The sequence below is a fragment of the Rhopalosiphum maidis genome, chromosome 3 (genome assembly GCF_003676215.2).
Source record: "Rhopalosiphum maidis isolate BTI-1 chromosome 3, ASM367621v3, whole genome shotgun sequence".
Taxonomy (NCBI): domain Eukaryota; kingdom Metazoa; phylum Arthropoda; class Insecta; order Hemiptera; family Aphididae; genus Rhopalosiphum; species Rhopalosiphum maidis.
Genome location: NC_040879.1, coordinates 53,949,366 through 54,083,861, shown reverse-complemented (window position 1 = coordinate 54,083,861; position 134,496 = coordinate 53,949,366). Strand labels below are relative to the sequence as shown.

The window sequence follows — 134,496 nt, the reverse complement described above, 5'->3', positions numbered from 1 at the left end:
ATAATATGAATTGAATATGAAAAAAATTAATTCATTATTTAAATACATATTTTTTGTATGGTAATAATAATTTATGCGCATATATAATAGATACCTACGTTGGTGGTTTCACTAACACCGGAATAGTTAAACGAAGGATTTAAAATATTTCAACACAGCACGGCGGCACGGTGTATATAAAAGACCCGCTGGTCTTAAAAACATGTCTAATTTTGTGACCAATGTTATGCAGTTTATAGATTAATAGATGATAGTCCACAAAATATCGAACATTTTTTATAAGTAATGAAAAAAAAATTATTCATCATAGAAATATCATGTTATTATTTACTGTTAGATATTTTATTTATTGTCTGCATATAATATTTCTCCCATCGCATCAGAGAGATTTATTACCGAATAGCCTCGCTCTCTAAAAATTTACCATGTATTTGTAATTTATTTTATCATACTATCTTATTGTACTTATAGCATAGATTTTTAATTTTCTTGGTAAAAATATAAATGTATCATATAATGTACCACTAATGTCTCGAATCTCGAAGTATATAGTCATAGAAATAAATACAACGCGTTTAGCTCATCATGTTAAAAATTACTAGGTAACTAAAAATCAAAACAACAAGAGGTACCATTATTGTAAACATGAATAACGCCTGGGATAATTGTTTTTCACCGTTCATAGGTGAACACTTTCACTGTCACCTGCAGGTATCACACGAACGAAGGAACAGAATAATATATTATGTTATAATTTAAAATAAAATAATAATTAATATTAATAGGGAAGTTTTATCTCATAATAATAAATAAATGTATGCAAATCTATCTGTTCCATAATGTCTAATTATATTATAGGTACTAATGATTTTTCCTGATTAGGTGTTTTATTCATTATTATTTTTATTTACGAGTAAGTGCAGTAATTTCAATATAAATTAATATTCATTTTAATTAAAGATTTACATTCCGATACATACCTACTTAAATTTATATTAATTCAATAACAAATTTTATTTAAATATTTATTTGAACCACGCGTATGATGAAATTGGTTATTCAATAGTTCAGCTTTTAAGACATGATGTAAGTATATCCTTGATCCACCCTTATACAGAAAACAGCAGCTCTGTAAAAGAAATGAAGATGTCGTTTTAAATAAATTATACAGACGTAATGAAAATAGGCATACACAGAGTGTCCCGTGAGGATTTACCCATTGCAACATCTCCCGAAATAATGGAGATATCATGATTTTGATTTTTCAATAAGTTTCACAGGGACAAGAACTACAAATATTTCATGTCTTAATTTATTTTAATTTTTAAGTAAAAATTTTAAAAAATATATTTTTTTATTTAAATATTTTCAAAAAAATTAAAGATAGTCATTTTGTAGAGTTTATTTTTCTGAAAATATTGACGTTTCAACAATTTAATTTCATTAATCTCCTGATTTTTAATATTTTTTCTAATTTCGAAATGAACTGTGAATTACACTGAAAGCGTTTGGCGGCCGTACGAACATGCCGCGTGTTTGATATTGATACTATACTATCGTATTAAATAATTCGTATATACACTCTGTATAGTGAATAATGAATAATATAATAATAATGCCATCGCAGAGTCCGTTCGATTTCCAGTAAATAAATTATCGTCGTCATAAAAATCATACAATATAAAATGTCAACTGTACAGAAATAACAGTCAAATCAATGGAAGACGAACACACACTGTGGGCGAGACACTGTGCAATATTATTATTCGGTTGTTTAAAAAAAAGTTTCGGAGATAAACGCGCGACAGATATAACAGATATGATGATATTACACAACATTCCAATGCGGTTTACCATGTTTCGTTGAAAACGCGCTTCTAAAAAACGGGTTATGGCGTTATTGTTTTTATGGCTTTTCTGGGATTATTTTTTTTCCGTATGCGTAAGTGCTCTTTCCGTATCGTTATACGCCCGATGTTAAATTATACCATACAACATTACACGAGTACTCGCTATACGCTGCCTACAGCGTCCGATAAAATAAATGTTTGATTCAGCGTGTTTTTGCGTGGACACGTCTCAATACTCGCACACACGTCGTTATAATATAGTAATAATATATAAATTATTACCGTCGGTCCGTATAATCGATTTGTGGCATCGTCTACCGCACGCGTATTCGATATAATATGCGCAATGTATATACACATAATATACATACACCTATATGACAATATATAATATATATATATATATATATATATATATATATGTTATTAAAATATAAACAACTCACAATTTGTTCTTTCTTTATTTACCAGCTATAGGTGACGTCGGCGGCGGCGGCGGCAGCGGGTAATACGACTGCGATTGTGTCGCGTGCGCTGTCGTCGAAAATAATTTACTCTTTTACATTAATTCATGTAGGTACTTTTTACGAGGTTTTGTGTACCCTGCGCCAAGACTTCGGACGATAAAGTCGTTGAATAATGATGACATAACATTATACGTACACCACGTACGTGTTACCGTTGCGTTCGTATTATCATTATATTATTATCCTGGGCGATTGTAAACTCCGCCGAATGGGGACACATTAGTTGCCTCCCGAAGTCAAAAAGGTCAATAATTTTTATACGAATTGCCTCCCGACTATATACGAGTTTCCTCCCGACGTAAATTGTATCGTAATCGAAAAGTAGAAAAATACCGGTTAGGTAAAAAGGTACCTAATAAAAAGGGTTGCATCCAAAAACCGCACAATTTTGATTTTGATCCTAAAAAGGTATAAAATTTTTAAATAACGTCGGCAGTCGGTTTCAGACAATCAAACTTTGAAAGTTTTTAATTTTTTTTCAAATTAATATTTAAAATTTTTACTATATAAATTTTTAGTTTTACATTTTTTAAAATGAATATTTTAAATTTTCGATGAAAATAAATTTTATGAAATATTCAAATATATGAGAATAATGAGAATAAATAATTAATTACACATGTGCGTTTTTTGTGCACGCCAATTTTTAAAATTGTGTAGTTTTAACCTATTAAATGTGTGCGGTTTTGTCCTGTATTTTATCAAAAGTCCATGTGCGATTTTTGGAGTCAATAATAATGAATAGATCTAATATGTACAATAGGTACTCCGCCAGTCTAATTTTCTTACCTGTAATGGGTACGTGGAAACTAATATTATATATATCAAACAATATTAACATAATGTACATAGATAGATTAGCACAAAATATTCTTTAGTCTCTATGATTCACGTACAAATTATATGGTACATATTACACGCATCTCACGCGAATAAGATAAAGCAATTATTGTTATTCGTATTGGAACGAAACACCTATCAAAGACAAGTAGATACAAAAAAACACCTATAAATATTTTTAAAACGTTACAGCGGTACTGCATCTTCGTGTCCGGGAAATTAGACCACTGTAACTATATTATTTAATCTGAATTTTATTTCAAATGAAGGAATCGGCACGTTTCCAAACCTACGAGCTACGCCGACATGTATAATAGTTTTGTACTCGGTCCCAAACGATTCTCTCTAATATTTTTCAGCCACCCTCGAACAACCCGTGATAATATTAATAAATTGTTCCTCTAATATTATACTTATATATTAATATTATTTACTACGTAGATATAAAGACAATATTTTCCGGATTACGCGCGATTCGTTTTATGCTATTCTATTGCTTAGAGATGAGACACCTTAGTCAACATTTCCATGGGATATTGTCATATTGGGATATAAACTTTCTAGACATTTACATTCTATACACTTGCAAACATTTTCATTATATCATTGCTTTATTTCAAACTCATCAATTACATTTTTTTGATTATACGTAGTTCTAAAATTATTATAATCTTATTAACAACTTTATTGAACGCGTGTTACGACCAATCTATAAAGTTATTTATGTTAATTTTTTACTATACATCTATTTTTGAATTTAATTTGTTTTGAAAAAAAAATCATTTACAATCAATATCGTTTTCAGATTTCTCCGGTATTTTTTTTTTTTTTTTTTGTTTGGGTGAGGGGCAGTGCATTGATTCTGTAAATATACTAATACAGGTAGTTTTGCTTACAAATGTTTAGATGTAGGCTGTGCTGATCATCCTAGTTTAGTTAGGTAACTTTTAAATATGCTAGTGCTTGTTAATTAATAAGCGATCCATTTGATGTTATATATTATGTCACACTACTCTGATGAACAATAAATTGATAATCACTTCGAATCGACGTTTATTTTATTAAAGTTTCAGTAATACTTAGAACAGTACCAAATATAGTGAGTAAATAGCCGAACTTGTAAATTACTATTTAATTTGTACGAATTTCAAAAATTAGGGTTATGCATTCCATTATAATTGTAGAACTAATAAATATATTGCAATGTTTGATTTTCGTTAAATATTTAATTTAATGATAAAATGTATACCTATAATTGAAAGTAGAAAAATAAATAAAACTCTTCGTAGTAAAAATGTGTACCTACTATAAACCTTATAGTAAGTCGTATTTCGTGTATAAAGCTTAAATTGTTATTACTTATTCAATAGTTCAATACGCCTCGCACACTATATATCTTAGTACACATAAAATGTATGTATGTATATATATATATATATATACACCTACGTATGCACGAGATTCAGAAACATAATGTCAAACAATAAGATTTATTGTATTATACGGCGCTCGTACAGAGATCGGAAAAGTGTATATGAATACCTAAACACTGTGCAGCTATATCTATATTATATACCTATATATACATAATATTACACAAGTGTTGTAATTCACACGATAATATACACTCACCGTACCATCGTACCATATTATATAATAAATACATTGTATAGGTAACAACTCCGTGATATATAAACTTACAAGGTTATTATTTTTTTAACATATTGACATTGTTTTTTTAAGTCAGTTATCGTGTGGTTCTGTAACAAAAAAAAAAAAAAATATATCCCAAAATAATCCGAATAACTGAATAAGTAATATACCAGATCAATAATATGCTATACACAGTATTAAATATTATAATATACTACTGGACATAATATATGTTATATAATGTAACGTGTTTTATAGATGAGATGAGATAAATTCATTTACTATATACAGGGTGATTCTTTTATTAAAGACCACTCGTTATTTCAAAAACTATAAAAATTTACGAAAATATTTTTTAGATATAATTTAACGTCTACAAATCAACTCTTTCTTAAATAAATTAATTATGTTTTCTCTATTCTTTTAAAGTTACATTGTTTTAAAAATAAAACGTTTTTAATTTCATATTTCTGAATGCTTTGATGTATAAAAATCAAATTTTAGACGAGTAATTAAATTGTTATAAGTAATTAAAGGGTAATAATATGATCAAAATGATAAAATACAGGAGCAACGTTTTTCGAGTACTTATGTGCCACTCTATAGCACTTATCAAAATTTAAAAAATATATAAGGTACTCGCAGACTATACATGTTAGGTTAAATGTAGGTTACATTTGATATATATTTAACAAAATACTACGAAAAATATTTGGCATAAGAATAAGAAACTAAAATGTATTTTTTCATGAAAAGAAGTCTAACTCTTTTCCAAAATTCTGTTTTGTAACGACGATTGTTTTATCTAAGTTACTATATTCATAAACATTATTAGATTTTGATATAACAATTGTTCTTTGATAAAATAACCACTGGTTTATTTTCAAATCGTTGTACCTAAATGTTTTGATTTGAAACCGATCAACAATAAAGTGATTATTGTAGTTTGTATATAAATATAATAAACTTTTATACATTTGTTAAAAACTACAGAATCCTCGATGCCTCTAACTTCTGGATTAAATACAGTGAAAACTCTTTATAACGAACCTGACCAAGAGGGACCAAGATATTTCTTTCGTAATAGAAAGGGTTTAAAAAAAACAAAATTGTTGTTAGAAATTACGTCAATAATAAAATGAATATTTTCGATATCGATAATAATGGTATCATTGCGATATTAAAAGTAGATTATGAAAGAATGTAATCGTTCTTGGAAATTTCAGCATTTTCGCCGTTTATTTTTATAATTTATAATACTTAACAGGTAAATAATGTTATGAAACATAAAATATTGTTTCGTTATTATTGAGAGTGAGTATACGTTATAGAGAATGAATCGACTAATGGGCTATGAACTTACAAAGCAAACCAACCAATATTATGTCATGTTTACGTTTACGTTGTATAGAGTTTTTCGTTGTTAAGAGTTTCGTTATAAAGAGTTTTCACTGTATAAGTATTTTTGTAAAGTAATTAATTTGTACAAATAATAAGTAAGTAGTATTTATATCTTACTATAATTGTATTTCCAGTCGGCATTTTCTATTGCGATCATATCAACATAACATGAAAATATTATTCATTTATTCGTATAATAAGTAATTATATAGTAATACATAATGAAATTCCTAGACAAGTATGAAAGATAAAAACGTTTTATAATGTCCGTATTTATTCATAAGCCTGTTACGTTAAGTTTTAAAAATCAAACTATCATTGGAATTTACAAAATATTTATTTGATCGTTGTTAATAGATACTAAAAAAAAAGTAACCACAATCAAATTTTTAAATTATATTTTCCAATTAAATATATCATTGTTTTCTGAGTTTGTGAAACATGACTAGTTAACTGATACCTAGGCTGCAACCTGCACATTAAAACTATGTATAAAATATAAATTATTCGTGTAGTCAACTAATATACTAGATCATTTGAATTTTTGAGAATTATTTAATATTATTATAAGATTTCCTTATTGTTTTTGAAAAATATTTTTTTTTTATTCGTATGCCATAAAAGAATAAAAATAGGAATATAAAATAAGTTTTTTTTTTTAAGTTTTAAAATGATGTAGGTAACTAAGTATATTTTAGCTGTTATTAAGTTGTATATTATTTTTGTAGTATAGTGAACCACAATTATAGCTATAGATATATTAATGTTTCCCTTTTTTTATTATTATTATTTTAGTGGGTTTCTAGCAAGTTTCTATCACGTTTACACGATTAGAATTCTGATCGTGATGGCGCCAAAGTCATTAAAACTGGTATCGTATAAAATATATAATCTGTCTCGGCTGCCTTGAATCGACCCCCCGTCAAAAGGATCTCAAATATAAATTGCTTTCTATTTTTTTTCCTTAAATAATTGATTTCTACAACAACTAACTCAAACGATAAGTCCTCATTGATAGGCAGTACACTGTACATGTAGTCCAAATAGCTATACGCGGCTATACCGATTTCTATCTACAAGTAGAAGGTAAAAGTAAACGAGACAAATAGAAGCGGCCACAATGTTAAGTCTGAAAACATTTTGAGATAAAAAATAATAATAATATTTCTGTGTAACGCTTTGCCGCAGTGACCCAACCGGCAAAATTGTGATGAACTATCGTTTCTACACGTCACAAAGGTATGGGTTTGGCGCCATTCCGGGTCATGCATTATTTCTATCGACAAATACAATCGGGGCCAAATTTATAATTCGACCTTCTTACCAGCCTGTTATTGTCGGGATAAGTTTACGACAATAATACATTAAAACGGATGCACGCGAACCGATAAAATCTTTTAGAACGAATTGGAATTCCTGGGTTTTTTTTTTTTGTATAGGTATAGTACATATATTTTACTAATATTGAGTTCTGTAAAATTTAAAATATAATAATTCCTATTAAGGAGAGTCTATATATATTATGTTCTAATACCTATTAACCGAGTTGAGCTAAACTCCGAAAAAAAGTAATTTCCATCTCATTCTATTAATAACTTATTAAGACTGCAGGTTATAAAAAATATTTTTAGTATAAATGAAAATGTTTTTTTTTTTGTGCGTATGTAGAAATGTGATTAGTTATTTAATTTCATGAATTTATGTAATATATGTTGTACTATTGAATTGTTTAAAATTATAAATAATTAAGTACATTATATTTATGGTATCCGTTATATCAGTAAAAACGTTAGCGATGGGTACAATTTTATTATATCTACCTATTCAGATCTTAATACTTATTTTATTTGTTATTCTGATGATGATCCACGGTCAAGTTATTATGTGTTTGTCCGTTGACACGTATTTTACATTTATACAACTTTTTTTTTGTATTCGATAATTGAGAATGCAAATAATAATTATACGCGAACATTTTTATCTTTTGATATTATTGTAATATTTTTGACGTTTGAGTAACCAAATAAATAGCCCACCGATTTGAGATTTAATTATTCAACTAATATGATGCTTTTTCATACATTTTAAAGTGTCAGTAAAAATTAACCGATTTAATTGACTGGATTTGTCACTGTAAAAAAGTATATAGCTATATAATAATATGCTAATCATCTACACAAAGCACGAGAGACGATTTTTAGGACAATTGCCAGTGCGTGAATGTGTAGTCAAACACATGTGACGGATACTCGGGTATATAGTATTAATGTACATATATTATATGTATAAATATAATTATAATATAAACGACATTATACAGCCATACTAAACTTGTCCTCATAATAATGCACTTACGATAAATACTAGTTTTGGTTTTGGGTTCAAACACGTGTTTCGTTATGAAATGTGCTTACTGTTTACGGACGTCGAGTAGACGCATCACCCCAACGTGTTACGCCCATAAAAGCAACGAAATAGGCATTATAATAATAATAATAATAATAATAATATATTATGTATTTCTATATTATATTTTTACGGTTAATGCATTTCGAAATCTTTGGTTGCAGTTGAAATAAATTATGAAACAGCGTTAGAAAACTAAACAAATATATATAATATAAACATAAATATACGATAAAAGTGTAGGTACCGGAAACTGCGTGTATATAATATGATACGTAATATTTATGGACATAAATAGATAAACAACACTGCCTAACCTACCTATTTCGGATTTTTTTTCTTTGTATTTCATGACTTTTTTACGCATTATATTTAAACTGCGCGGACTGCAAGTTTTTACTCATGTGTTGAAAAAACACAACAAAACTCTGTATGACTCTGTAAAGCATAATTGATTTGATAAAATAAAATTCGTATTAATAAAGTATAATGTTTGATTCGGATCAATACGTTAAATTGTACAATTACGCACGGTTCACTCGAGTCGAAACAATATAATATACTACTGATTCGATTGTTATAATCATAATTATTGTTGATAGTGAATACGGTTTCCGTCATACACGTTGGTGGTCGCTGTTGTGAAAGAGAAAGAGAAAAATATGTTATAATTTCACTATTCATGTTGGGGAATTATTGATTCCGCGGAAACTACCTGTTTAGGAAAAAGGTTTGTATCGTTTCCGCCGGCTACTGTTTATCCAACCCTCCCCCCTGTACATGTGTTTTTAAATATATAGTATATAATAAGAATAAAATAATAATAATTGTATAATTCACAACTAAAATGTATATTCTATGTGTATGTGATATATTATAAAATATTAAAATGTATATAGTCTAAATTGTATAAAATGATAATAATAATTGTATAATTCGAAATTAAAATATGTATTCTAATTAATACGTATATGTGAATATATTATAAAATATTAAAATGTATAATCTAATTAATATAAATGTAACTACTTTTGGTAATATTTGGACACATGTTTTAAATAAGTGGTCTTAGAAATTTTATTATCGTTCAAATCATTTGATAAATTTTTAATACTTTGTTTTTTTAGTTAAAAGCAAGAATCATCATTGACATTTATATGTAGCGTAATACGTTATAGCAATACACACGGAATATACTCACATAATATTCACATTCACGTATTAATACATTAATATGACTATACATTTCAATTTTTAATTATTATACAACTATTGTTATTATTATTATTATTATATAGTATATTATATTGGACTGTATTTTTTTAAATACATTTACAAATTACAAGAGAGGGATAAACAATAGCCGGCGGAATTGATAGCCAGCGAAGTCGATATAAAATTGGCGGAATCGATATGCGCCCTTCATATTATATACTACAGTAAAACCTGACTTAACGGCTATCTGTAAGATATATAGCGGACACCTCTCTTAACGGACGAAATGACCTGGGTCCGGGCAAAAAGATAGGCATTCCCTTGTATTTCGACCTGTCAATATCGGACTCGTTGTATTGCGGACACGGACACTAATATTTTACCCCGGTGATTTCATAACGGACAAAAATCCTAGTTCAAATCTAAATGTAATACCAATAATACCATATTATTTCTAATAGGATATAGAAATTATTGATTAAGGATTAAAAATTCTATTGTCATAGAAATTTTTCTAATAGGTTTATATTATCTTTTACTATATCTAAAATGATTTTTATATTTTATACTCAATTTTTTAAAATAATTATTAGCTATTATTTGCATTGATATTATTATTTTATTATTTCTATGACAATTATTAAACATTAAATAGGTGTTATAATATTTTCTATACATTAAAATATTTATTTAAACCTAAGTAGCTGATATTTACAAATCTACGAGTTATTAAATAAAATCAGACTTTCTTGAAATGATTCTAGATAAAATTAAATAGGATTGTATTGTTTGTAATATTACTATAGAAAACATATAGTATCATAACATACAGATCTCGGCGTAATACTATTATCACATAATATAATATGGTTGAAAATAGTTGCATTAAAACAATTGTAAGTAATCGTTGATTGACTATTTGACTATTACGTACGTCTCTTATATAGTTGATGGCTAAATTTAAAATAGTTATTAAGAATTGTACAGAATAACAACAATAGGTACACTATTTTAGTTAATAAATTATTCGCATAACGGGACAAAACATATGAAACACAAAATACTATTTTTATATTATTATTAAAATAAGTTATTTCACTAGGTATTCTTAATACAATAGGTTGAATTTATTTTTATTGAAAACATTGAATTTTAAAATGTATGCATAGAATATAATAATATACCTAAAAGTTATACGTATTTTCCAACGAATAATGTTCTTGAATTCTAGCAAAATAATGAATATTATTATTCGTCATGGATTAAAATTAAAATATTAAATTAACAATTTTGTCCAAATTTTAACTTAAAATGTCAATAAAAAAATATGCTTATATAATTAAGATTTTTTGATTTTAATATGAATTATACGTACACGGAAATTAGTATTAAATATTTAAAGTTTAAATTTAATATAAGGTTTTTCATAAGTTGCTATTATAATGGAATTAATATTTTATCATAAATCAATAAAATATAAATACAATTATTATAAGTGTCTGAAATTTTAATTTTGACAAAATTCCTCATAATCACAAATATAACAAATATATGTAATAACATCTTGATATTCATACCGAAAAAGGTTTTTATGAGTTAATACAAGGTTTTATAAGTCAAAGTTTTTCTTATATGCATTATAAAAATTATTTGTATAACTAAAAGTAAAATAAATTACTTAAGTAGCAAGATAATTAATAATATAGTATACTTTATAATATATGCTATATAGGCTAAAAAACAATCTTTGTTCAGAATTGTTTTTCGTATGAAACGAATTAAAATTATATTAAAATTAATGACTTCCATCGCACTCATCGCAGTGACCTAATCATAGTGAAGTACGCTTGACATCTACTGTACAGTGAACGACTGGATTTATTTCGTACATTATAAGTGCAAAATTAGAATCAATACTTGAAAAAATATTCAAGAAAATTAACAAAAAAAAAAAAAAAACTATGACAATTTTTTTGTTTTATTTTGTTATTATTATCAATATAACTCTTTTTGTTGTGTCAAAACTTGTAAATGTAATATAAAATCCCACATAATTTCTTCTTGTAGGTACGTAAAAATATTTAAAATACGTTGGTTAAATTTATTTTTTAGAAGTATTTGAATTTTAAATTTGTCAAAACTAATCAAAATTACAAGAACTTGCAAATTGTTTTGCAGTTTAAATGATTGATTGTATAACTTGGATAACTAAGTATAGGAAATACAGAATAAACTTCCTCAAAAATAGTTCATAATATGAAAACATTGAAAACAAAAAAATCTAAAAAAATATTTATACAGATTCTTTAGGTTCTAATTCCACAAAATTGTACATTTTACTATAAATATTTATAATTTTATTTTACCTCAAAAAAAAAAAAAAAATACTTGTGACGATATAAAAAATTTTTCGACCTTTTTTATTTTTAGAGATTATATACCATAGAGACCATTTTTAACAGGAACCATTTTTAGGGGAATCGTAAGTTTTTATACGAGAATAGCAAGTTAAAAATTACATACGCTAATTGTTACATATGTGATGCATAAATTCCAAGTGGTTCGTGCATAGGTATTTTTGGACATCCTTTTCTCAATTCAGAGAAAACGAATGATTGATTTACAGATTATTCTATGGCACATATACCTGAAAATTGGGCTCTTTAGCAAACGTGTATTATTATCATTTATTATATCATTATTAGTATTTTAATGGTTGTTAGAAATTATTATATGATACGAGTATACGATGTATACTTTGTTAGGTAATTTTAGTAGACAAAAATCTCTAACATCGTTGACATGATGAAAAATATTGCGCGAGTCTATAGTGAAAGTACAAAATGTTATCAATTTTAAACAATTAAACTTTTTATAAAGATATCTTTTTCGAAAAACCTTAGTAGTGTACATTAGCAGATTAGATTTTGTAAGGTCCGATAATCATTATTACAAAACATAATTGATAATAGTTATACAATACAAAATATATTTAAATTATTTACTACCTATCATTTTATTCTATTTTTTTATATTTTTATACCAATTTACTTTTTTGACAAATTATATTGCATGCTGCTTATAATTATAATTATTGTATTTATTCTTTTATTATACATACTATTATTATTGTTATTATTATTTACATAATTACCTGTTTAGTTGCGCAACTAGAAAAAATTTCAGGGGTAGCAGGGGTTACAACTCCTGGTTACGCAACTACTGTACTTATTCTATTTAATGTTAGTATTATAATCGCGTATACAATAAATATTAAGGGTAACTGGAGTATTTTGCTTTAGGTAGTTTGGGAGGAATTAGTATAAAAAAGGTACTTTTGAGAGCAACTGGTACACGCTCATTAATTTGACCTACTGTATTACCAATATTAAAATAAATTACTTTTATAGAAATATCAAAAAATACAACATAAAATATACTTATATCGAAGTTATAGATTCTTATTTCTTAAACTATCTTTACTCAGAATCATTTTTCGTATACAATGATATATCGTTAAATTTAAATGTAATACATTCATTTCATCGCAGTTAATTCACTTACCCTTTCTTTGTTTTATTTGATATTCTAAAGCAGATTATTTTCAGAGTTGTTGTTCTGCAATAACTTAAATGTATGTGAAAAAATAAATTTTCAAAAACGTAGATTTTTCAAGGTATTTAACTGTTTATGTAAAATATCATCTATTATATTATAATATAATAATACTATTGGTACTGATGTATACATTTTTTAAGATCAATAATAAATCATTAAGTTTAAACAAATGATTTTGAATGGATCTTAAATTGTTCATGATAACTATATTATTATACAAATTTTTTAATTTTTTAAAATTATTATTATGTATTTAGGTATATGAAAATAGATAATTATTATCACACGGCGCGTAGAACAGGCAATTATGGTACACCAATGTCGTGAGTCACATCCACTGAATATAATTAATAATGTTATTATATTCATTATACATATTATTTGAAAGCATTGATTACACCATATACTACTATAAATATAATGAGTTTTTTTTAACCTAAGTTTTTGTGGCTTCTCAGTACCTTTATTTGCTTGACTTTTGTGACCTTTGCATCGTCCTGACAATAAAAAATTCAACTCGAGGGACGTCATTTTGGAACAAAGTTAAAGGGCGAATGTAAGTTCCTACACGAGACCTATCAGTTAAAAAAATACATATTATGTTAGTTTCTACTCGATAGAATAAGGTACATATGAAAGGTCCTACACTACATAATATATTGTTATACATAATTATAAAAATACTATATTTTATATAATTTATAAGTTACCAATCTGGTGATATTGATAAAAGTATTAAAATATTTTTTAAAAATATAACTCGTATAACTAAAATCAAGCTATAAACGTATTGCTTTTACAACGATGTAAATTTTTGGGACAGTAAAAAGTAAAAATGCTCCTTATCGGTACACAGTAAATATTATTTTTTTAAATAAGATAATGCTTTTATATTTGGGCTTCATGCCTATAAATCATGATTCATGACTTATTGTATACGTCTTACAAAATAATTTCGTTTTATGAAATTGTTAAATGGGTTAATTAAAATATTATCTATTAATCATAAAATCATAATGAATACACACCAGTGCAGAATTTTTAAAATAACGTTAACTTTTTCCAGGTGAAATAAGGTATATTTCATCTGCACAGCTACTTTTACATTATAGACTAGCTACTAAGAATTACTGTGTGTATGTGTGTTTGAGAATAATCTATCACTAAACAATTTATACAATAATTTTCAATCTATTTTCACATATTAAAATGTTTCAAATATTCTTATTGCTTAAAAATATCCATCAAAATTGAAATGGATATAATTCTTCATTTTTTACGGACTCGTATTTTTTATATACATATATAAGTATAACTAGTGTGTACGTAAATTCGATATTTCTGCATAACATAAAATAAATATATATCTAATTTAACAGTTTACATTTAATGTAAGGTTAAAAGTTTAAAGTACGCCACTCAAAACTTTATTCGAATATAAATAATTTGAATGGTAAAAGCTTAAAATGTTTGGCTTCTATTTTGTCTAAATTATTTATATTTATTTTCATACGTTTATACTTATTGATGCATGATTTTATTTAAATCTTATGAAAAAAAAAATGGATTTCATTATTATGATTGTTTATCTTGATAAACGTAAGATAGGTAGGTAATCATTATCTTATCTAGATGCAATTTCAACTATTTTTTCTCAACACACTAACTATAATCCATATTATACATATATCTATATATATTACTGGCTGTTCCACCACGACGTTGCCCGTGTATTAAATGCGTTAATAATGTGTAAAGCTCACGTCGATCAAACACTTTTCAAAGTGTATTCGAATAAATACGTGTTTAATAGTCGCAAGATGCAATGGGAGTGAAATACGTTAGACAGCAGCGGCGTTATTATTTAGAATGGACTATTATACATTTATTTATTAGTTAAATAAAAAATTCCAGTCGACCCTATTCAATAGTTGCGTGTATTTTTATGACTCTACAAAGGAAAAACATATTCTAATTTCTCAGTATAACTTTATCAAAAAGTTTGACCACCCCTGGACTTTAAAGTAATCTATTTACTTTCTTTTTCTTTTTCTTTTATCTATTTAGTAATTCACGCCCAGAATAAAATATGTCTAATTACTTTAGATATATTTTCTTTTTTTGATATTTTTAGTATCCTATAGCATAGAAGAAACAACGAACAATTATTAAACAATTACAAATACATATATATCCATAGCCATATAAATAAAAAACCTTTTACTACTCCTTAATGGTCGAATTTTGAAATATCCTTTCTTAGTGCGCACCTACATTGCTTAAGGAACCTCTGTATAAAATTTCAAGTCTCTAGACTCAGCGGTTCGGTCTGGGCGTTTATGAGTGAATAGGGGCGGTCTCCTATAGGCTGTGTGTATTTATAGATTAACGTGTACCAGGTACACTGTACCTATAAATGTATAAACATATAGTACAATATATGTAAATACAGTAAATCGCATACCGGCAAACCTAATATAATGCATTAATGCAATTTTTTTTATCATAGTATTTATTTATTATTCCGATTAACGCCTATTTTTGGCACCGGGACAATATATTTTCATCACGCGGCTTTCCGAGGGAGATAGAATGAAGATTCCTTTCGGAAATTTCGAGCACCTGCCCACCGGTGATAATATTTTCCCGGTGATCTTCTTTGTCGGGTCCGAAATCATCCGGTCGCACTTGACTCTAAACCGGTACTCGGTGGACGGCATGGGAAACGCTCTAGGAAACAAATAGTTCATGCACACTTGGAATAAACTGACGTAGCATGTCTCTCTGTTGCCGCCGTCGTCTCCGGAACTACATTTAGAGTCGCCGCTACTCTGAGCACTGTTTGAGTTTGGTTTAGGTATTTAAAAAGTAAAAACAATGCAAAATTCAAAATACAAAACGCTGATTTATCATTAGATTCAAAACACACATTGGTGCTTTTAATTTATATATGTCGGGCCAGCGGAGGCATTTTATTAGAAAAAAAGGTGCTCCTGCTCCCCACGACTGCCAAATGACACGCCTGCGATAAAGTTTATTAGTTCACTGTGTACTTTAGACCTCTAAGGTTTAGAGGTCCTTATTTCACGTACTATTAAATTCACGGATTCACCCGTAATTAAATTCACATGTATTTTTATTTTTTTTATCAAAATATGGGTTTATTATTATTTTGTTTTAAATGTATTTAGTATATTTTTCAATAGGTTTTAGTATTACTACACAGCGGTGATCGGCAATTTATTTTAAAACCCAAATAATTGCTTCTTCCATTCTGTATTTTTACGATAATAATTAATAGGTACTGCTTAATAAACATTTATTTTTAAAATAGCAGGTAGGTACAGATATTTTTAGTTCTTAGTTATTTACGACAATTATTAACGTATATTTTATTTTTAATACGTTTAATTAAAAATATGTTTTAAATAAATATCTTTAATTTACCAATTAATTACATGTGAATCTTAATTCACATTCAAATCCGAAAGGTCTAATGTACTATATCTACCTATATGATTTGTACGTACCTACTTTGAGGAAGACATTCTGCAGATTTCGTTTTGGTACATTTATTTCGGCAGTCATTCGAACATTTTCGGAAAGATCTCATTATTCGGGCGTTTTTTTGGAGTTCGCTATCATTAAATCGTATGGTTTCCTTACGACTGGTCACAGAACTTGGAAAAGAATTCATTTTTCAACACTTTGATAATCAAAATAAAATAAATTAATATTATTATACTGTCACATTATTATTTACAATTAATAAAAATAATAAAATGTCTTAGCAGCAGATGATTGTAAAACGCTTTAATATTATTTCTTCCAACCAGAAAGTATATTTTTAATTTTATAACAAACTAATTTAATATATATACATTATTTTGCGTTATTTCTGCTTAATTTCAAATAACAAAACTTATAAACTTGTCTATAATAAAAAAAAATTGAGTTTCTATTAGAACAACATATTAAATAAATATGTATAATATTAAAATAATATTATATATAAAAATATTTTCATAATCGTAAATACAGTTTTTGAAAAAATATATGTCTAACGTTAAATTTAAATAGACCTATTTCAGTATAGTCACCACTTAATCACGTCAAACTTAATGAGATTCGTGATTGTATAAATACAATTGGACTAGATTTTATCATATAAATTATAGAATTAATATTTCCTTGCCACGGATTTCAGTTTTTCTTGCATTTAACCAGTCCCTTTAAAGACGAAAATTGAAATTGTTCTAATGACATTTATTATTATAATACAGATATATTACTATATTAGCATTAGATTAGGAGCACGTGATTTATGTAATAAGACTATACCTTATGAGGAATTTACACACGTTTTAATTGCTCATCTATTGTATTATTTTTCATTGTTAGAAATTAAATAGATCAATAGTTTCGTATCTTGCACTTCAGACTTGTCTGTAATAATAATAACATTATGTGTTTTGGTATTAAGGAAGCTCGTTTTCTTCCTAAGCGTTGCGGATGTATATTAAATTATTATACATTAATACGTTTAAAATATAATCTATTTATGTTAATACTGTATTAGCTATTTTTAAAGTTAAACTATTATATACTACGTTATATCGTAATCAAACCTTTAATGTAACCTACACGTATATCGAAAAATGTCGGCCCAGTCCGCTCCTGTATTTTGATGTTAAACATTTAAATTATTTGAAATCATTACATTGTATATTTTATATCAAGGAGAAGTTATTCACTTTTAGTCTGTTCATTAAATTATATGTTCATTGTAACACCAGCTTCAACTTCTTTAAATATGGTTCAAAAAATCTCAAAACAAAAAAAAACGGTATTAATAATTCCCGTATCAAATATATTGTTTGACTTTGCGTCTTTGCTATTTTGCCATATTTTGCATATTTAATAATTTTAAAAACACATTAGTACATTTTCTGAATTTTATTATTTTTATAGTTATAATATTGTCAGCTAATATCATGTTAGTATAATTGTTTGGAATAAACTATCCTTACTTAGAAGTCTTTTTATCGATTACTAAACAATTTTTTTATCAATAATCGTACAATTAAAACTTTACAATTACACAGAATTAAGTATATGCTTGATGTTTTTGTATTACAGAAATTGTTATTTTAAACTTAGTCTAATACATGGTAAGTAAAAATTAGGAATTATATACATACTTTTATTTGTTTTATTTTACCTAAAATATTAAATAACAATGCAATGCACATCTGAATTGTGTTAGATTCAACAATGATTAAGTCATATACAACCAATTATTAATTTTACATTATGCTTTTTGACATAATATATTTTCAATGTACCTATTATCGGTTTTCAATTTTAAATGCATATTTTCAAACATTTTTAAGAATTTATAATTCAAAAAGTACTACTCTAGTAATAATACTACAAAACTAAAATTTATCTTTACTTTTAATTTTTCACAGAATATCTTAAAATATGTTATTTGATTTTTGATTAAGAATTTAAGATAGAACAAATTGATTTATTATTTATTAATAATTTAACTTATATTAACATTGAAAAATTAACTAATTTAAATTAAAAAATTAAAATAACGTTTTTTCCCTTGAGAAGAAGCAATTCACTTTTAGCCCGAACATCAAATGATACATTTATAGCAGTACCGGCTATTAGAAGAATCTAAAAATAAAAATGTTGTGTCATTAATTAATATGCCAAATATGTTGATGGTTTTTAATTATAATTACATTTTTTTATTGAGTAATGGTACATATTACACATACTGTGGCATTTTGTCCTTATAAAATTAAAACTATGAACCAAGCAGACTCCAGGCATTGAAAGTGCAATCTATTCTTTGACTTGACCGCATCATTGATATTGATTCATGTATATTTAATTTTGATGTAACTGCAGTTGTTGAAGTAGATATAAGTAATCGATTAATTTGAATCTGAAATAATGATTTTTTTTTAATAAGATTACAACATTATATTATTTATTTATTTAATAGAAAAAAAAATACTAAGAAATCTACACAAATATATATAACTTTGGTTCAAATCAAACACCTGAAACTTTCTACAAGTAATACTAATTTAAAAACTTTTTGTTTTAAAACTATTCCTACTACATTATATTTAGTATTTAAATTTATGAACTAAGGTTCAGTGATATATATTTGTACTTATATTATAACTGGTTTATTTTGATTTGATATTTTACAGTTTTATAATTTTTAACATTCAAGTATTACCTTCTTGACAAAGTCAAAATCAAATTTAAATCACATAATTCATTTAAAAATTTTCAATCTATTAAGGTCAAATGATTTGTTGTTAATAATATTTTATGAAACTCAAATCAGTAACTTATCAATTTGAAAATAAATGTTGTATAATATTTACATTTTTAATAGAATCTTACCTCTTTTTTTCTCTGATCGTCCTATTTACTATAAACATTTTGGAAGGTCAATTCAGTTTTTTATCAATCACGCTATTGTATTTTGTTGGATACTGTTTAAAAATCTATAAAAAGAAATGATAATTGCTTTTGTATAATATCATTATAGTTAATATAATAAATATTGATTGATTAAAATTTAATACAAAGGTATCTAAAATGTATTATATTCTATAACAGTGTTTCTCAACCAGTGTGTCACCAAATAAGTCCAAATGTATCACAAAGCATAATAAATTACACAAAATATTCAAACATTTTTGACATGGTTTACAAAAACTAATAGGTATTTGGTATCATTCCTATGATCATTAAAAATAAGTTATCTGTTATTGGCAATATTTTACATCATATTTTAAATTACCAATTAAAATTAAATATTACCCATTTTTCATATTTGTCCATTATATCACAAAGTATGAAATATCTTAATTATGTTGGAAAAAATAATATGTTCTGAAAAACTAAAAAAACCAATATAAATTAAACATACAGGTTGGACAATTCAAAATTAAATTAATTATATTACTTTCATAGCCAAATTTGCTCAAAATGTCTTTCATTTATTTAGATTGGTTGGCTATGGTTGCATTCACAGCGGTTATGTTTACATCGCCAAGCGAATGCTTGAAAGCTCTTCTCTTGGTAACTGATGTGTGGCATTTTACTATTTTAGATCAACAACAAGCAAAAACAATAAATATTATTTTGAGTGAATCTTCATCAAACTTTAAACAATAGAAATCTGCTCATAAACAATTTGAATATGAAAAAAAAGATCAAAGTAATATGATATCGATCAACACTAAATGATTTCTGACCAAATTCTTGAAACAACCAAACAGATTATCATGATAAATAATCACCAATAAGTGTTCAATACTAAATAGTGAGTTGTGTCTTACCCTTGTGTATTAGTTGTTAATGTTTGTATGAAATTTAGTAAACAGTAGGCATAATTTATTTGATATGTTAGTCGATTATTAATTATATTAATTTACAATATACTTTATAAAATGCTTACATTATTTAGTTGGTAAATAATGTATTTCTATAAGCCTAATATTAATAATATGATATTTTAAAACTAAAATAAATAAGAATAAATGAATAGTTATAGGCTTATAGCGGCGGATTTCGTAATCAACAATACGGATTTATCAGTAAATTTGTGATTATTATTTTATCAGTTCGCATGTGGTAATCTCTCGGTAGTCACAGCCAGAACACGGTATAGAAGATAGAAGAATATTATCTTCCATACCGTGGCGACGTGGCCAGAACATGATGGTTAATATTATAATAGTATAGGTCACAGCCACGAGCGTCACAGCGTATTGATCAATATATAAAAAAAAAAAAAATGTTGCCAAGCGACGAGTCGCCGAGTTAGGTGTTCGATATGCGCATGCGTGACGCAATTTCTCGCATCCACAGATTATTGATTTTTCATAGGTGATAGGTACCGCCTACTCACTACTGTTATACAATTTCCGTGTATGGGATTTTGCAGTTTTTGGTTTTTAATATTGTAACGGCGTAATGCATAGGAATTAAATTAGGTACTGGATTATTTGATCTATTGACTTTTGTCAACAACTAAAATTGTTTGTATTATGAAATATCATAATATAATATAATATATTATATAATTACGCTTCATTCACTATAATTTAGTAAAATGTTTTTATTAGCTTCAACGGAAAATGAGTTTGCTTAGTATGATCACAGGAAAAAATTGAGTTTTGGGGAGGGGACTTATTTTTTTATTTGTTTAAAGCTGAGTTTCCCGTTTCTATCCATGCCATGTCGGGTTGAGTAGAATATAGTTTAACTTGTAAGGTGTTGGTAAAATATATGTACTAAATATAAGAATCACAATAAGGAATGATGTAATATAGGTCACTTGACTTTAATCCTAGTCTCGAAGTTAGTGAACACTGAACATTAAAATATTGCTACAAGTATGCAATGTCAATCTTCAATAATAGTATAGCCATTATAGGTAAATGCCGATTGGTATAATATTACATCCTATTTTTTTATTAAAATGATACTCATAATAGTAATTAATAGGGTACTCTTTTTAAAACAATCAAATTATTGTGGTTATTTTAGACAAGATAGAGCTTATAAAACTGTTATGTAATAATTGATTTGTTAATATTATTTAATTTTTATTTTTACGTCTTGTTCCTTAGTTCATAATAATTTACGTACTATGGATGAAGCCACGTCGTATTTTTTGTTGCCAATATGAGCGACAAGTCTCTTTATTAGATGCTCGATGTGCGCATGCCGCCGACAAAATTAAACAAATCGATCAGCAGATCAGCTGTTTGAACATTAAAATAATGTTATAATTTATAAATTTAAAATTCTAATAATAAATATGAGAATAGTAATCTTTCCTCTGAGATACAATTCTTTTCCATTTTCACCATTGTATAAAAATGTATAATATATACTATTCACAGAATAAATTAATAATTAACTGATAAATGATAATCCAAAAGATAGATATGTAACGAGTAACTTTGCGCATGCGCACATCGAAAATCTAATACAGCGATCCATTGCCTAATATCGACACCAACTCTTTGTTTGAGCATAGTATGTCGTCCGTAGTTTATGGTATACGATCTTAGACTTTTTCATTCTATAATCAGTAATAAACTACTATTCATTTTGATTTTTGAAAAGTTTAACTAGTTTTAAATTGTTATGCAAAGTAAAATAAATAAATAACTATCGAATTTATTTAATTTAAATATAATATTTAGTTATTTATTAAATTTATCAAATTCTAAATAGATTCATTAAAAGTTGTTGTTTTAATTTCAAATAATTTTTAATACAAACTACATTGTGACATTACACATTACACATTACACATTGACACTGTGACTGATATTATGAGTTCGTCAAGAAAAGAAGATTTACATTCAAAACCAACTGGATCATCAGTATCAAAAAAACCTAAAGGCTGGTTACCAAAAAAAAAACCTTCTTCATCCAAATCGCATGATTTTCGCTGTCCATACACTTTACGCAAGACTGGACATTTTAAATATAATAATCAACTTTGGACTGTAGGTGATATTGCATCTATAAGTAAATCGGAGGAATCATCTCAAACCTATTATGCACAAATTATTGAGCTACATGAAAATGATTTATGTGAAAAACGAGCAATAATCTTCTGGTTGGCACCTAAAGCTAACGTTGGAGTAACAGATGAATCAAAAAAAGTACATCATGACACTTTTAAACCTACTGAATTTGTACATATTTCTGTTGATAAGAGATTAGTACCTATGGAGTGCTTAACATTTGTTATGAATATTCCAAACTTGTTTGAGTATAGACAACATGTTGGTACTGATTACTTGGTTGATACATATATTGCACCACATTCTGAAAGATATGGAGAATCTTCGTCAGAATCTGATGAAGACAAAGAAAAAAGACCCAAATGCAGAATCACACGGCTACTTAACAACTAACAAGTGAATAAAATTACTACTAATTATTTATAATGCATTATACCTATATCGTAAACAAAATTATCATTTTTAAATGTATTTTTTTTTTTTAATATTTTTAATTAATATTAGAATTTTAATTTTAGTAGATAGAATAAAATGTTATATGACTAATATTAACAATACTAAAGGTACCTCTTCAAGTTACTATTTTAAGTGTTGTATAAGTTTTTTGGTTTCCAATGTAATTCGACACTATGATTGTATACATTTCCACAACAATATATCCTACAATTTATTAAACATTAACTAATTTAAAATCCATTTTCAATATTTAGTACTTTTATGTATTTAGTAAATTTCTTAGTTTGGCTTAATATTCATATATATATGAAATGAAATGAAATAAATAAATAAATAAATAAAAATTAATGTGTAGTATTATTGTTTATACCACTGTTGTCTCCTGTATAGAAATGTAATAAATTGATATATCAGTTTCGTGTATAAATCTAACTTTCAAATTATTATAATAATTAACAAGTATACTGACTGTACATAAAAAGTATAATATTTTCATTTATTTTAGCAATAGGTATTGTTAAGAATAATTAACAAAGTAGTTAACTATATAGTATATATAGTATGATAATACTACTATAATACTAGCGTGTGTATAATATTATAATAAATAGTGCCGTGACTTGACTACTTGAAACCTGTATGCAAATCAAAATCTAGAAGCCCTATGTGTCCGTATTATACATTTTTTTGAGGCCCTACAATATAGTATAAGGCCTGTGGCCCGTGTGCAGTGTACACTTTGCACACCCGGTTTTTACGGTTCACTGATAATAAAGTATTACATGTATATGTATGTATATTATTATATATAACTAACTAGTAGAGCACCATGGTTCATCAGTTTTTCAAAGCTGCTTAAATATTTTAAGGTAAGCTGTATTCAAACTTTTCTTTTGCTATATATAATGTTTATTTATTTTTAATAATTATGAACAAACAAATTTAATTATTTATACACATATTTCAAGATGGAATTATTATTTTATTTATTTGGTACATTAGCATAAAACAAAATATATTTTAATTTTTGTTTATAATGTTGATTATCTGCATATTACTTAAATACTCGTTGTTTTTAAATAGAGTTTGCTTCATACTAAAAAAGTATATAAATCTAAAAGATTAATTTAATATTAAATAATAATAATTTAACTTTTAGATATATTAAAGATAATTAAAATATATATTGAATAACTACTTGTGTTTTTATTTCATCAACAGAGTTAGTATAAGGAATTCAAAAATTATTTGAAGATCAATTAGTTGAAGTACGCTTTTCTTAGTACCAATAATATCTGGTTTGGATAAGAAATATATTTTGAATGAATACTTTGCCTCAACTAACAAAATAAATCCAAATGTTGTAAAAGTGGTATGGTTCATAAATTGATTAATACAATTAATTATGTTTCTTTAACTAAAGGTTTTCAACAGAATTTTGGGCATTTACTATTCAAACTCAAATCCTCCAGCTAGTTCAACTAATCTTTTAATTTCATTACATACAATGGATTCAGATCCTAATGACCTCATGTAAATTATTAAAAGTAAAATTATAATAAATAACATTTTAAGACTATTTATACTTATTAAATGTATTATTATATTTCTTTATATATATTACCATTCTATTTTGATAGGTACATCATTGGGTTTGTTGAAAAATCAGTATTCACTCAAGAGATATTGGCTATTTCCATGCAGAATTTAATCAATTTAAACCTATAACCAACTCACCAAAGTAAATGAGTTAAATAATTAATTAAAAATAAATTTTTGAAGTAAAAACTGTTTTTCATTTTTTAAGCGTTTGCACATTTATCAAGCAATTATGGATGTTGTATTTGGAAAAAAATTAGAATTGCCAATGTATCGAAATTTAAAAGTGAAATAATATAAGCAATACAAATAATCAACATGATAAAGTGTTTGTAAGTAAATTAAAATATTTTTTTTAAATATTAAGTTAGTTGTCGCCAAAATTTAATAATATAAGGTATAATACACTAAAGAATCCATTTAAAAGTATTAAATCTATATGTATGCTGTAGGTTAAATGCCTTTAAGTATTTGCAATATTTACATTTTTTTTTCTGTTTTTTAATTATATAAAAAATATACATTGATGTGCTCTATTACCTATGATTATTTATTAGTAGTTAAAATTAATTTATATTACATTTTTATAATTATTTTTTTTTTATTCTATTACAGAACGAAGAAAAACAATCACCTGAAAAAATATCTAATTTGAAAGAAAACAAGCTTAAGCCACTAGGTGATTGTGATGAAGACTCAATCAATGGAATATAGTGGTAATACTACTTAAGAACATTATCATTATCAAGATGTCGATGATCAAGATCCTTCAAACTATTAAAGTGTAGTAAATAGCACTTAATATCAGTTAGAAACAGCGTCAAGGTGGTAAATGTTTGTTTTAAATTATATCATGTTTTAAACTTGGATTATCCCCTCAAAGCTGAACAATGTGGTATTTTATTGAATAGTATTATTATTTTTTTTTTTTATATATATTATACACTAAAAAGTTTTTATCTGTTCAAAATCTCTGTAAGAATTTACAATCCTCAAAATCTAAAATTCATTAGATTTATTGCATTTTAAAAAGGTCCGCAAAATATTTAATTGTTCATTTTTGCAGTTCAAAGTTTAATTGTACTAACAATTTAATTATTCATCTTTGTATTTATCATGATTTAAATAAAATATAGGAGTTAATCTTTAAAACTACTAATTATCTTAGAAATCTTAGTACACTATATTCTTTTAAAAAACATTAAAAAACCATATTTCAATTCCTAATCATAATTTTCAACATGATAATATCCATAATTCTCATATTTCAATTTCCAATGTTATTGGTCAAAATACTAATAACGGTTATTTAAGAACTTATCAACTCATTATTCCATCAGATACTATACTAAATATTCCAGATTTGAAATCTTCCAATGATACATAAATAGTATAGCAATACTTCAATTTCAAGAAATATTGTACAAACTTTAATTGATGATGTACAATATTGACAATATTTTCTACAATGAAACAGAAAATTCGTATTGAACTTTCTAAATTAAATAATTTAACTCACTAAATCATATTTATCTAGTTGCTCTTTTCAAAACTTATGATAAAAACTTTTTTGGTAATCAAATTATAGTTAAAGAGCTAATTACAGAACTAAATTGTTGAAAGTCAACTGGAATTGAAGTGTCTGTCGACAATAAAATCCATAATATTTTCTTTAAATTAGGATTAATTCTTGAATTCTTGATAATAACGTAGGAGTACTCTCTATTCTAGGATTAAAGAGTTTTTTTTGCAAATTATCATTGTTGATTTTAACTCATAAAAAATAATGTTATCAACAATCTATACAAAATGATAGCAACTTAAGAGATCTGTTAATTACCTATATAGCTGATATTTTATGTAATGATGTATCTCTTACTGTTAATGAAAAATTATGTATATGGAATGATGTAGAATTTTTGATGTTACTATTAACTTCAATGAAAAATAATGCATGATATGATGGAAGAGGTGTGCAAATATGACGTAGCTCTTAAACTCAAAGAAATGATTTATAATTTTAAATATATTTTTTAGGATACATTAAATAATATCATTGAATTCTTTAATTATAAGCAATTAAGTAGGCCAATATTAATTCAAGTTCAAAACGAGCACATTCTATTACATCTAGAAAAAATATTACATTAATAATAGCACTTAAATAGCGACTACAATTTGCTTATAGACTTTTAATACAATAATACCCGACAAATTATATATATATAATAAAAACAAAGATAGGACCCAATGTAAAAATACCACTAGATATATTAGAATATTATGCATGAAATACTTATTCCATTCAACGAATGATATTGTTTTTGTTTCATGAATAAGTGAAAAAGTATTAAGTACCTATAGTTGTAAGAATAATATGACTGTTGTATTGAATTTGTGCAAAGAAAATAATTATTATGTGTGTTATGATGTTTCGGCTTAATAAAATCTATCTTTATAACAGATTCATATGTACCATATTTTGTATGTAAACAATATAAGACATTGTATTTTTACAAACATTACCTAGTATTTAATGTATTCGTAACATCAAATCTTGTATGTATTGCACTAGCCACTAAGCAATTTAGAAAATATGAATCCAACTCATCATAATCATATATCTAATGGTTTAATATTTATTACATTGAAATTATAAAAATTATATGCATTATGACCCTGACATTTTTTTTTTTCAATTATTATTATCATTGTAATGTTATAATTAAGATTTTTTTTATGATGATATTTATTCATTATTTATGTCATTATTTTTATAGAACTATAAATGTTTATAAAATGTTTATCTTAACAGTGTTTATCTTGTATTCTTATCCAGTCTGGATAGTGTTTAATTCATTTTTTTTTTAATGTATACAAATAAATTAAAAACAAAATGTATAATTTAAATACAGCAAATTCTTATTATTATGTCGTACGTCGCTATCTCAAACTGCACTAAAATTCGCTTGAAAATACTATTACATCTAATAGCTTTTTGCTCTTGATAAATTAAACTAAAATTAATCGTTATTTGTTTCCTCGAATAGATACACAAATAATTAAGTAGTATGTCAATCAGTATAGTGATTGTGATTTCACGCGTTGGTAGTAAATAATTGTTGTCATTTGAATACATAATTTTATAATATAATGAAATGAAGAATAAGCATAAATTAAGTGTCCTTAGATAAATTAATTTTTACATTCTTACAAAAACTAAACAATCCAATATTAAACAAACTGTAATAACATTTTTTTTTTAAAAAAAAGTTAATTTATTCATTATTGTAGTTTATTGATATATATCATATTATCATGTAGTATTAGTACTTAAAGTATTCAAACTATGCATTCAAATTATTTACCAATTTTTTAAGACTATATCTCAAACTTTTTCTTGTTTTCTTTAAGATTTGATATAAACAAGAATCTACAGTAATTTCATCTGAGTACATGTTAATTTAAATTATGTATTATTTTGTTAACTATTTAAAATAAAGTATTAGTAATTATTTTTAATAAATAAGTCAACTATAATTTTTGGTTTCTACAACTATAAAGGAAGTCAAATTATCAAATACATACCAGTTATCTATACTAATTCAAAAATATAGTTGGGTTAACTATTTATAAAGTTTTAGAAATAAATATTTAATTAATTTCATGACAACTTTGAAACAATGTACCTGCTATTTACTAACTATTAACTATACCTTTTGACTAATCTAACTACAAAAGATAATTTATAGTTACTTAGTACTTAATAGTTAGTAATATAGTCAATTTAAACAACTGTTTATGTTAAAAAGAATAGTATAATATTGTGTGGTTACTGGTTAAGCGAACTAAAATAGTTTGAAGTTGTCAACGACGCATCATCGATAATTAATATATAAATGTATGTAAAATGTATAAAATAAATTATTTATATATCATAAAATGTATAAATGTAAATGTATTTAACATAGTGTACATACTGTCATTGGTTATTTATTATTACTTAGTATTAAAAATAATGATACTGTATATTTTACATACTACTTACAAAAATATTATACACAATTTTATAAAATTGTTTTTAATTTAGCTAGGTGATTGTCTGTTAAATTTCTACTATCTAGGTAGATAAATAATATTTTCAATTATTTTATAAATATTATTATGGTTATTTTCGATCGCTGCATCACACAATTACTACCTATACATTATAATATTATTTATATATATATATATATATATATATATATATATATATATATATATATGTATCATATACCTGTATTTTCGGTACTATCTATAGAACCTGAATACGTTGAACGGTTGAACCTAGTATTGCCTTTAAGTCAGTATTTTCCAAATTAGGACATGAATTATTTAATTGAAAATAATATTAATTTAATGATAAATTAGTACAAAAAATTTAGATAGATACAGTTATATTGTACCTCTACATCGCTCGTATTTTTTCTATATAATACATTAATTAATAATTTATTTAAAGTTCGTTCCCAAATATCGTATTGTAGTAACTAATAATTAATAAAAAAGTTAGTTTAAGATGTCTGATTTTGATTCTGAAGAAAAATCTGAACTAGACAGGAAATTGTCTATAAATCGTACGGAATACTTTGTAAAAATTGAATCTTATATTCTAATGAAGTGGTAATAAAAATCTGAAAAGATGAATTTTTTCAAATCATTATATTAAATTTAAAAATTTAAATTAAAACCAGAAAATTTTGTATGATCTACAGACATTTTTCTGCTGAATTTAAATATTTTTTTCAGAATTAAGATCAGACAACTTTAACTAACTTTAATTTTGTCAAATCATTAAGTAAGTTGTCGTAAAATTCGTTTAGTGAATTTTTATTGTTATCGAGTTATTGACATGTGCATAATATGTGACATATTGACTTATTGACTCCAGCCGGTACCCACATTGAAATTATATTATTTTGTTATGCCGAATTTTCGCACGCTAAAATGTCGTATTCGCTTATTTGACGCGCGCCAAGTTGTCGTAAGCGATTAAATTCGTTCGTTGAAATTACCGCACGCAATTGACGGTACATCATCACCAAATGATGTGTTTATCTGATTAGTTATTAAAATCGTGTATTTTACTTTTATATTTATAGAAAGAGCGATTGTAAACTCCGTCAGTTTTTTTTCTTACCCGAAATGGGTATATGTAAACTCCGCAAATCAAAAAAAAAAAAAATGACAGTGTTACAGGATGCTATAAATAGGTACACTAATCGAGTAAAACAAGACTTAGAATATTTACAAATTGTATCACATCATTTTAGTTTACATACATGACATAACTATTAACTATATATTTTTGGATTATTAAGTACAGGGCCCCCCAAGCAATATCGGGCACCTGTACTAAATGTTTGTCCGGGCCGTTTATAAAAGTTTATAAAAATTACAAATAAATTTCAACGGACAACTGGCCCACGGGCCCTTAAAATAGCCGAGCTCCTGTATTCAAGGTCCATCAGCTCCCCTCCCCTTTCTTGTGAGGGCCCTGATTAGGTATAACGATTATTTATAGAAACAATGTGTCCTTAGGCGTGCGCAGACATTTGTGAGAGGGTGGGCTAAGTCAATAAAGATTAAAAAACCTGAACTCTGATAGAAGAAACAATTAAAATGTTACATTCTTTAATTTATTATGAGTATACTCACCCACTGTTTAAGCTTTGAGGCATAAATCATTCATAAGATAAAAAAAAACTGAATAAACAGATACCTATTTCTCAAAAATTAAATGAGAAATATTTTAATTGCCAACACTGCAGTTTTAAATTTTAAATAAATACAATTTCTCAATCTGTAATGGTAATATGTCATCAATTTTATTTTTAAAGACATTTAATTTTTTATTATTTATTATTATTGAGTATCAATGATATTTTTCACCTACCTAGGCTACCTATTTAATGTTTTATGATTTAAAAAATCAAAAATCGTGATGTTTAGATCATGTATTACTATGTATAAAAATTTCGGTACAGCTCGAAGGCTGGGCCACGGCCCACTTGCCCCCCCCCCTTCCTATGCGCACGATTATGAACGTGTCCGCTTCATACTGTACCTAATTACAGTACTACATAAATATAGATAATAGATAGGTATAACCCACAATTCCTAAAACATAATTTTACATTCTAAAATAATGTAACTCGGAAATTACTGTTTATTTTTATTTGTTGTACATTTGGTATAATATACGTCGTACGAATACTACGAACGCACGCCGCCGTCACACAGTTAATTGTTTATGGTAACATCGTGGACAAATTGTGATATTTGTCATGTTTTAAACCATTCAAATTTGCTTGGTTATTTCAGAATAGTCGCTTTTATTTATAACAATCCATCATCTATGATTTTTTCGTAATCAAAAAACTTTTATTATATTACAGAGGTTTATTTTAAGCGCTTGCCCAATATAAATATACTTACCCAATATATTGCTTAGGGGGTGCTGCAATTAATTTAATTAAGTATTTTATATAAGTAATGTATCTCAATCACATTGTTGTTTTCCAAAATATAATACTTATTATTTATTTATTATTTAAAATATCACCGCACGCCAGCGCCACTACTACATGTCTACAAAATATCTATCTTTCATATTTATTACACAATAGAGGTTTTTTTTCCGAGATATATACATATGTAGTGCCACAGAGTTTTGTATAAAACTATACTAAAGAAGAAATTAAAAAGTAAAGAATTCGAATATATCTGAATTTTGTATTAGCATGTTTGAAAATTATTCACGTATATTTTTATTCGAATACTTAAAAAAAAACATTCGAATAATTATTGATAATATTTTTCCCAACTCTGCTATAGACTTATATTGCCTTTATGTTTTATTTGTATAATTTAAAAAAATATATAATAATGATCAGCAAGACACTAATGCGTTCAACACAATAAGTCAATAGGCTGTATTATATAATATTTATTGTTAGAGCTTGACATTTCATGTCGAAATTTTACTTTTCTATTTTTTATAATATGTAGTACCAGCATTATTTTTATATTTTTATATCGTTCATAGAGGCCTCAAAACAATAATTCATGACCCTTTTGGAAGCCCCCATGCGTGAGAGTCCCGTGGCAGTTCACCCTCCAGTTACGAGTTACGCCACTAAAAATTAGTATATATTAGTATTTAATAATTATATTAATATTACATTACCATATTATATCAACTTGCATAACTTAAAATTGAATAACGTAATTCTATAAGTACTATAATACAGTAAAAACAGATTCATAGTAGTATAGTACCTATATATTAAGACAAATAGTTAATATTTTAAAATAAATAAATAAAAAAAATATTATTGCGTATACTAAAATACATTATAATAAAGTATACTTAAATATATTAATTCCCCACGAATAGTCTTAAAATTATAACAAACTAATTATCATTTAAATAAGTAATTTCGTACAAATGAAACTTAAAATGTCTATAAAGATTAATTGTCTTTATCCATTTTTTGATTTTATAGTTTTAGTAAAAGTTACATATGAAGAATTTAATATTATAAAATTCCTTACTTAAATTCTTTAGCTATACACTTATACATTAAAAAGTTTTAATACATTTTTAACTACAAAATAGGTTACAATTGTCTGAGATTTTGACGAATTATGACTCAAATGAAAACTCCCCAGTCCTTTTCTAGCCCTAAGTCATGATAATAAGATATTTAATATAATTTTTATTGTGTATTTAAATCTCTATGTATCTTGAACTCACATCCGTTATTATATAATACTAGCTGACCAGGCAAACGTTACTTAACCAAAAAAAAACACTTACTCAATTTTTCGGACAATTTTTCCAGAGTAATATACAGTGAAACCTGTAATTAACGGACAGTCAAGGGATCAAAATAATTGTCCGTCTTGGACAGGTTTCAGTGTTTTATAATTAAAATTAGAAACTTATCTGTTTAAAGAAAAATGAACATTTTGTACGTATATTATACTAATATTATGTATATTAATTATACTATTATAATTTTTATCTATTATATTATTATATTTTACATATATGTTATACATTTAATTTAAATATTTATTAATATGTTTACGGATAGACAAACCGCGAGACTCTTTACAACGAATAATGTTCACCTTTTGTTTTAAGGGGTCTCGCTACTGCCAACAAAGACGTTAAGTTTGGACAAAATTAAAGTTAGTTCAAGATGTCCGATTTTGATTCTAAAATAAATCTGTACTCGACAGAAAATTGTCTATAAATCGTACGGAATATTTTGTAAAAATTAAATCTTAAATATTCTAGTGAAGTGGTAATAAAAACATTAAAAACTTGAAAATATGAATTTTTCAAATCATAATATTAAAATTAAAATCGGAAAGTTACGTACGATCTACAGATATTTTTCTGCTGAATTTAAATAGTTTTTCTAAATTAAGATCAGACAACTTAAACTGACTTTAATTTTGTCAAATCAATAAGTAAGTCGTCGTAAAATTTGTATAGTGAATGTTTATGTTATCGAGTTATTGACATGTGCATTGAAATTGAATTTTACTTTCACTAATAATCATTTACAACTAACACATAGATCTCGGGCGGCTAAAACGAAATTATGAATTGCATAATTGTCGTCCCTTAAATAATAATCGTAACGTAACTTAAAAGATTTAATATAATATACAGGTGTCCGTTTAGTTAGGTTTCACTTTTAGTATAAGCGAAACATCATGTCATTATATACCATCAATAGTTCTTAACCGCGGACGTGTGTGGTAAATTATATTTATATATATATTATATACATGTTGTCCCGTGAGGATTTACTCATTATGGTTAAACACGATTGCGTACGATTTTTATCTGCAACATTGAAGCACTGCTGCCATTTGATTTGAACTAGTATAACATACAATTTAAAATTAATTCGAAATTTTTCATCGAACGTTTAACGCTCACTTTCATTGCTTCCATCCTTCTGGAAACATCTACGAAATCAATATTTAAATGTCGAATTAAAAAAATGGAAAATGCTGATTTAATTGATTTAAAAGAAACAATAAAAGAATATAATAAATACAAAATTCATAAAAAAAATATTATAATATTTGTCAAAAATTAGTTATTTAAGTTATATTAAGGTATATATAATGTACAATTGTAAATTGAATATACTTTTACTTTTCATTATTTATTTTAACCTTTTATTATTTTTAAATATTTTGATTCATGTTTTTGACTTGTCATCTTTTCAAGATTTAATTTTTACTATAACAAATAAAAACTTAACTGTGGAAACGTTGCGTAGCAAATCATACGTAATCATTTGACTTATGGGGTAAAAAAAATTGTTCAACGTACGTAATTGTGTATTCGTGTTAACGTACGCAATCGTGTTCCCAAAATGGTGCATCAAAACTCCATAGCAAGTTTTAGCAAATAAGTAGCAATTTTTCTAAAAAGGTTTGAAGTTTCTGGGTTAAAGTAGGGAGGGGGAAACCTCAAGCAAATGTGCCAGGGACCAGTGACGTATTTAAGGGAAAGGGCCTTTTTTTACTGATCGGTATAATAATATCGTATCTATGTACAGAAATACAGAATAAAATTAATGAATTATTATAAATATTGAATATTGATATACTAAGCATTTGGAACTATGGTTGATACCCGTGGTCCATATACTACTTATTACTATAAACAAGTACAGTAAAACCTCTAAATAGTGGATACTCACAGGACCGATAAAATTCTCCGGTACTGAAAGGTGTCCGCTTATTGGGAAAAATTAATAAAATAATATGATGTATTTAAGTCTTTAAAAATTTAAATTTTATTGACTTTAAAAAATATTTTACTTTATGTTTATTATTAATTTATTACTATTGTTTAGCGATTTAGACGTACCAAATTATCAAAACTAACTATTGCATAAAATTAGATATTGAAAACAAAATTTGAAACTTTGGTTTGTGTTTTGTTTTTTTTTATTATTGTAATTTCCTCAAAATTAGACTGAAGTTGAGTAACTGATGACAATAAACTTAAAATAAGTTCGTATTTCTTAGATAGCTGTCTGTTATTTAGATATATTTAAACTCTTCGGATTACCTAAACCTGTCCACATCAGTTATTCAGAAGTTACCCCGCTATGGTTCTAGGTCACTTTGTACGGTCGAATATTAATAGTGAGGAACCCGAACACTTTGTACGGTCGAATAAAAAGGTACCTACATTGCAGAAAGCGGTCCCTTTGTACTGTTATACAATAAAAATGATATTAAGTTTAAATATTATTTGGTAAATCTAAGTATTTTATACATTCTCCGAGTTTTTGTACAGTTACTTGGACTACGTTGTATAGGCTACATAAGAAGCAAAAATCTAATTCTGGTGAAAACGATAAGCTAATAACTTTATGTAACCAAAACATAGAAATAATTAAATTTTAATAATTTTCATTTCATATACACTTAACACTTAGGTATTGAACTATAAACATCAATATATACTTTATGTATATAACAGACAACAGTACAAAGTGTCCTAAATCTAAAATTTTACCTGACTGTACAAAGTGACCGCTTACCTAAGTAGGTAAGTACATAGGCTTTTCTACGCATGCACATCGCACAATCATTTTAATGTGAATTATAACTGAATATTTAAAATATTACAATTTTAAAATGTTCAAAAAATGATATGTATAATAATTTATGTACACCATAAAATAATTAATAAATTAAATTAAAAATAAATAATTAATTCACAATTTTCCTGACACATAAAATAGTAATGTATATATGTAATACTCGTATAATAAATATAATAAAATAATAATAAATTACATATATTAAAGTCAACACTCAATATTATTTCGTAGAATAACTATAAGCTTAAAGCTGTTATAAACTTAAAAAAATGTTTAAGTCAATACCAACGAGCCATCGTATTATTGACTGATATGAATTATTTCGTGGTTTAAATATCTAAAAATTAATATAAATATTTTAAAACAATTGTTATTGCATCAAATAAATAAATAATCTAAAATTGTAATGAAGTAACATTTAAATAAAAATAAATATTAAGGTATTTTACCAACTGATAATACATTTTTATTTTTGAGATAGGTAAATAAGATAGGTTTTTGATAGAAAACTTATGGGAGCTTTTGTATTAAATTTCAAGCGTGAATTATAAAATATAACCATTAATAACTGATAGAAATATTAATTAAAAAACAATTTGCACATTTTTGTGATTCGTAAAATTTTGTCAAAATTTAAACTTTAAACACTTATTCGTGAGTGCGAATACGTTTTTTCTTACTTGTTGGGAACAATTACGCTTGGTGACGATGTGGCCTTGGTTACCGCGCGTTATCGCCACTATGCAATTCTGGTCGACACTACTACCGCCTAGCAACCCTCACTACCATCTGACTGAAATGCGCCAAGACTGTGAATTAGGTACATAATATTTTATTGGCACTTCCTATGTTAATATTAATACTATTAATATTATTTAATACATACCTATCTTGAATGTAATTGTATAGCAAAAGATCCAGAGACGTATTTATGAGAGAATCAGGGAGGGGGGACTTGGGCCAAGGGCGGTAAATACACTTTTGTTAGAGAAATTTAAATTTTATTTTTTACCTGGGACGCAATATTCTTAAATACGTCTCTGAAAAGATTGATACCTATAATTATATTTATTAGATTAACATTATAAATTTACTTGTAGACACAAGACTCAATGTTTTAGGGTTTTAACTATTAAGGTCATCGATGTACCAATAAAAATTATTATTTACATCAATCACAATATTTAAAAAAGATACAAAGTACGAGTGGATAAGCGATTTTTCCTTTATAACCCCCCCCCCCCACCACCCAATCAGAAGACGTTCTTATAAAAAAAGTTTAACAAAAGGTTTTATATAATTCATTGAATGATGAACAATTAATATATATATATATTGCGTATGAATATAATTCTTGAATAAATAATAAATTTTATTATATCGCATTCCGTTTGTTTAACACGGGCTCGATGGTGTCTCAGCGTTACACGTATCGCAGTGTGTGCAGGTCGAAGGTGTTGAGGAGGACACAGATAACAATAACTCTGTGTCTGTTTGCCGGATCTATGTCATGTTCGACTAGTAAGGTTTAAGATATTTAAAAACTATTTTATGGCTTGGAATGTAGTGGTAGTAGTAACACCGGTATGTAAATCATGAGCGGCGGCCGTGAGCACAGCCATAACAATAATGACGTTACTCCTCTAGCTGGTTTTCAGCCCTAAACATCTCGACCATCTTGTAACTTATTACAATTATTTATTTCGGATTTCTACTGTAAAATTTATCATGTAATTAGAACGGATAAAAATTACCGTCACAACTGAATAATATATTATATACATTTTTCTCTCAGATATTTATAAAAAAAAATAACTGTATAAACATTTTAACAAATAACTTTTCGGAATTGAAAAATAAATTTTTTGAGAAACGTTTTATTGTTAGTCAAATATTCATAAGTTTTGCACTATAATGTGACTGTATTATCTTATTTTGTTGAAATTATATTTTCAAATTAATTTCAAAATAAATACATAATTTTCAAATAAATTGGTCGTAGTAAATGTCCAACTTCACACACGTGCTAATTCGTGCTAATAATAAGGTAAATTTTAGTACAGAAAAAAATTACAAGATCGCTTTATCTCACTTTGGCAACGGGCAAATTTCAGGTTTGATTGTTATACTCTCTTGTTAATTACATGCGCTAATAATTGAACCGTATAAATTTAATTTCAATTTGAATAATATTTATTATATAATTTTTGTTGTATTTTAAATATTGTATTGTAATTTTATTTTTTACGAAGATTGTAAAATATGTATAATGAAATAAAAATGAACATTTTAAGGTCGGATCGGATTCTATTATAAAGTAGAGGATACATATATGTTCTACATTTATGCTCCATAAACCGCCATAAAAATTACTAATTTTATTAAAAATGTATAATTTTTTCACATAAAGTTTTGAAAACATTTATCATTTATGTATGAAGAATAACGCATGTATACCCATGGAGCTGTGGCATTGATTTATGCAGTCATTACAATTTTAAGTTCGTACCGATTTTTGAAACACCCTATATATATGTATATATACATATACGTATACGTCTCTATAGGTGGACGTTTCTTGAACATTAAGTCCAAGCCGTTAAAAATACTTTCACAACATATGTGTTACATTTATTATACTTATCAAAAAAAAAAATGTGGACTATTGTTTGACGCAATAAAAATATATATATATAATACCAGGTACCTGATGTCCAATATGATTTGGGTAAACATTGGGTGGGGTGACAAAAAATGTAATAGCCGTTTTTACAGGTTCGGTGCACTACTCATTACATTGTAGACACTTGATCGTAGCTGTCTGTCTTTTTACGAGCTCAAGACCCCACCGGATTATAACAATCAAAGAGTCTACAATAAGCATTCCGTAAGTACAACAAAATTAGTTTTATATTAAGTTATGTTAAATTTAATTATTAGTATTAATGTTCTTATAATATCCATGTGATATTATTATTGTGTATAATATTAAGTAATAATATACTCTGTGCACAGTGCAGGGTGATATGCTCAATACTGTATATTTTTTTTTCATATAGGTATATTAAAATAATGAGTATATTATTACTTTTATATTTATGATTAATGGTTATACACAAGTGTGATATACACGTCTTTATTTATACTATTTTTGTGAATATTAAAAATAAAAAATAAATTATTAAACAATCATTTTATCGTACATTTCGGATTTTCGTTTAAGTTTTTATTTCGTTGAAATAAATGTGGAAATTATCAAACTAAAATATTTTACTCTTGCTCATATTTATTTTGTTTGATAAATCCACGATTTTTATATTTTATATCGTATTACTCGGCATATTGATCACGCGTTACAAATCAAACGTATTTATAAAATTAAAATTAAATTACTTTTAACTTTATTGTTCAATAGAGGATATTTATGGTTGAATATTTGACTGTTAAAACCACCAAGAAAAAAATTATGATAGTATATTAGATTTCATTTAATACAACAAATTAAAAAAATTATTAATACAATGTTTAATATAATACCTAGTATATCCCAGTGCCTTCGTGAAATTAATATTCAATATAATTAAAAAAATTATTGATTTTAATTTTAAATAATAATATAAGTTCGATGAATAATAAATAGTAGATTTACTATTATTATGATCTGAATTTTGAATTAAAGAATTCAATCAATGTTGAGAATAAATAACTTAAAAATTATTTAGATAAAATACCTAAGTTAATTGTTATAAAAGTACATGAATGGAATTTATTTAAATAAAAATATAGGTAATTAGTAATGACTATATTTTTACTTTTGTCCGTATTTTTATTTTTTATCATTGGTTTTTAACTGCATGACGGACAACTGCATAATACTTAATATTAACAAACACATTGCTTTGATTGTCTTTTACTTTGGCTGCGTACAAATTGATTCTTGGGTACCTGTTTGTCTTGTTTACCTACAACGATACCGTTGAGTTGGTTCCCGGCTCATTAATAGATATGTAAGAGTTGATTCCTGGGTTATTAAGAGGTATGTACAAGTTGATTCCTGGGTACTTATATATTTTTTTCAGTACTTAGTCAAATATTCAGCCTATTAGCGTAATCCAAAAAACAACACGAGAAAGCTGGCTGACAAGTTTCTCAATAGAATGTTAAGTAAAGTATGTCTTGGGAATCAACTTATTTACTGCGTTTCCTTTAATGTTACTTTAAATAGGTATCTATTTTTTAAATATATTAAAAAAAATAAAATGTCAGAACACATTTTAACATTTATACCAGTACTATTCAAAATTATCAAGTTAAATGTTAATTCGCTATTTTCCTGCTCGATTTTACACAACTATGCATACAATAATTCATAAAAAATGTATGATATAAAAATGAACTAAGTAAAAAAGTTGTTATTTTATATTATCTCATAAAATGAAAAATTGTATCTGAATAAATCTCGCCAAAGACATGTATGTACTTATAACCACTTCTTATAAACTATTTATTGATTATGTGCTATAAAATTAACTTTAATTATATTTAATTATATCTAAAAAACATAAATTAACAATTAACAGTTATGAATAATTTATCAATGTTTGGTACTCATAGGTGTGTCCAGACCTTTGAAGCAGAGGGTGTAACCTGGTGCATACTTAGAGGACTAAGGGGCTTTAACCCTCTTTTTTGAACCACTTTTCTTAATTCATGGTTCCACCTAAAATCGTGGTGGGTGCAGGTGCATACCCTGTACCCCCCCCCCCCCCCAGTGGACTCGCCTATGTTGGTACTTTAGAATATACTATTTTTTTATAGTAATATAATTCATAAAACAAATAGTATAACTATAAAATTACTATTATATTATATCAAACCAAAAAAACTATTTAATAATAAAAATAAATAACAATGTTTATATAATCCTTTTTTTATAAAATAAATCTTAACAATCACAATTTTAATTATATTAGAATTTATTTAAATTAAGATTTTTGACATCTACAACATAAGAGCATCTCAAAATATGTTTTATCATTCAAATGATTTTTTCTCGGTGTCATGATTTGTGATTTGCTAATATATAAATAAACGCTATCTGGCACAAAAGAGGGAAGTGTTGAATTATACTTAAACAAATTTCTTGGTTGGAAATTAATTAAGAACAGAGAAATCTTTATTTTTTTAATTTAAATATACTAAAGCTTGAACATTAACACAATTGTTTTGATTATCTGATTCCAAATCTAAAAAATGTCTGTTATCTGTTAAGATTTAAATAAATTCTTAGTCACTGCTATTACTATCTAAATTTTTATTTGTATTGAAAGTAGTATCTCTTTCGGTATTAACTTAAGTACACTCCTCGTCTACTCATAAAAATTTTTTTTTAAGAATGGTGGGATTTATATCGATCAGGTACCGCAGACAAATAATCATATATTTTTCCGAACCACTAATAATATTAAAACATACATTTATTTGCACAGTGAAAACTATTTATAACGAAACTCGTTACAACAAAAACTCTATATAACGAAAATATTACATAAAAATGGTTGGTTTGATTTAAAGCCTATACCCTTTTTATATTACGAAAACTATCTATAACAAAAGAAATTTCTTGGTCCCATCAAATTCGTTATAGTGAGTTTTCACTGTATTTATATTAACAAAAGTCTTAATGCTATAGTATAAATACTGAGTGCAACAAAACCTAAATAAAAAGACATTTTACTTTACAATTTATTCAATGAAATTGCATTTGGATCCATTATAATATTATTCTAAGACACTCTATTCTTTTTTTTTCATTTTTAAATCATTAAAAACCAAAAGTAAATTTTGTTTATTTATGACTACTTTATTAACGGTTTTATACATTTATACATCATAAGATTCCATCGTATTAAATTAAATACTGGTAATTTACATTTGCACAATTAATAAAATGTATTGGAAATTATAGTGCTCCAACTGAGAAAATTCCAAAGTGAAAATAAGTTTTTAAATTGTATTATAAGCTTGATCAAACGATGTTTACTTTAGCAGTATCAGCTGTAGCTATTAGATTTATAATGTGTATGCAGAATATATTAAATGATTTGTTAAAGAAATATTATTAGTATTAGTTCTATTTCAATTTAGCATTAATGAAGAAAAATCTACAACTTAAAGTTCAAAATTCGATTGATTAACATTATCATCACTGTCAATTATACAATTATATTTAATTTAATATCAGAATTATTACAATTTACTATGCCTAAATAGTTTGAATCAGAAATATAAATATCGTTAGAAACGTGTTGTTGATTTGAAAAGTACGAAATGCTTTGCCAAAATTTACCCATTTCTTATCTAAGCTAAACATTAGATAAATTATAACATAATTATTATCTAGATACGATAAAGATAATAAATTAGATAATTCCAAACACTTAGTTTTTTGGTTGCAAATTTTTCTGTCAATTGGTTGTTACATCTTACATGCAAGTACTAAAAATTGCACATTAAATATACCTATCTACCAAATCGATATTATACAACATTATCAACCTATACTCGCAAGTCACAAGTATAATTACGATTCCATTACCAATTACTAATTTAATTACAAATTACAATATTTATGTTAAGATAAGTTGTACATAAAAAGAAATAAAAAGTTTAACAATTTGGTTGAGTGTAAGTTTTGTCGTATACGAAATACTAAGTTGTTACAGATGCTTAGAAATCAAAAACATTCATGACACGTTTATTTGTTAAAACACAGATTAATGTCACTAAGATGACAGTATCACAATTTTGTTCTTTTATTTTTATTAAATGTATTAAACGTTTTATTTTCTCAATTCATTTGCTTTATTGATCTACATTTTTTATAACTACAGACTATATGACTTAGATTTTTAATTTTAATATAATGCTTTATTAGCACACACCTGTGGCGAAGCTTAAGTTTTTAGTTAGGGAGACAATTAATAAAATGACACTAATACGCTTGGATTCCTCCCTTTTTATTTTACCTATTTGATAATACATTTTTTTTCGTATGAGTAATTAATAATTCCATAAATTGACATAAATTAAATCATCAGCCATCAGTGATAGCGATTTACAGGGGACGATTACACGAAACGATGTCGATAATTGAAGAACTTCGAATAGCGAGACGTGTCTTATAGCGAAGATAGTAAACCCCACTTACATTAAAATTCCCCCTGTACCCGCCCGCTCATAATTGGGAGACGTTGCATTGCAACGTCTCTTTGATATAATATAATATTTGGAAGACGCGCACGGTTTTATAGACTATAACTATACAACGAAAAATCAATTTTAATAAATATGAAAACATATATGATTTTTATATCTTATATAAATGACGGTAAAATTTGTAAATATTTTATAAAACAAAATTATTTGTCCTGTGTTCTAATTTCTTAGTGAGTAAACGTTGTCTCATAGTCTCCTATAACATTTTGCCACTGGCGCACACAGCACTCCATTACCTTATTTTAAAATATGCACTCATATTTTATTTATATTCTGATAATTTTTTTTTTTTAATAAAAAAATAATGTATTTAGATACGTTTTTCAAATTTGTATATGTTTGTATTTAGTAATCATATTAACATATTAACTGTTTTCGTTCTTGTGATCCAATACGTTTCATAAAGTTTGTTTTTTATAACCATAGTCCAGTAATGAATATATATCGTATTTATGATTTACATTATATATTTTCATGGATAATGTTTTTAATTATGGTGTAAGAATCTGGAATAAGAATAATATTAATAATGAGGTTTTTCTTATGAGAGATTACCTAATAAAATGATAATAGGTACATACACATACTAAAATAACAATATAATAAAGTATCATAATAGAAGACGAGAAAAATTGTAAAAGTGATAACATAATAATAAAATATTGAACTAAACATAACGTAAGAATATACCTAACTCAAAAGATAATATATTAACCATAAACTGTTGTGGACAATTAATGTATCGGCACATAAACACACACACACACACACACTCAAAACGAAATAGACACAACTATTGTAACGCACGCAACTGATACGGAATAAAAAATACAAAAAGTTTAAAATCTTCATGTTTAAATGTATACCTACTATCGCACTAAGTACATTTTGTTGTCTCAGCTCATCTCCTTCGTCGATCTAAATTTGCTATTTAAATTATGCTGTTTAAATTAGTCGTGTACACGCGTACTCTTATTATTACTCTCTCTTTTTTTTTCGTATGCGTCGACGGTTTGGGTTCACAACCTATCTTATCGACTTTTCGGCACGGAGTACACATAATGTATTATATGGATATAGGCCTATCTCATCATCAGTTTTACGTCGATTTTTATTAACGTTTTAATATTTTATGTTTACAGTAAGCGCTAGCGGACAACACCTCTTTTCTCCGCGCATTTATCCACGATGGCGAACGACGTAGTCAGACAATACCTCGTGCCCAGCCTGTTGACATCGGCCTACATTGCGTGCAACAGAGATCAGCGGAAATACTTCGACGAGTTGGGAACGCCGAACGTCGACCCGCGGAAGTGCTGTCGAACGATTTTAGAAGTGATAAGGTTGAACAAGGTCGTCGGCTTCGACCCGCTTGGCCAGAGACGGTCGATGTTCGCCAAGGTGCGGCACGTCGTGGCGAATGCGTCTAACCGCCGCAGACGACGACGACGACGACGACGACGACGACTGACCGCCCATATATGCGAGGTGGCCGCGTGTCACGGCCATACGGACTGTATGGAGTTGGCCCGTTCGATCGGCGTGCCGTGGCGCCGTCCGTCCGGCACGTCTAAGTCGGCGTGCGACTGGGCCGCGATCAACGGCCACCTGTCGTGTCTCGAGTACGCGTTCCAGAACGGAAGTCGGCGGGACAAGAGGACGTGCGCGGGAGCCGCGGCCGACGGCCAATTGCGTACCTTACGGTTTCTCCACGAACACGGCTGTGAGTGGGCCGCCGACACGTGTGCCCTGGCCGCGGGACACGGCCATCTCGACTGTCTCCGGTACGCCCGGGAAAACGGATGCCCGTGGGACGCGGACACGTGCTGTAACGCTGCGGGACACGGGCAACTGCAGTGCCTTGTGTACGCGCGCGAGAACAACTGCCCGTGGGACGTGAGGACTTGTACTGCGGCTCTGGTCGGTGGCCGCGCCGATTGCTTTAGGTATGCGATGCACAACGGATGTCTTCCGAACCAGAATTTGGATCTGTTTGATTATTAGTATGTGAAATCAGTTAGGTATAATATTATGTAAATAAATATTTTTTTATATCCTTTGTAATGTGTAAAATGCACGTGTATTATTATTATAATTGTTAAACGTTAATAGTTTTTTATTTTTTATTATCATACATCTCTTATAAGTTAAAAAATTAAGGTGTATATAATATATGTATGAATCAAATTCTGTTCGTTGGTATATCTATACTAATATATAGAATGATAGCGTTTGTTTGCAAAGAGGACATCACTGAGAAAGATATAGGCATACATTTAGTCCGATAAAGTTAATAAATAATATCATCAAATATTATTTTACTTATTTACCTATTTTTCGAAGACATTGACAAAACAATAACTACTCATTAGAAATATATAATATTATATTAACATCAATATTAAGATATTTACTGACTAACCATTGGGTACAGCCCGTAATTAATTTAAAATCCCAACAGTTACGTCGGATCACAATATCTTTGGTTGCCGACAACACCTAACCGATGTCCGATTCTGCGATCGTACAGGTATAATATCAGTATTCGTTAATGAAAACCGCTGCAACACGATTGGGCAATTTTTCCTTTTTTGACCCGACTAAATTTCCGATCATGCCGAAAATTTGCAACAAGATTGCGTCCCGATCCCTTTTTACTTGTTATAATTACAACACCATTGCGCACCAAATGATATGTGTATATACTATGCAGGTGTAGGTAATAATTTATGAATATTTAAACCGATCAATTTCAACCACAATTTTACAATTGTAAGTCACATAATATGTTTGAGTTGATTTTGAAGTAAATAATGTTTCCTTTCAATACGGGAATTGATAATTATTTGCCTATCAACGATATTATCAGCAATTAAATTATGATTGTGATCATTAAGCACACTAAGCACACTATGCATAAATAAATAACTAATAATTATTGTAACATCGTTGCTAACAAACAGACTAGCAGAACAATTTTTATTAGTACCTACAAAGGTATAGGATACCACCACATTTTTTCAGTACATTGAATTCCCTGTATTAATGTCCATCGAATAAAATGCACGGCTTACCTCTTTTTGTTTGGATTTTCAAATCTATTTTAATAATTTTGAAAACGTCGACATTATATACGTTCACTTTATACGCAATACAAATTGCGAATGAAACATTAACTAAATACCACCATCAAACACCGATAATGTGATATCGCTTATTAAGTAAACATTATCTTTATTAGGTACCCGGGACCTACTGTAATGTATTGCTTTACTCCGAGTCAATCAAATCAATTATCTGATAAAATTTTAAAAATGAAAATAAATATCAATGCTTACTCGTTTAATTTAGTATATATATATATATATATATAAATATAATATCGACAAACAAATAATATTAATTATTGACTTTAATATATGTAATTTATTATATACTATTTTATACATCAGGAAAATTGTGAATTATTTATTTTTAATTATTTTATGGTGTACATAATTTATTATACATATCATTTTTTGAGCATTTAAAATTGTATTATTTTACATAGTTATAATTCACTTTAAAATGATTGTGTGTGCATATAGAAAAGCCTATGAACCTAATTAGTAATTATAGGTAAGCGGTCACTTTGTACAGGTAGAATTTTAGATGGCAGAACGAGGACACTTTGTACTATTATACATAAATACAGTATGTATTAATAATGAATGTATATAGTTATATACCTAAGTATTAAGTGTATATAAAATAAATCATTAAAATATAAAAAAAGTAAAAATAATCAGTTTAAATCAATTAAAAATGTGTACAATATAAATAAAAATAAAAAATAATGTTGAAAAAAAATCTATGTCAAAAACGAGAAATAATGTTAAAAACCGGCATGCACGGAATATAAAAATTCAAAATGATTTCTTTGTTTTGGTGTTATGGTTACAAAAAGTAATTAATATTTTTATACATTCTCGCGCGAACAGCCAAACCGTGTGGTCATGCAATTATCGTTAATCCTCATGTTAAAAATATTCGCCTTAATTCCACCCGATTTTTTCGTGTTAACAACCACTCGTCTTAGTTTCTAATACTGTAGTAGGCCCCTGCGTCTAAGAGCGGCTACAATCCTCATAGAGGGAAATAAAATAAAAGACAAAATACGCTGTAAGTACATACAAATACGTTAGTGTATGATACATACTTCTCTTATCTCTTCTCCAAGGCATCGCCGGCGCGGTGACCTTTGGACCGGCGATTACTCTGATTCACCGACAATTATCGTATTTTTATAATGAACAATCAAACAGCAAGCAACACTTATCGTAACAAAAATACACTAATCAAAAACATATATAATCAAGATTCGTCTCAAGCTATTTCTAAACAAAAACAAAGAACAGGATCTACCGGCACTACAAATAGTTCACATGTAACTCGTATACAGAGTGGTTCAAATGACGTATTCAATTCTGCCGATTCAACGGACGAAAACGATGATAAATTCATAACGCAAAAAAACAAAAATACGCCGAAGCGAAACCACTCATCGACAGACACTGCCAATCCCGAACCTAAGAAAGTCAAACCATTATTTATAACGGTAAACAGATTTGCACCACTTTCAATCGATGACACCACTGCGATCGAAAACATCGAAAACAATCCCACTTCCCACGACAACTCAACCCCATCCGATGGCCAAAATAATAAAAGAAAACTTCCGCCACCAATTTATGTCCGTGGTGTCCTTGACTTTGTTGAAGTGCGCAATGAACTAATTAAACTAATTGGTACAGACGCATTTACTTGCAAATCATCTATAAACGATTTAAAAATCCAAACATCAGATTCTAAATATTACCGCGAAGTAATCCACTTTCTGAAAGATAGAGAAGCTCAATACCACACGTACCAACCTTAGGAGGAAAAGGCCTTCCGAGTAGTGGTCAGAAACCTTCACCCATCTACTCCAACTGTTGAAGTCGGAATAGCAATCGAAGAAATTGGATTCTCCGTCAGGCAAGTTTCCAACGTTCTACAAAAAACCACCAAAAATAAACTTCCTATGTTCTTCGTCGACCTGGAGCCAGCCGAAATAAATAAAGACATTTTTGGTGTAACGTCATTACTCCACACAAAAATAAAAATAGAGGAACCACACAAGCGTAAAGATGTCATCCAGTGTCACAACTCTGTCAAGAATATGGACACACAAGAAAATACTGCTCATACTCTCCCAGATGTGTCCGTTGCGGAGGCCACCATCCTTCCTCCAATTGCAATAAATCAAACAACTCACCTACCAAATATGCCCTGTGTGAGGGTGACCATCCAGCGAACTATAAGGGATGCCACATCTACAAGGACCTCCGACGCTTCTGGAAGCCAAATTCGAACAATCATGTCACCCAAAACAACGTCACTAAAGGTCGTAACAATATAAATATTAATAATTGTAAAGTTTCCCAGCAGCAAACACCCGACATAAACTCACCCCCTCGTACTTATGCCCACGCAACATCAGGCCACATTCCCAACACAGAATCCAATGATAACTCTCTGACAAATTTTCTAAGTGAATTTAAAGCTTTAATTAACCCGCTGTTATCTCTCCTCACCACTGTCCTCGATCGTCTTCTCGCTCAAAATGTTAAATAACGCATTCACCTCTCAGTCCCTAGCCATCCTACTTTGGAATGCCAATGGCCTAGCCAATCGCAGAAACGAATTAATTACATCATTAAACGAAAGACGAATAGACATAGCATTCATCTCAGAAACACATTTTACGTCCAACTCCAAATGTTCTTTTCCCGGATACAACGCCATTGCTTACTCCTTCGAAAACAAACTGTACTGCTCCGCAGTGCTACTCGATGTTGCTCAAGCATTCGATAAAGTCTGGCACACTGGACTTCTGTATAAACTAAAAAAATTTCTCCCTCCTCCCTACTTCCTATTCTTCAAATCATATCTAGAAAATCGCCACTTTGTGACTAAAGTAGGCTCAGAATTCTCAAACCTAGCACCCATCTTAGCGGGCGTCCCCCAAGGTGCCATTTCGTCCCCAATTCTTTATAACATATACGCCGCAGACCAACCAATTTCTCCTAATACATCAGTTGCTGAATTTGCCGACGACAAAATCATCTTAACCTCTAATGAAAACCCTCTTGTCGTCAGCCAACATCTACAAAATCATCTTAATGAGATGGAAGTATGGTATTCAAACTGGAAAATAAAAATAAACAACGAAAAGTCTTCACATATAACCTTTACTCTCAGACAAGGCGTAGTCCCTCCTGTCTCTCTGGCAAACAAAATAATACCATCAGCAACCAAAGTTAAATACCTAGGCCTACTTCTCGACAAACGCTTAACTTGGGCCGAGCATATTAAACAAAAACGCCTCTTACTTAACTCCAGACGAAAAAGTCTTTACCCACTGCTAGGCAAACAATCCAAGCTAAACCTTAAGAATAAACTATTGCTTTACAAAACCCTTCTGAAACCTATTTGGGCTTATGGTATCCAATTATGGGGAACGGCAAAAAAATCGAACATATATAAAATGCAAACGTTCCAATCAATAACACTTCGTATAATCACCAACGCTCCCTTTTACGTTACCAATCATACTTTACACTCTGATCTTGGACTACCGACTGTAGCCGAAGTGGCCACATCCTCCTACAAGCGCTACCGCTCTCGCCTTACAAACCATCTCAACCCACTTATTCTCGCCCTCACCTCCGCAAACATTCCAGGTAATCCTCCGATAAGATTAAAGAGACGCTGGTGTCGCGATTTAGATACCTAAATTTGTCACTACTTTAAATTAAATAAATAAGAAAAAAAAATACTTAAGTATGTAAAATATACATAATGTAATGTAAAAATAACCTTAAATGTCATGTCGAGTGTTACCGCTGGGTTGCTACTCACCTCACGCATTCATAACAATTGTAATTTCAGCCCTATGCTTATTGTAACCATTATTACAGATTGTATATATTCAAATAAATGTTAAAAAAAAAAATATTTTTATTATTTTTAATTATTTTCACCAGCATATTATATTAAATTACTTCTTATGTAACCTCCTAGACAACAATTCCATAATTTTGATATTTCTTAAAATATTTCATACATAAACATTTTAAGAATATTCTATAAAAAATATTATATTATTAATGTTTTGATTAGCTTAAGAAAACGTTACTTCAATAACACTGAGTATATTTAATTTAATATCAGTTCTGATTTGATAAAATTTTGATTTCAATATCACTAAAACATTATAATTATATATCATTATATTAATTTTATACTAGCAATGTTATCAATTAAATTTTTATTTAACAATTTAAAATTTGTATAAATGTCGTATTTTGAATTTATTTAATGGTTAATATAGTTACACAAATATTTTAATAATGATCACACCTATTTATCGTCTGACACACCTATATTTGTATATCACTTAGTGACTAATTTTTGTGAACTAATGATGAGAAAACATTGTGAAATGACGCCCAATCCGTTTATGCTCCGAAAATTGCGATATCTAGACCGCGGCTAATTTTACAAACAGTTGGTTAGATGTTTCGTTTATCTTTGAAGATGCGTGTGCGCTATTCTCTATACTTCCCGCGAGTCCGCAATTGTAGCACAATCTGTCACTTTACATACTTTTTCGCACTTCGCTATATTTTCAAAATATAAACTTTCAAAGTCAGATCGAGATTTTTCGGTTTCTTCACTTACACCAATTTCTTCTTCTATTTGTATTTGTACTCGTTGGAATTCGTCCCATGTTTGTCTTGCCTTTTCAGCTCTTAATTTAACTTGATCAATATCAATATTCTGGTAACTATTATATCGTAGATAATTTGCGAAACGCGTTAATTGGACCTTCATTTGGCCTCGCTGCATGTGCAACGAAAACGGTTAAATCGTTCATTATTTTCTTGTACGAACGATAAACGATATTATATAGTGTATAATAGCCGAACGACAGTGCCAATATTAAGGTTATTACTATATTCTGTTTATCCAATGCAGTCCATCAGATACTAGATAGTGATATCTAGGGCTGGGATTTGTATGTAAATACATATTTTTATTAAAACATGATAAATTAAGTATTGCAAATGATAAATTCATTTCACGTGATTTGCAATAAAATAAGATATATTTTATTTTACATATTTTTACATATTTCGTCATAAATACATATTTTAACATTATTTGTAAAATTCTAAGTTGTTTTTTTTACATATTTTGTAAATTTCGACAATTTGGGTGGTTTAATAGTATTATACATTTAGACTTTGATAATTCGTAAAAATTGTAAGTGATTAATGCATACAGGAAATAAGTACATGAAAGTATTAGTTAAACTTGATTATAGTTTATCTTTTTTGTTTTTGTTTGATAAATATACATTAATGATCTTAAATTATACATTTGTAATTCTTAATATATAACAATTATTAGATAAAATATATTTAACAATTTTCAATAGTGTCAGTAGGCACTTGCGTTCGCGTGGTTGTGAAAATATCTTTGTATTTTATATTTTTTAAACTAAATTGATTAGAAATTAAAAACAATCTATTGTATATGTATATCATTCAAAAATGATTTAGAATTTAATTTTAATTTTAAACGTTAACATAATTTTACATTTTTTTCATTACGTATTTTTTATTTTATACTACATATTTTGGCCATTTTAATTACATATTTATGTACTTGTTTTTGGTTTTTTATTGCAAATAAATCCCAGCCCTAGTGATAACCTTGAACAAACGTTGAAATGATGGGCCTACTTTAACAATTATTGCGAAGACCTTTATTGCTAGAAATGTTATAATTTAATTTACTGCTAGTGTATAATATTATATACTATGTATTACCATGCCCAAACCATTTTTATTTTACTCAACATATTAAAATAAAAATTATTCGTAAAACTGAATATATGATCTATATGGCTATAAAAAAAAATATATATTGATATTCATTGTAAAATCTATGTCTTACATTCTACTCGTACAATATACTGTATTGTTTGACTTCACATTATTATTATACGTAGAGCCCGTAGAGGTATCAAATAAAATATAAATTGAGCATTTATCAATTCACAAATTTAGGGCTAAAATTATTTTCTTGTAATTATTTTAATTTATTTTATACATATTATATAATCAAGCTATAGTTGTCTGTTGCCTTATTAATTTATGAATACCGAAAGTGGTGACCTAATGTTGGGCCATGATCCATAGGTTAGAAAATATTGGACTATAAAATGTACACTGTACAAAATTAAACATTTTATCATTTTTCAAGATTTGAATACTAACCACCACATAAAAACGGTCACGTCTAATACACTACGTCCATATATCTACTACTATTCGCAAGGGAGATAGTAGATACCTTCAAATTACCATAATATTATTATAGTTGAATAATATGTTCAACCCGATTATAGTCATAACTATAGAGACCCGATTCTTGCGCAATTGCATCTTTTAATGGCGTGTTGCCGTGTTCTAAATCCTATATAAAAACAAGCTACAAAAGCAAATGAGATGTAGATTATTTTAAAGAAAGATTTACAGTTTTATTTTACCTACACAAAATTGCATGTTTCAGTTTTTTTTTTATCAAAAAATTGATGTTCCATTACGGGTTTGGTTGGATCATACAAAATTTAGAATTAGAGATAAAAAAGAAAAAAATAATATCAACACATTAAATAACTGTTCTTAAATTGCTCATTAAATAAATATTATTATTTTAATTAACTTGAAAAGTTATTTTATTTATTTTAAATTAAGTACAATTTTAAAATATTCCTGGTATAATTAAATCAGAAGATTCTAAGAATTTGTTGACATAACTTTATTTGAATGTTTTAAGAATTTATTATAAAAATTTATACAAACATTTTGAGGTAATGTTATAAGAACATTTTGTGGTAATGTTATAAGAACGTTTTAAAATAATGTTAAATGAACATTACTTTTATGGCCAAATAAGTATGTCAGAATATTATCGGAACATTGAATAATTATATGGAAATTAGTATTAAAACTTTCTCAAAAGGAACAGAAAACATTCCTACAATTTTTTATTAACATTGTATTGCTGTCTGGAAGCTTTTGCCACATTTGTCAAATTGTATTGCCTGTAAAACTGTCCAAAAACTCGGAGAATTTATAAGATACTTAGATTTACCAAATAATATTTAAACTTAATAACATTTTTAATTTATTATATATAATATATTCATATGTATATACTTAATGTATTCTATAAAATATAATAGTACTAAGTGTTGGCGTTTTACAATGTACCTTTTTACCGGATCGTACAAAGTGTCCGCGTTTAGCACTTTTATGCTCGACCGTATAAAGTGACCTATAACCACCTAATTATGACCTAAACAATACTCTTACCTTTAAGTTTGTTAAAAAGGTAAATTTTCTTTAATATTAAAACTAATGTCAGCATGTAAGCGTTTAACACAGATACATCATAATATGTACATTTAATTTTGATTAAAAACGCATTTTCCAAATTTCTAATTTCAAATTACTTTTTATTAAAAATAAAACTTTAGATTGAATGTCTAAATCTGATCACTGGTATGATGTTGATGGAACATTTAAATCAGCTGATCTTATATTAACGCAAATTTATACAATACGTCATGTGTCAATGAAAATAAATATAAATGAACACATTTGTATATTAACGTTATACGCATTGTTATCTAGTAAAAACTTATACAATTATCTATGTTGTTCGTATACTTCAGAAATTAAAAAAAAAAACCTAGCCTAAACCCAAAATCATTGTTGATCAATTTTGAACACATTTTAACCAACTTAATTAAATAATTATTTCCTTATTATTGATAATTGTGGATGCTTTTTTTAGTTTTTCCACCTAAATCAGTGTATTTTGTGAAAACTCCAATAGTAATAAAGTTTTGTTCTTTCGACGTTGAACCACCACGGTCATATAAACAAAAAAAAAATAAAAAATATATCTCGAACTCGATATTTTTTATTGTTTTCTAGTAATACCTACAAATATATTATAACTATACAGTAAAACAGAAAAATAAAAAAAGACTTGTTTAATTTTGTTTTCCACTGTAAATATTTCGAACGCTAGAAAGTCCTAAATTGTAATACAGCATACTATTATAGATACAATATTAAGTAGGTAACTAATCCAGGTATTGGGACATGACATAGGTAGGTTAGTTGAAAAAAATATGTCCATTAAAAGGTGTAAGTATCTAATAAAATTAACTTAAAATTTAAGTACAAAAAATATATTTATTTTATTATGTTACAATATATTTATTATGCACAACTAGAAGTTTGCAACAATAACAATATAATAAATATAGGAACAAGAATAAAAATTAAAAATTTATATTATAAAAACAATATCCGAGTAGGTCCGAACGATTTGGTTTAAAAATATCAAACTGGCACTTATTAATATTAACATTTACATTATTCTAATTTGTACGTCATCGACTCTTGTAAAAAGAGTAATAACAATAATAATTATAGTAGTCTAGTATAGTAAAACTATAAGTAGTAGTAACTTTTAGTAGTGGCAGTGACATTGCTATTATTTAAAATCATAGTAGGATTGTAGTATTATAAACTAAATATAATATTAAGTATATTATTATTACGTTTCAGTGGTGGCGCCGGAAACGCGCGAGTGTTATGTGATGGCGATTTCGACAACGGTCGAACAATATTATTCACATAAAAACGTTTGGCGCCATCACTGCATGTAATAAATAACTGATGAATCTATCTTCTTTTATTAATACAATATAATAATAATAATAATAATAATATATGAAATATATCTGGTCGTTCTGAGGTAGTTGTGGTTATGGCGATGTAACTTAGGTTGCGATATACACTAGATGAAATACATTACACATCATAGTGATAATATTACACACCGCCATGACCATATGCACCTTTCGAAAAGTCCGATGGATAGCCATGTAATGGGGGCAGTTGACCAACGGCCCCAGGTCTTGGCGGCCCACTTCATTGCCGATGCCCGCCGACTTCTCTATGGCCGTCTTAGCGGATATAAGTCGCAACATTGGCGGCACCACATATAGACGAATGCCAAGTTCCATCAGGAAACATAAACTCATTACATACAACTGTCCAAGAAAAAATGAAAAAAACACTATATCATTATTATTAATATAAATATTATAATCATGGTTATTGTAGTTAGGTATATATAGGTACAAATAATGCATTGAGCATACTGTTATAACTTATAATCGTTTATCAGCTAATAAATTATACAACGAATCGAGTCATCTTTTGGATAGGTATCTGATTTCAAGTTAAACATAAAAAGGACAAGATTTTAATATTCCTGAGAGGAAGGTAGTATTCTTCGGGAAGAGGACGGTTTATCGAGAAGTCTTCATTATAGTTCGTGCTACATACTAGGTATAACATATGCCATATGAAGATAATATGTATCAATCGTATCATTGTAAGGTTGTCCATTTATAGTTTACAGGTACGTCCTATTTGGTACATATGTATTGACTAATAAACATAAAATATATAATCCTAATACATATTATATAATACCTATTAATTAATTATTGTCCATTTTAGGTATATTATGTAGATAATTTTGTATAAGCAATTTGATTTGATTTTGTAACTCAAATTACTCCTATAGAGTTTAGAACCACAAAATACGAATAGTGTTATTTTTTTTTCAAAATTAATTTAGAAAACTTTGAACATCTAAACTTCTGTGATATTCGGAATGTGATTTGTGGTTAGCTGGTTTATCGCTCCACTCAACGACTGACTAATTTTTTCACATAATGTTCTTTAAAATATTATGTAAAAACAAAATATGCAATTTTATTTAAACACGTAACTACGTTTAAGTTGCAAAAATATATATATAATATGATATAATTTTGTTAATGAATTCTGATCACAACGAGGGCCCGTAAATATTCATAAAATCTTTCATAATAATTGACAATAATTGTATACTATCATATCGTAGCCAGGATTTTAAAATGGGGGGGGGTGGTAAACCTAAAATACTAAAACATCATAATCAACAATTAACAATAACACTTTATTTTTATATTAAGTTGATACAGGCAATGGGGGCATGGCCCAATGTCCACCTTTCCTATGGGTATATCACACAGTTATTTTTTATGATGAGTATTATATACCAGCTGTCATATCAAAATACATATATTCAAATGCTTCAAAATCAGTGCTATATATAGATAACCACATTAGCCATTAATCATATTGTTTATTTACTTAATTGTAACATTCATAAAAATATATGTACAAATAAAAATAATAAGTTTTAGAGCATCGAACTAACTAAAAACATTCATTGGAATTTAGAAAAAAAATTTGTAATTTTGTTATATTTTTTTTTTATTTTATTAGTATTTAATTATTTAATTATTTAAATTATTGTAAGTACAAAAATGTATTATCGTTGAAATAGGTCATAAGTACCTGTTCTGTATTTTTTTGGAATGTGTGTGGGGTAAAACCACCTAGGCCCCCTAAAGCTTCCACTGTTATTACAATAAATGATACCTCCTACACAAGCAACAAGCGCGTATACGTATTTTTAAGTATTACTATTTACTATAATTATTATTATTATTATTATTATTTATAATAATTATGTGTACCTGTAAAAACGTGTGTATGTCCCATACATTATTAGCGACGCATATCTTACTAAACTGAATAAGCGTTATCGCGTTTAGTAGACTGCTCGTAGAATAATATTTGGGAAACAATATCTTTTGGACGTCTCCAAAAGCATGTCTAGATAATTTATAATACAAGCACACTCCTGAGAAAACAAAAACAGATTAATAAATAAACAAGCCCTGTCATCACTGCTATAGTATTTATAGAGAGTACTTATATGACTATCAATAATACTTGCAACTCGATCTATTTTACTCACCGGAAATGAATGTCATCCAAATATGTATGCCAAAGTGCGTGCTGAATGCTGCCAAATGCACAATGTTCACCAATTTACTAAGTTTAATTCGTTCGGCTTGCCTCGATGACATCTTTGATTCGCTGGGAAACACCAACACGGTGACCAAGACAACAGCCAACGCCATTATCATGTGTGCGGATTGAGCGAAGAACAATATCCTGAAAAATAAAAACAATCATTATTATAATAAATTACAGCAAATTCGAGAATATCAACTATTATAATGTGATACACAACATTTATAAAGTCAATACACAATAGGTATAGGTAGGGTTTGTATAAATGTTAATAATAAATTATTGATTGTGATATAATCGCAATTAATATAATACATATTTAATTATGATATAAATATATAATCATATATTCTTTACTCTGTCAATCATAGACATTGTGTATTTTTATTTATATTTTTCTCACGCTATTTGTTTCCGACTGTCCATTGCCTATATGTAAATGTGTAATAATATTAGACATTAGTATACTACTTGTTTAACAGGTTTAACCTAAAAATACCCAAGACAATTTAATGCACGACGTTTATTAACTTATATTTACGTTTATTACTAAACTGTTTTATTTTATCCATATTATTTAGGATTATTAATGATAATAAAATATAAAGAAGGCTGTAGTTTAAAAAAAAAAAATAAACGCTTCTATTCCTATGCCTACCTGCAGATGCATATCAAAAGTTTTTCTCCTGTGTACATATTATTATAAGCTATAATTTAATATATTATTATAATAAGCAATTAAATTTTTACCGAATTGTCTTTTATATCAATACGAATTGAAGAAATCGTAAAATACATTTCAACAATTTGGACTGTAGAAACTAAGTTTTCAGATATTTTATAGTTTTGTTTTAATTGACATTTAAGTTAGGGAATTATAAATTTATAAATAAAAGTATCACTTTGAAAGTAGTATGCACTTTCTTGGTAATGTTTTCAAATATATACATTACATACTGCAGTAAAAAAATATACCTATAAATAAATATTTTCAAATAAAATTAAACGAGTGTTGAGTTAAACATTTATAATGTGCTATATTATTATAACTTTGTTTAGAAAAGGAAAAAGGTTTGTGTACATTTTTACAATTATTGAAAAGTTATTATTTACAACAATTTTTACTTAATTTTATTAATTATAAAACAGTTATTATTATTTTAAATTAGCTATATTTTGTTATGTATACTGACGGTATTATATTTATATTAGGAACCTCAGAACCTAGAAAATGTTTTTGATGAGGCCTCAATGAATATGGAACTAAGTATATAATAAATACTGGCACTTGATTATTTTGTTTATATAATAGCTGAACATAATCAGATGCTTTTCACTTACCAATCTACATAATTAATATTTTTTAATATTCCTAAATTACTGTTAATTAAAACATATAAAATTAATCAGGTATTATTTAAATTTAAATATAACTAGGGTTCGGATTCGATGGGAAAATCTTTTTTTTTAATAATAATAATAGAAAAATAATTTTTGTATAAAAATGTGTTTCATTTATATCGAAGACGATGGATATATAAATTTTTGTTTTTGCCTTTTTTGTGTTTAATTTTCTATTCATCTGATAGTTTTATACACGACATACGTATTTTCGGTACAAATCGATAAGAGCTTGTGAAGACGGTGCATTGTCGATGTTATGTTTAAAATTTTTTTGAATGGGTTTTTTTATCAGCAATTTTTATCGATATTGCTAATACTTTATCGAGTTCTCAAAATGTAGTAAACTTAATTTAGATAATTATCCATACGTATAAATATACCTCAATAATTTCAGTGGGTGTAGAAAGATATTTTTCTAAGTACAATAATAGGTATAAATATAAGTTATAACAAGTTTATCTTTATATCTTTTCATCATATTTGTATTATTTTATTTATTACTAATTAGCCTCTCTTGAATATTTCGTAAATACTAAATAGGTTTTCGATAGATTATAATATTGTTATATTATACATTACTACTATTCACTGCGTTGTCCGAGACAAATTAAATGACATTGCCCATTCGATTCATTCTGTCATAAATTACGTCAATAAAACTACACATATGTTTAACACATTAATATGGGTGGGATGTATTGACTGAATATAAAATACTGTAAGATTAAAATGAAATACAATAAAATATTCGTTTTCCGCGAGTCTACAAATCTCCGGGTGGGTAGGCCACTATTTATAATGCAAAATTTAAAAAATCGACTTCGAAATGCATAGCATATAGGGTATACAGCTGTAAATATACACATTTCAAAACCATAGCTGCCATAGACTTGGCTGTAGATCGCTCACACTGCATTCACATCTACAACCATACTGTATACTCGGTGTACTCTATTAATATAGATAATATGCTCACTTGTAAACCGGATTTTCTCGCAATTTTTCGCATTTATTGACAATGTATCTAGTCAATGCGTTGCCGAGTTCCTCTTGGGCGGCCGGTGGTTGTGTCGTCTCCAACTTATCATCGGTCAAATCCTTGTGGGTGACTGCGTCGGTCATCGTTGGCAACTTGAATAAGTGATGAGGATGACCGTATCCTCGCTTTGACTTGGCTGTTCCACTCATTGTCGTCTTGGGAAAAGTGTTTTTATAGAATATAGTGAACGAAAGTAAGTTACAGTAACTTGGCTTTGTGTATATGCCTATATGTTTGGGTACGCGAATCGATCACACGACCGTCGTTTGCAGTGAAAAAGACTGTGTGCACTGTGCACAACACATGAACCGGTCTTATGTTATATAGGCGGCGGCGAAATGGCCTACGTGACCAACATAAAAGCGGCGTTTACACAATGTCGCGGTTTTCACCATTCAACAGTAATATTATATTGTCGAACACAATTCCGAGTGCTCGCGAGTCCGCCGCTCTTTACTACTAACCAATGGCTTCGCTTCTTGTGGGTTTTGCGTCGCAGAATAATAATAATAATAATAACGTGGATCGTACCAAATATTTTTAAAACCATATTATTGAAAGGATGGCGGCCCGTTGTTTGGTGGACAATAATACCGATTTATCTACCCCATCATATCAGTGCTACTATAAATCATATAATACATTGTACAACGATTTTTGTTATAAGGAGAATAATTGTCCAAATAATACAACTGAAATTGAATTTATACAGTATTTTTTTTAGACATAATTAGTTAGTTTTACTTTTAACCTTGAATCCACTTTTGTCGGGTGAAATTGTTTAATTAAACACTTCGAAGTCGAATACTTTAAATTTTTTATAAACATGTTATGCCATTAATTAGGATAGGTATCTCCAATATTATAATTTTTATAGTTTATCATTCTGCAGCTATTTTTTTCAAATTAAAATATTAATTATATCTATTTATTACTTAAATACGGAATCATAATGATTGTTGTGCGATAATATTTTTTGATTACATTGTTCAGATCTTCATAAACGAGTTACGAGTTAGAATGATCAAAATACAAATTGTAATGTGTAATTATATATATACTTATTTGTATTATACCAGTTTATCTATAAAAATATATTAATAAGCATCGGTTATACCTTATAACCAGTCTAGTTCCCGCGTCTGTCATGAATATATTTACGGGAAGGGGCAAACTTGTCGATAGGGGAGGAAAGGTAGGATTCTTCCCGGGCCTGAACGTTTTAAGGGACCCGAAAAAAGAGGCACCGTAATTAATTATATTTACGAACAAATTTTTTTTGCTTATTTACAAATTTAAGCTGACGTTATGTTAACTTAAATGATAAAATGATAAAATAATATCAAATCTCTGATGTGGCTCCTTAGCATTTTCCTAACGGGCCTGAACTTTTCTCTTTACGGCCCTCAAGAGGGGGGGGGGCAATATTATGTGCATATCGTATTTTATCAGCTGCCAAAAACAGACATCCTAAAATTTGCCTAAGTAACAAAGTCTACAGGATGGGCATGGCCCCTTGGACCCCCTTTAGATCCGCTCCTGGTACACAAATCATTAGTAAATTATTAATTTTACTATAAAAATTTTCATAATATTTGAAAAGTAGACCGGACCCATTGTACCACTGTTGACTCGTACAAAAATCTTACACATATAGCTTTAAATTTATTTAGATAATTTTGTTACTTTTTTTTCTATATTATTTACTTAACTACTTAAGTAAAGAATTTTAATCAGTATAATAATATTATTGATTTATTATTACGGTTTGGGTCGATAATAGTATTAATAAAAATCGTTGAAGTAGATAATATGAATAATATAATACGGTAATATAATATATATTAAAACAACCAAATATTTTTTAAACCGGTTCGTCTGCATTATCCGGAGGGTTATCGTTTCCAAATAATATAACATTTTACAATACACACCTTTATTAAGCTTATTAAGCGGGTATGCGCTGCGAGATAGCAGGTACCTGTAAGGAGATGCCTAAAGATTTACGTTTTTTTTTTTTTTTTGCTGAACACAATAATTATTAATTTTTGAAAATATAATAATATCGCTGATGATAAAAACGAGAATGCAACAGTTTGTTTCTGAAGTGAATATTAATACAATTTTACATACTATTATTACGACATATATTACGGCCATCGCATACCTATTTCATATAATACGGTATTGGTACAAATACGTGTAAAATGTTTTCCCAAAGGTTCCTTCGAAAAACGTGACGGTATAAATACACATTTCTTTTGGTATAATATGTTGTCTGCGGGTGATCGTTTTACTCGGTCTTAACCCGTGTTTATGCATCCTAATCGGGGATCCGAATGTATTGACGAAAATTTCGAAGCACTGATTTCAATTATCGAACCGTTCGTTTATATTTGTCGGCATTTTTAAACTCGCGTTCAGATATTATGCACCACGCTGCAGGAATAGTTTGCGGCAATGGTCCCTCCCACTACCCACCGCGCACAGACAGGTGTGAATATTTTGCGCCCCGAGATTCGCCACGAACGATCTGCGCGAGCAGATGTTGTTTATGTATATCGTGACCATAATATTTACGGTCACACGGCAACGAAATCGCACGTGACATCGACAGTGATCATAACCTGCAGAACTGTCGATTCATTATTCATACAGACATCATCACTGAAATTTATTCGATAATATTACATATCCAAGAAAAACAACATATAAATTATAAAGTGAACGTTATACGAGCATTTTAACACTAGTTGTCATGAAAATCCTTTCGCCGAGCCACTGATATCCATCACCACATGGCATAATTCGTCTTTCAATCGCTATTGGCAAATAAGTAAAATTTGAATCGTACTATAATTATTAGGGCCCGAAAGCTTATGCATTTCCATCTTTTACTGAGTGCATCAAAAAGTTTTTGGATGAGATAAAAATTTGAATCACAATCTAACGAGTTCAAAAATGAAATTTTATTGTACATATTTTCGTATATTTAAAGGTTTTTTAAAAATGTATGCATACTTTAAAATAAAATTGCATTTTAGTGTTATTATTGTCGGACTTTGAGTATATTTCAAAATGTATTTGTTGAAAAGTATGTCTTTATAAAAACGTTGCCAATATAAAATAAAAATCTGATATTAAAGGTCGTTACTCGGTCTGGCTGATAATTATCATTCGTTTGTATTTGAAAACCTATCGAAACATTTAAAATCCCTAGATAGTTGTAAATTTTAATTCTAACATATTATATCATATTAAAATTGTGCGTATTTTCCCCTATTTTTTAATTATTATTTTTACCAAAAACGAAAAAAACTTAACATAAAAAAAAAAAATACATATTTAGCGCAATATTTACATGCATATTTTGATAGTTTTTAGTGCATGAACTTCCAGACCCTAATGGTTATATATATTATTTACTCAAAATCAAAATTGTTTTCGTTAAAATTCCGTGTTCGTTGTAAACTCTATTTTAAAAGCGACTGTAACTGTTGACATCGTTTATTATTTTTATTTGTTCGTTGCTGGAATTCCGAAAATGTCATTAGATTTTTGTATAGATGTACGACGTACACGGCACACGAATAGGTACACACCCTGCAAATTAACAGATATATATCTTTATTGTGTATATAATTCCGAATTTCACTCAACATAATATTGCACTCTGATTTTATCTTTTCAAAACACATTGTAGATGCGTATCTTGAGAATATTATCCGAACGCACTCATTTCTGACTCAACTGAAATAATATACGTAATATCACGTTTATCACTATGACATCTACTTTTAAAATACCTCGGTCGCCAGAAAATAATGTGCTAAACCAGTGTTTTCAATGTTTTTTTTCTTGTGGAACTCCAACTTTGCTGCAATAGTTTTAATACGACGTTTTATATAAGTATATTATTTGTAATGAAATATTGCAGTTATTTCATATGATAATAATATTTATTTGATTTTAAAAATATTATTAGAATTAACCGAAAGTTCTTAAAATAATACACTAAGAGTACTATTAAACTAACATATTAATTATATTAATGAAATTAATGAAATTGATTTTTTTTATAGCTGCGGTAGTATACCTTATATAATATGCTTTTTTTGTTAAAACTAAAAGTTAAATTCTCATGTCAGGTTTGGCATCAAGTGTGATGTAGTATTTTGTTTTTTCCATACATAAGATGAAAACTCAGTTTTACACATTTAAGTGGTCACAAAGGGTAAATATTACATTTCTTTATATCAATTTTTTACTGTAATTGATTACTATTTATACTTTATACTATTAAAATATATTTCATAAATGTGCACGACTAAATCTAAAACAACTTTTGTTTTTTTTTTAAACTTCGTTTGGTAATAAGGGGCGTAATTCGATTGCGTCCCGTTTCAACCTTTTATAGCTTTTTAGTATGTTGATTTTGTCCACAAGTCGGATAGGTAAATTATTTTTTCTTACAATTTTATGTTTCGATTGCGTCCTATTGTATGATATATATAAGCATTAAATTACACTATATTTTAATATTATTTTAGTAATGACTATATTGAATACATTCGTATGTACTTCTAAAATTGATATATTGTAAAACGAATAGTCATAATTAATAAGTATTTTATAAATAATAATAACACAAAAACCAATAAAAATAAATCAAAATACATAGGAATAAATAATTTAAATAATATATTTCTAGTTAGTGAATACTACGTAATTTTAAAAAAGGGTTTTTAAGTGAAATAGTTTTAAAGTATTTTAAAGGGGTTATAATTTTATTATTTAAGTTGTTTATTTGTTTATCAATACATTTCTGTTTTTTCAAATACTTTGCTCTGCGTTTCACAGGTTATTGAATTATGACTTGACGTTATTTTTATGTATGTATCTGTTTGATATCGCTTTAAAATATTTAGAAATTTATGAATATTGGGATGCGATGTGTAGAAAAAACAGTTAAATTTTGCAAGCTTTTGTAGTACACTGCATACTACTGCTCATTTCAGCAAACATTTCTGCATGGCGGGAAATGTGAATTTGAATCATTATAATTATCAATTAAACAATCAGTAAATTTTCTGAATTGTTCATTTAAAGGCTGAATAGAATATTTCGTGTTTAAATATAAATGCATACCATATAATATGACAAAAATATTAAATTTATATGTCACATTAACGCTTACCTACTATACAATAGGACGAAATCGGAACACGGAAAAGGTAGCAACAAATCGTATACCTGTCTCTGGGGCGCATTCGACAAACTCCGGTAATAAGTCATGAGCAATGACAAAAATGTATGAATTCTCAATTACGTAAATAGTTTGTATTCTCCATTTATTACTAAACTATAATCATGTTACAAATTTGTTGACTATTTCTGAAATGATTAGTCATTTGACATTTTTGATTTCAATAAAATGTCAAAAAAAAAATCAATGTACGGTTCTTCACATTATGTTAAGTTATTAAATACAATTTATATAATTATTTTTTATTAGCATTCAAAGTTAAAATATATTAGGTGAATTTAGATATTCACGTATAAAATAATGATTTCTAATGAAGAATTTGTATTAGTTTTTTTTTTCTATAGTATGAAAATGTTGGCCCGATCAAAAAGTTTAAAAGTGTAATATACTTTGTGATAATTATGATTATTAAAAAAAAATTGTCTGTATTGTTTTAGTGTAGAAGCCTTGCTTCAAAGTTTTCCATAAAAGATTGTTTTGGGTAAAATAAATTGATCTAGTTAGTACTTGGTACACTTTGAAGAAGTGACGTTAATACGGATGTGCACGACAGTGCATTTGCACCCCCTGGCAATATAATATACAGCAGGTGCAAAGAAATGCGTTTTCACCTGCTAAAATAAACAGCTTGAAAATCAAAATTGAATAAATATATAATTCTATTTTATTTTTTTATTGAATTATTTTATAATGTTTTTGATTCAATTGTTATTGTTACATTATGTTTATGCTTTGCACTCATGGGAAGTCTTGAAGTCTTGGGGGAGGGGGACTAAGTCATACTTTCCACAAAAATATATAACAAAAAATATAATATTATATTATGTTCTTAGTGGGAGGGGGAAAGCAGGGGGAAAAAAGCAGTGGGAAAGTAAAATATATATGAAACATATTTGTGACTTTTGATAAAATCGATATTCTTTTGTCTATTTTTTGTAGAAACATTACAATTGTCACCAAATACTTATATTAGTAGTATATAGGCACGTAATATATTTTTAAAAATATCTTAAAATTTTTTGTTGAATTTAATACACACTTTATTAGTCTATTGACTATCACCTATAATTAATATCGGGAATCTGCGAATAACGTATAGTTATCTAATTAATGTGAATCTTAAATTTTAATATCTTATATTTTATCCTCGGGGTACAGCTACGCTGCAGCTAGTACTCGTATAACAATGTTAGTATAAAAATAGATACGCCGGCATTTTGTCAGCCTGCACAACACTATATACGTGTGCGCAAATAATATGGTGACGCGAATGCGTTTCACTGAGGCGTATATAATGAATAAAATCCGGAAAACGCGTACGTAAGGTACGAAACATAAGGACCTCGACACGATTGTTATTTAAGGGGCAACGTTTAGGCAATTTATAATCTCTCTTTCGCCGCTCGGGATCTATGTGTTAGAGTAAATGATTATTAGTGTGACAGTGAGTGAAATTCTATGCGGGTGCCGGCTGGGTCGCGGACGAATGCCACTCTCATACGCGATGCACACGTCGATAACAATAACAATTCGGGTGAAACACGATTGCGGACGATCACTATAAATTAGTACAACGTTGCCGAGTTATGCGACGCAATTTACCGAGCCTGACGATTATCAACTTTAACGACAGGCATATTGTTAGGATAAATAGGATGCATACATTATTTTTATTATTGTCTACAGGAGTGGTGCGTCAGGGGAGACTTTGAGACTGCGTCTCCCCAATAATTATAACATTGCAATAAAAGTAATTTTTAATTTATTTTTAAATATTTTCTTATAGGTATTTGTGTAATCCATGTAGGAATAATATCACTTTTGTCAACTATATTCACTATATATATATGTGTGTGTGTGTGTGTGTGTATAAATATTCTCTCCGTCGTGGTGTGTGTATACGTTATACGCATACGTTCTAAGAAAATTGCACTAGATACACAATTCTTGGAATTAACTATAATGATTTACGACGGGCAATGAGGTCGTAATACGAATGAGACAGTCGATCAACAGTCTCCAGTCTAATATTATAGATGGCATATAAAAGTTCGGAGGGGGAATCACAGCGATAATGTTTTTTGTATAGAGTCTGTGAGACTAGTCTCATTAGTAATATTTTCCATTGCCCATTAGTATGTACGTAATCGGTGTGTATATTTGTAAGTGCGTCGTAAGCTTACCGCGTTTTTAATAAATTTAAAAATATGGAATTAAAACATTGTCCTTTAGATGAGTTATTGGACAAAGATTTTCATTTATTTACTTATAATGAAAAATGTAAATTAAAAAACAAAAAGCCTACTCCATATTTAGCCATTGAATATAAAGACGGAAAATTTACTCGTAAATTTGGCTGTGATAAACGCAACAAACAATGCAGTTTATCTATATTTTTTCAGTAGTTTAAATTAATAACTTATAATGAAGTTAAATAAATCATCTATCAAAAATATAGATAAATATTTTCGGAATTATTTAACAAATTTAATCAGTTACAGCATTGACTAAAATACTAATATTTTAAGTAAAAATGTATATAAATAGCTAATAGTTAAACAAAAGTTAAGTCTCCCCGTAAATTTTATTTACGCACCGCTACTGATTGTCTATATCTGTGTTTGGATGTCTAGTGAGCATCAATTACAATATACAACTACATGGTTTAAGATAAATACTTCATTACGTAAAGTATATTGTGGACACAATATTAATAATAATAATACAAAATACAAATTATGATCAGTGATAATTGACGTCATATTTCTATAAAATCTACAATATATATTATGATTATAAAAATAAGTTAAAAATTAATTAATTAAATAGTATAAGACATGAGTGCTTAGTATATACATTTATAGAAGTCCACAATATCAATACAATTACATAAGCACGTAAAAATAGTTGCTTAATTTGACTATATTACTAAGTTACAATCAATTAATTTTATATCTTGGATAAGCCAAGAGCTATAGTTAGTAGGTACATTGTTTTAAAGTTGTTATGAAAACTAATTAAATAATTACTTCTAAAATGTTATAAATAGTTAACCTAACTAGTTTCGAGTTAATTTTGATAATTAGTGAATATTTGTTAATCTGACATAGGTACTTTTATAGTTGTAGAAACCAAAAATTAAAATTGATTTGTTTATTTAAAAATATTTACTAATACTTTATTTTAAATAGTTAACATACTAACATAGTAATACATTATTTCAATTCACATATACTCAAATGTAATTATTTAAAATCATACACACATTACGTTTCTTAATTTATTTGTATACTTTGTTGAAACAGGTTTAAAGAAAAGACCTAAGAATGGTATAAACAGGTATTCAATTAAAAATATGTAGGTATAATAAATAAAATATTAACAATCAAGTTTCATGTATGAAAATTATTTATTTGCTATTATAATATTATAGTTAATTTATAATGTTTTTATAAAAAAGAGTAATATTTAGTACAAGTATATGATATATATTCTTTCATAGTTTTATACATATAGTTAATTAATAAATACACTAAAATAAATATGTATATAACTATAAAAGAATGTAATTCTTATGCATTATAGAAAGTATAGATTAAAAAAATTGAATTAAATATTATCCAGATTGGATAAGAATATAAGATAAACAAAGTTAAGCTATACATTTTTATAATTTAAATTTCAATGTAATAAATGTTAAACTTTAAGATATATGATTATGATGAGTTGGATTCATATTATCTAAAATGCTTAATGCAATACATACAAGATTTGATGTTACAAATACATTAAATAGTAGGTAATGTTTGTAAAAATACAATGTTTTATATTATTTACATACAAAATATGGTACATATGAATCTGTTATAAAGATGGATTTTATTAAACCGAAACATCATTCGAGTACTCCTACATTATCGCTAAAAACTCAAGAATTAATCCTAATTTAAAGAAAATATTATGGATTTTAATGTTGATACACTCTTTAATTACAGTTAACTTCAATCAATCAATTTAGTTCTGCAATAAGCTCTTTAACTAAAATTTGATTCCCAAAAAAGTTATTATCATAAGTTTTCAAAAGAACAACTAGATAAATATGATTTAGTGAGTTAAATTATTTAATTTAGAAAGTTCAGTATGAATTTTCTGTTTCGTTATAGAAAATATTGTCAATATTGTACATCATCAATTAAAGTTTGTAGAATATTTCTTAGAATTGAAACATTAATATACCATTTATGTACCACTGTACAATTCAAAATATATAATATCAAGTACAGTATTATTATCTGATTGATGTTTGTTTGGTGTAACAAATGGAACAATTAGTTGATAAGTTCTTAAATAACAATTATTAATACTTTGACCAATATCCATTGGAAATTAAAATATGAGAATCATGGATATTATCATGTTGAAAATTATGATTAGGAATTGAAATATGGGGTTTTAAACGTTTTTTAAAAAAAATAGTGTAAATAGTGTACCAAAATTTCTAAGACAGTTAGTAGTTTTACAGATTAACTCCTATATTTTATTTCGTATAATCGTTATAAATACCAATATCAATAATTAAATTGTTAGTACAATTAAACTTTGAACTGCAAAAATAAACAATTAAATATTTTGCAGACCTTTTAAAAATGCAATAAATCTAATGAATTTTAGGTTTTAAGGGTTGTAAATCCTTACAGAGACTTTGAACAGATAAAAACCTTTTAGGGTTTGGTGTATCAAAAAATAAAAATACTACTCAATAAAATACCACATTGCTCAGCTTCGAGGGGATAGTTCAAGTTTACAACATGACATAACTTAAAACTAACATCTACCACCATTACTGCTGTTTCTAATTGATATTGAGTGTTCTTTATTATAGTATGAAGGGTCTTGCCTATCAACATCACCCACTAAAATTATATTAGGCATTAAAGTAGAATCATACATTAGAAATTTGTTCACATTTGTCTATGTACAATTTTCAGTTAATGGGCATTCTATAAAATATTAATATACAAATTTTTTATTAAAATTATTACATAATTACAAATTATTAGGGAATATATTTGCAAAAATTAATTTTTAATATTTACAAGAATATTCATTATAAAAGCATTTGACTATTGTATTTTAGATGGTTTCATTACTTTTTAGTTTTTCAAAACAATATTGACTGGAGAATATAAAAAAGGTGTCAATTAGAATACAGCCAAATCATGAACATCTGAAAAAGATTAAAAATTAAAAATGTTTAAATAAATAGTTATACAATTATACGAAACCCAATTATTTGATTTTGGATTGGTTTCAAAAATTATTGTCTTTATCAAATCTAAAAATATTCACTTAAAATAAATGAAAAAAATAACGCCTATAAACATGCAATTAAAAAAAAGTAATTTTACATTAAAACATCTTAAAACTCTCAATACTATCTCCGTTGATGGAATTTCTAAAATTAAAAAAAACCTACTGTGGTTATTTAATTTGTATTTTAATTATACAAAAGTTTAATTACTATTATTAAATATTAAATTAATCTTTTAGATTTATATATATATAGTATGGTGCAAACTGTATTTAAAAACAACTAGTATTTAAGTATTCTACAGATAATTAACATTATAAACACATATTAAGATATATATTGTATTATGTTTTTTTATCAAATTAATAAAATAATAACTCGACACTTGAAATATATGTACATAAATAATTAAATTTTATAATCATAAGTTATTACAAAACAACATTATATAAAGCAAAAGAAAAGTCTAAATACAAAACACCTTAAAATATTTAAGCAGCTTCGGGAAGACTAATGATTCTTGGTTTTTCTACTAGTTAGCCAAATTAAGGAAGTATATTAAATTACTCTTTCTAATAAAAGATTAAAAAGACCAAAGAGAAAATTTCTTATATCTAATCATAAAAATATATATAATGAATAGTGTATTAATAAACAAGATTCAGATTAGAATTATTATATTTAATTGTTATCATAATATTATACACACACTAGTATTATAATATTATCATACTAAATAAAGTATTTATAATTACAATTATATATTATATTATTCTTTACAATAACTATTGCTAAAATAAATCAAAAATATTATATTTTTTATGTATAATAAGTATAGGTACTTATTAAAATAATTTGAAAGTAAGATCTGACATATCATAACGTAACAAAAATGTATATTTATTACATTTCTATACAGTACACAACAGAAGAATAAACAATAATATTACACATTTATTTATTTAATTTAATTTCATATAGATAAATCAGAAAATACTGAGCTAACCGAGAAAACATTTACTAAATACATAAAGGTACCAAATATTAAAAATAGGTTGTAATCAGTTAACTTTTAATAAATTATAAAACATATTGTTATGAAAATGTATACAATTATAGTGTCGAATTAAATGTGAAATAAAAAAAGCTTTTATAACACTATGAAATAGTACTCTGAAAAGGGTACCTTTAGTATCGTTAATATTAGAGGCCTAAAACATTTTATCCTATCTACTAAGATTAAAATTATAATATTACTTACAAATATTAAAAATAAATAATTTAAAAATTATAATTTTACTTACAATATATAATATATTATAAACAATTAATAGTTATTTTATTTACTTTTTAAGTAGCTGAAAGCTGTGTGATTCTACATTTTGGTCTTTTTCCTTTGTTTCCATCAGATTCTGACGAGGATTCTCCATATTTTTCAGAATGTGGTGCAATATATGTATTGACTAAGTAATCGGTACCAACATGTTGTCTATACTCAAATAAGTTTGGAACATTCATAACAAATGTTAAGCAATCCATGGATATAAATCTCTCGTCAATAGAAATATGTACAAATTCAGTAGGTTTAAAAGTGTCATGATGTACTTTTTTTGATTCATCTGTTACTCCAATGTTAGCTTTAGGTACCAACCAGAAGATTTTTGCTCGATTTTCACACAAATCATTTTCATGTAATTCAATAATTTGCGCATAAAAGATTTTAGATGATTTTGACTCATGTAAAGATACAATATCACCTACAGTCCAAAGTTGATTATTATATTTAAATTGTTCAGTCTTGCGTAAAGTGTATGGACATCGAAAATTATACAATTTGGATGAAGAATGATTTTTTTTTGCTAACCAGCCTTCAGTTATTTTTGATACTGCAGATGATCCAGTAGGTTTTGAAGGTAAATCTTCTTTTCTTGACGAACTCATAATATCAGTCAACAGTGTCAATGAAGTTTGTATTAAAATTAAAACAACAACTTTTATTGAGTCTACTTAGAATTTGATTATTATTTATTTATTTTACTTTTTTTAAAAACTAGTAAAACTTTTTAAACATCAATACAAATAATAATAATGTGATATTGTGAACTGGTGATACAGCGTTTACACCACTATTATATTATATTGTATTTTTTGTTGTGCTTACAACTGTTATGATTTTTATATATGTTCTTTGATATACGCCAACGATACTGTTTCCTTCCCCCCCCTCTTAGATGGATTGCTAAACATTCGCTCGCACATCCCCGCTACATAGCGTCCGTCTACCAACCACTCTCAAACTGTTGCCAATTACCAAAATAAAATCACAAAAAAAGTAAATTGTGTTGATAAATATGCTAGAAAAAGTTAGTTAATTTTTTCTATCATAACAAGGTACTTCCCGTGTTAATACTTAAATGATATTGTTTTTTAAATGGGTTTAAATTAAAAAAAAACGGTATTATACCGGTTGAGGATTGATAGCTAGAAACCAATTACCATTTTTCGTTCTTATTTATTTTTTATACATTGAAATAGTAACTGGCCAAGCCTCGAGACAAACTTTAACACCGAATGATAATGACTGATAACTCATGTTATTTTTTATATTTTTAATTATTAATATTATTAAATAAATTATATAATAATGACTAATGCAATCGACGGTACTATCACCACAGACTTATTACCGTAAATTCTTCATTTTTTGAAAACTTTCCACTTTCAAGCTCTTCCATCCGTCCTAGGAGTTTCACTTACACCGAGTTTCACCCAAAGCGAGTTTCATGAGCCGCTAGTTATTTAATAAATTGCGGTAGTCAAGATAACACGAGTGATCATAATAGGTAGTCTTAGAAATATTTTGGTAGTCGAGATAATACGGAAGTATCCATAATAGCTAAAGCTTCATAAAGCTTTTTTTAATCATATTTTAATATAATTCTTTTATTATTCTTAGTATAAAATTGCGAATTTTTTATAACTAAAATTGAGTAGGTAATTATTGTTCAGTGCTCGAATTGGAAATATAAAAGAAAAGGAACTCATAGACGTAAAAAAATAATAGTGTTCCACAGTTCCACTCAATGATTGAAATCAACCTAACCCGGGGGGGGAAATCTCTTCCACGCCCCTCAAATTGTATTATCGACAATAATCAAAAAAACGTACAAAATGTACACCACAACAATAAATAATTATTATTAATTAAAAACAGATATACTTTTTTTTTATTGAAGTACAAACTATTATTATTTAAATTTTTAATATATTCCATGGCTCTACATAATATGAATGGCTCTCTTCGTTATTTTGTCGCTTAGGACAGTTATCTTCATCAGCACATCTTCTGCCTTTCTGTATCCATATTCCATGATACAACATAAGGCTCAAGTATATAGGGTAGGTATATAAGTATATATATTATTAGCAGCTATAACCCTTTATTATAATAATTAACTTATATCTTTCGATTTTTTTCATTATGAAATTTACAATTTATTACATATTTTGTTCAAATTGTTAATACATACTTTATAGTATAATTAGTAGAAAGTATATAAAAGTTTTACAAGTTTTTCAATAATGATTTATATGAGGGACGTGCCGTCCTCCTGTGCAAATTAAAAATACAAGAAGGAGTGCACTTAAATAAATACAATTTTGAAGGGGAACTCCGTCCCCCTGCGTACCCCCCCCCCCACCAACACGTATTCGAGCACTGCTGTTCACAATAGTTGTTTAATAACAATCAATAGGTAAAGTTAAAAATATTTACTACTACTTTATTTTAAATAGCTAACATAGTAATACATAATTTCAATTAACATGTACTCAAATGTAATAATTTAAATTTATACACACTTTATGTTTTTTAATTAATTTGTATACTTTGTTGAAACAAGTTTAAAGAAAGGACCTAAGAATTGTACAAGAAGACACACAATTAAAAGTAGGTATAATAAATAGAATCATGTATTACACATAAAAAGTAGTTATTTGCTATTGCTAATACACTATTAAAATAATTTATTATATTTTAATTAATTTATTTTATATTTATAAAAAATAATATTTAGTACCAGTACATGATACATATAACATATATACATATTATAGTTAGTACACTAAAATAAATATGTATGAAACTATGAAAGAATGTAATTCTTATGAATTATAGAAAGTATACATTAAAACAATTGAATTTAATATTATCCAAATTTAATAAGAATGTAAATTTAAAACTGTTAAGATATTAATTTTATAAAAATAAAGTTCTTTAAAAATAATGATATAAATAATAAATAAATATTATTTAAAAAAAAAAATAATAATAACTACAATTTTAAAGATAATAATAATTGAAAAAATATATTAGGATCCGTAATGCATATAATTTTAAATGAAATAAATGTTAAACCATTATGATTATGATGAGTTGGATTCATATTTTCTAAATTGCTTAGTGGCTAGTGCAATACATACAAGATTTGATGTTACAAATACATTAATGCTAGGTAATGTTTATAAAAATACAATGTCTTATATTGTTTACATACAAAATATGGAACATTTGACATAAAATCTTTTTCAAGAATAGATTTTATTAAACCGAAACATGGCAACAAAATTATAATATTTTTCTTTACATAAATTCAATACAATAGTCTTATTATTACAACTGGTCCTATGTTTGTTTTAATTGTATTATACAATTTATTGGGTATTAAAAAGTCTATAAGCAAATTATAGTTGCTATTTATGTGCTAATGTTAAGGTATTTTTCTACGTTATAGAATATGTTGTTTATTTTAGTTCTTTATGATTAGATTTAAAATGCGTAGACCAAACAAAAGATAGACCAGCGTTTTTTATAATGTATGGATAATGTATCATAATATGGTGGTTTTGGTTTCAAAGTGTTTAGGAATAACAGTATGTATAATTACATGGTGTTCAGAAATAAGTGATTGCAATAATGTTACATCTTGATTTTGCATCTCTTCTCAAAAAATAATATTAATAAAATTTAAATGTACTTATAAATTCCAAAATTGAGATTCTTCTGGAACCAACTCTCCTATAATCAATCCAAGGTATTTTGTAAACCATAACCTTTCAGAAGCTGATATTTTCAAACATCTATATTGTTATAAACTTGAACCTGTAATTAATGTTGGGCTACATCTGATGTCTAATGGCCAATTACATGATTTTTCATTACCAGTAATAGATACATCATTATATATAATATCAACTATATAATTGATAGGATCTCAAGTTGCTATCTTTTTGTATAGATTGTTGGTGACATTCATTTTTATGAGTTTTACAAAATCGACAATGATGATTTGCAAAAAAAAACTCTCAAATCTTAAAATAGAGAACTCTCATATGTTATCACCAAGAATTAATCTTAATTTACAGAAAATATTATAGATTTTATTGTCAATAGACTTCAATTCCAGTTGACTTTAAAAAATAAAGTTTTATAGAAAATATTGGATGCTGTACATCAACAATTGATAACAAAGATTGTATAATATTTTTTGGAATTGAAACAATGGGAATATTAGGGAATATATTTGCAAAAATTAATTTTTGATATTTACAGAAATATTCACTGTAAAAGCATTTGACTGTCCTATTTTGGATGGTCTTATTACTTTTTTGTTTTTAAAAACAATATTGACCAGAGAGTATAAAAAAGGTGTCAATTGGAGTACAGCCATATCATGATCATCTGAAAAAGATATTAAAAACTAAGAATATGTAAATAAATGATTGGTTATACAAAAACCAATTATTTGATTTTTGATTGGTCTCAAAAATTATTATCCTTAAAAATCTAAAAATATTTACTTAAAATAACTTAAAAAAATAATGTCCATAAACATGCATAAAAAAAAAGTTCTAAATTAAAACGTCTTAAAACTCTCAATACCATCTTCGTTAATGGAATCTCTAAAATTAAAAATAAAACATTATGTGGTTATTAAATATTAAATTAATGTTTTAGGTTTATATTTTTTTTAGTATGGTGCTAACTGTGTTTAAAAACAACTAGTATTTAAGTATTCTACAGATAATAAACATTATAAACACATATTAAAATATACATTGTATTATGTTTTTTACCAAATTAATAAAAAAAGAATTCAATAGTTAATACTTGAAATTTATGTACATGAATAATTAAATTTGTTTATTTATAAATTATTAAAAAACAACATTATATAAAGCAAAAGAAAAATCCGAATACAGCACATCTTAAAATATTTAAGCAATTCTGGGAAGACTAATGATTCATGGTGTTCTATTAGTTAGCCAAATTAAGAAAGAATATTAAATTACTCTGTCTAATAAAAGATTAACAAGATCAAAGAGAAAATTTTTAATATTTACTCATAATCATATTATATAATATATATATATTGAATACTGTATTATTCAATAAGTTTCAGATTAGAACTATTACATTTAATTGTTATCGTAATATTATACACATACTAGTATTATTATTTAACTATATATAGTATTTATAATTACCTACAGTGCTTCCACATACAATCTCAGGGTCTTGTATTAAATGTTTGTCCAGCTAATTTCATAAATTACAAATAGATTTGAACGGGTCTCTGTACTCAAGGTCCATCAGCTCCCCCCTCCTTGTGAGTGCCCTGATTACCTACATATAATATAATGCTTTACAATACCTATTGTTAAAATAAATGAAAATATTATATTTTTTTGTATACAGTAAGTATACTTATCAAAATAATTTGAAAGTTAAATCTATACAAGAGACTGATATATTATTATGTAACAGAAATTTATATATATTACATTTCTCAACAGCAGACAACAGAGGTATAAACAATAATACTACACATTTATTTTTATTTAATTTAATTTCATACACATATGAATACTGAGCTCAACTAAGAAAACATTTAATAAATACTTAAAGTTTAAAAAAAAAAATAGGTTTTAAAATAAAATATATTGTTGTGAAAATGTATATAACAATAGTGTTAAATTACATTTGAAACAAAAAGCGTTTATAACACTAAGAAATAGTACCCTGAAAAGGGTACCTTTAGTATTGTTAATATTAGAGGCATAAAAAATATTATTCTATCTACTAAGATTTAAATTATAATATTATTTACAAATATTAAAAATAAATACATTTAAAAATGATAATTTTGTTTAAAATATATAATATATTATAAACAATTAATAGTTTATTACTATTATAGTTTTATTTACTTGTTAAGTAGCCGTGTGATTCTACATTTGGGTCTTTTTGCTTTGTCTCCGTCAGATTCTGACGAGATTCTTCATATCTTTCAGAATGTGATGGCAATATATGTATTAACCAAGTAATCGGTACCAACATGTTGTCTATACTCAAACAAGTTTGGAATATTCATAACAAATGTTAAGCACTCCATAGGTACTAATCTCTTATCAACAGAAATATGTACAAATTCAGTAGGTTTAAAAGTGTCATGATGTACTTTTTTTGATTCATCTGTTACTCCAACGTTAGCTTTAGGTAGCCAACCAGAAGATTATTGCTCGTTTTTCACATAAATCATTTTCATGTAGCTCAATAATTTGTGCATAATAGGTTTGAGATGATTCCTCCGATTTACTTATAGATGCAATATCACCTACAGTCCAAAGTTGATTATTATATTTAAAATGTCCAGTCTTGCGTAAAGTGTATGGACAGCGAAAATCATGCGATTTGGATGAAGAAGGTTTTTTTTTTGGTAACCAGCCTTTAGGTTTTTTTGATACTGATGATCCAGTAGGTTTTGAATGTAAATCTTCTTTTCTTGACGAACTCATAATATCAGTCACAGTGTCATGAGTCGTATGTATTAAAATTAAAAAAACAACTGTTAATGAGTTTATTTAGAATTTAATAGTTATTTATTTATTTTACTTTTTAAAAAACAAAATAAAATTATATTATTACATAATAATGTGGTGCATTGGTCATACAGGGTTTATCGCCGCTAAATCACGAATCGCGAATGACAATAACGCGAGTTGTATTATATTGTATTTGTTTTCTGAATTGTTGTGTATACGAGTGCTAAGATTTTTATATATGGTCTTTGATGTACCACCAACGATACCGTTTTTCCCTCCTCCCGTACAGGCTCGTGCTCAATACGAATCGATCCGCAGGTGCCCGACGGGTGAGTGGTGAGTGGCGACTGGCGACTGGCAACATTGGCAACATCACTCTCGGTATTTTTGTGCACAGGTCGCTATGCTCGTATGGTCGCCACTCGCCGCACATAGAGTATAAATATATGTTGCACCCTAGCCGGTCGCCGGTCAGCAGTCGCAACGTTGCCCGCACCGACACGCTCCGATCGATCCGACACGACGCCGAAACGCCTTCCTGTTGGTTACCCTTACCTCCAACGGCTCCAACCGCGTTTTTGAACTCGCGTTCGCTAATAATTTGTATTTTGTGTTTGTCTGTTTTTTTAATTAGTTTTACGAGTTAATAAACATTTTTTGCACTTTGACGTAAGCACTTCGTCGACGAATCACGCGATCGTCTTCTTTTTTTCGTTAGTTATATCCATAGACCTTTAAAAGGGCGGATACAGTAATCCTAAACAGGGGAGCCACGGTATATTGTATCCATACAAAGAATTGTTGCCGATTTTAGTGACGGGTCTTTTTATTATTAGGTGCTCGATGTGCAGATGTGCTTACGCGCGATGTTAGGTATTCGTTACATATTTATTATTTATGCTCTGGGTTATCATTTATAATTGATCAGTTAATTATTCTGTTATAATACGGTACACGATAATTATTAATTATTTATTCTGTGTATAGGTAGTAAAATAAAGATAACACTGTACTTGGGACTCGACCAAAACTTACTTTTACTTATGGTTTGTGAGCTAGACCTAGACGTGGCTCAGTTCCTTTTAACTGTTGCATAGATAACTTGCATTTTTTAGTTTTGACGACAATGGCGAACTTTAAATTATAATGCACGTATGTTTTGTTTGAAATCGGTAAAATTAAATCCCAAATTAACTTTGCGCGTGTAAGTCAAAAAATTATTTATTTATAACGTCATAATCATTAATGTAGTGATGGGATTTTAATGCTCTGAAAAAATTCAAAACACGCATGTACATAATACCATAATGGTACATATTAGTTTCTGATTTAATAATTTAAATTTAAGTACATTTAAATATTTAATTTTTTTTTGCTTATAATTACCCAAATGATATTTGAACGTACAATGCTAAGCGCATCGAAATCTTAGCACTAATCATTGTAGTAAAAATTTATAAAGAAATACAGTGTGAACCATTTACCAAACAACACTCATTATTTCCAAAACTATAGATAAACGTTTTTGAAAATATAATATGTCTTACATAATTTATCATATTTGTTCTATCAAATACATAATAACTTATTCTGTGGTATTACTATGATTTTAATACATACATTTGAAAGGAAATACACGGTAATTTTTACTGCGCCAAGCTGTATAGTCTCTATATATTTACGTAGATATGTCGTATAGGATATAGCTTTTAATAATACTCATACAAAGTCATACTCTCATACTCTATATACATAATATTGATATGGAACAATGAGATAAGTGAAAATAACGTTCGTAGGTACAGTGTTAAACGAAAAATATGAACTTTTTGTCTTTTGATTAGATCGTACGGTTTTATCGTTTAAAAACTTGGCAGCACGTAGAGCAGGAGTCTTCAAAAGTTCGAAGGCCGTATAAAAATATAAAAAGTATGAAAAAATTTTTAATTAGCCAAAACTATATACAAGTCCATATAATTTTTAATTGTGAACTTTTTATTAAATAATGAGACCGGTGAGGAGATTATCTGGTATATGTGATACACGATATATCATACATGATGACTGATAAGTAATGCGTGCATGTGTAAGAAATTAATAAAATAAAATAATTGGCAATAAAATGTTATAATATATATATATATATTATATTAGTCGAATAAAAATGAATATACCTAGTCTACAATCCACTATTTCAGTGTTAGCCTTTCAGCTTTGTTAATTACTATCTCAATGTTTATCGTGACCCATTTTGGAGAATATTGTATACTCAATTTATTTAACAGATTATTTATTTTATGGAAAGATTGGAAAGTATAATAGATATTGTATAGTATAAACCAGTGGCGCAACCAGGGGGGATTAAGGGGTAGTAATCCTTTCCGAAATTTCTTGGAGACCTAGTATAATATCTTATGTGCTTATCTTATGTATATATATATATTGTAATAATGTAACCCCCCCGATTTTTTTTCTATTTGCACCACTAATATAAACATAGGTTTCAGTAATAAGCAAAATATAATGGTAATATTATAATGTATATTTTAAGTATATGAGTGGTAAAATTAAACTTACATTGAAGAGTGAAGACTATAAAAATAGTAAAATTTGTCAAACAAAAATTAATTTTTAATTTAACAAAGGTTATAATATATATGTTCAGTTGTTATAATTGTTGGTTTTAAAAAAAAACTGTACAGGCCGAAAAGTGACAGTGGCTGTAAAAGGAAGTATAACTGTTGGCCGAAAAGCAAAAGGTATATTTTGGCCGAAAACGGGCCGCCCATAAACCATAATCTGGACTAAGGAATTTATAGGAATTCCGATAACTGTGACTCTAGTCGGCAGTCACCAACTAGGCTGTAGTGAATTTGCACTAAAATTAACCCAAAATATATACAACATGTGTAATTTGCACCATTTTTTTAAAATGCGTTTGTAATTTGCACCGAAATAAGGATATGTAATTTGCACCATCTTCAGGTAGTAAAAAATAGGAATTGTAATTTGCACAAAAATTAAAATTTATTATTTTTTCTATAGTATTACGATAGTACCAACTTACAAGTTTCTATATCCTATTATAAATTTAGCTTAGTTTTTATTTATAAAATAGCTGAGCTTATACACATATTGTTGTAAGTTTATACAAAATCGTATATAATTATAAGTATAAAAAAAAGTTGATTGTTAATTGTTTTGATAGCATTTTATGTTTCGCGGTTAATTGAAGATAGAATATCTAATATTATAAATAATAATTTATAATTAAAAAAAGTAAACTTATGTATAGGTACATATTAGTTGCTATTACACTTCATAGCTGTTTTAATACTTAAACGTTTTTTGTATTTGTATGAAACTAATAATTCCATGAATGAAGTTCTTGAAATCAATTCATTATTATACTGGCCCAAAGTAACTTGAATTTATAATTCAAATTAATATTACCACATAAGGCGAAAAATCCCGAAAAATTATTATAGTCATTCGTGTTTATCTAGTCTAAACGTCAACGAGGATATCGAGGAATAATCGAATGTTTCAAAATCGAATATTCGATAATCAAACAAATAAATAATCATTTTGGTGCAAATTACAAATTATTTTTTCGATTACCTGCAGAGGGTGGTGCAAATTACATATCTTTAATTTGGTGCAAATTACAAACTCCCGCCAACTACCTAGTGTAAATCGGTGGAATCCGAAAGCGCAAATCGTTTTAATTTTTTTCAATTACACCAGTGCAAAGTGTCCAAATACCGGAATTTTATAGAACACAATTTATTATAACCGATGCGTGCTTGATGAGAGTGTACGTCATGAACGAAAATACGGCAGTAGATACTAGATATAACTGATATAAGACTGCAACGATTAACACAGCCATTAACGAACACACCATAGAGTTACTCTATTGAACACACACACACTCTCGTCAGCACACCATACTTAGATCGATAAAACTCATATATTATTTTTATTTATTTTTTCACGGAATAAATCTATTTACAATAGTAATATATAGTGTTGCAGTATAATAAAACATATGATGAACATTATTTAAATTATTTCATATTATTTAAAACATTGATATAGTACAAAAAGAGTTTACAATATACTAAATATAATTATAATTTAACTGAATTAACAGTGAAAAATTAAAAAACACAACAAAAACACATTTTAAATAGTTATAAATTAAATGTTAAATGAATATTATTTATATTGTAAAAAAAAAATCTAAATTAACTGAATTTGAATGAACATCAGTGAATTTATCGGGGAAGAAAAAGAATAATAAGTACGTTTATTTTTAAAGTAAATAAATCGTTATTTCTGAAGTGAAGTGAAGTTAGTTTTTACTTTTAAATTTAATTTTTTTAATATTTATATGCTAGCAGATACACATTTATAATTTTTTTAAATTGATTATTTATTATTGATATAGTAACATTTTACTATGATTTATTTTTTCATTTATTAAATATTTAATATAATTTTAATCTAATTATTAGATTTTTTTTAAATGTATTTTGGTTTTTCATTTTTAGGTTATTTATTTATTATAAAATTGAAAATGGGATAATTTTTTAAAGGATACTATTTTTTTTTTTTTTACTATTTATTTTTATCTTACTTTTCTAACATTCATCATTCGAAAATATGACTTTCGAACACATTATCTGTAATCTGTTCTTATTATTTCTAAATAACTTTTCTGTATAATAATAATCGAACAATTTAGCTTTTCGAATAATATACACATCAGCAGCTCAAACTTGTGTAATTGTCAAATATTATTACTGATTTATTTTATATATTATATTTTTTTAGAAAAAAAAGATGAAACTAGGTATACGAAAATTAGAAATCGCCAATGAAAAGAAACAAGAACAAGGTTATTATTTTTAAATATTTTTTTCTGAATTTTACTTTTGAAATATTACAATTTTAATAATTACACATTAACACATGAGCTACCTATGTGATTAAAATTGTAAAATAGCCACATAGGTATTAATATTTTTTTTCCATATAATATATTTTTTTAAGACAACTAGAACGTGTAGATAAGAGCTTGAACAAAATTAATATATTAAATATTACACCTAAAACATTTTAATAAACAATACTCAAATGAACTAACTATTCTGTATTTCATTTTTCAGACAAAGCCAACAAACAAAAAACTAAATGGTGGCAGATATTTATTTTATTCCTTAATTCCTTGTTGTACAAATTTAAGCATACCTAATAAACACTACTAATAATCAATAATATTATAGACTATACTTATTCCTTTACCTATACCTATTATAAAATGAGAAAAATAATCAGATTATTTATTATTTCACAAATGTACTCAATTCAGTTATGGCATATCTACGTGTCACTATTTTTTAAATCAGATTATTTGAAAATAAATTTTAACTTAACATTTTTATTTTACTACATAATATAAAAATTAAAATTAAATTCTATTAGACATAAAAATGATATTTTTAGTGACTTACAACATGCAAGGTATCATTTGCATATTTTTAATTAAAATTAAAATTAATAATAATAACTTATAAGGAACCTTGTATTAAATTTTCAAGTATTTTGACTAAGTGAAAAATATTTTATCGACATTTGTAGAAAAAAATTATAATCAAATGTCAAAATATTTTGAAAATTATACCATGGTAAAACTTTCAAGTTTCTATGATGAATACTCGGTCTTTTATTACAAAAAAAAAAAAATATATTTAAGATGAATGAAGAATTATTTTTAATAATTATATTATAATTAATAATAATTTTTCGGGGCATCCCAAATGGCTCCCGTACATTATTTGCTTATTCCAAAACGGCTTCCGTCGAAAAAGGTTTTACAAACAGGTAAATTCCTAAACGGCTCCCATTGAAAAAAAAATGTACAAACAGGAAAATTCCCAAATTGCTAACGGTAATACCGGTATACTAATTTGAGCTTTTTTAAATCTCTGGTATAAGTAAACGATTTTATGGAAAAAAAAACAGGGGCCCATTGCGCAAATAATCGACAAGTTTTCATTGAACAAAATAACACCCATTGAATTTATAAAAAAATTTACCAATAATTTAAATTTTTGATTTTTATTTATATATTTATATATACGCACGTTTTACATTTTTTTAACTTATTCTTAATTTAATTCACAATAACGCAATAATGTAATATGCTTTTTATATTTTTTTAACTTTAAAATGTAACTCACAACAATATGTGCTTTTTTATATAATTTTTATACATTTTTTTTATAATTTACTTAGTGTTCACCAATACATTTTTAACCACACCTCTTTTAAGACAGTCTTAAGTCTGTATGAAGTGAGAAAGAATTTGTGTTGTAAAAAACCAGAGCCGTTTGGGTAATTACCTGTTCGTAAAACCTTTTTTGACGGGAGCCGTTTAGGAATTTACTTTTTTTTTAAACGGGAGCCGAATGGGCTACGTCCTAATTTTTATTTATGTATCTTGTAATTTATAGTAAAAATTATTGATTGCAAGTTGCAAATTCATAAATTATATTATTAATCTTAAATTTAATGTATATGTTTGAACGTGGATATGTTTCCCGCCACCCGGTTAACCGGTCCCCCTAAGGTGGTGCGACTGTAAGGTGAAAGTTTGCAAAGTTGTCAACGCCGCCGCTTCATCGCAGCCTACATCACAGACCGGTTGTTCGTTGTTGTTCCTTTCTTTTTCGGCGTTCGGAGTGTTCGAACCTCGCCGAGCCTTTCCACGTGTCCTTCCTCGCCGCACGGCTATACTGTGTGTGTGTGCCATTTTTTTACGTGACCGTTTCGAGTGCCAGTGTCGTGCCTCGACAACCAGACTTTCGTTCGTTTTATCGGTTTTCGCGTCATTCACGATAGTACGGCGTGATCGCTGTGTTTAATTAGTTCAATAGTTCGAATCCCTTTCCAACGACACGTTTCATCGCCTACGACAAGTCATACAAACCGCGTGGTTTCGAGTGTCCGCGGTCCGACCTTATCGTCACGCGAATAATAACGATTTGCAAATTCGCGTAATCTATCGACCACGTATAGTCACGCACCAGACGTATATTGTATACATGTCGATGTAAGCCACCGCCGCTTTCATCCTAGTCGCGTTTATCATAAAGGCGTATTGTCTCAAGTCACTGTCGCCTTGCTAGCGCAGAGGACCCCGTTTAGCAGCTTTTTCACGCAACCAATCGTCATCGTGTCACGTTTGCAGTCGTCGTGGTCAGTGGTAACGTTGGTCTTGTCTTTTTATATCAATTGTAAGTCCTTTTTTATGGACGGAGCATTTATGTGCTAAACTATTTATTATTATATATTTTTGTATATTTTGGGCGCCCAATATTAATTATTATTATTCATTATATTTGTTATTTATTATAATTGTATGCGCATGGCGCTGTAAATCGTCTATATATATATTATTGTGACACCAACCGGTGAGTAACCTTATTTTCCAACACCTCGCAAGTCGCGGCCGATAACCGCCGTCCTCGTTAGAGCGGTCGCGGCGCAACAGTACATTCATTTTTCTAGCCCTAATCATTTAAAATTCATTTTTTTGCAAGTATTTAGCACGCAAGTATCTAGAATGAAAATTCAAATTTTTATGTTTCTCCCGCTTCATCGATAGAAAACTAAATTTTCCGTGTAAACCAATAATAACGTGAATATTTCTAAAACGATCTTGCAATTCAATTCATGCAAATTACTTACTAAATATTTACAAAAATTTAAAATTTTGAAATGGATGGGACAAGAAAATTTTTATTTACATCAATGATTGTCCAAAAAAGTTTTGGTATACAATGCCAATTTTTATTTTACCAATACATAATAAAATATGAATTTAAATATAATAAAAATGCATAATAATGAAACAACGAAAAAAAAAGGTTGAGTAGTGTGACATAATGTCATATTCACTCATGTTTTTCTATTCCCTCACAAATACGTCATTAATACAAATTGTTTTTAATAACGTTAGTTCTTTTCGAAATAATTATAGTGTTTGTTGTTTATCGTTCAAATAGAACCAAATAGTTAAATTGTTGATGCATTTGGCATTTGCGTAATTGCCGACTATAATAAACGATATAATATTATGAATGACGCTGATAATATACAATTATATCATATTATTATTTTAAATTTTAATAGTTAGCCATCATACACATCGCGTCTTCACTCCCGTAAAAACTATATTATTATAAATATTATTATACAATATTACATACTAGACACGTGCGTACTGTGTGTGACAACACATTCTATGTATACAATTTATTGTACTGTGTGTTTATGTGTGTATAATATAATACTACAGCACGCGTCGAACCCCGGATATACAAGCGCATCCAATGGGTCCGATTTAAGATACGGTTTCCCTGCAGCGTCTAGCGTCAACTACCGGTCTGGACATTGGTAGGTATATTTATGGTGGGGCAATAAAAGTGGGATACGCGTATATAAATAGGACACACAGAACTTAAATACATAACTCATGGCTCTAATACGTATTAATCGTATTATATACTACAGTTACGGCACTGGTTATGGGTCACTCACAAACTGTACTCCATTATTTTATGTATATGTTAAATAAATAAGTAGGTAAGTATATATAAGTAGGTACCTATATAAAGTGTAACATAAAAGAGAAAACTGTCAGTTAACGGGTCAGTCGAATATCACTGTTCACCATATATTATACTACAAAGTGAATATTATAGACGGTACTATATAATATAAATGTATAATATTTACATACATAGATAATACGTAAATAGTTACATATTTTTAATTTATCGATATATTTATATAAATATATATGAATTCATTTTGATTTATTTTTAAGTTCTATAAAAAAAAAAAATTGCAATAATGAAAATATTATTATACATAATACTGTACTGACTACAGGAAGATTCTTATTTAAGCATTGAGAACAGTCACCAACTCAATGACGAAATACATTTGACACCTACACTATACCTACAACTATACGTCTATACACTACTGACTACTGTCACTATACTATACCCATGATTAATTAATTAATCATGACTATACCAATATCAGAGCTGCAGACTGCAGAGCACCAAAAATCTTTTGACAAGACGTTATGCAGATGTGTAATAATATAAAAGTAAATATTTTAAATTTAGAATTGCTTTGGTGTTAATGTAAAAATAATATAACTGGCAGTGTTAGTAACCAAGAAATCTAAAAAATAGTTTTTTATAGAATTTTCAAGTGTGATGAATTTTTCTTTAAAATACAAAATAACGATTTTAGATAGTCTATTGTAATTCAAAAATATTTTTCACGGACGTTTGAAATCCTAATGTATATTATTATATACAATGACATTTCAAGACATATGGATCATTAAGCTATTGCATTGCATACATATATAATTATTTATACGTATTCAAATTTTAATTAAATAAATTAAGAATATTTACACTCAAATATAAATTTAAATGATAATACCAAGTCTAAAATATGTATAATTTTATAATATAAGTAAGTAAATATTTTCTCGTATGTTAAATATTTGATTCGCATAGGTATAAATTTATATTTATACATTGATTTTTATTGTAATTAAATTATTTAAAGCCTAAATGAAATAGGGAAAATTTTAAAGTGTCATCACAAAATTGGAACATAAAGGTCTGTTCTTTTATATAATAAAAATGATTGTGTTATACTCGTAATTCCATAACCTAAACTCTTCAGTGCATTCTTGTGAATGGTACAAATTTGTCTTGTTTTATTATCCTGTTACCTCTGTCTGAGTTCGGTGTCTGTTTGTAGTTAAAACTATCTATGTAACATTTTAACATATAATATTAATACAAATAAAAATTAACAAATGTTATGTATGTATATTACATTAATTCTCTTACAAAGATTAAAATAATATATTATTATAATATGTTGATTTTTTTAAATTTTATATACTAATGAATTAATAAATATTAACTTAAAAAATTATTTTAATTTCTATACTAAGTTAATTTATAGAATAAATAGTCCGAAATTGCCTTATAAAGAAATTAATTTTTTAAATATTTAACTTTTTTTTTCATCAATTTTATTATAGTTCAATGAGTTTATTGTTTGATGGCAAAATTTAAATTTTCACAAATGATCTCTAAGAAAAAACTTTTCTAGATTTGTATATGCATTTTTAATGCTTTCCAAGCAGTTTAAGCTAATTAATCTTTATAAGAATTTATGTTGAAAACACAATTTCCAATATTTGACTGTTTTAATATACCATAAGCTGTTCCAAAATAAAAGCATCTTTGCAAACATGAAATATAATAGGTAATTAAATATTTTTTAAGTATTAAACAGATAAGTATTTTATTACTTCTTATAAATTTTGATTTATTTTTATAGTGAAAACATGATGCATATCAGATTTCTTCTTTAAATAATTATAGTAACTGATCGTTCTTCATAAGTATTTAAATAACTTGTTTTTCTCAGTCATCGAGTCACTTTAAATAATTTTGTAATATCTTGAATAAAAATAAGGTTAAGCTAATTAAGAATGCTGATATATAAAATGTTTTAAGGATTAATACATAAACTGAAAAATGATATCTACATTTGAGTTGTGTAATGTGTAAATGAACATTAGTATGTTTAATCCGTTACCTCTTTTGGTAAGATGTAACTTTAGCTTATGGTAATACCCCGCAGAAAATGAAATGTATTTTTGTTGACATAATTATTAATAGTAAATTAAATATACTTCCTGAAGTTTGATTTTAATTTTGAAAAAATGTTTAAATTCATAAATTTCTAGACTGTTATTTAGGAATCACTTTTTCTATTTAAAATCTGATGTGCCTAAAATAAATATAAATTAAATGCCATTAATTTATGGATTTTTTTTAAAAAAAAGCTTAATTTTAAGGTTCTTTAAAATTAAAAATTGAAAATACTTCCTAAAAATCCATTCTTTTAGCTACCAGCAGTGTTATACCCTAATAATTGATTAAATATTAAGTTAAAATGAACATACGAGTACTTTGTTTAAAATGGTTGCCTATATAAGCCATTAGCTAATGCCAACAAAAATCAAACTATAATTTGGTCACTGAAAGAAGTAAGTTGTTTCTTGAATGTAGACAGACGGTAGCGATCAATATTGGCTAATTTTGTTGATTTGTCAAATGTATGTAAGATGTATCTATTTCGACTTATTTTGATTGAAACGCAGTTAATTTCTCTCATGGGCCAAAGCCATGGCAACAAGTACAATATAGGTATATAAAAATAAACATACATAATTCAAAACTATTTAGATGTAAAAATAAAATATAAATAAGTTGAATCTAATCATGTAAGATATACAAGTTGATAATATGAAATAATTTTACATACGTACATTTATCTTTAAATAAGAACATGTCAGCCCACTGTTTGTTTTCCCTGAATGGCCACATATATCTTTTTAAATTTACAAAAACAAATATAATATATAAAAAAAAAATTTTAATATAATAAAATATAAAACCAATAGATTATACTTCCAAAATTTATCTCTGTAATTTTTGTAATAGTTATTTTTAGTATTATAAGATAATTAAAAATTATAATTAAATGATTTTACATAAATGTTATTGTGTGTGAATTTGAGAGAGAAAACAAATATCACGTTAACATAATTTTAAGGCTATTCACTTATGAAAACATAGCAATTGGAAAATAGGTATTTCTATTAAATAGTAGAAGTAGTAGTTGGATTTCATGCAGGTTAAAAACTTCATTACTTATCAAATTGTCAATAAAATTGGACTTCAAATATTTTAGGTAAAACAAAAACTTACTAGAATTTTTAAAAACCCTGTCATTCACCAGCTAATGCATTAAATTTTGTAATATTTTTTAAATATAGGTAACTCGTTTGTGACAGAAGAATTTTTATATTAAGAATAAAAAGGAAAATAGAATTAGACCTTTTGTGTTTTCCGTTGAATTATTTAGTACTTATTTCATTTAGACAATGAATAATGTAAGTATGTAATATAACTATATACAACAATAAGGATACTTACCTTTATAGCCAATAAAGTCTTATTTTAGCTGAATTATTCAGATTTAAATAGTAAATTGAATACTTGTTTCATCTCTTGATTCTATATTATAAAATATTATGCATTTTTTTAATATTACATCATTAGCTTGTCTTGATAGTTGATTATTAACAATTAAAAAATTATTTTTACAATAATAATAAATATTTTACAATATCATTAAAGTATTTCACAAACTTCAATTTCTTTTTTTTTATTATAAAGCCTATTCTGAATAGATATTTCATAAAAATTAATAGATAAGAAATTTTATAAATTTAATAAAAATAAATCATTTAATTTATTATCATCTTATATTGATCTTACAAAACAAGTGGTATAATGTTGTTTTTTAATAAAATAATTGTACCCACAAAGAAACTGTATGTAAAACAATATGCATAATAAACGACAGTTTTAGAATATTTTTTACTTTTGTTATTTTTTTACACAAAAAGCAAAAAAAAAAATATGCATTAAGTGTAATAAGTGGATTATAATAGGGTAGAACATTTTAGACCAGTTCACCTTCAAGGGTTAATGAGGAGAATGTTTACACGTTGTCATTTGAATACCAATTATGATTTTCTAGTTTTTAGTTGAGTGCTTCAGTTATATATTTTTTTTTGACCTGTTCAGTTTATATTTACTTTGTAATCATTTTTAATTGTATCCTTAGATTTTGGAATAAACAAAATAATTATACTCAATTCTCACAGAAGCTATTCTTTGACACCCAAAGTATTTTTTTGATATATACTCTGTATAACATTAGGATACTGTTTTTTTTTTCAATATTAAATTCATATATTGGTACCAAACATTTCCAATTGAATCAACATGAGTTTTTGAATTGTAAGCATAAATATGTTTTTTTACATTATTAATATCAAATGTATTTAAAAGTTCTTCTAGAATTGTATAAGTATTTATTTCTTAAATACCAAATACATAGATTTTATATAAAACTGCACATTTATAAATTATTATTAAAACAAATTCTCTTGAAAAAAATAGGAGAGGGCATTTCAGATTTGTTTCTTATAATAATATAAGAAACATACTCAATTTTCTTAATACATCATGCTTACTTCATGCTGGAGGCAGAATAATGAATCTGTTAAAATGTTCATGCCTTCATGAATAGTATAAAAAGAAATTGGTTAGATGGTATTTTGATTGTTTGCTTCAGTGTTGTTAGACCATTTTTTTTAACAATTGATTTGAAGTAAGTTTTTTTTTTTTTATTTCGAATGTTTTGTATGATCTTTTGAGTAATCTAGAAAAATTGAGAGAACTCCTCCTTCTTGTAGCTAAGGTATTTTATACAAACTCAGCAATAATACAAATGTGAAATGCCTAGTGAATACAGAATCCAGCATTTGAAAACTGTCCATAGTATTTTTATATAGTAAAAAGTATATGTTTAATTAAAAGATAGGTATATTGAATTCAAAAAGTACCTATAACAGTTCAACTCAATAATTTATTTCCGTTTATAATAAATATAAGTACCCACATTAAAAATACCTCAATTATTTTAAGTATTATAATAAGCAATTACTTTGAGTGAATAAATTAGTTTCACAAATATAATTGGAGATTTAAATCATTCAGAATAGTTAGTTAAATCAAAAATATATGATAATACAAACTTATGCTGACTTTCTCATTTAAATCTGTCATGATTTTTTTTTTTTTTTATTGCACTTGTTTCTTAAAGCGTTACTATTCTGGATTTGACTAAAAAGTCCTTTCTGGAAATAGCTTTTTTCTATTGTAAAAGTATGGTCTCATATTTAGGGACAGTGATGTTTATTAGTACAGTTCATATATATTAACTTACATGCAAGAACAATACATGGATGCACAGGCATGTTGAAAATAAATAAAAACACACACAATCAAATTACTAAATATCTAGTCATTTAATGAAAATTATGATAGATAATAAGCAATAGATACAATACTAAAATCAGCTATCAATGCACTGAATTAAACACTAACAATGTTACGAGACATAGTGTGATCTGGATATTTGGCAACCCGAGTTACTATGAAGTGTATTATTGTAATATAATTAATATAAAATATTTATACCTACAGCTATGACAATTTTCATAAATCTGTGACAGTCACATTGTAGTATTATTATATTCAAAATTTCAATTTATAATTAATATTAGTTTTGCGGTTGACATGTATACGGAATAACCGCAATCTCCATTGGTCCAAAATATTAATGAGTTTTAGAGAATCTGACAATCCATTTCGTTTGACTGTGGCGTTCAAAAAATTATACATATTATTCAGTTTTTCTTCTTCTTCGTATAAATCAAATATAATTACGACATGTTCTAATAATTTAATAACACTAGATACCTTTTTTGGATTTGTTTTGAAATAATTATTATCCACCAAATCTTGTACAAACCTAAACAAAATTTTTTTTAAGATCAATACTTTATTAATAATATCTTATGATTATTATTAATGATAAGTTTTATATCGATTATAAAAATAAATAAAGTACAACTTAATTACTTTTTTACTCATATTTTCACACAATATATGTATTTAATAAATGTTATTAATGGTGGGATTATGAGTACTTCTTCCTAAATATATTATGTATACTTAAGTATAAATGATAGATTAAGTTTATTATTTTGATTAACAATTTTTATTGCAACAGTTTTTATAAACTGTTTGTTAATAATAATATATACAAATATGTTTTTAAGAGCAATTAGTTTCATAGACTCTAGTTGGGTGAAGAATCTAAAGCTTTTATTTTAAAGTGTTATCATAAATGATACATACCATTGTTTTATGCTAGATGGAAATGCATTCGTATCATCAGTTTTTCCTAAAAGTGACTTGTATAGTTTATATGTTAAGTAAGTATACATTTTTTTCATTGTTGGTCCGCTCAAGGGTAAAAATAAATCCACAATCATAATATTTAATACATCATCATATTCATTGTGTTTTGAATACAATTCTTGAGCAAATGACATAATATTAGTACCATTGTCTTCTTCTAATGCCGTTTCAATACAAACACTAAATAATCTTTTAATCACATTTATCATTTGTCCCAACAGATGATCAAAAGATATTGTAACCATATACTTAGCTATCGTTAGCAATTCGGCAACACTAAATTTCTTACTATTTTTTAATATATTCTGAGATATGAATGTTATTACTAATTCAAAATTATGCCGCCCAATGTTTTGATATCTTAATGATGGATCACTACTTAGAATATCCAAATCGGCTCCCCATTTGCATAAAATATTTTGAACATCCTGAAAAATGTAATTTATTTATGTTTTAATAGTGGTTATTTTTAGACAAAAAGTTTATCATATTTATTTATTAAATAGATAATATGAATAGAATTTATTATTTTCAAAACATACACCAAATTCAGGTGACCAGTTTGCTTTCATTAAACGGTTAAAATGAATGTTGGCTTTAAGTTCATTTCCCTCAATTGACATAATTTGTAAGCGTTGTAAACACAATGAATCAGTATCTGCATTTTCTTTAAAGGGTATATTATAATTAGAGTGGTCAACATGATCTGAATTCATTAATTCAAGAGGAACTTCATCGCTATCTTCAAAACCAAAAATCTGTTTTACACTTTCTTGATACAAGGCATCAATAACTGTCATTTCTTTATCAAGTTCAGCACTTTGTTTTAAAAGCTTTGCTTCAGTGCGCCTCTCTTTCAGAATTTTTTTAATATCAAATTTAAATTTTTTTTCAACATTCTTGCAAATTTTCTTTGTTCTTGCCATTCTAAAAAATTAAAATAAAATAAATATTACATAAACATTTTAAAGCATTGTGCAATTATATAATATTAAAATTATTAGTTTACCTAGTACCTACTATAATAAAAGTTATCAAATAAATAAATCAGTAACCATCTGTAAGAAATTAATAAAAAAATATGATTTACTTTTTACATACATTATGAAGAATAACAATCGTATCATACTATCAACCAACTATCATAAATACAAGAGAATCTCTGTTGGTAGACAAACAGAAGCTTAATCGATTAAAGTTACAGTACACCAACAACTTTTTAGAATTTTTACTATTAACTATTGTTTATTTATTAATTTATTAATAATAAATTCAAATTGTACAGTAACAACTGACAAAGATGGTCAAAAGATGCTACAAGGTCACCGAAAAAAATTCTCCAAGATACCATTTTACTTAAAAATAATTTTTATCTTTTGTGAATATTCAAATATTTCAACTTTACTTTGTTTATTGTCAGATGTTGTATTGTTCTTCAATTTTCATAAAATCTAAGGATAAGTTTGACTGAACTTAATCTTGAACACTCCGAAGTGCTTGGTTCGCCAAGTTCAAAAACGATCGATACGTTCCTATGATTTTATGAATATAAACGTATAACAAATAACAATTATATTTTGTGTTAACTAATAACTACTGTTACTCACCAATCTACATCCACTTTCCACAATATTTTGTTTTAGGTTTTGTTCAATTGTAAATAATGTACTTGACTCTTGTAAATGTGTTGAATTGAGCGGGAATAAAATTATTTATGATTATACTAGTAGCTGGGCGGCCTCGGGCTGTTCGGTATGTCGTTCGGCTTCTTAAGATGACAGTCACGCTTTTCAGCCAGAAATTCTCATGGAAGAAACGCATAAATTGGAGCCGAACCATAACGCAAATGTACCAACAATGAAATTTAAAATTTCCCAATTTTATTCACAAATTTAGGTATGTATTATCTCATTGTATAATTATTGTACAATTCAAATTTATGTATTTTAAAATCCAAATATTATTGTATTATCTCAGAATAACCAGAAGGGACACTGGCTGAGAACTCAAAAATACTGTTCAATTTGTTGGAACATCAGTGTATCCATAAAATAACAAAAATGTAAAATTATTTTTGTCTGGTTACACTGATTTGCCAATGTTGTAGGGCCTTGAACAGTTCGGCAGCATACATTTTTGTTAACAATAACAAACGTTATTGCGTTCTTTCGAATATTTGGTGAATATTATATAGTCTTGCTAGAAAAATAAAATAATGGGAAATATCTCCACAGGCCACACAGATATTCCAACAGGTGTAGCGAATCTATACTCCATAAGAATCCGTGTTAAACTCAAAAAGTGTCCCTTCTGGTTATTCTGTGGTATAATTATAAATTTAAAGATATTTCGCTTACGGGCTTATGAGCTGTTTTCCGAATAAACCGTGAGAGATCGTACGAAAATCGTATTGATATAAATTGATCCTTGTAACGAGCTATTTTTGATTTTTTGAAAAAATGTAAATAAGGATTTTTAAAACATCGTTTTAAAAGGTCAAATGGTTTTTAAAAATTAAAAATTTTCAAAGTATCGAAAATCTTGTATATAAGTTGTATTTGTTAGTAGACATATGATAGAAACTTCGGAATGGGCTTTTACAAAAATTATTGTGTAACAAATACTAACAATGTAACCAAAAATATATATCTTATGAATAAAAATTTCGTGTCACAGTGTTTGTCCGGAATGAACTCAGAAACTATTGGACCGATTTTGATGAAATTTTTTACATTGTGTGTATTTTGGTCCAACTTAAAAGATAGGATAGTTTTTGTCTCAAATTTTTTAATATATTCATTAACTTTTTAATAAATTTACATAATTATGTATAATTGCCTGGTGTATTTCGAGTATTCCCATGACCGACTGCGATAGTAGGTTTCTCTAGCTACCTGCAACCTGACGTTTTTTCTTGACGTGTATTTTATCGCCAGCTGCGTGTAGATATAAATTGTTCCGAGAAGTAAAACTCGACAATCTATCTCCATAATATATTTTTATATAAAATAGAAATCAAGTGTCATAATATTTATCCGAGATGAACTCCGAAACTACTGGACCGATCTTAATGAAATTTTTTACACTGTGTGTAATTTGGTTTTAATTAAAAGGTAGGATAATTTTTATCTCGATTAAGGCCTCATATTTTTGCATTGCAATCATTTTGAAAAAGAAAGTTATAGGATTATTCAACTGTCAAAAATAGTTAATATTTCTCAAAAATAATGTAAATAATGTATATTTTGAATATTATTTTACATTCTAATATACAATAAAAACAATTATAAAAATTTTAAATAATCTCATCTATAAAATTATGTATCTAATATAAAATATAAATAAATCTATAAGTGTATAATATGGTTGAACTATTATTGAAAATAATTATAAATTAAAATTACTCAATCCAACTAATAATGTATTAATTATATTATGAATTGAACTATATAAATGTGAAATGAAAATCTTTGAATAGGGTAAACTCTGGAAGTACTTATCAATTAATTTTGATTTTTTTTTTTTAAGACGAAAGAGTATATCACGGAAAAGGTTTCTATCACAAAAGCATTTGTCTAAATTAAAAAACCTCTAAGTTATCTACTAATTAAAATAAACGTGTATTATTAACGTGTTAATTGTATAAATTGTATACCTATAAATATACGAGTACATATACACATAGGCGTAAATTGTGGGGACTTAAGGGGGCTTAGCCCCCTACATCTTTTAATGTTTTTCAAGAAATATAAGGTTATTTATTAGAAAAAATGTAAAACGTAATTCCTAATCAGAATATAAGTATATGTGTAAATAAAAATGTGTTATGTGAACATTTAAGCTTCATGTACCTATGTATTTTGTATTGTAAATTTATAATAAAATTAAAATGATTGAGTTATACTAGGGGTGGCCAAATTGCGGCTCTCTTCGTCGACGTATGTGGCTCGCGGTCTTATTTACAAAAACCAAATTTTTTATTTTTTTTGCAAAAAAAAATATTTTTATTATTATTATTTCATATTTCGTAATTTGTTTATAACGTGTTTATTAGATTTTAGCTATCTTTATTAATTTTGTGGTATAAAAGTACAGATTAAATAATTTGGCCACCCCAATACGTTAATATTTTATAACGACAACGATAAAAAGTTATGTGTTATACATTTCACCGTTAAGTAAATAATTTTGAAGTTTTTATATACCTACATCTTTATGACATCTTTAATAAAATTGTAAAATTTAAATGTAGCGATGCGGCGGGCGAAACCCCCGAGGGCCTGTTCTATGTTTATAATTTAAGCCCCCCTTCTAACAAGGCAAATCTACGCCTATGCATATACATATACATGTTCTCGATGCATTCCGAAACTATTCAACCGATTTTGATGAAATTATGATCAATGTGTTTAATTTTATCTCCGTCATAAGATAGGATAGTTTATATCCCGGTTAATGACCACAATATATTACCTCTTTATTATGTTTAGTGCTGTGAAATTATTTATTCGATTATTCGAATAAAATATTAAATTTAACAAATGATACATAAACGGTTAATCGATTGAAAAAGTGCAACTCTAGGCGGACAGTTGTGTAAAATTGATGTCAGCAATATCATCTATACACTAAATCAGGAAACCAAAAATAGTTTTTATCCTTTCGCTAAATGTTAGCATTGTTAGTAATTAGTATTATAGTCAACCAACCATAACGTGAGTGCATTTTATACGGGCAACGAAGTGCACGGGAACAGCTAGTAAATATATATTTTATAATATTACTCAGTCAACTAACTGTCAATATTTTTATTCATTAAAGAAACTATTAAGTGACCAACACACACTTAAAAACTATAACCTAAATTCCAAAAAATAGTATGTTTGTGATGCTACTGGTGAATCTGTGTAACACAAAACTCATAATAATTTTTATTATTACTAATATGATAAAAGATATGTGCATTTGTACCTTTTTATATTCCTATACCAATGAGGTAATGACATTAGCGTTGTAATGTTATAGAAATAAATCGAGTGATACACATTTCCAATAACAATATGATATAACATATGTTGAATTTAATGTAATGCTATTAATTTAATATTCATCAACAATTATTTGTAACATATTTTTTTTAAATGAAGTTTCAAAATCATACATAGGTACATATTAATATCAGTTGTACATTCAACAGAATTTATAAACCGTAAATAAAACTTAAAAATTGTATTTACTTGATTAATATCTATACATATTTTATGTATAAGGTACATATAGAGACGGATTTACACAATTGCCACCCCTAGGCAAATTTTATTTTGCCACTCCATTAAACTTATTAACGAGAAAACATATTTTTCAGTACTTATTTAACATATCTACTAAAAAATAAATCATAAATACTGATACTAAATAATAACTATTGGTTATGTTAATAAATTGTTCTAATCAAGTTAATAGTACCAATACAATAGTTTTATTAAAATATAATATATCACCATGTTTTTGAATAAATTTGCTGTACCAATTAAATATAATTATTATATAGATATAATTAAGTTCCTTCAACAAACTTACGTGTTCAATCAAATTTAAATTATATTATTAAAAAAAACAATAGCAAATAATCTAATTTAAAAATTCATACTTTTTCTTATACAACATACAAATAATGAGAAAAAATAATGTAAAAAAATAAACTATTTAATTTGTTTGCGTCTTGCTTTTAGTACGTACGAATATATTATATAAAAATATTCACAGTGACATGGTTTAAAATAAATTAGATTATCGTTCCAATACGAACCGATCGTCAACCTTATTCGTATAAAATATATCATATTATATGTATGTATTGTGCGTGTAGTGTGTACACCGTGCGATCGAACAACCCACGACCGATTATTAATATTTTTTACAAATTCGTAAAAAAAAAACAAAATAACGAAATATGTTGTCTATGGTTAGTATTTAGATAATAGATATACTTTCTGGCAGTCGTTCGGTAATTTACTTGGACTTTTATTGTTACGTATATTATAAAATAAAGAAGAAATGTTAATTATATTGACAAGAATAATATGTTATATTTAAATATTAAACATTTTTATTTGCCATTATTCAGAGTAATCACCCTATACACTAGAAAATAAAAAAAAACCTAGTATTCTCAATAAAATATTGGGCTAAAATTGCCGCCCTAGGCAATTGCCTACTTTGCCTGACTGTCTGAAAGTTAGAATCAAAGGATTCCAGTTGATAGGACTTGTATTTCCAATTACAATTTTGAAAAGTTGAAATTATAATAAAATACTGTATCATATTATACGCCATAAATTCAATTAAACATAATTTACGTTATTTTAACGGTAGTGCAATACATTTTACTTTGACGCCCACCTAATGGTTTATATTTCTGGGGTAACCCGGATGAAATACGTTTGGGCGCATTTACCCAAAACAGAACAGTTTAGGGCATAAATCTATACAACGTTTGAGCGTAATATTTCCCTTCATAATGGCACGTTTGGGAACATATTTTTTGCATATATTAGTGTAGTATACTAAACCAGAGCCTAATAGCTTTATATCCAGAATCCAGATGACACCACAAGGAGGTTGACTCAATAGTCAAAAAATATTTAAAGATTATTTTTTTTAAATGTCCTTATTTAATTTTGTATATTACTAGTTTATTATTTATTATTAATATTAAATTGTATATTATGTTCTTAGTATTTTCCAATAATTAAGATATGGACTATAAATCAAACATGAAAAGATTGAGTACTTAATATTAAATAAGATTACACAAAACTTTCGATTACTAGTTATAATATTCAATATTATGCTCCATAGGTGTTGACAATTTTCAGGTAATTTTTTAAACTGCGCCTAAACGGGTTATGCCCGGTCACCCTTGCACTTGTATATTCGATCGGCGCATCCTAAACGGCTCCCATCCATTGTTTGCTTATTCAAAAACGGCTCTCGTCGAAAAAGGTTTTACGAACAGGTAAATTCCCAAATTGCTAACGATAATACCGAGCTAGGTAGTATAAGTAGTATAAGTAAACGAATTTTACGATTTTTTATTTCAAAAACAACAATTATTAATTTTGTTATGTCTTTTTAGTATATTGAATTATTGAATAAATTATGCATGTTGATTGTTATTATTTTTTTTTATTTTTACCGTAACATGTAGGTCGTATTACTATCGAACACTTTGCCATACTGTATTACCGGTATATCGTATTTTTAAATTTAAAATGTATAAAACTGAAGACTAAAATATAATACATATTGATAATATCGAAAATACTGAAATATCGAACATAATTTCTGTACCGTAATTATATATTTATTATACGTACTCATGTACTCAGCAAAAATATTTGTATGGAGTACATAAAAAAAATTGCGCTAAAAAAATGTACCTATAATTTTTGATTTTGATTTTGTTTAATATTTTTATATACACATACATGCTTTACATTTTTTTAACTTAAATTTTTTACTTCAGCTCCTTTTAGAAAAAAAAAATTCATGTAGTTGGTACTTGGGGGGGGTCTAAAGTAAAAAATTTCTAGTAGTTTTCTAAAGCGTCAGGAAAAACCTTAAAAAAAATAACGAAGAAACGGGAATTATTACGCATAGGTAATCAGTTTTCGATAAGACCGATTTTTTTATTTTGCTGTAACTCAAAAACGAATTGTTGTAAATACTTGAAATTTTCACCAAATGTTTATATTAGTATTATCTATTTACGTTCAAAATATTTTGAGCTTTTTATAAGCTATTTATAGACAATTGAATTTTTGATTTTTCTAAGTTTTTTTTTGAAATGCCGTTAAAAAGATTTGGCATTCCAAAAAATCTTTAAAACTTAATAGAAGGTTTATTATAAGTAATACTTATTGAAGTAAAAAAAAAAAAATCAAAAATCGTTAGTCGCAATTTTTGTTTTAAGTTTTTAAAGATTAAATGTTTACGAAATAATATGTCTGTCGCGAAAATTTGCAACCAATTTTGAAGTGAAGATTCATATAATTTTTGGTAAAAAAATTCTAACGTCAATGTAGAAACAATTTTATGAGTTTATGTAATTTATTTTTTTTTGAAATCGCGTAAAATAACGATGATATATTACAATTTAAATATAGCTATAATAATATAATATATCCTACTAATTATCCCCGACTGACGAATTATCTCAGTTCAGAATCGTTTTTCGTATACAACAGGGATGGGCAACTCAAAGTAACTAGCGGGCCACTTTTAAATACTTTAAAATCTAGCGGGCCGCAGTGCATAGGAGAAAGCAAAAAAAAAATTAAAATTTTATTTTTTATCTTTATTTATTTATATTTACAATTATTATTTAATGTGATACTTGAGGATGAGGTTTTTCAATAGACAATTTAGTAAAATCCACTTCTATTTCTGTAGTTGAAACTCTTAGTAAATGTCCCAAGGTTTCATCTGTTAAACGATTTCTTTCCTTCGATTTAATATGTTTCAAGTTCGAAAATGTACATTCGCATATGTATGTGGTTCCAAACATAGATGACATTTTTAATGCGAAATCTCTTAGAATTGGATATTTTTCAACTGGTAATGTTTTCCAAAATGACACATCAATCTCTTTTGCAGATAAAAATGGATCTGTTTGTAACTCACATAATTCTAATTGAAGTGAAGGATCATGCTTTTCAATTTCAACTGCCATAGGATTATTAAATAAATTTATTTGAGGACGCATAAATTCAATTTCTTCAAATCGTCTTTTGAACTCTACAATTAATTCATCAATGTGGGTAATGCAATGTTCAAAATTAAATTCATTATCAAATTCTTGTTTTATAACTTCACAACACGGAAAATTTATTAATTTATTTTCAACAAATACATTTTTAAACAGTTCCAATTTTTTTCTGAATCCATCTAAAAAGCCTATTATTTGAGATATTGTTTGTTTTCTACCTTGTAGTTGTAAATTTAGTTTATTTAAATGTTGAGAAATATCCGTTAAAAATGCTAATGAACATAGAAATTGTTTATCAACTAATTGATTTTCAAAATAAGTGGTATCAGTTGTAATATTTGTTTTAAGAAAATTTAATATTTCTTTTCTCAAATCAAAAAAACGTTCGAGACACTTTCCTCGACTTAACCAGCGTACATCTGTGTGCAATAATAAATCACCATATTCACAATCAAGTTCTTCTAAATATTTAATAAAATTACGGTGGTTCAAACTACGGTTGCCTCCTCTAATTATATTAGTAATTTTAAATACTGTATTCATAATGTTATCAAGTTTCATTATTTTACCACACAACGCTTCTTGATGAATAATGCAATGTATTGCAGGAACATTAATATCAGATTTGCGCAATAATCCAACAAAACCAATATTTTTGCCAACCATAGATTTTGCACCATCAGTCACAACCGATGACATTTTTTTGAAACCTCCAAATGGTTCAATTGCATTTTTTACAGCATTAAAAATATCAATTCCTTTGGTTGATTCATGCAAGGAACACAATTCTAAAAGTTCTTCATACATTTCAAATTGTGGAGAAATAACTCTAACAAATATTAAAAGTTGACTAACATCTGAAACATCAGTACTTTCGTATAATGCTATTGAAAAATATGCGCAATTCATCATTATAGTTTGCAATGTTTCACGAATAACACTATCAGTGTCAGCTATACGACGTGTCACGGTACGTCTTGAAAGTGATATTTTATACTATACAATAATACCTCAGATACCTATCATTGTATTCAAATACACTATACACTCATGGGTGTATAATGCATTATAGTGACCTACTCTCCACCTCTACTATACAGCGGAGTAATACCCACCTACTCACCCTTTTTTTTATTTTGGAATACATTTTAATAGTTTTTACAAACTGTACGTTACACCAACGAACTATTTACTTAATATTTTTTTAAAACGCACTATTGACATAAAATTAAATTATTGTTTTATGTATTGTTCTCAGTGGCGGCTCGTAGGTTTTTAATGAAGTAGTGCACATCCAAAAAAAATATAACCACTATAATATATATATATATATATTATAAATTGTATTAAATAATTGTTTACAAATTTTAGTAATTTACCAATTACCTTTCTCTTGTTTACGTTAATGTTAGTCGTCGATAAAAAACAGAAACATGCTTAATGTTTTGAATTTCTGATAATGATCGACTATAGCTAATATTATCAGTTGATAATCACTATATAATAAACCAATTAATATTGTCACTTTTACTATATAATATATGTATAGTTGTACATTTTCGTTTACTATAAAAAAAAATATTATTAATTAATAAATCAAAGGTAATTAGGTAAATTTAACCTTGTAATTTATAATTAGAGTAATGTTTCCATTAAAATTTAATTTATGATTTGTTTAAGTTAAAATTGTCCAATTTTTGTGATTTTTTTTTTTAAACTGAAATAATGACGATATTTTATAAATGTTTATAGTTGAAGAAAAAAAATATTTAAAAAACGGAACATTTTATTGTGATCAATTTTTTTCACCGTCTGGCGCAGTTATGTGTGCTGCAATTATATAATGACGAGCCAGTATTTATCATATTTCATATTATTTCTTACTACATTTTTAGACTAAAGGTTTCATAGAATTGTTTTTTTTTTATTAACAGGAAAACAATGAACATATTGTGGTCAAGGATCAATGGAAAATGTTTATTTAATGATGAAGAATCAAATCCTTTAGTTGGTACTGCTATCAATGCTAATTCATAAGCAGGTAAACAATTAAGAATTAGGTATAGATATTTCATTTAAATAAATATATAATAAATACCTACTTCCTACATATTATATCTATATTTTTGAAACATAATCGTCTGGTCCAACTTTGAATTTGAAGATGTAGCTAATTATATAACTTAGGTATAATAAAACTTTTGTTAATAGTTACTTTATTCTTTGTCCCTTCTGGTGTTATGGGAAAAATATATAATACCTCTATTTAGCAATGAATTTAAAATTTTTATTTAATATATTTATTAATATTAATTGTTTGAAGTCTTAATATGCAATAACACTTTTTTAGTATTAAACATTTATCTCTGTATAAAAACATATGTAAACATCTAAAAAACTATTTTTGTTTAAAACTTAAACATTCTAATACAAAATATCACATGATTCTTAAATTGTGTATGCACTTTAGATAGCAATTAATTGGAAATAATTACCTATTAACAGTTATCTCTATAGGACACTGAATGTTTTTAAATATTAGTTACATCTAGTCTCTCAATGACTTAGTTTCTTTGTGTAATTTTTATAGTTTATGTTGCTAATTTTTATGATTGTGTTTGTTAAATATGAGCTTGACGTTTTTAATACATATTTAATGAGTTTTAAATTATAGTTGGTGGTATCTGTCTGCCAACTGTATACAATAATGCTTATATTGTAATAATTACATCTTAGTATGTTCTATGTTAAAGACTAAATAGTGTGTTTTCTTAGGAAACATTAAATATTTCAGTTAGGTGACTTCAAATGAATATCAGGTTTTCTGTAGGAGATAGGGAATAAAAAAATAAATTTTTAAATTTATATTTCTTGTATTACAATACAATTTGATTTTTTTTAAATAGCAACAGGTGTTTTTAAAACCAAATAAATTAATTTGGATAGATTAAATTTTTAAATTATTTTTATCTCTTAACTAAGGCTCTAAAACTAAAATTAACTGAATGATAACTAGCTAATGTTTAAATTTCAATCATTAAATTGTTGTACTTTATGATTTTACAAATTTTCGTGTATTTTTTTTACTCAATGATCAAAAAATATTTATTTTTCATTAAAATTTAAAATCAATAAAAATACACACACAAAATATGGTTATAAACTTATAAATCATATTTAATAACTACATAATTATTTTAAATTATGGTAAAAAAAGTAGTAGTAACAGTAATTGTGTATGCATCAGCAATATACAAGCAACATATGGGTGATTGTTTAAGAAAACAAATATTAATTTTATAGTTTTATGTATACTTTACAGAAATCTGTTAATCTATACTTTAAGTTCTTTGTTATTTAAAGCTGCGGAGTCTCGTATTTCTTTTCAGTTAAGACATGTATGTATGACTAGATTCTTGGCGAACTTGCAGTTTATCTGCAGTCTGTACATCCACATATACCCAAAACCTCCCCTCTAAAATATCGATTATAACCAATTTTCTACCATACACACACACACACATACACACATAGTCATTAATTTGTTATGGTATAAAGTATACCTTTAACATTTTTAAACAAATATAAAAATGTATTAAAATAGATTTCCTTTTAAAATATAATATTTGCTTTATAAGTTATAGTAATATATTAATATTATTTTGTTAACTTAATGTCACAATAATCAATATAATATAAATAGTTTTTTTTCAATTGTTGACAGGTTGACTGAATATCATAATATTTTTATGAACACACCGAACACTAATATTTTCTCAAATTTGAATGAAAAAGTGAAGATTTCTATGTGATAGTAAAACTAAAAACCATCAAAAAAGAACATTTTTTTTTCAATTTTCACTTCTAGAAGTATTTACCCGATTTTTTAATAACCAGACATTTATCAGTTGATAATAATTTTACCCTTAAATAAATATGAATACTAATTTTATTTAACATAAAATGGATTAGAAAAATCACAAAAACACACTAAACGCAAAAAAAAAATATTGTGACATCTGTTGTAAAAATTATACATGTTATTCTTCTTTTAATACACATATGAAAAATGTTCATGGTCAGTCAAATTTAATCAAACATGCGTCAAGTGAAGATGGATCAATTTTTAAGACAAAACTTTATTTCTTTAAGCTGAAGCAAATAAGAGATGGAATTGGAAAGACTGATAATCAACAATATAATATTAATGATAATCTGAGAACTTGTAGGAATCAAACAAACATAATATCCTCTGGACCAAATGAATTCAATGTAACTACTGACAATAATAGTAAAATAATACCTAAAAAAATTACAGGTATAATTTACGAAAATGATATAAAAGCATTACATGAAATGTGTGTAGTCAAACAACCATTTGATTATGAATTTTGTAATGCAACTTGTGATCAATTTGATCATTACCAATTTACCAGTGGTGGTCATCTGGCGACATTTAAAAATGTCGTATTTGTAATCAAAAATGTTCTGACAAAGAAAACTAAAGCTTCATGAATATGAACATGTGAAAACATATTTTTATTAATAAAATTTAAAATATTTATATTACCTATAAGCTATATTATAGCTATTAAAAGAAATATAGTTAAAGGTAAATGTATATAAAACAAATTATTACATAAGAAATAATATAAAAAAAAAATAATGTGAGAAATAATTTCTAGTAAATTATATAAAATGCACTGTATAATACAAAATGTACAAATGTAAATACAAAATAATAAATATGCAATCCAATTTTATTATAACTTAGTATTATATTAATATTTACTTTACATATACCAAACTTATTAAATTGTTTATTGTTTATTATTTTCTTGATTTTTAATCAAGTAAGTATGGTAATTGAAATGAAAAAAGTCTGAATTTTTAAAACTTCAAGAATTTTTGTTAAATAGGAAAATGATAAAATTGTAACTCAGTTGTAACGAGTAGGTAGACAATTAAGCTAGCCTTAACATAAAATATTAATGAGAGAGATCCAATATCACACCCAAGCGGTATAACAATTTGAATCCACAAAAACGTCGGTGTAAACAGTCCCAAAATTGGTTTTTTTTAACTTTTCTCCAAATCTTTTATAGCTAAAAAGATGGTTGGTAGCTCATTAAAAAGGGAATATCAAGTAGATACAAAATTGATTAAAAGAGATTAAAAATTTAAAAAAAATTATTTAGTTTTTCACAGTTAAAAAAATAGTTATTTTTTACTAGATTTTCATTTAGCGTGTGTAATGATATGCGCTCATATCATATAAATGTAATAATTTCAGAAAGAGTAAAAAATAATAAATTAGTAACGGTCGAGTTGCCGACGCGGATAACGGTAAACTTCAATAAAAATTTTTATCGGTGACAGTTAGTATTTACAAATTTTTTTTAAAGGGGGGATGTCATATCATAATGAAATAATTTATAAATTAGAAAGTATAAAATACTTAAACTCAATTCAACCTATTTTTATATTAACTATAGTTATATTAGAATTAAAATTAAAAATCACAAATTATATTATAGAATCTAGTTTTGTTTTTTTCTTTGCCAATTCATCAATAATTTCATCGGTCTGACAATCTAAATCTCGGTGAATCGATAACATGGAAAGGCCATTAGTCTTTTCTGAAACAAAATGCAATTCAAGATTTAGAACGTTTAATTAAGAATTATATTTTTCGGGGAAATAAAAAATATTTACCTCAGACATTGAGTGCCGTAGGTATATTTTTATTCGTTTTAATGTCGAGAAAGATCTTTCAGCTGTGGCAGTAAAACAGGCAATGTGGCCAGAATTTGTAGAAGCTTGAAAATATTTGGGTACAAATCATTGCACATCGAAAGAGCTTCCATTACGTTTTTAGGTATTGTAAGAAGTGAATTAATTTTTCGAATCCAAAGTTTGGGGAGATTTGAAGCCACGAAATCGGTGGTCGCCATTTTTAAAAAGGGTAGCTAAACGCTAATAACACAGAATACAATGTCATATTATTTATTACTATAATATATTTATCAGGGGCGGATCCAGGAATTTTCTGTGGGGGGGGGGGCGCACATTTTGTAGACATTTATGTGGACCAATTACATTGGTCTTCCGATTTTTCGTCAAACTTTCTATGTAAGTTAAAAATTATATTTATGTAAAATTAAAAGTATTTTCCCAAATATGTTTATGATTTTATTTATATCTAAAAATGTAATAAAGATAGGTAGGGATAAGAAGTAGGTATATAAAAATAATGAATCATAATTACTATTTATGATAAAATAAATACTTTACTTAAGCAATAATTAATTTAAGTATTAATATACTTTAAATAGGTACCACATACTTACTATTATATATAAATTTGTTACCAATTTATCATTTTGAACTAACTTACGTTCAAATAAAATTAATCACAGTTTAATTCAAGTAGGTATAAAACTTTATTTTATATTAAATAATCAATAAAACAAAACAGAAAACAAAATAGTTGTTACTGTTATTATAACTTCATATATAGGTGCTTAATATTATAAAATAATCATTGTACAGTTAATAAAATTACAAAATAAAGTCCAATTTTCTATTTTTATCATTAGCAAATCTATTAATGATATTCTCAATATTATTATGAATATCAATATTTTTGTGAATGTATAACAAAGCTAGAACAGTTAACCTTTCTTCGCTCATTCTAGATCTTAACCATGTTTTTAGTAAACGTAGAGAAGAAAAGCTTCTTTCTGCTGTAGCAATAGATATTGGGAGAGTGATTAGAATTTTAATAAATAAAGAAAATACTGGAAAATAGTCACAATCAAGCTTGTCTAGAAATGTTATAGCTGATGTTATAGTTGTGAGGTCAGTATCTGATTTTAATTTATTTTCAAATAGATTTAATTCTCCTTTTAGTTTTTGTTCAATAGAAAATATAGATTCACCAAATAACTCACTATATTGATTAGAAATGTCTTTAATTGATTGATTTAACTGTTCAGTGTTTTTGAAACATTTCATGAGATTCAATGGCATCAAAAAATTAAGATTAAAGCATTGCATATTATCACTAGAAAACCTATTATCAAAATCTTTTATTACTTCATCTAAAATAGGAATATAAATTGATATTCTCCAGTAACCTTGACTGTCTTCTGGGTTGACTTCAATATTATTTCTGTAAGTCTGCCTTTTAGTAGTCCTTGGAAGTTTTAGTTCAGTGCCTAATTTTGACATCATTTCAACAACATTATTATATATAATATTAAAGCACTGATTTGCATCGTTTCGTTTTGTACTTAGTACTTCTCTAAGTTCTTTTATTTTAGTAGTAGCAGAAAAAAGGTCTAAATTTTTAGTTTGGAGTAATATACTTAAAGGTCGTGTTAGACACATTATGTCGTTTAAAGAGAAAATACACATAACAAATTCACTGTCTTGTATAGTTTTACACAATGAATTGGCTTTTGATGAAGTAGATATATCATACCATGTAGAAATTTCAGTTAAACTTTTCAATATAATTGGAAGGTCATTTATAAATTGTAATACAGAATCATGCCTCTCAATCCAGTGAGTTATGCAGTGACTAGTCAGCTGATACCCTAAATGTTTTTTTAAAATAAAATTTCTTTTAGCTGAAACATTGAAAAACTTTATTATTTCTTGTATAGTTCCAATAGCGTTTCTTACACTTTGAATCTTATTTGATCTAGATAAATTATTATTCAATGAATGATTTAAACACGGACATATTAAAGCATTCTTGGCAGATTTTTGTATAGTAATTGCTGCTCCACATATTGTCGACATATTAACACTGCAACCATCACAACCGATTCCTACACATAATTTTAAATCTAGTCCCACACTTTTCAACTTTTTTACAACTGTTGAACCAAGTATTTCTCCTGTAATAGTTGGTTCTGACTGTTGTAAATCTAATGTGTTACTTTCATTATCTGTATCAAAATCAAGAGCATCTGCACTATAATTGTCCTTATGAAGATCAACAAAACCAATAAAATCTTCTCTGACTGTATTTTCATAAATATATCTAATTGATATACTAAGTTGGGATATGTGAGATACATCAGTTGTTTCATCAAATAAAACACAGTAATATTTTGCCTTATGTATTCTATTTAATAAAATAAAAAGAACTTCATTACCACAATGATTTATTAACTCATTTGTTGATGTTTTACTAATATAAGTAGCATTATTTTTAGCTGTCATTAAATGATTTTCCAAAACTTTATCCCCACTATCTATTCGGAATCTTAGTAATGAACGAAAATTTCCTTCAGTTGCAACAGGACTATTATTTGTATTAAGTAATGAACCATCATCACGATGGCCTCTTATAGGTATATTCTGTTGTCCATGTAAAATTAAAGTTTTTATTATTGGAACAAGTCTTTCTCTATTTTCAATAGCCTGTTGTTTACGTGAAGTTTCAACCTGATTCCGAATATCATAAGATGGATTTTTATATACTTGAATAAATGATTCACTTTTAACTATTGCCAACTTATGATACTGAGTTTGAGAATGGCAGTCTAAGTCTCCATGTTTTCCTAATAAATTAGCAAATTTTATAAGGGGTTCTGTCACCAATTTTTTAACAGATATTGTTTTTTGACCACCTACTAGAATATCATTAGTAAAAATGGCGCAATTTTTGCAAAAAAGTCCTTTTTTCACATCGGAATAAACTAACCAAGAATAATTAGATAAATGCTGATGATTAGGACGTCGCTTTTCTTCTCTATTGCGTTAGTTATGTACAGAAAAAGGAAATATATAATGTTTTGGAGGGACCCAGTGATTTTTAAGAATCATAAATTTAGTAAAATCATTAATAGAATATATGTGGTCTATATAGTTACCAATATCATAACTTTCCGATGAAGTAGTAGTATCATTATTATCATTAATAATACGTTGCGATTCTATTGAGCTCGTCGAAGCAGAAGTCAATAAACTATTGAACGACAAACTTGGAGTTAAAGTATCCACTTCTTCTGTTGATGTGACACTTTCACGGGTTTCATGCTACTTAATTTTTTTTTTTATAACAAATTTGTCCATTATAGGTTTAGAAATATACCGTTAATATTATATAATATATTATTATACCGTTAATATAACCATTAAGAAATAATTTAACATAAATATAGGTAACCACGACATAGAACAGCTAGTTCAATACTGAAACTATTTTTTGTACACTTGTACACAATACGAAGAAAATCAGATATTGTTGTTGTTGTATAATTTAAATTGTAATCTGATGAATAGTGAAATATTATATGTATAGATATCTATTTCAATTATTACGATAACGGGGACTGTGCCATACGTCGGGGCCCGAAAATAATCTGAATGAAATATTTATTCTTAGATATAATTCAAATACTGAAAAATATCCCACTTCTCATGTATATCTTAATTTCTAAACGTACAATTTTGATGATTTTTACAAAAACACGTTCTACACAATATTTCTGATTTCTTGGTGTTTACTAGGAGTTAATTGATGCATTAGAAAATTAGTTATGTTGTATAAAAAATTTAACTGGATTTTACACAGTTTAAATGGACAACTCCTGATTCGATATACTATAGGTACACATCGTCGTACAGCTATTTTTTTTAACTTAGCTTAAACATTTATCTGATATCAGCTAGCGGTCTATTTTTGTTAACACAGTGTATCTATCAACTTCTTTATTTACGTTTTTTCACTATTTTTTATAGATATTTATGTATTACTATATTCTATCAAATTATTGTTATTATTATTCATTTTTATTATAATTATGTATTATTTTTATATATTTTAATACCTTTATATTTTATTTGTATTTATTTTTATACTTGGATATTGAATTAAATAAATGTTTTTTAAAATTAACAATGAAATATTTAACTATACTAGTATTCATAGTATTCATTAGTACAAGAATCTTTTAAGGGCCCCCCTGCGGTCAAAGTCTGCGCACGCCTATGACTATGAATTATATTACAAATTAATTTGGTTCCAAATGCATTGTATTTGATAATAAGTAAGAATGGTTCATATTATAAGAGCTGTTGGATGGTAGGAAAAAAAGTATAAATTAGAATTTTTTAAACTTTTTCATACTGAAACATATAAGGTTTTCGTCAAAATTAACATATAAAAGCATGTTTTATAGTATTGATGAAGTATCAGCTTAAATCAAATATATGAAAGTTAATAATAGTAAATAAGAATCATTTTCTTAATCTGGTAATCAAGGTTTCAAGACATTAAAAATTGAATGTTTTATAAGCAGTTAAAAATATGAATTTGTAAGATTGGTCAAAATTATCATATAAAACCATGATTTATATTGTTTAAGAAATATATTGTATATAATGTTCATTTTTCAATAAAATATAGTTACCTATTACCTTGGTACTTTTCAAAGTTTCAAATGAGAATTTTTTTAAATTAAAACAGCAACAGCAAGCTAAAATGAAATGTACAATTTTTATACTAGATACATATTATGTATTAATATATACTCCAGCAATTAAAGATAAAATTAAAGTTATATTTACGTTTATTAATAAAATGAAAAATAAATGAACTTAATAAACTTACTTTCGCTTGATGATCACTGCAGTGTTTGCATACAGATGTTTTACTGTTTGTATCGTATGTAAAATACATGTAAATTGTCGATTCTGATAATCGTCTCATTGCTATTTTTTTTTTTTAAGTGCTGTGTATTGGATTTAACTAGTGCAACTGCATAGACTAGACTAGTCACAAAACTCACAATATTTATAACAATATAAATTCTTATAGGATACGACCACTACTAAATATTAGCTATAACATATATATAGTTTACTAGTGTGTTCTCTATATTTTATTATAGAAGACGTCATACACACATGTTTTATCTCCGTAAAATCACAAATTTGTGTTTAGTGAAACGTACATGTCCCCAACCCCAGCTATTCGAAATTTTGACGTTTTTATTAAGTCAACATTTAGCAGTCATTTAGCAACAATATGCAAGCATATTTTCAAAATTTGCAAGTCTATTTTTTAATCGAAAAAAATAAAAAACTTAGGGACACATGTCCCACCCATATCATTCAAATCACATTTTCAAATTTTTCTTGAACCATCATTTAGCAGCCAATTAGCAACGTTTTGCATGATAATCGTCGAAATTTACAAAGCAATATATCGTCGGTAAAAAACGTTTTCGAAATTCGCGCATGTCTCCAGCCCCACCCCGTACCCAAATATTGCGATTTTCGACCTGAGAAACATACCTGAGATTTATACGTCGTGAAGTTGACCCCAAACTTTCATAAAAAGTTCAAATAAATAAAAAGTGTAAAATTATAAAAAATATTTTTTTGTGATTAAAAAATTCCAATTAAATAGAAAATACTAATTTTCATAAAAATCCTCTTGTATAATAATCTCGGGGAAACCAACGTCATTAGAATTCTAAAAATTCCATTGCGAATTCAAGCAAATAAGTAGCTGATAACTAGTATCAACATTTTTTGGTTAAAGTAGGATATTTTTTATGGAAATAAGTATTTCTATTTAATTGGAATTTTTAATCAATAATTATATATTATATTTTAATTATTGAAGCTTTTTATTCATAAAAATAATATTTATTTATATATGATTTTTTTATTAATTTAGCATTTTTTTAACGTTTTATTTTAATCTACTTAATCAGTTTTTTTTATAAATATTTCAGTTTTATAAATTTAGGTCTTTTACAAAGCTGTGCACTAACGAGTTAATAAAGTTAAGTTAATTTTAACTTAATAACTTAACTTAACTTTAAACTTAATTGATATATTAACACGTCTATTAACTTAACTCTGAATTTAATTGAACCTAAACATGTTTAACTTAACTGAGTTAAAAAAAAAAATCATTAACTTGCTAAGCTTTGGTTTTTTTGATCAATAAAGATTTTTTTTTTATGTATTATAGATTTTTTTTATTAATTTAGGATTTTTATTAAATTTGGAATTTTTTATTTAACTTTTCTAGATTTAAACAGTTTATTTATTCTAATTAGATAATAATCTATGTTTGATAAATTATTCTTAATTGAATAAATAAAAAAAATGATGCCTTATTAAATAAAACAATTAATAACTGGAGTAAAATACGACCATGAAATGAAAATATTATTTGGTTAAAAATGTTGACATGAATCTCAGGTCGAAAATCGCAATATTTGGGTACGGGGTGGGGCTGGAGACATGCGCGAATTTCGAAAACGTTTTTTACCAACGAAATATTGGTTTGCAAATTTCGACGATTATCATGCAAAACGTTGCTAATTGGCTGCTAAATGATGGTTCAAGAAAAATTTGAAAATGTGATTTGAATGATATGGGTGGGACATGTGTCCCTAAGTTTTTTATTTTTTTCGATTAAAAATAGACTTGCAAATTTTGAAAATATGCTTGCAAATTGTTGCTAAATGACTGCTAAATGTTGACTTAATAAAAATGTCAACATTTTGAATAAGTGGGGTTGGGGACATGTACGTTTTACCGGAATTTTATGTTGTTAACTATTATTATTATATGCTATTAGTCAATTAACTTATTATCAAACGGTACAAAAAGTAATAATATTATAGAGGTTATGTCATAGAATTTTACAAACAAACCGGTGAGGCGACGAATAACAATAATAATCATTAGTTAATAATTTATACTTATACATTTTGGTAACTACTCATATTTTATATTTTGCTGAAACCGTTAAATTATAGAAATATAAAATCATAAATACACGCATACATTTACAACATCACCAGAATTTAATGAATTGAAAAATATTATTTATTACCTAAATATATAAAATAGTTTAATATTTAACTGAAATATTTGGAACCGTAAAAAACCGAAAAAATTGCCGTCGACAAATATCGGTTTCGGCTCCTAAGAAAATCCGAAAAGGGTTACGGTACTGTTTCGATTAAAATACCGGTATTTTTAATTTTGGTTCCAAGCCCTGGTTTATAGTAAGTACCAAAATATGTGCTAAAAACTTAAAAAAAATGTATTTTACTAATATGATTTATTTATTAATATTTAATTATACCTATAATATATCCATATGAGTTCTGACGGAGTAGAGTAATGATGTCTTATCCATTATAGTAAATAAATAACACAACAAATTGTTCTGGTCAAAAAAATAAAATAGGTTTAATTATTGTCAAACAATTAAAACAAATTTTCTAACAATATTATGTTGGATGATCATCCCTAACAATACATTTATATACTATATGGCACAAAAGAGTGAACAAATAAAAAATATAAATAACAAAAAAAATAAAAAATAATAATATATTATCTGATAACCGCGGTGGTGATAACTGACGCCTGGTGGATAACACGATTGCTAACCGACCGGATGACGGCGACAACACACGAATTCTCCTGGCAGTCCTGACGACGCACTGCAGTTCTGGCTCACCCATGTGTGATGGACCACGAATGGAACTCACGGCCAGAGGTCCCGATGACGAGCGGTTGCAGATTTCGGCGATAGCAACAGCGGAATCACACCGATCAGAGATTATCGAACGAACACTGGTTCGGAAATGGTCGAGTTGGGCAAAATAACGCCGTGAAGCTGCCGCTGCGGGAGAACGGCGTACGTGGTATGCCAAGAGGATGAACGCGATAACACTACGGGTGTCGTCAAATAATAGCGACACAAACGAAACGGGTTTTGACACTAAACCAGTCGCACGACTGAGCAAGAGGGAGCACACACAAGTGTGTTGTGAAGTGAAAGAGAGCGCCCGTGTGATCCGTCAGCGTGTGTGTTTGGGCGGGGATTCGATAGTGGCGACGACAGACGGCAGTTGTTGCGTCTGGACGACATCCCTTCAGATCGCCACCCCGGTCAGACTGTTACGCTGAAGTTCCCGCAAACTGTCGTCTGATCAGTGATCACGGAACTTCTTCAAGTCGTTGGCGACCCGATACGTTGTGGTGTCGTTTTCGTTTGTGTTTTTTTTTCGACCGACAGCTTACCGAATTGACGTTAACATTAAAAAAAATTATATTTCTTGTTTGGATATATATGACAACTCGATCATTTAACGTTTGCATCACTGCCAAGACAATATCGTTACAATTCTAATTATAAATGTATATATGTAATTTTTTTTAAACGGTTTTTTTTTGTTCCGATTTCCAATGCCACACCAAACGAAGATGAAGAATTTCGACAACTCGCATCGCAAGTACAATGGATAGGTGATGCTCAGAACGAGGATGCATATGTATACTAAAAGATATGTCGATAATTTGGTATACAGGGCCATTGTATGCAAATCTGTAGTTCAATGTAAACAACTAACCGAAGAAGACATACAAAATCTTAAAGTTAGCTTACTTAAAAATAAAGGATGATACACTCAAAAACAATAATGTATCCAAAGAAAATAATGTATCTGAAGACAATAATCTATCTAAAGACAATAATCTATCCAAAGACAATAATCTATCTAAAGAAAGCAGTACATCTAAATGCGATGAAAGTGCTAAAAAAAACCGAAGGTGGATACAAATGGAATAGATGTTTTGAAGTTAGTATAATTTAGAGAAGGCGAAACTGATAAATTTAAATCACAATTCAAGTCTTCATTATCACCCAATAAGAAAATCGCTTCTACCAGTAATAATAAAGTACCTATGAAAATTGATGGCAAAGAATCTACAACATCCGCAAATTCTTCAGCTAATTCTGTAAAATGGCTTCAGGTCGTTGATTTTAAGAAAATGATAGATGAGGATAAGCATACACGGCACATAAACGATTTTTTGGATATAAAGCCCAAAAGTATAACAAACAGCGCCAAAAAGTCAGTACTTTCTGTTAAACCATCTACTAGTGGATCTAAACCCACGCAGAATACCAAACAAGTGGTAGTTTAACGACTTGGAAAAAAGTTCAGTTAAGGAGGGATGTGACAGAAATTCAAAAAGTATATAGGAAATACTTTAGCAAATCCATACAAGCACCATTGTGATTATTGCCAATATACTTAACATTATTTGAATGTTTAATAAACATCACAAAGCATGGTTGGATGAATCTTTTAAGAAAAAATCTGAAGCTGAAAAACTCAAAGAAAGATGTGATACCAACCGATTACACAGCAGACATAAAAATATTCTAGAAGCAAAATTGAAGACCAGTTTTTTACTAGTCGTAACATCTTTTGATGAACTTGATTTTGAACTGGCATTTAAAATTTTTTTTTTTTTTTGAGTAAATTAACTGTACTTAGAGATTTAGATCAGCCATAATTCAGAAAAGGCAGCATCTTCAAAAATCTGGTTCTTTTATTACGGAATAGCTTAAAAACGATGTTCCAGTCAAAGTCAGGACTGTATCGATTTAATAAGTCTAATTGAAGATAGTCGAGATCTTGACCCCGGAATCACTGATCGCATGGCGTTGTTTTTTGTATCAACAGTAAACAGCCGGGATTATTTTCAAAATGTTATTGGTTTCGTTCCCAGTAACGAAACCAATGAAGATCCAGAAATATTAATCGATAATGCTACTCTTCAATGTTGCAAGAATTCAAAGTTTTAAGATCCATCAACTGTACAACGATCCGTGGACAACACCAAAAAAACACCAGTGACAGAAACTATTAAAAATCGTACCACCCCGGATGAAACAATTCAACGTTCAGTGCTTGCCAAAAATCTTAATGAAACATTCCAACAAATTCCTGTGATAAATACTAAAAAGGACCAAACCATTGGTAATGCCGCAGTAGAAGCAGATCACTCAACGCATGCTGAGACGTGAAATCACATTTCTACGTTTTGGAAAATATTAACATCCAACATTGAAAAATATACGACTATGCCGAAACCACCACCACATACTTTCTATGAATCATTCTCTTCATTACAAACGAAAGTGTTTTCTGAACCTTTTATTCCTACGTTGTTGTAAAGCCAGCTACTTCCAAAAATAATTTGGTTCAAGTAACAGGTTAAGGGCCATCAGGTCAAATGAGAGCATTCATGAATGGTACTAATCTATTATTTAAATCACCTTTGATCGTTATTTCTAAATACTATGCAAGAAACTGTAACAATTCTGCAACAATAATGTGCAGTAGTTGTACAACAATGAAATACTGTTACCATAATTGCCAACGACGCGATTGGTATGATAAGCATATAAATGAATGTGAACGATTAGTAAACATCAGAAAGTCTCGAACCTAAACTTTCCATTATATGTACGGGTTGATTATTTTATCATAAAACACTCATTATTCCAAAAAGTATTCATGTTTTTGAAAACATTTTTCACATAGTTTCAAGTTATTAAAAAGACTACGTTTCTATTAAAAAATGTTATTTTTAAATATTTTTTATCTTTACATATTTTTATTTTTTTTACTTTTTACCCAGCGGTATAAAACTCGGACTTAAAGAAATACTTTGGATAATATTAGCGACATATACTGTTAATATAATTATAACAATAATAATTTTACAACATCTTAAAAACCTCATGAGGATGCCCCGACGTTCGTAAACGTCGAGGGTACACATTACAACCATAACTTTGAAGAATAATTTTTTTTTATTATATAGAAAATAACCAATTGATACTGTTTGTTACCAATTATTTTTGGAAATAGCTGGCTTTACAACAACGTAGGAATAAAAGGTTCAGAAAACACTTTCGTTTGTAATGAAGAGAATGATTCATAGAAAGTATGTGGTGGTGGTTTCGGCATATTCGTATATTTTTCAATGTTGGATGTTAATATTTTCCAAAACGTAGAAATGTGATTTCACGTCTCAGCATGCGTTGAGTGATCTGCTTCTACTGCGGCATTACCAATGGTTTGGTCCTTTTTAGTATTTATCACAGGAATTTGTTGGAATGTTTCATTAAGATTTTTGGCAAGCACTGAACGTTGAATTGTTTCATCCGGGGTGGTACGATTTTTAATAGTTTCTGTCACTGGTGTTTTTTTGGTGTTGTCCACGGATCGTTGTACAGTTGATGGATCTTAAAACTTTGAATTCTTGCAACATTGAAGAGTAGCATTATCGATTAATATTTCTGGATCTTCATTGGTTTCGTTACTGGGAACGAAACCAATAACATTTTGAAAATAATCCCGGCTGTTTACTGTTGATACAAAAAACAACGCCATGCGATCAGTGATTCCGGGGTCAAGATCTCGACTATCTTCAATTAGACTTATTAAATCGATACAGTCCTGACTTTGACTGGAACATCGTTTTTAAGCTATTCCGTAATAAAAGAACCAGATTTTTGAAGATGCTGCCTTTTCTGAATTATGGCTGATCTAAATCTCTAAGTACAGTTAATTTACTCAAAAAAAAAAAAAAATTTTAAATGCCAGTTCAAAATCAAGTTCATCAAAAGATGTTACGACTAGTAAAAAACTGGTCTTCAATTTTGCTTCTAGAATATTTTTATGTCTGCTGTGTAATCGGTTGGTATCACATCTTTCTTTGAGTTTTTCAGCTTCAGATTTTTTCTTAAAAGATTCATCCAACCATGCTTTGTGATGTTTATTAAACATTCAAATAATGTTAAGTATATTGGCAATAATCACAATGGTGCTTGTATGGATTTGCTAAAGTATTTCCTATATACTTTTTGAATTTCTGTCACATCCCTCCTTAACTGAACTTTTTTCCAAGTCGTTAAACTACCACTTGTTTGGTATTCTGCGTGGGTTTAGATCCACTAGTAGATGGTTTAACAGAAAGTACTGACTTTTTGGCGCTGTTTGTTATACTTTTGGGCTTTATATCCAAAAAATCGTTTATGTGCCGTGTATGCTTATCCTCATCTATCATTTTCTTAAAATCAACGACCTGAAGCCATTTTACAGAATTAGCTGAAGAATTTGCGGATGTTGTAGATTCTTTGCCATCAATTTTCATAGGTACTTTATTATTACTGGTAGAAGCGATTTTCTTATTGGGTGATAATGAAGACTTGAATTGTGATTTAAATTTATCAGTTTCGCCTTCTCTAAATTATACTAACTTCAAAACATCTATTCCATTTGTATCCACCTTCGGTTTTTTTTAGCACTTTCATCGCATTTAGATGTACTGCTTTCTTTAGATAGATTATTGTCTTTGGATAGATTATTGTCTTTAGATAGATTATTGTCTTCAGATACATTATTTTCTTTGGATACATTATTGTTTTTGAGTGTATCATCCTTTATTTTTAAGTAAGCTAACTTTAAGATTTTGTATGTCTTCTTCGGTTAGTTGTTTACATTGAACTACAGATTTGCATACAATGGCCCTGTATACCAAATTATCGACATATCTTTTAGTATACATATGCATCCTCGTTCTGAGCATCACCTATCCATTGTACTTGCGATGCGAGTTGTCGAAATTCTTCATCTTCGTTTGGTGTGGCATTGGAAATCGGAACAAAAAAAAACCGTTTAAAAAAAATTACATATATACATTTATAATTAGAATTGTAACGATATTGTCTTGGCAGTGATGCAAACGTTAAATGATCGAGTTGTCATATATATCCAAACAAGAAATATAATTTTTTTTAATGTTAACGTCAATTCGGTAAGCTGTCGGTCGAAAAAAAAACACAAACGAAAACGACACCACAACGTATCGGGTCGCCAACGACTTGAAGAAGTTCCGTGATCACTGATCAGACGACAGTTTGCGGGAACTTCAGCGTAACAGTCTGACCGGGGTGGCGATCTGAAGGGATGTCGTCCAGACGCAACAACTGCCGTCTGTCGTCGCCACTATCGAATCCCCGCCCAAACACACACGCTGACGGATCACACGGGCGCTCTCTTTCACTTCACAACACACTTGTGTGTGCTCCCTCTTGCTCAGTCGTGCGACTGGTTTAGTGTCAAAACCCGTTTCGTTTGTGTCGCTATTATTTGACGACACCCGTAGTGTTATCGCGTTCATCCTCTTGGCATACCACGTACGCCGTTCTCCCGCAGCGGCAGCTTCACGGCGTTATTTTGCCCAACTCGACCATTTCCGAACCAGTGTTCGTTCGATAATCTCTGATCGGTGTGATTCCGCTGTTGCTATCGCCGAAATCTGCAACCGCTCGTCATCGGGACCTCTGGCCGTGAGTTCCATTCGTGGTCCATCACACATGGGTGAGCCAGAACTGCAGTGCGTCGTCAGGACTGCCAGGAGAATTCGTGTGTTGTCGCCGTCATCCGGTCGGTTAGCAATCGTGTTATCCACCAGGCGTCAGTTATAAAAATATTCGACTATGCCGAAACCATCATTACATACTTACTATGAATCATTCTCTTCTTCATTACAAACGAAAGTTTCTTCTGAATCTTCTATTCCTAAAGTGATACCACCAAAAAATTCGTTGTTGTAAAGCCAGCTATTTTCAAGAATAATGTGGTTCAAGTAACAGCATCATCGTCAGAAACTACAACGAGAACACCAGCATTTGTGTCATTCAAGTCAGCAATTCAGAATAACAAATACTTGGCCAACAGTTCTCTTCGGGGAGCTGAAGGCGGTACTATTTTACTTGGTAACAAACAGTATCAATTGGTTAAGGGGCCATCAGGTCAAATGAGAACATTCATGAATGGTACTAATATATTATTTAAATCACCGTTATTATTAAATGCATATAAATTAATGTGGTCTATTACTAAACATCAGAAAGACTCGATCCTAAACTTACCTTTATATATTAAATAAACAGTTTTTACATAGTTTCAAGTCGTTAAAAAAACTATGTTTTTATTAAAATATTAAATTTTTAAATATTTTTTTTCTTTGTATTTTTTAAATTTTTTACTTTCTTAGATGACAACATAGAGTTTTAATTTCATATTCCAAAGCAGAATAATTTTCTGAGTATTTTGATACATTAAAATCGAATTTAGGACCTTTAGTATATGAGTTATACGTATCTTAAAATTTTACTAGCAGAGTGGAGTGGTACTGGGTCACCACGCAAAATATTTTTCCACTACTCCGCTGGTCTAAACTTTTTAAGTTTTATGTATCAAAACACTCAGAAAATTATTCTATTGCGGAATATGAAATTAAAACTCTATGTTGTTATTCAAAAAAGTAAAAAACTTAATAAAATAAAAGGATAAAAAATATTTAAAAAATAATTTTTTAATAAAAACGTAGTGTTTTTAACAACTCGAAACCATGTAAAAAAATGTTTTCAAAAACATAAATACTTTTTAAAATAATGAGTGTTTTATGATAAAAGAATCACCCCGTATAAATAATTTCAATGGGGTTTAGTTATATTAAGAGTTTTTATAAAAAAATAATTTTATTTTTATTTTTGTTTAATAAAAATATGAATAAAGCCTTTTCATATTTTGATACTTTGTTTAATCTATTATTATTACTTACATATTTTTAGGGTTTAACTGTTTTTTTTTTTTTTTTGTTATCTACCTCAGTCCCATTTTATTTTTTTTTGCTGGGAGAGAGCAGAAAGTAAATAATTAATTATTGGTGATTATAAATTATATTTGTTCTTTGACACTCTATTTGTAAATAAAATTTAAAAAAACTCATTCTGTGAGAGAGAGTAAAATGTGGCTTAGGCTGTGATTCAACTTTCGCATATTCAATATACCTATGGAATTAAAAGAAAAAGTAGGAGAAATAAATAACTAAAGTTAATCGATGGAAAAAAAACAGGTTGTGTTATTTTCAAACAATTAAATCAAATCTTATAACAATATTATGGTGGATGATCATCCCTAACAATACATTTATATATATACTATATGGAACATAACGCCGAATAAGTAAAAAATATAAATAACAAAAAAAAAAATTATAATAGCTTATCTGATAACCGCAATGGTGATAACTGACGCCTGGTGGATAGCATAATTGCTAACCGACCGGATGACGGCGACAACACACGAACTCTCACGGCAGTCTTGACGACGCACTGCGGTTCTGGCTCACCCATAAGTGACGGACCACGGATGGCACACTCGGCCAGAGGCCCCGATGACGAGCGGTTGCAGATTTCGGCGATAGCAACAGCGGAATCACACGGATCAAAGATTATCGAACAAACACTGGTTCGGAACTGGTCGAGAACTCTTCGTATGAAAATTAATGGTTTCCAATGGCATGAGCCAATAATCTCTTTATGGTGCGCACCGCAGCTTCCCACAAACCCTCAAAATGTGGGGTGCTTGGCGGGTTTAAATACCAAGTCCAGTGTGGGTGTGAATCATCCAACGTGACTTGTCCCTCCGGACTGTTGATTATCGCGTTTAATTGTTTGTCGGCACCCACGAAATTGGTGCTGTAATCAGTGAAGATGTTCGACGGTACACCTCGCCGAGGGACAAAACAATCGAATGACGCGAGAAAGGCGGTCGTTGATAACTCTGTTTCAACTTCCAGGTAGCACGCTTTTACCGCAAAAAAATCAAAAACGGCGATATGTAAGATGGAGACTTCCATAGGCGAGTTTCTTGCAATGGACCGGCGAGCAAACGGGCGGCACTGCTGGACACGAGCGGGTGGCAAATCGGACAACATCGGCTATGGTGATGGATAATCAAACCGAACACAAACAACGCACTCGTTGCTAACTTGACGTAATACCGATCATATACAAAACGATCCAGAATTGTCGGGATATCATGGTGGTCACGACAAGTGGTCCGGTATGGCAGTAAAGGCGATGCCAGAGGCGGCACAGCAATAAAGCGAGGTACGATCGTTTCGCTAGGAGTATCGGATGCCGACACTCATACGTCAATAGCGAGTGATGTAGTTGACCTCCAACTCTAACGATGCCATCAGGATCAATAAATGGACATAGGCGAGCGAGTGGCTTGTTCAACACTCGGCGGCCGTGATTTAACTCGTCCAAGGCAGTGCAGTAGATTATGTGAATACGGCATAAAAAAATACATTTTACCACGACCAAATTATCGTATTTCTATATAATAAACATTATATTTTTGATATAAATACTTTCGAAGGGGGGGAGGAGTCAACACTCAACCCCTCCCCCCTGGCTACGCCACTGGTTGCAGATTTCGGCGATAGCATCAGCAGAATCGCACCGATCAGAGATTATCGAACGAACACTGGTTCGGAACTGGTCAAGTTGGCAAAGTAATGCTGTGAAGCTGTCGCTGCGGGAGAACGGCGTACGCCGTATGCCACGAGGATAAACGTGGTGACACTACGGGTGGCGTTAAATGATAACGACCCAAACGAAACAGGCTTTGACACCTACGAGTCGCACGATCGAGCATAAGGAAGCACACACAAGATAGAAAAACCCGCACATAATAAATGGCGTTTCGGAAAAACGTGGTCGGACAACGGATCCGGAACGACTTTGATGAGAGGCGTTGTGTGTAGTTTAATGCGTATACTATACAAGTCGACCGAACACGACAGAAGACTGATTAACACTGCGTTGTTGACAGCGCTAATCGCAGTTGTATTAAGGTGTCCAATAGCGCCACGGAGCAAACAATTTTCTCCCCTCCCCTCGTAACCAGAAAAAATTTTTTAGTAGTATAATTTACCTCCATAAATATAAAATACACATATATAAACAATTTTTAAAAAAAGATTTAACTCTAATTGAAAATATAACACAACTACACAAGTAAACATTAATAAGTTAAATAATTATAATAATGTAGATTTATAATAATATATTCAAAATCGTTATAATTGAAAAAAAATCAAATTATTTCATAGCTATTTAAATATATTTTTTCTGGATTTCATTGAAGTAAATTTATGTATTAATTCTTCTCACTCCATATCTTTAACCATATCAGATTCAATACATGATATTGACAAATTTCAAATTTGACATTTTTTCATTGATTAAAGATGATCGCAAATAATTGTTTACACGTTTTATTACAGAAAACGATCTTTCACCAAGTGGTGAAAATGCAGATGCATTTGAAAAAGGTAGAGTACAAATAATTCATAACATTATTTCTATAATTGGAAACGATTTTTTTTAAAATCGATGTAATAATTAATTTATGTAATGAAACAAATGATAATTTTCTTTCTGATGGAAAATCTTTAACAATGCATTTAAATTGTATTAATTCTTCTTCGAAATCTTCGATGTTTTATACGCGACGTCAAAGTATGTACAAAAATCCTACTTTATTATTTTATATATTTATGTATAGGTAATAGAAGACGGTTACCTACTGTGTATAAAAGATATTTTTATTATTAGATATGTAATATTTCAAAAAACTAGCTTTTTAAAAAAATTGTCCAATTGTAATGTTTGCGCTATAACTTTTTCTTCTTTCAATTTTTTTTTCTAATATTTTGTACATATTGCGAACTGTACACTTAGTCTCATTCTTTTTATTTTTACGTGATCTAACTATTACAAATGTAAATAATTTATTATAATAGTTTACAATACACAAATATCAACAATTACAAGTTACAAAGTTTCAACAGTGCGTACTGGAGTACTACAGTAGAGTACTAGAGTAGGTACTCGTAAACTACTCATGCAACACTACATTACTAATATCGTGTGATTCGTGTGTTAGTTGGTAAAAAACGACAAAGTTAAAAACATTAATTTCGGTTAAAGTTATTAAAATAATTGTCGTCATAAATAAAATTATTTTTAAATTACATAAAAATTCGAAAGCACACTTGTTGAAATAAAAGTTTATATATTTTCAAGGTTGAAAAAGATCTTTCAAGTGTTGCTGTTGACACCGGTAATGTGCAAAATAATACAAAACAGAATAGGTCAATTTTAACTACTCTGTAGTTGTTCCTCCAAGTAGCCTAGTAAGTTAACAGCCGAAGATAATACACCATAGAGTAATATACTCTTATCGATTTCCAACTGACAAGACGTGTCAACTATTTATGATAACGTTTTTTTTCCCGATTACGTAAAAAATATTTTTCGTGGTTATAAGTTGCAACTTATATTTACACAGAATATAATAATATATTATATATGTATATTAGACGTTTAGATACACATTTATGGAGCCGATGTGGGGGCGGACCCCATGGACCACCCCTCCCTCCCGTAAATACGCCACTGAATAATGATACACGTGGGTTGCGATAAACCAAATTTTATCGTTAAAAATGTAATCGTATTTTATACCTAGGTACCTACGTAGTTTTGATGGGCAAAGTCACAACGATAGGAATAATTATATAAAGATGGATATAAACTTTTTGTTCTTCTATATTTTGTAAAACATCAGGCATCAATTACGTCTTGATCGTTCGACGTGAATACGCGATACTTTAAGGAAATTTAATAATTAATAAATATAATTGAATTTTTATAATATATTTATACTTAATTAATACCTATTTGAAATTTTAAAGTTAACTGCATTTAGCGTTTTTGGTCGTGTCGTATACTATTCGATATGATATCTATATAATTTATTTTTATTATTATTTATTTATTTAAATGTATATTTATTTATAAAATGTCATTTTTTTCCTAGATTCGTTTCATGTAATTATGCGTATTGTACTATTGTTCAATACTTATCGTAGGAATTAGACAATTTAAACTATAAGTAAAGTTTTAATGAAAAATACAAAGTGAATATTGAAATGATTTAAATTTATAAACCATTTATAAAAATCAATGTAAAATTTTATTTTTCAGATAGGTATAGTTTAAATGTTTTGCCGCCCCTCAAAATTTGCAGCTTGGAGCAAATGCTTCTTTTGCACCTTGTTAACGCGGCCTTGGCTAATCGGCGACAAGGTTGGGGCAGGGTCAAAACTCAGAAGTCACAAATGTTCGACACCCGCTGTCCCGTCGCGACGGTCACCAAAGTGGTGCCCAAACAATGTGTATACAATGAATCATCAATATAGAACCATAATATGCTATAATATAATATTATATATCATAAAAAATTAACGGGTGCCTATTAGTGCATAATCTATTCACGAGTTACATCCCCTCTCCCCCCCAAAAAAAAAACTCGAAACATCTCAGGGGCAATTGCCTCTGACATTACACTTTACCACGCCGGGAAACAGAAAAAAGTCCCGGTAAAAAAAGTGTCGGAGTAAAACAAAATACAAATTGAAATATTTTAAATAAAACTTTAAACTTTAACTTAATATTTTGAGCTATAGCTTTTAAAAAATCTTCAAATTCTATTTTATTTTCCACAAAATTAGTACAGTTATAATAATATTTGTGTATAGAAAAACCTTCATACGCAATTTTCATGTTTCCTGTATTAGATTTTAAAGTTTTGTTTAAAAAAAAATAAAATCTGTTTAATACTGTTTCACTTACGCTGTCTTCGTCTATCACACACTCACACCTATACTGACCTGTTGTACTATTATACTATACAAGAGATCACAGTATTTTACCTTATTATATTACGCTCTAACCGCCTACAATCTATATATTTATATATATGTGTATAAGTTTAATCTACTGCCGGTCCCATAGGTGGAAACTAAAACCAAGAATTATCGTTTTTATTAACTTTATCATCATTTTATCTACGTTTTTCCACAACAACCTAACGTTCATTAGGTGTAAACTATAAGTTTATTAAGTATTAATGTATAATATTAAGTGAATAATAGATTTTATCATTTTATTATTGGTTTTTTATACCAAACTAACATATTATACTTATACAGAGTGATCATATAAGTTTTATTTAAAATATTCTAATTTATACATTTTTCCCGGAAAATTTTTTTCTTACCATCCACCACGCCATTACGCCACTGTACTATTTAATCGTTATTTGATTGTGTCTATATAATTAATCGAAATAATGTTATCTGTTGGCATTTTAGACTGATGTATTATTTTAAAATATTAATTTGATAAATAATTTAAACGGTTATTTAATTTAATTTAATTATATTACAAATACTTTTAAATAAGCATTCACAAATTTTTAACTGAAAACTTCCAATCTTCTAATTAAGAACATGGACTAGATTTAAACCAACACCCATTCCATTTTTTAATAAATACAATAGGTAATTGTAAAACATTTAATAATTGTTTACTTGTTTACAGTATGTTTTCAATATGGTACATAATATAATATAGTTAGACACTGGTTGTTTTAATAGTATATAGCATACAAATAATATTGTATTAACGTTATGATAAATTGTTTTCCAAGAAACAATGGAAGCATTGATATTAATAATTGATGTTGAATGAAATTTTAAAATATATTAAGAAACTGTAATTGATACTATTAGAATGAGTCCTAATGGACTTTCTAAACTTTTGTTTTAAAATTAAATTATAAAATAAAAATGTTAATTATAATAATAGATATTTATTTAAAAATTATTTTTACTAGCATATTTATTTTATTATAAATATTATATAGGTATACTATGTCTTGTTTATGTCATAACAAAGTCTAATGTGAGATTCATTTCGCTTACTAAAGATTAAATGCTATATTTATTTTACATATTTTGGAAATTTTGAAGAATAAAGAATATTTTATTATTTTTATATTTTTCCTGGCGTATTGTAGAATTTATATGCACAATTTTCTAGTACGTCAATTCATTTTATACTTGGTTTTTTGTTTATAGGTTATAATACTGGCTAAACTATTACAGTTAATTATATTTTACCTATATGACTATGGATTACGTTTTTTTTTTTTTTTTTATGAATATTTATTTTAATATTTTATTTACAACAAATATCCAACACAATGTTTTTTAGAGGATATTTGTGTATATTGGCTATTTTCAGAATTTTAGCATGTTTTTAAGAGCATAATATCTTATAGTTTTTAAGCATTTTTCAATTTAAAATATATAAATATAATGATAGATAATAATTATATTTTAAAAATACAATTAACATTTTTACTACTGAAAGTAATAACTTAAGTAAGTAATATATTTTATTTGCTGTAACGTTAATATCAGAACTGATTAAGTTTATTGAGCAGTGCTTATATACTATTTTTTTTAGTATAATATTATTTGCAATAATAATAAACTATAATATTCAGTCGCATATCATGTTGTATTTGATCTGAGGTTCAAACCTAATAACATAGAGCAAATTCAAAATAACGTAATTTATAAAATGGCGTTCAAGGCCGTGTCGTAGCTAAGAGAGGGGTACTAAAGAGGCTTTAGCCCACCCCACATTGATGTTTTTTTTTATATTGTTTTAAAATACTTAAATTTAAATATGTCTAACAAATTTTAGTTATTTAAAATAGTAAATACGTTCGGGGATTGTAACTGCGATCAAAATACATATAAATACAAAATCACACATGTAAAACGTGTCCGAATTTTTATCAAGTGTAAAAAGGGGACATGTAAACTGCACCAGGGTAAAATTTTAAAAATCAATAGCTATATTTTTGCAAAATTATCTTTAGTATATGCTTAATTTGTTACAGCCACATAATATGAATTAATAAAATTAAAATTAATTTAAGTATATTTCAAAACGTTAATATATAATCAGTATTTTTTTTTTGTTTTTGATTTTTAATAACTCAATTTAAAAATTATTATTTATCCCCCCCCCAACAAAAAATTCCAGTTACGCCTCTGATTTAAACGTAATTTTTTTGAAATATCAAAAAATTATTCATACTAAGACTTCTCTTACCACTACGTATATTATTATTTACTTAACAGTTGACACTATGACAGTTTTAAAACATTTACTGTAATAGCAACGAATAGCAATATAAATAGAAAATATGATATCCTTTATAACATAGGTTGAAAGTACATTTCTGATCAGAAATTATTTATTTTATTCAATGGTTTATCACTTCAATTAAAATTTAACACAATATCAGCTATTAGTCAACAATCTTTATCGTGACCTATTCGATGAAGAAATATGCCAAGAAATGACCATTGTCCTTTTTTTACAATATATTTTATGACTAATTCAAACAAAAATCGTATGTGTAAACAACTAATCATCAATATACAACCATTATGCATTTATGCTATCTTAATCGTTATTTAATTGTGTCTATATCATTAATCGAAATGTTATATCTATTGACATTTTAGACTGAGCTGCTATTTTGAAATATTAGTTTGATAAATAATTTGAATGATTATTAAATGAATTGTAATGGATATTGAACCATAAATGTATGTGAATAGCATTATTTATATAATATTATGATATTTTATATTTAAAAAAAAAGATACATTGGACTTGTATATTTTATACTTAAGATTTCGATATAAACGAATCTAGTGAGTATTGATATTTGATCATTCAGCCTGGCGCGAATCCAAGGAGGGGCAAGGGGTCACGCCCCCTCTCTGTAGACTCTGCCACACAGATAAATTTTAGGATGTCTATTTTTGGCAGCCGATAAAATACGATACGCACATAGTATTGCCCCCCCCCCCCATAAATTTAGTCCGGATCTGCTTGCATAGAGCTCGCTCTTATACCACGGAAGAGCCAAAAATTTTATTTTATTACCTACATTTTTAAAAAATGTTACATAACTTCATTATGTAAATTATGGTTCATTATAACTAACCACTTAAAAAAATCAAATAAATCTTAAATTAAATAATTGGTGGTTTTTTTGTAGCTACCTAATTTATTTTGTGACTAATTTATCTAGATTTAAAAGCAGTTGTTAAATAAGTCATAAACTTTATTTTATTTTAAAAAGTTAATACTTTATAATTTTGACTAAACCATTTTTTACGGTTTATTAATGATAATTCAAAAAGTTAATTCACAGTGCATGGTAAGTAGTATATCCTGTTAAAATTGGGCAAATACAATAATATATTGGTAACTGATAGTATACTTAAATTCTTTTAAGTTTATTTACATATCAACAAGTAAGATTTTTTCAAATCAACCTGTGCAATACAATGAATACAATATATAGTGAAATAATACTAATGTATTAATTGAATATTTTCCATTGATAAAATTTATTCTACACGATATTTATGAGTTGTGACTTGGGTTCTAAGTAATCAAATTTGTTAAAATTAAACATTTTAATAATTCTTTGTTGTTTTTTATTTTTTAATAATAATTTTAAAATTTGGTTTATTCACCACACAGCATTTGAATAGGTAAATTCTTATAGTTCCATCATATACTTTTCAAAAACGAAGAAACCAATTTTGGTGTTTGTAAGAGAACCTTATCAATTTTAGTTTTATATTTCATAAAATAAAATAATATTATCTCTAAGAAAAATTGTACATTTCATGAAGGTAAGTAGACCGTATACTTGTAGTGTCTTATACTAAGACAATATTAATGTATAATCTGATAGTAAAAAAACATATATATAATAAATAACTACGATTAAACGTTCAATGAGGTTGTAGTTGTCAGCATACCTTATTAATTATTTTATTATCTTGTCGACTTAGATAATCGTTTTATAAGTAGTTTAAAATTACTACTTGATTACATTTGCTCGATTTCAAAAATGTTTAGCTCTACAAACTATAAACGAATAAATACCTGCAGATGTGTTACTAGAACTTTCACTTCTAACAATTATTGGTAGAAATACATTTACATACAACGAATAATGAATTACAACAGCCCACTTAACAGTTTAATTCTATTACAAATACTTTTAAATAAACATTCACACATTTTTAACTGAAGACTCAACCTCTTAATTAAGAACATGAACTAAGTTTAAACTGAGACCCATTTCATTTTTTGATATATACAATAATTGTAAAACATTTAATAATTATTTACTTGTTTAAAGTATGTTATTAATGTTGTACATAATATAGTTCAACATAAGTTGGTTTAATAATATATACTATATAGCATACAAATAATATTATTTACTGTTAGTCAGTACCTACCCATGTTACTTGTAAGAGATCATTTTTAAAATTAAAATAAAATTATGATAAATTGTTTCCCAAGAAACAATGGAAGCATTGGTATTAATAATCATTATTGAATGAAGTTTTTAATTGTAATGATACTATCGGAAAGAGCTCTTAGACTTTCTAAGCATATTTTAAAAAATAAAATTATGAAAAAAAAATGTTAATTATAAATTATATTAGATATTTATTTAATTTTTTTTAATTATTTTCATTACCTAACATATTCATTTTATTATATTATGTTTGTGTTGTGTCATGCTTATGCCATAACAAATTATTATCTTCGGCTGTTAACTTACTAGGCTACTTGGGAGAACAAATACAGGGTAGTTAAAATTGACCTATTGTGTTTTGTAGAAAAACTGCATTTTTAAGCTGCCCAAAAAATGATTTTCCAAACATACATTTTTTAATTCAATTATTTTGCACATTACCGGTCTCAGTAGCAACACCTGAAAGATCTTTTTAAACCTGTGGTAGTATCATATTGTATTAACTATAACAAATATAACAACAATAAATAATTAAATATTCCACCGTGGAACATGCCCGTGGTGGTGGTTGATAAGGCGTAGACCGGTCGCTACGGTGCCTGTACTTTGTAAAGGCGACCGTTGCGTACCGTGTCACTACAGTATATAATATGGTATAAACTTACATAAAATGGTATTTAATAGCTCTAAAGTCAACTTCAATGTGGCTATTTTTTCTGATTTTTTGATGCAGATATTAAAATTTGAACTGAGTTACTTCTGGTTATGGAGGAAATGGCGAATTCACTTTTATAATATTCTATATTGTTATACATGCTTATATTTCTATTATTATAATGAGTAAAAGGTATGTATATATTTGTATGTTACATGGCATTATGCATTTAAAATAATATTACAACTATCATTAAATAACCACATAACTAAATATTAAAAAAACACCTTAGGCAAAACTAGACACTTATTAGGACAGGTCAAACGAAAAATATAAAAAAAAATTCTATTGACAAATTTATATAGTAATTTTGTTTAATGTATATGTTTATTGTATTAATTAATAATTAATACAGGTATTAAAGTTATACACAAATAATTCTATACATTTTAAAGATGTTATTAAGGATTTTTAAACTGCCGTATTTAGGTGAAACGATATTGAAAACTCAAAATTTGTAATAACAATTTTTGGAAAAATGAAAAACTGATTCTGGTGTAGAATTACTTGTAGAACATTTTAACTCCTGTGATAGATTGTCGTTGGACCCCAAAGTGACCGAGAAAACGTGAATGAAAATTGAAAATTTCGAAAATTTAATTTCTCGTTTACGAACTGTTTTCCGAGAAAACCGTGAGAGACAGGACGAAAGTTGTTAGACATAAAATTGATCCCCATAACTTGGTTTTTAGATAAAACATTTTAACCTATGTGATATATATTCGTTGGACCATCAGGTTATTGAGAAAACGCGAATGAAAATTGAAAATTTATAACACAAGACTCATAGTAATTTTGATTATGTCTAATATTATAATAGATGTGTGTATTTGTTCTCTTTTATCATAAATCAATAGCATTATAACACAGTTATAGAAATACATTCGAGTGATACATATTTCCAATAATTATGATACAACAAATGTTGAATATGGTGTAATGATATTAATGTAATGTTCATCAACACTTATTTTTAATATTTTATTTTTAAATGCAGTTCAAAAACAACATATACATATTAATATCAGTTGTATATTCAACATAATTTATAAACCATATAAATAAATCTTAAAAATTGCATTTTCCTTGATTAAAATCTATGTTTATTTCATGTATAAAGTACGTAGTTACCTACATATCATACACCCATAAATAATAAAACTGTTATTTTATATATCTATTAAAAATTATATTACTGAATATAAAATATTATATATATATACATATATATTTTATATTTTACTTTTATTTGTCATTAAATACACGTGTGTGGTGAAGTTGGCCCACCCATAAATAGGATTTACTTCAAAGTACTACCAATATTTAGCAAGTAATTTGCAAGAAAAAAAAACCGACAAACTATGTTTGATAATCAAATATCAGATATTTATCAATAGAGTAGTTTGTATGCGAACAGCACATCTTTTTTGAGTAGTCCATGTTAATTGTTAATTCTAATTTATTTGGAATCTCTTCTTTGCAGACTATAACAAAAATCATATAAATAAAAGCCAGTGGCGGCTAGTGTATATGTGCGATTGATGCGGTCAATAGGTACATATTTAGTACATAGTATATTATACATTAAAAATTAATAATTAAATATATTTTAAATTATTATTAAAACTATTTTCATAATTTATTATAATATCGTTACGAACTCTCAATGTTATATACGGGGATATGAATAGCTACATAGGCCTATGCAACGTCGCAAATTGTGCGACATTGTGAATCGCACATAAAAATACCTGTTTCCTGTAAAAACTGTAGGTATAATATTAATATACAAGTATAATAATATCATCGTAACGGTTAGGTCGCGTATAACGACGCGC

At 27.5% G+C, this 134,496-nt stretch overlaps 9 protein-coding genes, 1 long non-coding RNA gene and 3 pseudogenes across 10 annotated transcripts; 3 read left to right on the top strand and 10 right to left on the bottom strand.

The window, feature by feature from the left end:
- Window positions 1-16,038: 16,038 nt before the first annotated feature.
- On the bottom strand, window positions 16,039-17,895 carry LOC113557544. Its single transcript, XM_026963119.1, has 3 exons — window positions 17,852-17,895; window positions 17,041-17,216; window positions 16,039-16,348 (listed from the first exon to the last, which is right to left on the bottom strand). The coding sequence occupies exons 2-3, from the start codon at window positions 17,205-17,207 to the stop codon at window positions 16,039-16,041; spliced, it is 477 nt and encodes a 158-aa protein (XP_026818920.1). The 5' UTR covers window positions 17,208-17,216; window positions 17,852-17,895.
- A 1,188-nt stretch (window positions 17,896-19,083) lies between these two features.
- LOC113559023 lies at window positions 19,084-20,644 on the bottom strand. Its single transcript, XR_003405802.1, has 5 exons — window positions 20,514-20,644; window positions 20,369-20,448; window positions 19,946-20,049; window positions 19,267-19,472; window positions 19,084-19,198 (listed from the first exon to the last, which is right to left on the bottom strand). It is a non-coding gene; the product is annotated as an uncharacterized LOC113559023 (long non-coding RNA).
- Window positions 20,645-22,790: 2,146 nt separating this feature from the next.
- LOC113558680 lies at window positions 22,791-23,750 on the top strand. The gene has a single exon (XM_026964182.1). It carries the CDS (start codon window positions 22,900-22,902, stop codon window positions 23,488-23,490), a length of 591 nt encoding a protein of 196 aa, XP_026819983.1. The 5' UTR covers window positions 22,791-22,899; the 3' UTR covers window positions 23,491-23,750.
- A 20,344-nt stretch (window positions 23,751-44,094) lies between these two features.
- On the top strand, window positions 44,095-45,139 carry LOC113558937. The gene is made up of 2 exons (XM_026964528.1): window positions 44,095-44,187; window positions 44,267-45,139. The coding sequence occupies exon 2, from the start codon at window positions 44,313-44,315 to the stop codon at window positions 45,126-45,128; it is 816 nt and encodes a 271-aa protein (XP_026820329.1). The 5' UTR covers window positions 44,095-44,187; window positions 44,267-44,312; the 3' UTR covers window positions 45,129-45,139.
- A 9,908-nt stretch (window positions 45,140-55,047) lies between these two features.
- LOC113558886 (transmembrane protein 205-like) lies at window positions 55,048-59,830 on the bottom strand. The gene is made up of 4 exons (XM_026964469.1): window positions 59,619-59,830; window positions 57,180-57,379; window positions 56,896-57,062; window positions 55,048-55,350 (listed from the first exon to the last, which is right to left on the bottom strand). The coding sequence occupies exons 1-4, from the start codon at window positions 59,828-59,830 to the stop codon at window positions 55,078-55,080; spliced, it is 852 nt and encodes a 283-aa protein (XP_026820270.1). The 3' UTR covers window positions 55,048-55,077.
- Window positions 59,831-70,089: 10,259 nt separating this feature from the next.
- Window positions 70,090-72,199, bottom strand: LOC113557545. Its single transcript, XM_026963121.1, has 2 exons — window positions 71,606-72,199; window positions 70,090-70,174 (listed from the first exon to the last, which is right to left on the bottom strand). The coding sequence occupies exon 1, from the start codon at window positions 72,197-72,199 to the stop codon at window positions 71,609-71,611; it is 591 nt and encodes a 196-aa protein (XP_026818922.1). The 3' UTR covers window positions 70,090-70,174; window positions 71,606-71,608.
- Window positions 72,200-77,812: 5,613 nt separating this feature from the next.
- Window positions 77,813-78,135, bottom strand: LOC113559029. The gene has a single exon (XM_026964627.1). It carries the CDS (start codon window positions 78,113-78,115, stop codon window positions 77,813-77,815), a length of 303 nt encoding a protein of 100 aa, XP_026820428.1. The 5' UTR covers window positions 78,116-78,135.
- Window positions 78,136-92,466: 14,331 nt separating this feature from the next.
- Window positions 92,467-94,094, bottom strand: LOC113557546 (the record flags this gene model as incomplete). The annotated part of the gene is made up of 3 exons (XM_026963122.1): window positions 93,711-94,094; window positions 93,106-93,596; window positions 92,467-92,716 (listed from the first exon to the last, which is right to left on the bottom strand). Coding segments are annotated over exons 1-3 (1,125 nt in total), but the record flags the coding sequence as incomplete, so codon positions are not given.
- Window positions 94,095-101,554: 7,460 nt separating this feature from the next.
- Window positions 101,555-102,847, bottom strand: LOC113557549 (general transcription factor II-I repeat domain-containing protein 2-like). The gene is made up of 2 exons (XM_026963130.1): window positions 102,379-102,847; window positions 101,555-102,039 (listed from the first exon to the last, which is right to left on the bottom strand). Exons 1-2 carry the CDS (start codon window positions 102,845-102,847, stop codon window positions 101,555-101,557), a joined length of 954 nt encoding a protein of 317 aa, XP_026818931.1.
- Window positions 102,848-107,464: 4,617 nt separating this feature from the next.
- Window positions 107,465-107,892, bottom strand: LOC113557550 (annotated as a pseudogene).
- Window positions 107,893-108,020: 128 nt separating this feature from the next.
- Window positions 108,021-112,667, bottom strand: LOC113557552 (52 kDa repressor of the inhibitor of the protein kinase-like). The gene is made up of 6 exons (XM_026963133.1): window positions 112,569-112,667; window positions 110,827-110,992; window positions 109,628-110,514; window positions 108,892-109,531; window positions 108,618-108,807; window positions 108,021-108,066 (listed from the first exon to the last, which is right to left on the bottom strand). Exons 1-6 carry the CDS (start codon window positions 112,665-112,667, stop codon window positions 108,021-108,023), a joined length of 2,028 nt encoding a protein of 675 aa, XP_026818934.1.
- Window positions 112,668-115,453: 2,786 nt separating this feature from the next.
- On the top strand, window positions 115,454-117,812 carry LOC113557553 (annotated as a pseudogene).
- A 1,006-nt stretch (window positions 117,813-118,818) lies between these two features.
- Window positions 118,819-121,177, bottom strand: LOC113557554 (annotated as a pseudogene).
- Window positions 121,178-134,496: the final 13,319 nt, after the last annotated feature.

Bases quoted from the DNA above. Each gene is read 5' to 3' on its own strand.
- LOC113557544 (XM_026963119.1), bottom strand. From the start codon at position 17,207: ATGAATTCTTTTCCAAGTTCTGTGACCAGTCGTAAGGAAACCATACGA. The intron at 16,349-17,040 runs GTACGTACAAAT...AAACTCAAACAG, and splicing joins GAATGTCTTCCTCAAAGTAG to TGCTCAGAGTAGCGGCGACT.
- LOC113558680 (XM_026964182.1), top strand. From the start codon at position 22,900: ATGAGTTCGTCAAGAAAAGAAGATTTACATTCAAAACCAACTGGATCA.
- LOC113558937 (XM_026964528.1), top strand. From the start codon at position 44,313: ATGGCGAACGACGTAGTCAGACAATACCTCGTGCCCAGCCTGTTGACA.
- LOC113558886 (XM_026964469.1), bottom strand. From the start codon at position 59,830: ATGAGTGGAACAGCCAAGTCAAAGCGAGGATACGGTCATCCTCATCAC. The intron at 57,063-57,179 runs GTGAGTAAAATA...TTGTTTTCTCAG, and splicing joins TTGGATGACATTCATTTCCG to GAGTGTGCTTGTATTATAAA. The intron at 55,351-56,895 runs GTACACATAATT...TTTCTTGGACAG, and splicing joins ACATACACACGTTTTTACAG to TTGTATGTAATGAGTTTATG.
- LOC113557545 (XM_026963121.1), bottom strand. From the start codon at position 72,199: ATGAGTTCGTCAAGAAAAGAAGATTTACCTTCAAAACCTACTGGATCA.
- LOC113559029 (XM_026964627.1), bottom strand. From the start codon at position 78,115: ATGAGTTCGTCAAGAAAAGAAGATTTACATTCAAAACCTACTGGATCA.
- LOC113557549 (XM_026963130.1), bottom strand. From the start codon at position 102,847: ATGAATTGCGCATATTTTTCAATAGCATTATACGAAAGTACTGATGTT. The intron at 102,040-102,378 runs GTGATTTATTAT...CGTGTTGTGAAG, and splicing joins AGAACTTGATTGTGAATATG to TTATAAAACAAGAATTTGAT.
- LOC113557552 (XM_026963133.1), bottom strand. From the start codon at position 112,667: ATGAGACGATTATCAGAATCGACAATTTACATGTATTTTACATACGAT. The intron at 108,808-108,891 runs GTGAGTTATTTG...AATTAAAATCAG, and splicing joins AGACATTTCTAATCAATATA to ATACTGACCTCACAACTATA. The intron at 108,067-108,617 runs GTTAACTGTTCT...TAACTTACATAG, and splicing joins TCTAGAATGAGCGAAGAAAG to AAAGTTTGACGAAAAATCGG.